The 137,812-nt window shown below is 42.3% G+C and overlaps 1 protein-coding gene across 1 annotated transcript; it reads right to left on the reverse strand.

Moving 5' to 3' along the window:
- Positions 1–10,405: 10,405 nt before the first annotated feature.
- On the reverse strand, positions 10,406–100,009 carry SCN11A (sodium voltage-gated channel alpha subunit 11). Its single transcript, XM_019985154.2, has 27 exons — positions 99,781–100,009; positions 91,801–92,074; positions 88,900–89,018; positions 87,843–87,944; positions 85,034–85,162; positions 83,358–83,461; positions 78,846–79,025; positions 78,017–78,080; positions 70,328–70,469; positions 69,552–69,749; positions 68,482–68,655; positions 64,581–64,710; positions 63,337–63,575; positions 58,972–59,154; positions 55,830–56,198; positions 52,775–53,197; positions 50,371–50,490; positions 49,544–49,658; positions 46,857–47,011; positions 40,877–41,050; positions 34,795–34,896; positions 34,056–34,325; positions 33,329–33,382; positions 31,874–32,015; positions 25,725–25,825; positions 18,482–18,752; positions 10,406–11,994 (listed from the first exon to the last, which is right to left on the reverse strand). The coding sequence occupies exons 2-27, from the start codon at positions 92,065–92,067 to the stop codon at positions 10,964–10,966; spliced, it is 5,358 nt and encodes a 1,785-aa protein (XP_019840713.2). The 5' UTR covers positions 92,068–92,074; positions 99,781–100,009; the 3' UTR covers positions 10,406–10,963.
- Positions 100,010–137,812: the final 37,803 nt, after the last annotated feature.

A 137,812-nucleotide genomic window follows, 5' to 3' on the forward strand; every position in this document is an offset into this window, starting at 1 on the left:
ATAGATTATGATGGCCAAGATCTCACCACTAAACCAGCAGCACTGGCTTCATCTGAGAGCTTGCTAGAAATGAAGATTCTCAGTCCAGCCCCATCCCCACCGCCCCGCAGCCCTGCTGCATCTGTATTTTCATCAGGCTGCAGGTGATTCAGGTACATTAACGTTTCGGAAGCATTTCCCTCTAGCAGCTGTCCCCAACCTTTTGGGCACCACAGATCGGTTTCGTGGAAGACAATTTTACCATGGTTTCAGGATGATTCAAGCATATTACACTTATTGTACATTTTATTTCTATTTTTATTACATCAGCTCCACCTCAGATCATCAGACAATAGATCCTGGAGGCTGGGGACCCCTGCTCTAAAGCAGTAGGCCTGAATCATAAGGGAGTCCAGTAGACAGGTGAGCTCACCTAAGACACTTCCTCCAGCATGATGAAGCGTCTCAGGAAAGTCACTCTCCCTCTCTGAGCTCAGTCTTCCCACCTGTTAGAGAAGGGGTTTGCACCGGACCCTTGCTCCACAAAGTGTGGTCTTGGATCAACTGCATCAGCATCGCCCTGGTAGACATGCAGAAATTCAGCCCAGGCAGAGTGACTAAAGAAGAGTCTGCATTTTGTCAGCCTCCCCAGCTGAGGCGCCTGTACACTACAGTTGGAGAAACCCTGTCCTAGATGCCCTCTGTGCTCTAAAATGAGGATCCAAAGTCATTTTAGGCAACTGGTACCAGGGTCTCAGCCTATACTGTGAATGATGGGAGACCACTGACTCCTGGAGCTTCTTGGGTTGGGCTGAGTGGAGACAAATTCCCTTTGAAAGTGCAGTGGCTGGCAGAGCACAGGGTGGCAAGCCATGAGGCTGGTACTAAGGGTACCTGGGCTAGGTCTAGAGCTGGGATCAGGCTGGGGCTTCCTCATCAGGGATTTCTCCTCTGGAGACGGATGGGTACCTGGATCCAGAGATGCAGCTGCAGGGAGTGCTCTGGGGATGGCTCTGGACCACACCTCCTTCCTCCCCTTCTCCCTTCTCCAGGGCAGAGGTGGGCACACCTGAGGTACACAGGTGAGCAGAGAATGTACCATGAGTCAATGCTGCCAGCTTTCAGCAAGAGGAGGAGGCAGGGCCCTACCTCACCAGTCTTCTTGCCCCTGGGCGCTGCGTTATTAAAAAGAATCCTTTAAAACTGCTGGATGTTTTGGACTAAATAAAGCTGTGCTCCCACTCGGATTGAGCTTATAATGGAGTCTAATTTTATAAAGAAACCAATTAATGGCTTTGTAAATATAAAAGAAAGGATCCCTGCTTTTTTTCTTGACCAAAAGGCCCAGAAGTTAGTCCTGTAAAAATGTCAAATCTTGCTTTAAAGAATGGCAGGACTTCTCCGAGGAGAATAACAGGAAATGACTCACAGAGGGTGCCCCGAGGCCACTCAGCTGTACAAAGGGGCCCCCTGCGCAGTAATGCGAGGCTGCTGACCAACCGACTGCCGGGAGGAGAGTGCCCCGCCCACGGAAGAGGTGGGGGGTTGCTGTCTTCTTTAGGCTGGGGCTCTCTGAAGGGCCCAGGGATGCTGGAGTGCTGGTGGTGAGGCTGAGGTTCTTCTACAAGATCTGGCACCTTGAGGAAAACTCACCTAGAAATAATGCTAAATTAACCACACAAAACTGCCAGTCCAGGGGCTCTTACCTTTGTGGACTTGCTCTGGCCCTCATCTTGATCTCATTTGATGAGCTGATGGAAACCCAAAAGATGTCTTCCTGGTTCCTTGTGGATTGACTCAGGCCTTAATCTTCTGTTCTGCCATCTAGCTCCCTATCTGTTTCTTTTTCACTTCCTTTCTCCTCCTTCCCCTTCTCCCCTGTTCCCCAGGCCCTTTCCCTTCTCAATCCACAGGCTTGCCTGGTCCAAGGCCCTTACTAAGGACAGCAGCTCTGCTCCAGATGCCCAGATCTTCCGGTGATGCACAGATCAGAAGATATTCAGATGGAACACATCAGTACAGCCACAGCAGCCGGGACCTGGAGCAAATAGAAGGCCTGTGTTATTTTTTTGTTGTTGTTCTTGAAAAAAAGAAGCCATCAGTTTTGAATATTCTATGCCAGTTGTTGAGGGGCTGCTGCCTTGAGCCCCTGTACTAGTCAGAAAGCAGAATCTGCCTCAGATGGTTCAGGAAACATGAATGAAGGACTGTCTGCAGAGGTGTGGATTCAATTGCTTCACTTACCTACTGCTGTGTCACAAACTGTTGTTGTTGTTTAGTCCCTGAGCCGTACCTGGCTCTTTTCGACCCCCATGGACTATAGCTGCCAGCTTCCTTGTCCATGGGATTTCCCAGGCAAGAATACTGGAGTGGATTGCCATTTCCTTCTCCAGGGGATCTTCCCGACCCAGGGACTGAACCCACAACTCCTGCATTGGGAAGCAGATTCTTTACCACTAAAATTACCTTAACATTTTACATAAACCAACGCACATTTGTGTTTTCATGTAGTTTTTCAGGGATGAAAATCTGTAAGCTCCTTAGCTGGGCGCGTCTCACTAATTCTGACTGATGAGGTTGCCACCCAGCTTTTCATAGGGGCCACAGTCATCTCAAGACTTGGCTAGGGCCGCGCAGCCCATTTCAGAGCCCAATCAGGGGATTTGGGGCATTTTGCAGACCTCCTGCAGACCACCTACAGACCTCCAGTCTTGAATGTGTCTCCCTATTCTTTCTCTGCTCACCCAGAGATGAGGGGCTGCAAGGGTAAACACAATGAGCATACACCTCAGACCATCCAAGATAGCCCTTCCTTTCTGTTAGTATCAAAGTTAGGCTCACAGAGGGCATGGGTGTTGCTCAAGGTCATAGCAATTTGGTGGCAAAGCACAGCTCAGTCGCCGGCTGCACTGTGAGGAAGGGCAGTGAAGTTTTCTCAGCATTTCGTCTAGGGAGCGGGAAGGCAGCTGCAGGCCCCAGAGGCTCTGAGCAAAGGCTGTTGTGGGGCTCCATAGAGCGTTCTTAAGTGTAATTGACTTTTAGGCATTAAACTTTTACCAGGATGAGCTCACAAGGTCTGTAGGGAGAAGGAGAGTGCCTGGCATTTCCTGCCTCTTGGGGCAGCGTCTGGGGTGCAGAAAAGCCTATCCTCCAGGCTGCAGGATGGAGCCCTCCCCTGGGAGACAGAAGAAGGGTGAAGCCTCTGAAGAGACTGCAGGCCAGTATACTGAGTGTTCAGTGGCCAACGGGTTCTAACTAAATCTGAGGGGTAGGGGGCTGGGGATAAGATCACCCACTCAGTAGCCCTCCTGTGCAATGTGTCTACTGTAGGGGTGGGGAGAAGAGACAGAGGACGCAGTCCCTTCTCACAGGGAACGCCCCCTTCTCACATGGCCCCCTGACCATGTCCACTCACATTTTGTCCCTAAGTCTGCCCCATGATGGACCTGGTTTAAATCACGACCAACCTCTGGGCATCAGTTTTCTCATCTGTATAATGAAGAGTTGGAAAGGATGATGTCCTGAAATGTTTTACCCTAATGAAGGAGGTGTTGTTTAGTCACTAAGTCGTGCCTGATTCGTTTGCAACCCCATGAACATAGCCCTCCAGGCTCCTTTGTCCATGGGATTTCCCAGTCAAGAATATTGGAGTGGCTTGACATTTCCTTCTCCAGGGGATCTTCCCTACCCAGGGATCAAACCTGCCTCTCCTGGATTGCAGGTGGATTCTTTACCCTGAGCCACCAGGGAAGCCCCAGTGGTGGTGCTAGTGGTAAAGAACCCACCTACCAATGCAGGAGATAAGAGATGTAGATTCAGTGCCTGGGTTGGGAAAATCCCCTAAAGAAGGGAAGGGCTACCCACTCCAGCATTTTTGCCTGGAGAATCCCATGGACAGAGGAGCCTAGCAGGCTATAGTCCATAGGAATGCAGAGTCGGAAACAACTGAAATGACTTAGCATATCCCAATTCTTATCCTAAGGTTTCTTTCCAAATACCTTGAGGCAGCCACTCTGAACCCCCAGGCAAAATATCACCTTTGTTTGATGTGTCTTCCCAGCAGCCTCCTCCTTCAGTTTCAGGACTAAAATAATAGTTCCAGAGGCTTATTGAGATTTCTATTAGAATTCAAAAACTCAAGGGTTTTATTTTAACAGGCTTATTAAAGTATAATTGACATACCACAAACTGCACATATTTGAAGAGTACAATTTGATAAATTTTGACACATACTATTCATTTGTAAAACCATCATGTTTCACAAGTGAAAATCCCCACTATTAAGATGGTAAACGAATCTATCATCCCCCCAAATTTCTTCATGCCCCTTTATCCTCCCTTTTTACCAACTCTTCCCCACCCCCAGGTTACCAGTGACTTACTTTCTGCCATAACAGTTCACTAGGTTACATTTTCTTCTTTCAAAAGGAATAGGCAACCTCCAGAATGGTAGAAAAAAATTGCAAACCATGTATCAGATAAGGTGCTAATGTCCAAAATAGATAAAGAACTCACACAGCTCAATAGCCAAAAACCCAAAGAACCCATTGAGAAATGGACAAAAAAAAAAAAACAAAAAAAACATGAGCAGACATTTTCCAAAGAAGACATACATATGCCCAGCAGGTACATGAAAAAGTGCTCATCATCACTAACCATCAGGGAAATGCAAATCAAGCCACAGTGAAATATCACTTCACATCTATTGGAATGACTATTATAAAAAAGACAAGACATAGCAAGTGTTGGTGAGAGTAAGGAGCAAAGGGAACCCTTGCATACTGTTCGTGGGAACAAAATGGTATAGTTAAGATGGAAAACTATATGGACGTCCCTCAATTTCAAAACAGATAACCATGTGATCCAGCAAACCCTCTATAGACTATATATCCAAAGGAAATGAAATCACAATCTCAAAGACATATCTGTACTCCAGAGTTCATTGCAGCATTATTTACAATTGCCAAAGCAAGGAAACAACCTCAATGTCCACAAATGGATGAAGAGATAAAGACACTGCCATGTACATGTGTGCAGTGGAATGCCATTTAGCCATGAAAAAGAAGGAAATCCTGTCATTTGCAACAATGTGACTGAACCTGGAGGACATTTTGCTAAGTGAAATAAGCCAGATACAGAAAGCCAAATGCTGCATGATCGCACTTACATGTGGAATCTAAAAAAGTCAAACCCTTAGAGCCAGAGAGCATAAGAGTGGTTACCAGCAGCTGGCGGTGGGGATGGGGTGGGAAAATTAGGGGGATGTTGGTCAAGGGGTACAAACTTTCATTAGAAGATGAATAAGTTCTGTAAGTCTAACATACAGTATAGCGACTGTGGTTAATACTGTCTTGTACACTAGAAGTGAGCTAAGAGAGTAGATCTTAAGTTTTCTCAGCATAGCAGAAGGAAAAAAAAGGTTAACTATGTGAGGTGATCGATATGAGAATTAACTTGACTGTGGGAATCATTTCACAGTGTACATGTAGTTCAAACCATCATGCTGTACACCGTAAATATATACAACTTTCATTTGTCAATTATACCTCAATAAAGCTAGGGAAAAAATAGAGTTTAAGCTATCATTGTGATTTGGCTCCAAAAGTGATTTTAAAATACAGAAAGAGCTTAGAACATGGGAAGGAGGTAAGGGGACTTGAAGCTGTAACTGCAGCTAAAAATGCAGAAGATACCGTGCTTTTAGTTAGACTGTATGCTTGTTCAGGGTGGCTTGGTTTGGGGGACTGATGGAGATTAAGGAAAACAATCGGCACCGTCACACCTCTTGATATCACCATTGTCTGACTAGCACACCTGAAGTTCACATTAATAGAAGTATATTGTCCAAAAGGAGGGGATAGGTTCCTGCTGGCCCTCTGGGTGCCAGGGGCTAGAGGAGATAGATTAACCAGTTTGCCTGGAAAAAGAGGGAGAAAATGATAAAAGGATTGAAGTGAAATCCAAGTATTAGGAAATGGAGTACATGAACAGAACTGAGGACGCTGACTTTGGAGACAGAGCATAACAGCTCCCATGCAGAGCATGTTTCCACAATGTAAGAACTTTGAATACCTGCATTGCCTCCAGAGGCGAAGAAATGGATGGTAAAAGATCCACAGACATTGCTGTTCAGTTGCTAAATTCTGTTTGACTCTTTGAGGCCCTGTGAATTACAGCATGCCAGGCTTCCCTGTCCTTCACTATCACCCAGGGTCCTCTCAAATTCATGTCCATGATGCTATCTAACCATCTCATCTTCTGCCACCTGCTTCTCCTTTTGCCTTCAATCCTTCCCAGAATCAGGGGCTTTTCCAATGAGTTGGCTCTTCACATCAGGTTGTCAAAGTACTGGAGCTTCAGCATCAGTCCTTCCAAAGAATACTCAGGGTTGATTTCCTTTAGGACTGACTGGTTCCATCTCCTTGCTGTCCAAGGGACTCTCAAGAGTCTTCTCCAGTTCAAAAGCATCAATTCTTTGGTGCTCAGTCTTTTTTTATGGTCCAACTCTCACATCTGTACATGACTACTGGAAAAACCAAAGCTTTGACTAAATGGACATAAGCACAGACATAACCAGGAAAATTCTGCACTCTCCCTTCACTTTCAACCACATCATCTCTGTGTGGTACGGTAATGATAGCTTAAGCACTGGAGCCAGATTGCTACTGCTGCTGCTAAGTTATTTCGGTCGTGTCCGACTCTGTGCGACTCCATAGACGGCAGCCCACCAGGTTCCCCCATCCCTGGGATTCTCCAGGCAAGAACACTGGAGTAGCCTGGGCTTAAATTCTGTCAGGGCCACTTATTGGCTATGTGGCCTTGAACAAGCCTGTTATTTCCCCCACGTGCCTCAGTTTTCTCATCAGAATAATGAAGATCAAAAATAGTTTCTCTTTAATAGAGCTGTTGTGAAGATTAAACAAGGTAATACTGGGAAAGTGGCTACTGAGTCCAGAATAAATGTTCAGTAAATGTCAGCATTTGTTTTCTCACTGCCTCTTTGATGACTCCTGGGCAGGGAAGGACAGGATTGCCCACTGAATGAACCTGGAGGTTCTATCTGAGTTGCCAGGCAACAACCTTCAGGGACCAGTGGCTCCCTCTCCTTGAGCAGGAGGAGCAGTATAGGCTTTCAGCTTCCCTAAGGGCATTAGGTGCCAGAAGCTGACATTCCAAAACAGCTCCCCGGAAGAGCTGACTCCTGAGTCTGGATTATTTATAAAGCAAGCTCTCACACTTGTTCCATGAAAGGGTAGGGATCCCTTCCTGGAACACCATGGCTCTGTGCCGTGGCTTCCTGCACACTTCCTGGTGGGAGGGATGTAAAGGTAGGACCAGGTAGCTCATTTTGTCATCTGTAACTTTCTTGTGAAGCCTGCTCTGTGCCCACGCTGTGTGTCGTGGTGTGACCTTCACCTACCTCCCCACACCCTTCTTTAAACCATCTCACTCCTCACCTTCATTCTCTGAAAGCATGACCCCCAGGGCGAGGCCTCTGCCTCCTTCTAGAGCTGGATATGCTCACTCCTCCATGATTTCATCTGCTCCCAGGTTTTCAAATATCACCCTTGTTCTGAGGGCTCTTGTCCAGGCCATGTCCTCAAGTTCCAGGCCTGGCTGAACACTGTCACTTGGACCTGGCATCCTTAAAATCTTCAAAATGTTTAAAACTGAACTGGCTTTTAGATTTCTTCTTCCTTCATGACAACAAACAAAAATAAATGAAAAAATGCCTTGTCCCTCCTGGGCATTAATTTGGTAACTTGTGCTGCCACATTATCTTGTCACCCTGGCCCCAAGTCTTAAGGTTCCTCTCTAGATGCTTCGCCCCATGGACAGGCACTCAGTGCAAGAATCTGGATCTCACTGCACGCCCCACCCCTCCATCCTCACTCAGTGCTTCTTCCACACCCGAAACAGCATTCTGGTGTCTTTGTCCTCCATTCCACCTGAACACTCAGTCAAGCTAATTTTCTCCCCCTGCTCAAACACCATCAGTTCTTCCTTATTTCTGAAATGTTAGAATTTCTTCACTGTGGCATTGGAGGCTCTCCACAAAACTGTCCATTTCTAGATTTAGTTGCTGCTGCTCTACTATCTATACTCTGAGCCCAGTCACTGGGGGAGTTCACACTCCCTTCCACTTCTGACACTCCTTACCCTCCAGGATGCTGCCTCTATTGTCTCCTCCCCTTTAAAACACCCTCCTGAACCACCTCTACCCATCACAGTCCCACACATTACCCAGCTCATCTCAGATGCTCCCTTCTATCTTACGAAGCCTTCCTGTGAGCCTGTCTCCACTCAGCTTTGAGAAGAGAGCTGTGTCCATGCTCTTGTTATTTTGCATTCTATTTCTCATCACACAAACACCTATCTAATGCCCCTCCCAATAAGCACATATGCCCTTGAGGTGAAGACCTATTGGTTAGAAGCAGTCTGCACAGGGCAGTGTTGCACTGGCCCTCCAGAACTTGTCTGTTGACTGAACTGAGCAGGGACTGATTTGCCTGGGGAAAAGAAGTCTCAGAAGACAGGGGGCTGCCTGCATGTGTCTGCAGGACTGTCTACCATGGATAGTCCCAGAAGACCAACATCCAGACCAACATCTCTGCCTCTTGTGGGTATCCTGGATCCTTGCACAGTGACAGCCATCTCTGTGAGTTTTCTAGCATCCATCCAGGGTTAGTTCACCACTTCCTTCACCCCTCTTTAACCTTCTGGCTCTTTGAGCGGGAGGCTCATACAGAGACATGCTGTGCTACTTTTAGAAAAGAACGTGTCGGGCATTTGCTGCCATCTAGTGAGGAGGTGAGGCTCAGCCTCTTGCAGAAGCAGAGGGATCCTGTGCTGTCCCCGGGAGCTGGCTCCAGGAATCCAGCACTAGTGACATGGGACCATGTGGGGATGGACAGCTGTGTGTGCCAAGGGCGCAAGGCATTGCACAGAACAGATAATACTCAAGCCCCTAAATTATAATCTGGAATAGGGAAGACCATATCCTTCCAGACCCTCCCTTACCTCCAGCCAGGTAGTATCCCTATTAGAATCATGACCAACCATCTTTTTCCAGAAAACTTGGTAGGAATCTGTAAACACTGAGAGTTCATAATCGGAGGCCCCTTTTAAGGAAGCTGTAGGTAATCCCCAGGGCCTCAAGAAGGACTGGTTGTGGTTTTAGAACTGGTGATTTCCACACAGCACTTGCAGTCCTGCCTGGGAGTCCCTCTGGCCCTGTCTCAAAAGTGCCCTAGCTCTGGGAACAAACACTCCTCTGCCCCAGTATGGCACAGATGCCTGGGCTCCACCTGGTGAGTGACTGCACACACCCTGGCTTATTGTAAGGAACAGATGAGATTATGCATGGCAAATGCTTAGTCAGTGTCTGACCTACAGCAAATGCTAAGTTTATTAGATATTGATAATGATTAGATAATGATGTTGCTACTTTTACCAGTGCTCCAGAGCACAAGGCTGCCTACAAAACTCAAAAAATTTAGGCCCTGGACATGAATACATTGAGTCATGGTTAGATCTTGTGTACATTAAAAATAAGTTCCCTCTTAATACGCCACGCATCCAGCATTGGCCTTACCTCCACTGGACAGTGAGAGGCAGGGCAGAGGCTCAGGGCTCAGACTCCAGGCTGCTGACAGACACATCACCTCCTCTGGCCTGTCAGAGATACAGGATTCCAGGGCTATTTCTGCAGGATTTCCGTCTGAGTCTAGATTATTACACTGTAGTTCTTTGCCCCCAGTCCAGCTAATGTCTTGCTTGGCCTCTGGGCATCTCCAGTTTTTAGGGAGGTCCTGGGCTACTCCTGGGGCCAGGCCCTTCTGATCGACTTGGTTGTTCTCTGGGCTGTGTTTCATGCATATATTCAGCCAGAACTGAATGTAGGGCTCATCAAATGACTGAGGTCTCTGGCTAACCATTATGTCTTATGGCTCCCCTGCCCTGGGGTCCAGCTGTGGTGCTAAGTGGGGTGCACTCTCCATCCGAGGTGCCCACTGCAGATATTTCACTGGAAGTGAGACTGTCTTACCGGTTCCAGTCAATGGTGTGCTCAGCCAGCTCCAGGCAGCTCACGAGAACTGACTGTGGACATCTTTCCCAACTCTACATTCAGAAACATCATGTTGGTAGCTTGAAATTGGTCATGAAGGGAATATTCACCACAGAAATCAGTAAACACTACAAATCATGGCTTGTTTCTTTTTTCCTGAAGAGCAATTATTATGCACTTATCAGCACACCACTGGCTATTGCCTTTAATTCCAACTTAGGTACCACATTTAAACCACTACTCACACAAGCACTAAACTAAAGAATTTTTAGTGTATTATCCGAATGAAATGCAAACTGAAAGCTTTATTTATTTATTTTTTCCCCACATATATATAACAGATATTGCAGCTAGTGAAAGATAGGGTAGTAACTGACACAAATTATGATCGTGCTTTTAGGTTTGAAATAAACTCAAAATATTCAACATTGGTTAAAAAAATCTGCAATGAGTATTTATTGGCAGGTTTTGAATTCTCACTTAGCATGCAAAAGAGCTACATGTGATAAGCCACATACTTTTACTGGGGAAAACATCTGACAAAGGCATTGGACACAGTACTCAGTAACACATGGGAAACATGATTTAAAACTTTAATGTGTTTTTTGTTTCTTATTCTTTTGACATAATTTGAACTGTGCTTCAATCCTCACATTAGTATGTCTTCTATAGATCTTTCTAGTGTCTTTTTCTTTGTTAAAACTGTACTGGTAGTAATAGTCAGGCACCCTTATCTCTATAAGAATCCTTTGATGTGAACTCTAAAATATTTTCTTTTAGCCAGGAAAAAAAAAAAAAAATGGAATGGCGAGTTCGAAGAGTTCACTTGTTTGTACACAGAGCTGTGGATGGCTTGGAGCTCAGAGGCCAGAGTCAAGGCTTGGAGGCTGTGAGGTATGGGTGGAGGTGTGGGGCTCAGTCATAATGGACCTTGCCCTCGGCCACCCCAGAGCTGGGTAAGTCTCCATTGGAGAGTGTCTGGAGGGTTGAATGAGGCCTGTCTTTCAAGGTACACCTGGTCTTCAGCATGTACTTTCGAAAGGCCTTTTGAATAACAGCAGCAGCACATCTTTCCTCTTCATTCCTTTTGGTGGTGGTGACTATGGGTTCATATAACTTCTTGAAAGGGTTGGCCTCCATGAACTTCTCTTCTATTGCTGCTTTCATGCTATCCAGGCCACTGGACTCACCAAGTACCCTCGTGGTGAAAGCGAAGAGAATATCCAAGCAATGGAGACGCTCTCCACTCACCATTGGCAAGTCCATGACTAAAAATTGGTATTTATTTGGCTTTGCCACACGCAGAGGCTCAGGAAGGGCATCAGCAAAGTCAGAAAGGGCAGAATATTTGATAAATTGTGTTGCTTCTGGGTCAAACTTTTCCCAGACTTCGTAGAACATTTCAAAGTCATCTTCACCCAAAGGGTCCTCACTTTCTTCAGTGGCTACATTGAAGTTTTCTAAAATCACAGCAATATACATGTTGACCACAATGAGAGAGGAGATGATGATATAAGTGACGAAGTAGATTATGGCTATGGTAGAGAGGTGGCAGCTCTCTGTCTTGGGGTCACAGGACTTGTTTGATTTCAACATGGGGCTGAGGAGGGCATCCCAGCCTGCTGTCGTGGTTATCTGGAAGAGGCAGAGCATGCTGCTTGTAAAAGTTTGGAAGTTGAAGATGTCATCGATTCCAGACTCTTCCTTCACTTTTCGAAAAGAGTTCATACCAAAAATGGCATAAATAAACATAACCAGAAAGAGGAGAAGACCAATATTAAATAGAGAGGGCAGGGACATCATCAGAGCAAAAAGCAGAGTTCTGATTCTTCGTGCTGCTCGAACAAGTCTCAGGATTCGGCCAATCCGAACCAAGCGAACCATTCTGAACAGTGTTGGAGGGAAAGGAATCTGGGCCTGGGTTTTCAAGGCAGAAACCACGGAACCTGAAGACAAGGAGGAGGGTCAATGAATTTCCAGCAGACAGATTGATTTTAGACATAGCCTGTCTCTCCTGCTTTCAATCTGAGTGAGACCAACTTTTTACCATTACTTTTCAGCTTATGTACAAAATTAAGAATTTTTTTTACCCACATCAGGGAAAAAATATATATGTGCCTTAAACTGGAGAGCAATTTTCAAGGTTCATACAATTTAGATAGGAATTTAGATGGGACAGGACATCTAAGAAGACCCTTCAAAGAAAATAAATAAAATGTAGTTTATTACTATTTTGTAAGTTACCTAATGGACTTGAAATACATTATCATCTATGTTGGGCATTTAAAATCACGCATGGGGTAGCAAATATAACAGTTTTCCATATTTATTATATACATAGAATGGAAAACATATAAACTATTGAAGGAGTCATTTAGATTAGAATGCGAAGAGAAATTTCTTCTACTGAAGGCTGGCTTGAGTGTGAGCTATCAGTGGAAGTTGTACACCCCTAACCCCAAGGTTTCTTAAACAAACAGGTTCTTACTTTAGAGGAATTTGAACACAGCCTGCTATAGGCAAGGACAGAGCTAGAGAAAGAAGGTAGTGTTGTGATGCTTGTCAATACACTCATTCCAAGGACTTCTGGAAGTCCAAACTCAAAAAGCTATGGGAATAAATCAGAGACAGTTTCTCTGTTATTGTAAATATCCCAGAAGTGGCATCTCAAGCAGAAGTTTCTGCAGTCTGCTGAATATTTGGCCTAAAACATCCTGTTTTCTCATTGCTTGCTCTGCAAGCAAGTGATATAAGAATTTAAAACAACACACATTTTGATCCAGATATTACAGAATGGCTTGAACATGCTTGCCTCATATACACAGGGCCTTGTTCTTCCTCTGAGGATCCTCTAAGGTCATTAGAGATGTGGACAGCCACTTTTTTTGAGATGTGGAATTTTTACCATTTCAGCAACAACTGGAGGAAGTCCCTCCTTTAAGGTCCACTTCCTCTGTGCATATTTCTTTGAGTAATCAAGCTCACAGTAATTTGTCTTTCCTGTGAGCTCAGTTCTTTCATGTAGCAAGTGATTTGGGGTTCAATTAATTTCTCTTTTTCTGATTCCTTAATGCGGTAGGTCTTAATTTTGTTGTTGTTCAGTCACTCAGTTGTGTCCAATACTTTGTGACTCCTGCAGCATGCCTGTCCTTCACTATCTCCCAGAGTTTGCTCAAACTCATGTCCATTAAGTTGGTGATGTCATCCAACCATCTCATCCTATGTCACCCGCTTCTCCTCCTGCCTTCAATCTTTCCCAGCATTAGGGTCTTTTCCAATGAGTCAGCTATTTGAATCAGGTGGCCAAAGTACTGGAGCTTCAGCTTCAGCATCAGTCCTTCCAATGAAAGTTCAGGGTTGATTTCATTTAGAATTGACTGGTTTGATCTCCTGGCTGTCCAAGAGACTCTCTAGAGTCTTCTCCAGCACCATAGTTCAAAAGCATCAATTCTTCAGCACTCGGCCCTCTTTATGGTCCAACCCTCAAATGCATACATGACTACTGGAAAAACCATAGTTTTGACTATAAGGACCTTTGTCAGCAAAGTGATGTCTCTGCTTTTTAATACGCTGTGTAGTTTTGTCATAGCTTTTCTTCCAAGGAGGAAGCATCTTTTAATTTCATGGTAGCAGTCACTATCTGCAGTGATTTGTGAGCCCAAGAAAATAAAGTCTGTCGTTGTCTTCATTTTCCCCCCATCTATTTGGCATGAAGTTATGGGACTAGATGCCATGATCTTCATTTTCTGAATGTTGAATTCTTAAGTCAACTTTTTCTCTCTCTTCTCTCACCTTCAAGAGGCTCTTTAGTTTCTGTTCACTTTCTGCCATTAAGGTGGTATCATTTGCATATCTGAAGTTACAGATATTTCTCAAGGCAATTTTGATTCCAGCTGTGCTTCACAGCCCAGCATTTCACATGGTGTACTCTGCATATAAGTTAAATAAACAGGGTGACAATGTACAGCCTTGACGTATTCCTTTTGAAGCAGTCCATGTCCGGTTCTAACTGTTGCTTCTTGACCTGCATACAGGTTTCCCAGGAGGCAGGTGAGGTGGTCTGGTACTCCTATCTCTTGTAGAGTTATCTACAATTTGTTATGATCCTCAGAGTCAAAGGTTTTAGCGTAGTTAGTGAAGCAGAAGTAGATATTTTTCCAGAATTCACCTGCTTTTTCTATGATTCAACAGATGTTGGCAATTTGATCTCTGATTCCTCTGACTTCTAAACCCAGTTTTACACCTAGAAGTTCTCAGTTCATGTACTGCTGGAGCCTAGCTTGAAGGATTTTAAGTATAACCTTGCTAACATGTAAAATGAGTGTAATTGTATGGTAGTTTGAATGTTCTTTGACATTGCCCTTCTTTGGGATTGGAATGAAAACTGACCTTTTCCAGTCCTGGGGCCACAGTTGAGTTTTCCAAATTTGCTGACACATTGAGTACAGCACTTTCATAGCATCATCTTTTAGGATTTGAAATAGCTCAGACAGAATTCCATCACCCCCATTAGCTTTGTTTGTAGTAATCAAACTTGCCATCTCCTGTTTGTAGTAATGCTTCCTAAGGCCTATTTGACTTCGGACTCCAGGATGTCTGGCGCTAGATGATGATCACACCATCATGGCTATCTGTGCCACGAAGCTCTTTTTTGTATAGTTCTTCTGTGTATTCTTGCCACCTCTTCTTAATCTCTTCTGCTTCTGTTAGGTCCATACCATTTCTTTCCTTTATTGTGCCCATCTTTGCATGAAATGTTCCCTTGGTATCTCTAATTTTCTTAAAGAGATCTCTAGTCTTTCCCATTCTGTTGTTTTCCTCTATTTTTTTGCATTGATCACTTAGGAAGGCTGTCTTATCTCTCATTGCTATTCTTTGGAACTCTGAATTCAGATGGATATACCTTTCCATTTCTCCTTTGTCTTTCGCTTCTCTTCTCAACTATTTGTAAGGCTTCCTCAGACAACCATTTTGCCTTGTTGTATTTCTTTTTCTTGGGGATGGTTTTGATCACTGCCTCCTGTACAACATTACAAATCTCTGTCCATAGTTCTTCAGGCACTCCGTCTGTCAGATCTAATCCCTTGAATCTATTTGTCACTTTCACTGTTTAATCATAAGGGATTTGATTTAGGTCATACCTGAATGGTCTAGTAGTTTTCCCTACTTACTTCAATTTAAGTCTGAATTTTACAATAAGGAGCTTATGATCTGAGCCACAGTTAGCTCCCAGTCTTGTTTTTGCTGATGATATAGAGCTTCTCCATCTTCAGCTTACAAAGAATATAATCAACCTAATTTCAGTATTGACCATCTGGTGATGTCCATGTGTACAGTCGTCTCTTGTGTTGTTGGAAAAGGGTGTTTGCTATCACCAGAGCATTCTCTTGGAAAAACTCTGTTAGTCTTTTCCCTGCTTCATTTTCTACTCTGAGGTCAAACTTACCTGTCACTCCAGGTATCTCTTGACTTCCTACTTTTGCATTCCAGTCCCCTGTGATGAAAAGGACATCTTTTTTGATGTTAGTTCTAGAAGGTCTTGTAGGTCTTCATAGAAACATTCAACTTTATACTCTTCAGCATAATGGTTAGGGCACAGACTTGGATTACTGTCATGTTGAACAGTTTGCCTTGGAAACGAACAGAGATTATTCTGTCATTTTTGAGAATGCACCCAAGTAGTGCATTTCAGACACTTCTGTTGACTTTGAGGGCTACCCCATTTTGTCTAAGGGATTCTTGCCCACAGTTGCAGATATAATGGTCATCTGAATTAAATTTGCCCACTCTGGTCCATTTTAGTTCATTGATTCCTAAAATGTCAATGTTGACTCTTGCCATCTCCTGTTTGACCACTTCCGATTTACCTTGATTCATGGACCTAATGTTCCAGGTTCCTATGCAACATTGGTCTTTACAGCACCAGACTTTACTTTCACCACCAGACACAACCACAACTGGGCATCATTTCCGCTCTGGCTAAGCCTCTTCATTCCTTCTGGAGCTATTTCTCCACTCCTCTCCAGTAGCATATTGGACACCTAGGGGTGGGGTGAGTGTTTAATCTTTCAGTGTCATATCTTTCTGCCTTTTCATACCGTTCGTGGGGTTCTCAAGGCAAGAATGCTGAAGTGATTTGCCATTCCCTTCTCCAGTGGACCACGTTTTGTTAGAACTCACCATGACTCATTCGTCTTGGGTGGCCCTACACAGCATGGCTCATAGTTTCATTGAGTTATACAAGGCTGTGATCCATGTGATCATTTTGGTTAGTTTTCTGTGATTGTGGTTTTCATTCTGTCTGCCCTCTGAGGGATGAGGGTAAGAGTTTGTGCAAGCTTCCTGATAGGAGGGACTGGCTTCAGGGAAAACTGGGCCTTGCTTGGGAGGGCTGTACCTTGCTCAGTTAATCTTTAATCCAATTTTCTGCTGATGGGAGGGGCTGTGCCTGTAGTTTGACCTGAGGCAGCCCTGTCCTAGAGTCTTCAGTCTCCATGGTAGGCTATAGGCTGTATGGTAGGGGTAATGGCGACCTCCTTCAGTTACTGTGAGCTCTACGATGCCTGGCACTGCCTGGAAAAAGTTCAGCAAATAGTGGAATGAATGAGCTGCTCTCTGAATGTTGGAGGAAGAGCTCTTTAAGTGCTCAGATGGTTGCCCCAGACTCATTTTCTAACTTTATTGCTGCTGTCAATTTCACCAGGACTTGTGCTTGAAACTGACTAATAAAGATTAACAGTCTACTTAACCTTGGAAGGAAAGCTATGACCAACCTAGATAGCATATTATAAAGCAGAGACATTACTTTGCCAACAAAGGTCTGTCTAGTCAAGGCTATGGTTTTTCCAGTAGTCATGTATGGATGTGAGAGTTGGACTGTGAAGAAAACTGAGCGCTGAAGAATTGATGTTTTTGAACTGTGGTGTTGGAGAAGACTCTTGAGAGTCCCTTGGACTGCAAGGAGATCCAACCAGTCCATTCTAAAGGAGATCAGCCCTGGGTGTTCTTTGGAAGAATGATGCTGAAGCTGAAACTCTAGTACTTTGACCACCTCATGCGAAGAGTTGACTCATTGGAAAAGACTCTGATGCTGAGAGAGATTGGGGGCAGGAGGAAAAGGGGATGACAGAGGATGAGATGGCTGGATGGCATCACCAACTCGATGGATGTGAGTTTGAGTGAACTCCGGAAGTTGGTGATGGACAGGGAGGCCTGGTGTGCTGCAGTTCATGGGGTTGCAAAGAGTTGGACACAACTGAGCTACTGAACTGAACTGAACTAACCATAAGCATGTTGAAAGATTTATTACTGAACTTTATCTACATAAGTTTCCATGGCTAAAAAGTAGAACAGACTATGAACTGTACCATTTTCTTGGTCCCTGAAACATCTGGATTGCTGCTATCATGTTAAGAACCAAAATATTTTGATCCAGCATATCTGTTTATTGCATCCTTTCTGAGATAAAACAGAAGCTTCCACTTGTGAAATCCGTTTTCACTGCCTTCATGCTCTTTGAACGATGAGAAAAACCCATAGGCAGTTTTACGCAATTATAGTTAAATTATCAGTTTAATTAAAGCAGACTTCAAAAACCCAGAGTAAAATCTCATAGCTTAGTCATGAAGAATTTACCTTCGAAGTTAATGTATGTGCATGTGTGTGTACATGTTTCATGAAAAGGTGTATGGCAATAACCCTCTTTTTCTCCCTAGTCTTCTTCTATAAACCTTAAGGTTAATTTCTGTGCACAGTTAAGAAAAATATAGCAATTATAGAGTGAAGCTAGTTGGTGAGTGAAACCCAAGCAGTTGACACACTATGTCGTTTCCACTATAATTTAAGTTAACATGAGATACAGAAAGAAGAAAAGCACTGTTTGTCCTTATGACACACTCTTGCAAGCCCCATCCAGGTTGAGCCACGGAGGCCCACTATAAGGAGGAGGTACAGGAAGGCCCAGCAATGTCACTGGGGCCTAGTAATTGTGATCTGACATCCAGAAGGATTTTGAACTAGGGAAAAACATGGAAACTAAATGCCAAATCCTTAAAACAAGAAATGCTCTTTAGGCCTTATAGTTGTAGAAGAAAATGGAACTTTGACTCAATTCCCTGGATAAAGCAGGTAGCCCCACAAAAACTTCTAAGTCATCTTAATTTCATCTATCCCCATTGAATAAATGATCCACATAATTACTTAACTCTGTTTCAATTGTGTAGATAATCAAGGGAGTGGAAATACTCTGTATTTTCTAGCAACTCCCCAAAGAGAATGGCATTTATTCATCTATTTTTTTTTTTTTTTTCAAAAACCACATTAAATTTAATTTTATGCTCTGTGGCTACTCTGGAGAAAATTCCAAATGATAAGACTTACAAGTTTACTTCTTGCTCTCAGACTAAAGCCCCTCTGGTTGCCAGTTTTACTTACTAACAATAGAAAGGAGCACGATCACACAATCAAATAAATTCCAGCCATTGGCGAAGTAGTATTGCCTCAAAGCAAAGATTTTGATGAAACACTCAATTGCAAAGATGACCACAAAGGCCATGTTGAGACTCTCAAGTAAATGTTTCATGGTCTCCGACTGCTTATGTGTTTCAGCCATCATGCTAAGCATGTTGAGGAGAATGAGGATGATGATAATGATGTCAAAGACCTGGTGTGTGACGAGGTCAAACACAAAGCCTTGGCATTTGTTCTGAGGAAAAAGAAAAAGGAATCATAAATCACTTGGAGTTGTAGGAATGAAATCACATACATTAAAAGGCATATACAATAGCATTTGTCCTCTCTTACAATTAGTTTCTTGGAAAATGTACACTTTTAAAGGGCAAGAAATTCTTCTAATAGATATTTTTCATTTAACTTCATTAAATTTAATTAGAAACTGGTTTTAAAGTGCAGGCATATAGCTTTAATTTCATTTTGAAACTAAATAAATACGTACATTTTTAGTAACAATATAACTTTGATGTGGTGGGTGATTTGTTTTTGTTAAAATAAAACAGCTCATGTTGGGTTTAATCATAAAAAAATGAACTTTGGTCTGTATATTTCACCTACGTCTGTATTTTGACTTTAATAATATTAATGCAGAGGATACTTGCTCACATACTTTTGCTGGACAAGACAGAATTAACATCTCCAAGCCTCCATTTGTCAGTTTAGAATAATCAGACCTTATACTTAAGCAAAACTCTGTATTCAAGCAATTCTTGAAAGCCAATTTTCTAATTCTTGTTCACTTGACGATAAGGCTAGATAAATGGGATTCTGATCCAGTGATTACTAAAATTGGAAACAGAAAAACTGATTATTTCACATGAGTACTGGTGGTGAACTTGCATATTGTTTCGTACATGGATGACCTGCTCCCAGGTAAAGGTGTGCCGATTGCTCTATTACAGGTTCTAACTCAAGTTTGCATGCCTTGTCTACCATGTGCAGTGCAGTGACTCAACTATTCCACTATTTCCTTTAATCTAATCTCTATAAGGCACGACTCTGTTGTTTGCTTAAGTGGAAACTGTTCTTTAGCACAAACTCAGACACTGATATCGTATGGCATTCTCGACTATACATTGGTTGTTTATGTATAATATATATATATGTACCATATGTATATATTAGATTATTTCATATTATATATCATTTAATCAAAGTATGCACATAGTGTTCTTTTTAGAAAATGCACAGACCCCTAAGAATTCATCTTTATAGTCCCAGGCATCTGTTAGGGTAATCTGGGCAAAAGATGATGTTTTGTGGTGGTAACAGTAGAGAAAGACATGAGTTTTTAGGTTTAAGAACTAATATGGAATAAGAAGCAGGAGTCCAAGAGCGTCCTAATGGAGTAGGTTATGGGAAAGTTAAGGCTGAGGTTATAATTTCTGCTTGGTGGTGCATTCAATCAACTGGAGAACAGCAGATGAGGAGTTTGGTGGGTGGAGATGATGGATGTGTCCTGGGCACACTGGAATTTGAGGTGCCCAGTGGGACATCCAAGGGACATGGGCAGGTAGAGGTACAGGTCTGGAGCGCAGGCAGAGAGCTGGAAAGCAAATGTGGAGTCCTATGGCATCAGTACTGATCTGAACTAACATCAAGGGAGTGAACGCCGTCACTCTGGGAGAGCAAGGGCAATGAGAAGAAAAGGGGTTGGAACAGCAGTAGAAGGATATTACATGTAAGCTGGTGTCTTTCAAACTTTGCTCCAGGAGCTCTAAACCTTTTATCAAGGAGTCTGGAGAAGAAACTTGAAAGTCAAATGCATTTCCTATGTGAGAATGCATGGTGGAAGTCAGAAAGGACCTGGAGAAAAGATACTTTTAAGGATGCTCTCCAAGAAAGCAGAATAAGGGCTGAGAATAAATGTAAGGGCATGGTAAGCACTGGCCTTACAGTTCAACTCTAATATTGAGAAAATAGAGAAAATTAAAAATATAAGCTACCAAATGTGGTAGAGGATCAAAAAAAGTCTATGTTATTTTAAGATACATTCTATGTATTTTAATGTATTCTACATACATTCTATGTCATTTTACAGTGACTTCTATACCTCAGGATAATTTTTAAAGCCTGTAATGAAGCTATCTTGTGAGAATGCTTTAGGTAGAAATGATTCCAGATCCCTCGGTCCTTCTGCTGGAAAGAATATCCATCACTTCTCAGGTTAAAACAGCTGTACTTCCCTCTCTATGCAGTTGCTACTCCAAAGGTCAAAAGATATTATGTAGATTTTAGAAATTAAAAAAAAAAAAATCTATGGGGAGTTAAGGGCTAGCGTGTCTAGACTATAATATGCCCAGGTGTGTCTGACTCTTCATGATCCTGTGGACTGGGGCCTACCAGGCTCCTCTGCCCATAGGATTTCACAGGCAAGAATACTGGAGTGGAGTACCATTTCCTTCTCCAGGGTATCTTCTTGACCCAGGGACTGGACTCATGTCTCTTGCGTCTCCTTCATTGGCAGGCGAAGTTTTTACCATTTGTACCACCGTGGAAGCCCAGTTAAGGGCTAACAGCTGATTCAAAGTCTAAGCTCAAATTCAGACACCAGGGGATACGGTTTTGGGTTTACCTCATGCAGCACTGCTCTCTGGAATATAGAGTTTAAGATAAATGCTTGGAATTAACTGAGTTGCATTTGGTTGTTGGAATCACCCATTGTGAAGCCATGATTGGAGAGCCATGCAGGAATGTCTCTGGGGTCACACCTACTCCCTGATGTGACATGCAACAAACAAGCTATAACAGATAGTTAGGAATGGAGGCGGCAGCAGCCTTGTGGGAAAGCAGTCCATGTCCACTTCAAGTCCATCTCTTGCCTTCAAACATGTCCAGTGCAGTAGGTGTGTTGTGTGCTCAGTCACGTCCAACTCTTTGCAACCCCATGGACTATAGCCTGCCAGGCTCCTCTGTCCATGGGATTTTCCCAGCCAGGCAAGAATACTGCAACGGGTTGTCATTTCCTCCTCCAGGGGATCTTTCCAATCCAGGAATAGAAACTGTGTCTCCTGTGTCTCTGCCTGCATTGGCAGGTGGATCCTTTTACCACTGAGCCACCTGGGAAGCCCAGGGCAGTGGAGAGGCCTAGAAGCTGCATTATGTGTCACTGCAACTTCTGTTCAGCTGTATGCTGCACTGCCGGCTTCACATCCTTCACGAAACAAACTAGTAAATGTCTTTTAGTTAACTCCAAATCTGGGACCAACTGGTACTGAATCATATCATGCACATATAAATAAAACTTCTCTTTGCCTTTCTTGTTGGCTCAAGTTTAAATAAGAACTTCAAAGTGCTTGCTGTTGTTTAGTCACTAACTCATGTCTGACTCTTTGTGACCCCATGAACTATAGCATGCAAGGCTCTTTCTGTCCTTCACTGTCTCCTGGAGTTTGTGTAAATTCAGGCCCATTGACTCATTGATGCCATCCAACCATCTTGCTGTCTGCCATCCCTTTATCCTTTTGCTTTCAATATTTCCCAGGATCAGGGTCATTTCCAATGAGTCAGCTCTTTGCATCAGGTGGTCAAAGTATTGGAGTTTCAATTTCATCATCAGTCCTTCCAATGAGTATTCAGGGTTGATTTTCCTTAGGATTGACTGGTTTGATCTCCTTGCAGTCATAGGGACTCTCAAGAGTCTTCTCTAGCAACACACTGAAAACACCAATTCTTCAGCACTCAGTCTTCTTTATGGTCCAACTCTCACATCCGTGTATGACTACTGGAAAAACCATAGCTTTGACTATAGAGACCTTGTTGGCAAAGTGATGTCTCTGCTTTTTAATACCCTGTCTAGGTTTGTCATAGCTTTCCTTCCAAGGAGCAAATGTCTTTTAATTTCATGGCTGCAGTCTCTGTCCATGGTGATTTGAGAGTCCAAGAAAATAAAATCTGTCACTGCTTCCACTTATTCCCCTTCTATTTTCCAAGAAATGATGTGACTGGATGTCATGATTTTTTCAATGTTGAGTTTCAAGTCAGCTTTTTCACTCTCCTCTTGCACTCTCATCACGAGGCTCTTTAGTTCCTCTTCACTTTCTGCCATTGGAGTGGTATCATCTGCATGTCTGAGGTTGTTCATATTTCTCCCAGCAATCCTGATTCCAGTTTGTGATTCATCCAGCCTGACATTTTGCATGATGTACTCTGTGCTGTGGGCTTCCCTGATAGCTTAGTTGGTAAAGAATCTGCCGAGAATGCAGGATATCCTTGTTCAATTCCTGGGACGGGAAGATCTGCTGGAGAAGGGATAGGCTACCGCCTCCAGTATTCCAGGACTTCCCTTGTGGCTCAGCTGGTGAGGAATCCACCTGTAATGCAGGAGACCGGGGTTCGATCCCTGGGTTGGGAAGATCTCCTGGAGAAGGGAAAGGCTACCCACTCCAGTATTCTGGCCTGGAGAATTCCATGGACTGTATAGTCCATGGGGTCGCAAAGAGTTGGACACACCTGAGCAAATTTCACTTTCACTCTGTGCTGTGCTTAGTCGCTCAGTCATGTCCAACTCTGTGGGCCCATGGACTGTAGCCTCCACGTCAAAGTTAAATAAGCAGGGTGACCATATACAGGCTTGTAATACTTCTTTCCCCATTTGGAACCAGTCAGTCATTCCATGTCCAGTTCTAACTGTTGCTTCTTTCTTGACCTGGTTTCTCAGGAGACAGGTAAGGTGGTCTGGTAATCCCATCTCTGTCAAAGGCTTTAGCATAGTCAGTGAAGCAGAAGTAGATGTTTTTCTGGAATTCCCTTGCTTTCTCCTTGGTCTAGTGAATGTTGGCAATTTGATCCCTGGTTCCTCTGCCTTTTCTAAATCCAGCTTGAACATCTAGAAGTTCTTGGTTCACAAATTGCTGAAGTGTTGCTTGAAGGATTCTGAGCATAACCTTGCTAGCATGTGAAATAAGCACATCTGGAACATTCTTGGGGATTTCTGTTCTTTGGGATTGGAATGGAAACTGACTTTTCCAGTCCTGTGGCCATGGATGAGTTTTCCAAATTTGCTGGCATATTGAGTGCAACACTTCAACAGCATCATCTTTTAGGATTTGAAATAGCTCAGCTGAAATTCTATCACCTCCACTAGCTTTGTTTGTAGTAATTCTTTCTAAGGCCCACATGACCTCACATTCTAGGAAGTCTAGCTCTAGGTGAGTGACCACACCATCATGGTTATCTGGGTCATTAAGACCTTTTTTGTATAGTTCTTCTATATATTCTTGCCACTTTTTCTTAATCTCTTCTGCTTCTGTTAGGTCTTTACTGTTTCTGTCCTTGTGAAGTCACTTCAAAGTGAAATTAGTACTAGAAAATGAGTATGGTACTTGAAAGCTAGATTTGACTTAGGTAAATTGAAATTCCACATACTGTTGTCAGATGAAAACTCTATAAATATAATTTTATCATTAAACTTTTTGTAAAAATTTTTCATTGTATAAATTCTAAACAGTTGTCCTGACATTTATAGACATTTTTAGTGCAACACAAATGTTTAAACCTAGGGGGATGGATTTTGTGCCCTAAAACATACTTCTTTATTCAACAAATCACTGAAAACATACTTAATGCCAGGCTGTATTCTGATTGCTGGGAATAGCAGGAAATTAAACATACCTTTGATAATTTAGGGCTTCCCTCATAGCTCAATTGAGAAAGAATCCACCTGCAATGCAGGAGACCCCAGTTCGATTTCTAGGTCAGGAGGGCCCAGCTGGTGAAGGGATAGGCTACCCATTCCAGTATTCTTGGGCTTCCCTTGTGGCTCAGCTGGTAAAGAATCTGCCTGCAATGTGGGAGACCTGAGTTCGATCCCTGGGTTGGGAAAATCCCCTGGAGAAGGGAAAGGTTACCCACTCCAGTATTCTGGCCTGGAGAATTCCATGGGATCACAAAGAGTTGGACATGACTAAGCAACTTTCACTTTCACTTTGATAATTTGGGACCTCATGTTTGAATGAAAATCTCCAAGTCCTCTACATGCATCAGATATCAAGCCCCTCTTCCATACTGTTTTCTCAGACTTTTTGGTGCCCCTGACCCTCCTTGTCTTGAAAGCCTCCAAACTCACTTCTCAGAACTACCAACTGTGCCTGTTGTATGACTTTATAATCTAATGTTCTCAGATTCCAGCTCCTCAATGGACTGTAAGCACAGAGCAGTCCTTTAAGGAGCTCGTAAGGCAGGATTCAGCAAACTATGGCCCATAGGCCAAATCTGGTCCATCACCTATTTTAGTATAGCCCATGAGCTCAGGATAGGTTTTACTCAGAATGAGTATTGAGGGAAAAAACTCAAAAAGAATAAAATTTTGACACATGAAAATTACATGAAATCCAAATTTTGGTGTTTATAAATCAAGTCATACTGGAGCACAGCCAAGAACATTTGTTCTCTATCTATAATGATTGCTTTTGTGTTACAACATCAAAGTTGAGTAGTAACAGCAGAAACCACATGGCCTGTAAAGCTTAAAATATTTACTGTCTGGCCTTTTACATAAAAAGTGTGTCTGCTCCTAAGATGGAAAGTTTATCATAAATACTTGTGAAGTGGAAGTGAAGTATGCATGACCTCAATTTCACACCAGAGAAAGGTGGTAAAATACATTATAAATACATTTTAAATTGGCCAAGATTACATTCGAACAAGCTGCTAAATTCACATCACTGTAATGAGTATATACCGAGCAGCTCTTGTGCATGCATGCATGCTAAGTTGCTTCAGTAATGTCTGACTCTTTGCGACCTTATGGACTGTAGCCTGCCAGGCTCCTCTGGCCATGGGATTCTCCAGGCAGGAATACTGGAGTTAGTTGCCGTGCCCTCCTCCAGGGGATCTTCCCGACCCCAGGATCAAACCCGCATCTCTTACATTTTCTGCATTGCCAGGAGGGTTCTTTACCACTAATGCCACCTGGGAAGCCCAAGCAGCTCTCAGATGCTCACGAAAAAGTAAATTTAAGTTGTTGCCCAGGCATTTACTATTGAATCTGAATGTCTGATTTTCCTAAGAACTTGAGTCATACACCAGTGTACCTCGGTTCACATTGAATTCTTAGGTCAAGTCTATAAATTTAAAAATTAAAGAAGAATGGCACTACAGATATCTGAGTTCCTCATAACCACTTAATGCATCCATGTATTTAGAATCAATCAAGTGCTCTCACCTGAGGCCTTGGAATGGGCCTTTGAGGTTTTTTGGATCCTAATTTTTTCATTGCATTATAGTATTTCTTCTGTTCTTCTGTCAGAAAGACATCTTGGCCACCTAAGTATGTGGAGAAGATGAGAGCTAATTATCATTAACAGATTTTTGGAAATGAATTCTGAATTTTCAGAAATAGTTTTAAAGTTATATTGCATTTCTATCAACAATTCCTAAAATTCCAGTTTGAAGCAGAATGAGACTATAAGGAAGGGCCTAAAGGAAACAGGGTTTAAATTAAGGATTAAGGGAGAAATGTTACTTTTATCAGTTATATGTCTCTTTTTATAATATAAATAAGACTACAAATTCTTTGCAAACATCCACAGAAGCTTTACAAAAACTGAACATACTTCAAGTTGTGTAAATCAAACTACAGTGAAACAAACATAGAAATTAGTAATAAAAATCTAAATGAAAAGTCCTAAAAAGTGACAATTAAAATTCTCCTAAATATATGAATGCATATATCACTAATAAAATTTCCAAAAACATCTGTCTAGAGCCATTCTTACAAAAAAAAAAAAGAGAGCTTTGAGTGTCTTCACCACTGAGTAATAAAGAACAGAAAAATGAAGAAGGATTTTCATGAAATTTGGTGGGAGAAGTGGTAAAACATCTAGAAATGCTGGATAAAATAGAACAGAATTACTTTTAAAAGACATAGCTGAACTTGCCCAAAAAGTAAGGAAAATTTCCATCATCTGAAAATCAAGAGAGAGAAAAAAGAGAAGTAAATTAGTCCTGAAGTCATGGCTGGCCTAAGGGCATTTGCTAATTTCTGCAAAAATGAGAATCTTAGGATTTAATAACTACAAGGGGGTCATGGGGAAAAGACAGTGTGGTTAGTCCAAGAACGCTGTGTGTTGGTAATGGAATTCTCCAAGTGCTGCCATTAAAGAGTGAAGAAGAAAACCAAACGTATCTGTTGGGGAGAGAAGACAACCAGGACATTGTCTTAGTCTATACTCTTCACTGGTAATTTGTGAATCCAAGCCTGCCTTGATGAGGGTGTGGGGTTTAAATTTACACTACAGTATGGACCAAAAAATACAGTCCTAGAACAGTCTTTCCAACAAATGGCACCAGGAAAACTGGATACTGCTGCTACTGCTAAGTCACTTCAGTCGTGTCCGACTCTGTGCGACCCCATAGACAGCAGCCCACCAGGCTCCCCCGTTCCTGGGATTCTCCAGGCAAGAATACTGGAGTGGGTTGCCATTTCCTTCTCCAATGCATGAAAGTGAAAAGTCAACACTGCTGCTGCTAAGTCACTTCAGTCGTGTCTGACTCGGTGTGACCCCATAGATGGCAGCCCACCAGGCTCCCTCGTCCCTGGGATTCTCCATGCAAGAATACTGGAGTGGGTTGCCATTTCCTTCTCCAATGCATGAAAGTGAAAAGTCAAAGCGAAGTCGCCCAGTTGTGTCTGACTCTTAGCGACCTCATGGACTGCAGCCTTCCAGGGTCTTCCGTCCATGGGATTTTCCAGGCAAGAGTACTGGAGTGGGGTGCCACTGGACATCAACATACAAAAGAATGAAGCTGAATCATTACCTAACACCATATACAAAAATTAACTCAAAATGGATCAAAGACATAAATGTAATATCTAGAACAATAAAACTCTCAGAATAAAACACAGAACAGAAGCTTCAAAGCATTAGATTTGGTAATAATTTCTTGGATACGACACAAAAGGCAAAAGAAAAAACAGATCAATTGGACTTCATAACTTTAAATTTTGGAGCATCAGAGACACTCTCAATGAAGTAAAGGCAACACACAGAGTGGGGAAATATTTGAAAATCATATATCTGACAAGAGATTAATATTATATAGAGGACTCTGAAAATATAAAAACAAAAAGACAAACAACCTGATTTTTAAAAGAGCAAAAGGTTTGAATAGATATTTCTCTAAAGAAGATATATGAATGGCCAATAAGCACATGAGAAAATGTTCAGTGTCACTAATCATTAGGGAAATGCAAATCAAAATCAAAATGAGATACCACCTCACATCCATTAGAATGGCTACTATCAATAACACAGCAAACAAGTGTCCGTGAGGATGTAGAGAAATTAGAAACTTTGTATACTGTACATATCACCACATGATACAGCAATGCCACTTCTATATAGACCTAAAAGAATTGAAGCAGGGTCTCAAAGAGATGTTTGCACACCCATATTCATAGGACCTTTATTCACAATAAGTAAAACATGGAAGAAACCCAACTGTCCATCAATACATGGATGAAAGAGCAGAACATGATGTATACATAGCCTTAAACAAGAAGGAAATCCTGAAATACGCAACAACATCCATGAACCTTAAGGACATTATGCTAAATGAAGTAAGCTACTCACAGAAAGACAAGCACTGCATGATTCCACTTACACGAGATACGTAGAATAATCAAAATCATGAAGACAGAAAGTGGAATGGGAGCTGCCAGGGGCTGGTGGGAAGTACGGGGAGTTATTGCTTAATGGGTGTAGAGTTTCAGTCTATAAGATGAAGAGTTATACAGATGGATGATGATGATGGTTGCCCAACATTATGAATGTATTTAACATCACTGAGCTGTACATTAAAAATGGATAAGATGATAAATCTGATGTTATGACCATTTTGCCACAGTAAAAATAAATAAATAAATAAATAAATAACCCAGCCCTAGAAGTTAACCAGGTTTTTTTCATGATGCCTGGCAGATATTAACTATCTTCAGTAATCATATGCATCATGATAGTATTAATACTATTATTATGAGACTGCCCTTTGTGTGTGGTGAGATAAATAAAATGAACAGCTATGGAAATTTTAAAGGCTATCATCTTCTGTACCCACAAGAACCAGCTTTCTCAGTGTGAAAAAGAGGAGATACAGATGTACTAGTTAAATGAAAACTTTGTAGTCCTAAATTTGAAGTAGCTCTGTCCACTGAAAAAGTCTCAAAATAATCACAATGAGCATTCTAGATTGCGGTATTAGAACACCACCTCTGAGAACGCCCTAGAGAAATGGCTGATTCCAGATCTGGAGCAAAAAGTGTACAAACAATGCCTAGAACATACTGTCAATCCAGAGAGCAAGGAAGTCATCCAGTGCAAGGACCTGATTTGAATCCTAATTTGAAAAGAAGCAAACTTTAATACAATCAATCAACTAATCAGTTAAAGAATGAATAAATATTTTGAGAATATAAGAGACTGGAGGAAATTTGAACATTGACTGGATTTTTGATTAATTTAAAGAACTCATATTAAACTTTTTAGATATGATCATGGAATTGTAGTTATGTTTAAAAAGAGATATGTTCTGAAAAATTGGTGGATGAAATAATACGATGTATGTGATGCTCTATAAAAAAATCCAGTGGAAGGATCCAGTGGGGAAAGACACTGAAGGTATAAGGATGTTCTTAAATCAGTAAATATGCTGGGTGCTGGGTATTTTAGATTCATTTTACTATATTCTTGTGAGTGTTTGAGATTTTCTATAATAAAAGTAAAACAAAATGGAACAAAAATGCTATGGACTGATCAAAACAGTGATTTCAAATGCAAGTTTAAATCTAAAATCACAAGGCCTGACATTCAGATTGTAGGTATTGGTTGCAATACCTGCAATATGCAATACAAGCTGCATATTACAGAGGTGACTCCATATAGCACACTGTTGAGTAACAGCAGCCATATAGTTGCCTGGGACTGTGAATGACTCTCCCAGCAGACACTAAGAAAGCTCAGCAGTATCAGGACACATTTTAGATGGATTAAAAAAAGTTCAACATAAAAATAAAGAAGGTCACAAAACAACAAGGGAAAAACCAAAGGTGAATATTTAGCCACCTGATTTTAGGATTGAGAAATGCCTTCAGTATATAAATTCAAGAAAAGAGGGCAAAAGGACAAGATTGAAAGCTTGACTTCATACATCTGCTAAATGTCTATAAATTTAAAATGTCATTACAAAAATGTAAGAGGTAAGTCAAATTGAACATACTATATAAAACCATAAGAAAAAATGATAATATAAATTTTTTTTTCTAATTTTATTTTATTTTTAAATTTTAAGAAGAGTTTTCTGTTTAAAAACAGAAAACTCAAGGAAGAAATAAATAGTTATGGCCATCAACCTGTGAAAAAGTGTTTAACTTCAGAAATGGTCAAATGAATGAATGTAAAACTGTGAGGTAACACTTTTACCCATCAAGCTAGAAAAAATAATTTAAAATTACAAAAGTCAGAACGATGAGAACAGAATAAACAGGCACTTCATGTCTTACAAAAGGAGGGTACCCAGAATAGAATTTCTGAAAGGTAATTTGACAATCTATCTTTAATGCCTTAAATTCTAGGAACTTATCCTGAGGAAATAATCAGAGATATACAGAGAGACTTTCAAGAATGTTCATGATTATTTTAGAAGAGCAAGAAATTTGGAAATGACCTAAATGTCCTTAAAAGGGAGAGTGGGGGGAATAGTTGGAATAAATTATGGTCTATCCATAATATGGGATGTAATTCATCCATGAAAATTCTTATAATAAAGATGATCTCATGATATGAACTCATAACTAATGGAGAAGACAGTTAAAAATATTATATAATCTCAACAGTGTAAAAGAAACATTTAGTATTATTTAGTAGTAACTGGAAAAGATGGTACCAAAATGATGAGGCTTAATCTAAAATAGTTATCATTTGGTGGTCACCTTATGGATGATTTAAATTTTCTTTTTCTCTTCATCTTTTTTCCACATTTACTACAATGCCCCTATATATTATTGAATCAGAAAAATAAATATGTGTTTGTCACAACACATGGGGGAAAAAACCTGTCTCTTCCCTACCATCTTCTTTCCAAGTAAGTTCAATAAATCTGCTGAGACTTGGGTATTGAGAGGCAGGATGCAAGTTTACGGAAAGAGGAGAGTTTATAGATTTTTCCTGCACTTACAATGATTATACATCCTGATAAACCCATGTTAAGTTGAAAATATTGTATGTAACTTGAAATGCATTTAATACACTTAACTTGCTGAACATCACAGCTTAGCCTTGCCTACCTTAAACATGCTCAGAACACTTAGAAATTAGCTTTCACATGTGTGTGAAAGTCACTCAGTCATGTCTGACTCTTTGTGACCCCATGGACTATACAGTCCTTGGAATTCTCCAGGCCAGAATACTGAGGTGGGTAGCCTTTTCCTTCTCCAGGGGATCTTCCCAATCCAGGGATTGAACCCAGATCTCCCACATTGCAGGTGGATTCTTTACCAGCTGAGCCACAAGGGAAGCCCAAGAATACTGGAGGGGGTAGCCTATCCCTTCTCCAGGAGATCTTATTCGATTCCAACCCAGGAATCGAATTGGAGTCTCCTGCATTGCAAGCTATCAGGGAAGCCCAGAAATTAGATTACAGATGGGCAAAATCATGTAACACAAACCCTATTTGAAAATAAACGTTGAATATCTCATTTAGTTTATCAAATACTGTACTGAAAGTGAAAAACAGAATGGTTGTATGGATACAGAATGTTGTAAATATATACCTACTGTTTATCCTCAGTGAGCCACGGATGATTGGGAGCTGTGGCTGCTGCCACTCAGTGTCACAGGAAAGTATTGTACTATATATCTCTAGCCAAGGAAAAGATCACAGTTCAAAACCTGTAGTAAAGTTTCTACTCAATGCGTATCATTTCTGCCTCATTGTAAAAGTTGAAAAATCATGTAAATTGAACTATCCTAAGTCAGGGATTGTACTCTTTTTATCCTGAATAACAAGATACACTTGCAAGGTTACTACAATTTGACATAAATACTAATCCTGATATTTGTTTTTCTATTAGAGTTCAACAATGGCCTTTGTTTAAGAGGGTAGAGTGAAGAATAAAAACAATGATTAATAAAACCCAGCTAATGCAGTCCCTTTTCAGCCATATCCTCAAGACTCTTTCCTTAAGAGGCTCCCTCTTCATTCTTATGCAGATGATAAAGGCTACTTTGCACAACAATCTAGAACTGATTTATGCTCCATCCAAGCTCTTTGGAGAAATGAGGAGGTAAAAATACCAAATCAGGACAATCCCCATACTTATCTTTTTCTGCTGTTGGTTGAAGTTGTCAATAATAACACCAGTAAAGAGATTCAGAGTGAAGAATGAGCCAAAGATGATAAAAACTACGAAGTAAAGGTACATGGAAGAACGTGCCTCAAACTGTGGCTGTTGTCCTTCCTGTTAGGGGTTGTTTTAATGAAAGAAGAAAACAGTTACTGGAGAAAAATATGAGCCATCCTAACTGCTTGGTAGCAGCACCATTAACCACTCAGCCTCCTCCAGTGAGCCGTGGTCCTTCAGGGAGCCCCCTTCCCCTCTTTCAGTTTCCCCCAGCGCAGCTTGAGTGGTACCATACAGTGGGGAGGGGGTGTGGCGGAGCATTTGGATTTTTCTTTGAAGCGATGGAGAATCACTGAAGGGCTGTGAGACAGGAGAGTAGCACGGTTGCGTGTGTCCTTTGAAAACGTCTCTAGGATGTCCATATAGACACATAACTGGAGGGAGCCAAACTGAAGATGGCCCCCAGAGAAGGGACATGTCCATTTCACGCAAAGGAGCTTAACTACCAATCCTTGCTGAATATCTACATGGTTCCTACAGAGCCCGCTACACTATTGTGTTTAGTCTGTGCTTGTGTTCTGTCACTCTTGAATTCCGAGTGCCTGGCATAGCTTGTGACATGAGGTTCTCCACACACACTGAACAAGTGTATGAATGAATGAATGGTCAAGCTCTGGAAGGGACAAAAATGGACTACAACCCAGCTGGCCTAGCTTGAGGGATGACCGAAAGCATCCAGATCCCTTCTGTCCAAGTTCTTCACGAGGCTCTGGTTTTATTCATTTTGGGGATAGGGGTAGGAGGACCTCTCTTTTCTTTCCTCTAATCATATTCAAAGATAGAGATGAGTGTTGATAGCTCTATCATCTGCTCAAAGGACTTATGATATTGTTACTGAACACCCGCCATAGAAACCACTGTATTGGACATAAATATTTGAAACAATTATTTTTCTCTGTTGCCTCAAACAGTACCTAACCTTAGTCCCACTTGGCTTCAGGCATCTACTTGTTTGAATTAAGGGTAGGCATTAGTCTGGAAATAATCTAATGGAAAGAAGGAATTAATATTCAGTTAATTCAACTGATAATTTAACATAAGATTATGCAGCAAGCTGATAATCTTGCAAAGGGAGGTTCAGATAGAAAGAGGAACAGAGAAAAGCTCACCTCACTTGTACCCAGGGAATTGTCAGAAAGGGAAATAGACGGAGAACATCAGAGCTGTCAGCATGCTAGGATGTAATACTCAGAGGAGGATGAATAAGAACCCTTTTAACCCCTGTTTCACAGTGTTTGTCTTAATGTAAAAAAGGCAGAGAACCCTGGCCACTGGAACTATGATGAGGGAAGTTCTAGGCTGGCCATATATAGTCATGATTCTCCTGATTTGATCTTAGCACTCTACAGCATGGTAGAACACAAGCTCACCTCTGTGGAATCAACAGCTGCATACATAATATCCATCCAGCCCTTAAATGTTGCCTGCAATGAAAGAAGAGAAACATGAACACCATTATAGGCTTGTCATCAACATACAAAAGCCAGCAAGTCCAGCGGGCAGATATATATAAGATGATGATCCACCCTTCCTGGACAGAATGCCTACATAAAGGAACAGCTGAAAAAAGGTCATGGGCATGTGTTTTGTATTATTTTTTCTTCATTTTCACAAGATAAAAAGTTTAAAGACAAGAGAAATTTCTGCCTTAAAAATTCCTAGAAAAGTTATGGACCAGCTGATGCAAAGAACCTGATTAAGGCTCTTTCCTGATGCCACATCTATTTGCGCTATCTGTCCAAGACCTTGCAACCATGGTTTGACATGGGACTGTTCCCACAGGGAACTGTTACTACAGGTGTGGCTTGGCATCTGAGGCTCCATGTCTCTCTGGCTGGAGCTAAGGAGAACAAGGCACCACAGGACAGAGTGTGAGGTCCAAACCCTTACAGGGTCTTGGAGGTTGAAGCTCAGTAGACAATCAAGTTGGCGATGCTCAGTGGGGAACAACTCCAGAGGGCATTAGCTCCCATGAGGAAACTGGGGTTTGATTACATTATTTCAATGGAGTCATTATATTTTTATTAGCTGAGAAATGGTTTATGATTCTTTTAAGGGTTCTTTCCCCAGAGTGAAAAACAAACCAACAGCACTTACCACTTGCAGTAGCGCAAGGTAAGCCATTAACACGTTGTCAAAGTTGACATCCGGGGTGTCCCAATAGAAATGTCCACTTTCACATTGATTACGGTTTGCAACAATGTTATAATCTATAACTGATTTTACATCTGTTGCATTAACACATCTTCCAAATCTTCCAGAAAACAGACTTACTCCCAGGATACAAAATATGAGCCAGAAAATGAGGCAGACAAGCAAAACATTCAGAATAGCAGGTATGGCACCTATGAGAGCATAAACTACCACCTTAAGGAAACAAAGCAGAAGAAAAACATAACAGATGTGTGAGACTCACCAAGCTCTTAATCTTCCCAGGATGGGTCTGATGTGTGGGGCTGCATTTCTTGAAACCTCATCTTTACATTCCAACCCTGAACCCCAACCCCATGGCAAGCCCTGCTCTCAGCTCCCTACATTACAGGTCCTTTCGGTTGCTACAGGATCATTTGAGAAGTGTCTTCTGATGATGGTGTTTGAGACATCTGCCCTAGGACTGAAGGGAAGCCAGAGCCTAGCTCGACTGTCACAGAAGTGCTTTTAGGTGAAGACTATATCTTGGACTTTTCTCTACCTCTGAATTCTAAGCAGTGGGCCAGATGGGAAGGAGTCCAGGAAAAGTTTGACAATTTAAGGGATGTCCAGCCCAAGAAGAGCAGTTGGCTTCTCTACCTTTCCCTGCTAGCTGACTTTCCTCCATTCCATCTAAAGAACATACCTTCATTCCTTCAAACTGGGACAGTGCTCGCAGGGGCCTCAGTGCTCGAAGAATCCGGAAGGACTTCAAGCCCATTAAGTCGATGAGACTGGTCACAGAGACCTGGTGGGAAAGGAAGCTATGCATAGTACATCCAACTTGGTGACCAGAGAACCCAGTGGTGTTAAGAGCCATCTTTCTGAGAGGCGAATGCATGCCCACAGTGGTTTATCCAGACAGAAACCAACCAGACCCAGCTGGAAGGGGAGGGCAGGTTAGAGGCTATTTTTCTCCTTGCCTGGCAAAGCTCCAGCCCATATGGGTGAGAACAGTGCGTTTACATGATTTGTTTAATGAAAGACCAAAAAAAGCTGAGAAACTGTTGTGAATTCAAGGAAACCAGAGAGACATGACAATGACATGTCATGTGGGATCCTGAGTGGGATCCTAGATTGCAGTAGGGGAAAGGTGGTGGTAGGCGCATAGGGTAAATTAACCATAAAGGACCTTGTGACAACTGAGAACATTCGAAAATGGATGTGGTATTTAGTACTGGATCATGTTAAATTTCCTAACCTTGATAATTGTTTTGTGACTGTGTGAGATAACAGGCTTGTTCTTTGGAAATACACCCTGAAATGTTGAGGGCTAACGTAGTGTGATCCTTACAACTTAATCTCAAGCAGTTTAGGGGAAAAAATACAGGGAAAACTGATATGGCAGATGGGCTTAAATATTAATAATGGGTGAATCTGGGGAAATAGTGTAAGGGATTCTTTTGCAACTTCTTGCAACTTTTCCATAAGCTTGAAATATCAAAATAAAAAGTTACAAAGAAATAATTCTAAAAAAAAAAGAAAGAATGAATGAATTCCTTTTGGCTAACATGTTCCCTCATTCAAACAGCTCCTTTTTGGAGAATTAAATCCAATTTTCTCTCCTAACATGCTTCCTTACAGCGGGATATGACAGAGGATTGGAGAACTCTGTAAACACACTAAATTAAAACTCAACAAATAGGGACTTCCCTAGTGGTCCAGTGGTTAAGACTCTGTGCTCCCAATGCAGTGGGCATGGGTTCAATCCCTGCCCAGGGAACTAGATCCCACTAGCACAATCAAGACCTGGCACAGACAAATAAAATAAGAAAAAAATTTTAAAGCTCAATAAAGATGCTGAGCTTAAGTTGAAGACACTATTTGCAGATTTTCAGCCATTCTTATTGATTATGCAGAGCCTTCAGAGGCTCAACTTAGATGGAGAGTGCTCAGCAGGACAGGAAGTGAATTATTGATACTCCTGACTTAGCTGATGGCAAAGTTCATTGGTATCTAAAAACACCTCCCACTAGCCAATCTCATTGCAGTAGTAACACATTTGCAGAGTAAGAGAAATTGAATGAATATGGCAGAATAACCAGATTCTTAAATTCATAATCAATTTTTTAAAATCACCATTGATTCAAAATGTGCTTATTTATAATGGCTTTTTCAAATAAGCTGTTTTGTTCTTCTGCTTGTGACAGCATTGCCTGTTGGGAGAGTTATTTAATTAGCTTTTGCACAAATACGCCTACCTTGTTCCTATGGTGGTGGTTTAGTCACTAAGTTGTGTCTGACCCTAGTGACCCCATGGACTGTTGACCTTGTTCCTAACCAGAGGGAAAAGGGTTCTTAAGCCTAGCAGTTCTGGTGTTACTAAATGACTGTTAGCGTAAATGGAGAAGATGTTCCTGGAGGGACATTGTATACCTTTTCACCTGGAACCTCACCCCTAACTGAAACATCCATGAGAAACGCTGACAAGAACATATCCCCGTTCTTTTCCACTCTGTGGCATTCTTCCAGGTGGGAAGCTATCACTAGTTTTATTTTATTCCTACCTAGCTTGCATTAATCTCCCTGTACTATGTTTTTGAGATTCCTATCATGTTGATATATATTCTTATGGTTTTCTCCTTTTGACTGTTATGGAATATTACAGCATATATTTATATTTTATGAATTCATTCCTCCTTGGTAAATACCTAAGTTATTTCCATTTCTTTGCTACTATGAACAATAGCAAACTAGACAGACATGCATTTTTCCTGGGTACATACGCAAGAGTTTTCCTTAAACGTATAACTAGAAGTGGTATTTCCGGAATTGTAAATTGGGTTCATTTGTAATTTTAACTTAATGGTGCAAAACTTTCCCCAAATGTCTTGTATAGCAGTTAGCAGTGATTAGAAATTCCATTTTCCTAAATCCTTCTCGTGTTAGATATTATCCAACTTAAAAATTTTTGTCTGTCTGATAAGTAAAAAGAAGTCTCATTTTAATATGTATTTTTGTGCTAACTGGTGATATGACTAGTGTGTATTTCTTCATACATTTGTTAGCAACTCAAGATCCTTCTGTGAATTGCCTGTTTGCATCCTCCTCCCATTCTTACACTGGGTTGTCTTTTTCTTGTTGATCTGTAGGCGGTATTTATTTACAGTGGATAATCACTATCTGTTATGCATCATGTGTGCTCAGTCACTTCAGTCGTGTCTGACTCTTTGAGACCCTATGGACTGTAGCCCACCAGGTTCCTCTGTCCATGGTATTCTCCAGGCAAGAATACTGGAGTGGGTTACCAACCCTACCTCCAGACACAAAACCTGTGTCTGACCCAGGGACCAACCTGTGTCTCCTGCACTGCAGGTAGATTCTTTACTGCAGATCTACCCGGTAAGCTCAACTATCTGTTTTATATGTGGTATATACTGTCTCGAGGGTCTAGCCTGTCTTTTATAATCATGGTGTTGTTGAACAAAAAAAAAGAAAGTCTTATATTTTGATATATATTTGTGGTTGTGTTTGCAGTTTCCTATTCCAAAATTATAAAGATCATTTTATTTAATCTTGAGTAACAAGCAACATAAGAAGATTATTCACATTATGCAGTGGTGTACATCACTGCTGGGCATCCCACATGGTCCTAAGTGGTAAAGAACCTGACAATGCAGGAGACTTAAGAGACATGGGTTCAATCCCTGTCGGGAAGATCCCCTGGAGAAGGACATGGCAATCCACTCCACTATTCTTGCCTGGAGAAACTCCTGGACAGCTGAGCCTGGCAGGCTACAGTCCATAGCGTCGCAGAGTCAGACACGACTAAACTGACTTAGCACACACACACATAACTTCACTACCACATTACAGACATGAACTGTGAAGCCCAGTGGATCAGCACCTTGTTTCAGATGGAATTGGGTCTGTACAGTGCTAAGGCTGGTACCAGTAATAGTGGACTACACTTAGTGCTTTCTCTGGGATTTATAAAGCTATATAGTTAAAGGATTATATCTTCTCTTGCTCTATGCATTTTTGTTCCATTCATTTTGTTATCAAGGTTATGTTTGTCTCATTAAATAAGTTTGCATGCCTCCCCTCCTTTTCTGTTCCTTGTCTTAATTTGAGTAAGGTTGGGATGCACTGCTTGTCTTAGTTCAGGCTGCTATATCAGAATACCATACCATAGCCTGGATATATAAACAACAGAAATTTCTTACAGTCTGAAGGCTGGAAATTCCAAGATTAAGATGCTGGCAGAGTCAGTGTCTGGTTGAGGACCTATTTCCTGGTTCATAGGCAGTCATCTTCTCCCTGTCTTCACAGAAGGAGTGAAGAAACTGTGGAGTCTCTTTTATAAGATCACTAATCCTATTCATGAGGGCTCTGGAGTCAATGCTCTTATGTCCTAGCTGCCTCCCAAAGGCCCCATCTCCAACACACTGGAGATCAGGTTTCAATACAAATTTCAGGGGAGGGGTAAGGGGACACAATCATGTGGTCTATAGCACTGCTCCTTGGAAGGTTGGTAAAACTTGTTTTCAGAACCACCTGGACCTGGTGTCCTTTTTGAAAGTGTGGCACTCGACTACTGTTTTGATATTTTAAATAGTTATTGTTAGCTGTATGTTTTCCATTTTGCATCTGGGCAAATTTGGGCAATTTAGAATCTACACTCTCATTTATATCCATTTGGAAATTGATATCAAAACTTCCAGCACTTTGCTTGAGGTTACACAGAAAGAGAGTAAAGAAACAGCTTTAAAATCAGTGTCCTACACAGACTTGTGGACACAGCAGGGGAGGGAGAGGATGGGACAAATTGAGAGTAGCGCTGACATATAAACACTACCATGTGTGAAACAGATGGCTGGTGGGGAGCTGCTGCACAACACGGGGAGCCCAGCCTGGCGCTCTCTGAAGACCTAAGGGGACAGGACGGCGGGGAAGGGGGACGGAGGAAGGCTTAAGAGGAAGGGGATATATATATAGTTATATAGTTGTGACAGATTCACAGTGTTGTATGGCAGGAACCAATACAAAATTTTAAAGTAATTGTCCTCCAATCAAAAATAAAAAAAAAGAATCAGTCTCCTAAGTTTAGGCCAGTAAACCACAGGTCCTAGATCAGAGATACCAACAGTCTGTCCATTGTCTTATGCATCCTCCACTATAATCAATAAGACAATGGATGCACAATGACCAGCACTCTGGAAACTGATAGGGACCCTCATGATGCTCACGGGAATGCTGGTGTTGGAGCTCTGATGGCACCGATGACTTTCTGAAATGCTTGAACCACACGGCCTATTTGTACCCGCCAACAAAATTATGGCTCTCCAGTGTGGTGTGCTGAGCACACAGTGTATACTATGCATTTGTCATACCTACTTTCTTAAATAGCAGGGACAAAATCTAACTAATTAGGTCATTATAGAAAGGCTGCTGCTGCTGCTGCTGCTGCTAAGTCGCTTCAGTTGTGTCCAACTCTGTGCAACCCCGTAGACGGCAGCCCATGAGGCTCCCCAGTCCCTGGGATTCTCCAGGCAAGAACACTGGAGTGGGTTGCCATTTCCTTCTCCAATGCAGGAAAGTGAAAAGTGAAAGTGAAGTCGCGGAGTCTTGTCTGACTCTTAGCGACCCCATGGACTGTGGCCTACCAGGCTCCTCTGTCCATAGCATTTTCCAGGCAAGAGTGCTGGAGTGGGGTGCCATTGCCTTCTATAGATGTTAAAATCAAGGACTTTGCAGGGAGTCTTACTAGATTTGAGTCTCACCTCCTTCTTCTTCCCAGGCTCAAAAGACTTCCCAGGTGGCTCAGATGGTAAAGCATCTGACTACAACGTGGGAGACCCAGGTTTGATCCCTGGGTTGGGAAGATCCTCTGGAGAAGGAAATGGCAACCCACTCCAGTACTCTTGCCTGGAAAATCCCATGGATGGAGGAGCATGGGGTTGCAAAGAGTCGGACATGACTAAGTGATTTCACTTCCATCTTCTAGCTGGGCAACCTCAAACATGTTTCTATGACTTAGTTTACTTATATGTATCTGGGAAAAATAATAACTGCAACATGGAAACGCTGTGATAACTAAAAGAGAGAATGCATAAGAGGCATATGGCAGAGTAAGCAGTACTTACTTACTTGGTACCGAGAAAGCAGTCGAAAAATGTTACCTACTCTTACTGCTATTGGCCTTGGGCATCTTACAGACCAAGGTGTGAATTCCAATCTCATCTGAAACAAGCTGCTAAGCCTCTGAGCTTCAGGTTTCCTTGTCTGGAATGTGGTAGACAACACATAGGTCTGCCTAACTTGGAACACTGCTGTTCAGATTAAATAGGAAAAAATAATGTATGTGAATAATCCTTGTTGCTTGACAATCAAGATGGGAGACCAGCCTAATCTGCTGGCTGCTAACCTGCTTTGAGAAGTCTTGAAAAGAAATTAAAAGTTGGAAGGAGAAGGAAAAGTAGAGAATGTGCAAAGTTATTCTAGATGTACATCAGACATAAGCGGTGCTTATGGAGAGAAGTGAATGAGTACCATGAGAAATGAGTACAATGAGAAAGGGTTGAGATGGTGAGCATATGAAATGCAGCATATGAGGAATGGGACCAAGGAAAGGCTGGACTGCTGATAGATAAATGTGAAGAAAAATATTCTGGAGAGGCACTCGTATGAGGCACACGGGAAAAGCAACTTCCATGTGATCCCCTCCTCCACCACAACCCAGCCCCCCTCCATCCCACCTGCACATTATACAGAGATGGTAAACTTACAATCACAATGACGAAGTCGAGCCAGCACCAGACACTTGTGAAATATTTCCTAAATCCAAAGGCCACCCATTTCAGACCCATCTCCAAGATAAAAATGTATGTGAAAATAGTGTCAGTACATTTAAGTAATTCTTGGATTTTGGGTTGTTTATCAAGGTTAATATCTTCAAATACCTGAAATGATAAAGCACAGCATAGGTCAGGTTGAACTCTCTGCTGACTTTACTTTTTATTGTTCTTCCTTATTTGAATAAACTAGGATCTCTCTTGGTGATGAGATTTTGCTTAAGGCTGAACTTTTCCAGTAGAAACAATTCCTTGAGTAAGTAAAACAAAAGAAGGAAAATCCTATTTCTAGATTTCCGTTGCCACTATATTTTCCCAGAGTCTCATCAATGGGCCCTGGAATGTTAAAAAAAAAAAAAAAAAAATCTTCCTAATGGATCATCACACTATCTCCTGGTCTTCCTAATCCTTTCAACTCTTGCCAACAATATCTTGCCAACTTTCCCAGAACCTCCCAGTGGCATTCACCATTTCTTTCATCCTCCTAGTTACCTGGGTGGCTCTATTCAGTGGCTGTTCATTGCTTATAACATCAAGTCTGAAAACCTTAGTTCATACTCTGGATCCTGCCAACCCTGAGGCTCGCCAACCCCACCACAAACAGCATTATCCACTTATCCCAGTGTTCCCTACAGATGTGATCATTTTTGTACATGAACCATGATGTGCAAAAGTTTGGGAAGCACTGGGCTAGAGCTCCCAATGTAAATTACTTCAAATGTTGCTAAGTCGCTTCAGTCATGTCCGACTCTCTGCCTAACCCTAACCCTAATCCTAACCCTAATGTTAGGTTCTGTGGACCATATCCCACCAGGCTCCTCTGTCCATGAGATTCCCCAGGCAATACTACTGGAGTGGGTTGCCATTTCCTTCTCCAGGGGATCTTGCCAACCCAGGGATCGAACCCGAGTCTCTTATGTCTACCTGCACTGGCAGGCAAGTTCTTTACCACTAGCACCACCTGGGAAGGCCCAAACATTCATTAAGTGGGACTACGAAAATTAGACATCTAAGCTTTTGGAGAGACCCTTTTTCACACTACATTCAAACATTTCCTTAACCCAAAGTATGTGTGTGTGTGATTCTTCAGGGTCTGTATTGCTAGGCTATAAGCTGTCCTTTTGGCCTTTACAGTGTTACTGAGGATGAAAGAAAGGAGAGAAGAGGCACTAACCCTGCCAAGTCACTTGGGAAGGCAAGAAAGAAATCAGCAATGCTGTTAGGAATTAAGGTAATCTCACAGTCCCGCAACCCTAGAGAAAAAGAATAGAGAATAAAACAGTCTCACTTTCAACCCCCAAGTGGGCTTTTGACTGAAGAAGGCCCTTCATCTCCTCCTCTCCCCCACCGGCTCCTGGTCAGCCTTTAAGATATCAGCTTAGCTGATATCTTCTGTAGGAAACTGTCCTTCTTCCACAGGAATGGGTTAGGTGCCATCCACATGGCACATTGCTTCTCTGAGTGTATCACTATGGCCCTAGTTATAGCTGTCTGGACTCCATCTGTCTTGCCTACAAGCCTCCAAGCTCTTGAAGGTCAGGGGTTGCCTGTTTGCCTCTTTCAGTTCAGTCGCTCAGTCCTGCCTGACTCTTTGTGACACCAGTACACCAGTCACTCTTTGGGACTGCAGCATACCAGGCTTCCCTGTCCATCGCCAAGTCCCAGGGCTTGCCCAAACTCATGTTCATCGAGTCAGTGATGCCATCCAACCATCTCATCCTCTGTCATCCCCTTCTCTTCCCACCTTCAATCTTTCCCATATCAGGGTCTTTTCCAATGAGTCCATTCTTCGCATCAGGTGGCCAAAGTATTGAAATTTCAGCTTCAGCAACAGTCCTTCCAATGAATGTTCAGGACTGATTTCCTTTAGGATTGACTGGTTTGATCTCTTTACAGTCCAAGGGACTCTCAAGAGTCTTCTCTAACACCACAGTTTAAAAGCATCAATTCTTCGTCACTCAGCTTTCTTCATAGTTAAACTCTCACATCCATACATGACTACTGGAAAAACCACAGCTTTGACTAGACAGACTTTGGTTGACAAAGTAATGTCCCTGCTTTTTAATATGCTGTCTAGGTTGGTCATAGCTTTTCTTCCAAGGAGTAAGCATCTTTTAATTTCATGACTGCAGTCACCATCTGCAGTGATTTTGGAGCCCCCCAAAATAAAGTCTCTCACTGATTCCATTGTTTCCCCATCTATTTGCCATGAAGTGATGGGACCAGATGCCATGATCTGCACTTTTGAATGCTGAGTTTAAGCCAGCTTTTTCACTCTCCTCTTTCACTTTCATCAGGAGGCTCTTTAGTTCTTCTTCGCTTTCTGCAATAAGAGTGGTGTCATCTGCATATCTGAGGTTATTGATATTTCTCCCAGCAATCTTGATTCCAGCTTTTGCTCATCCAGCCCAGCATGTCTCATGATGTACTCTGCATATAAGTTAAATAAGCAGGGTGACAATACACAGCCTTGATGTACTCCTTTCCTGATTTGGAACCAGTCTGTTGTTTCATGTCCAGTTCTAACTGTTGCTTCTTGACCTGCATACAGATTTCTCAGGAGGCAGGTCAGGTGATCTGGTATCCCAATCTCTTTATGTATTGTCCACAGTTTGCTGTGATCTACACAAAGATTTATTGGCGTAGTCAATAAAGCAGAAGTAGATGTTTTTCTGGTATTCTCTTGCTTTTTTGATGATCCAACGGATGTTGGCAATTTGATCTCTGGTCCCTCTCCCTTTTCTAAAATCCAGCTTGAATATCTGGAAGTTCACAGTTCACAGACTGTTGAAGCCTGGCTTGGAGAATATTGAGCATTACTTTCGTAGCGTGTGAGAAGAGTGCAATTGTGCACTAGCTTGAACATTCTTTGGCATTGCCTTTCTTTGGGATTGGAATGAAAACTGACCTTTTCCAGTCCTGTGGCCACTGCTGAGTTTTCCAAATTTGCTGGCATATTGGGCAGAGAACTTGAACAGTATCATCTTTTAGGATTTGAAATAGCTCAACTGGAATACCATCACCTCCACTAGCTTTGCTCATAGTGATGCTTTCTAAGGCCCATTTGACTTCACATTCCAGTATGTCTGGCTCTAGGTGAGTGATCACACCATCGTGGTTATCTGTGTCATGAAAATCTTTTTTGTATAGTTCTCCTGTGTATTCTTGCCACCTCTTACTATCTTCTGATTCTGTTAGGTCCATACCATTTTTGTCCTTTACTGTGTCCATCTTTGCACAAAATGTTCCTTTGGTATCCCTAATTTTCTTGAAGAGATCTCTAGTCTTCTATCTCTAGTCTTCCCATTCTATTGTTTTCCTCTATTTCTTTACATTGACCACTGAGGAAGGTTTCCTTATCTCTCCTTGCTATTCTTTGGAACGCTGCACTCAAATGGGCATATCTTTTCTCTTCTCCTTTGCCTTTCGCTTCCCTCCTTTTCTTAGCCATTTGTAAGGCCTCCTCAGACAATCATTTTGCCTTTTTGCATTTCTTTTTCTTGGGGATGGTCTTGATCACTGCCTCCCGTACAATGTCGTGAACCTCCATCCATAGTTCTTCAGATACTCTGTCTATCAGATCTAATCCCTTGAATCTATTTGTCACTTACATTGTATAATTGTAAGGGATATGATTTAGGTCATACATGAATGTTCTAGTGGTTTTCCCTACTTTCTTCAATTTAAGTCTGAATTTGGCAATCAGGAGATCATGGTCTGAACCACAGTCAGCTCCCGGTCTTGTTTTTGCTGACTGCCTCTTTAGGAGAGACAAATCTGAATGGTGTTGAAAGCTCATTTCCCATTTCATTTTGGAAGCTTAGCAACAAGCTGGCTCAGCAGGTCTGAGTTTGCTCAAAGGAAGAGCAGGCTGATATCAGAACTGAGCATTGGAAGCTCCCATAATGTAACTAGGCCTAATCCAGGATGCTCCCATTTCTATGTAGTTGCCCAAATCAGAGCTTCACAAACTCTAATGAGCCTTAAACCACCTAGCGTCTGATTCAGCAGGTCTGGGGTGGGCCCAAGACTCTGAATTCTTAATAAGCTGCCAGGTGATATGAGGCTGCTGGTCCATATACCAAATACAGTGGCGAGGGACTAGATGTTTCTTGTCTCCATTTCTCTATAAATACGTGCAGTGAAACAAGGCCTGTGTCTGTCTCCTGGAAGCCTCTGCATTGTGTGTTCAGTCTCACTCTGCCCAGCCTACTCTTGCCTCATCTTAAGGCAGATGAGAACTAGGAGATCTGTGTGCCCTCTGCTGCTTCTCTGATTGTAAGTTTTCTCACACAGGTGTCTGTGTGACCTTGTGACAACAACATTGCTTTTCCACTAAATAGCACAGGGTGTGACAGATAACAGCGATTATTTGTGGAATAAGAGCAAGAACCTTGTCACTTGGAAGTATAGATAGCTAATGAAATCTAATCACTGGAAGATTACAGGGACGCCTACAGGACGAGTGATAAAAAATTAATCAAGGCAATTCTCTGGGACTGTTTTAGAGAAATTTGCTTTTTTGTTTCAGGAATAATTTACGTAGCAGTAAGGAGGTAAATGGGCTTCCCTGGTGGCTCAGTGGTAAAGAATACAGCTTCCAATGCAGGAGACATGGGTTTGAACCCTGGGTTGGGAAGAAGAACCTTCTGGAGAAGGAAATGGCAACCCACTCCAGCATTCTTGCCTGGGAAATCCCACGGAGAGAGGAGCCTGGCAGGCCATAGTCCACAGGGTTGCAAAGAGTTTGAAGAAGAGCAAAGCAGGCAAATGGGCTGTCTGTTGATCACAGGCTCTGGTGGACTCCAGTGCATGCTCATCTCCTCTCATCTGGAGATTATACAGGTGTAAAGCACTAACCAGGAAAGTAGGGGTGTAGGAGCAAGACAGGTCCTTGTCCCTCCTAGTAATTTACTGTGAAATGTTCTGTGACTCTAAATCAATGAGGGGAACTCAGTACTCCAGTCACCTGGGATGACAAATACTAAGAGAATTTAGTTTTACATTATGGCCATTTTAAGAGGAAACACAAGACATAATGGGAGGGAGAGAGAGAAACATGTAGGTGATAAGAGAGAAAATACTGTTGCTCAAGGTGAGGGTATGTGTGCAGAGGAGGAAAGAAGGACAAGGTGAGGAGAGAGAGCAGAAAGGAGTTCATGACCATATGGCTAGGGAGGTTGATTGATTCAGTTATTTCCAAAGCTCATCAGAACTCACAACATACTTCAATTTGGAAGGATCTGTCATACACATAAAACAGTATCTCTTTTCCCTCCTCTCAAAGGATCATGAGTAGTGAAAAATACCAAGGCAACTTATATCCTATTCTAGCCCCTGTAGACTTCTCCTAAACTTTTTATCTTTTTGAAAGCAACACAAGGGCCATCAGGAAAAAAAGAGAATAGGAGCATTGCCATCTAGAGGAGGAAACATGTAGGATATGCTGAAAATGTCTAGAAATCCTCCAGGAATGATGGACAGACTTGGAGTTAAGGTCAAGACTCCAATAGCCACTTTAGAGTTCCAATCTGGGGACTTCCCTGGTGGTCCAGTGGTTAAGATTCCGTGCTTCAGTGGCAGGGGGCACAAGTTTCATTCCTGTTCAGAGAACTAAGTTCCCACATGGTGTGTGGTATGGCCAAAAGACAAATAAATAAATAAACACATAAAAATAAAGCGCTGACGTGGGTCATGCTTCCCACAGGTAAAGCCTCTTCGCCTTGGGGATTTCCCAGTTGCAGCATTTCTTCAGAACATCATGGCAAAATCCTGTCCCCTAAGAGGATACACCAACAGAAATCCCAATTCTTCCTAGTTCCCCCACATTCACAGCTCCTTGAAGGGCCAAGTCGGAATGAAGCCACCCAGCTGCCTTGCCCCGCAATGTCCCCACAAGACCATGACAATTTACCAGTGCCCCACTGCTCAGCAGAATCACAAAGATAATAAAGCTCTCAAACCAGCTGTGTTTCACTATTTGGTAGCAGATTTTTCGCAGGCTCCACCAAGTGATCCAGGAGGACTTTCTCTTGTCCACAGTATGGCATAGAGAGCAGCAATTCAGGCCTGCAAGGAAGTAGAGAATCACTATCACGAGTGTCTATAATACACGTGCATTAATAGCCCAACTCTTCACCCTCCTTGTACACACCATGTAACTTTGCAAGTCCTCCAACTAAAGAGTTGGAGTCTTTTTCCAACACTTTGAATCTGGGTTCAGCCATGTGACAACATTTGGTCAACAGAGCAGAATAGAGGTCATCATATGCCAATTCAGACTCAGTGAGAACTTCAACAAAGATAGAGAACTATAGAAAGTATTAAAAAGAACCAATAAGAACTGAAGAAAATAATAACTGAGATGAAAAAGAATATAACACTGAGATGAAGAATACAATAATTGAGATGAAACCGTTTAGAGGATGAAGAAGAATGAAATTAGTGATCTGGAAGACAGGGTAGTGGAAATTACCCAATCAGGATAGCAAAAAGGATTTTTTTAAATGTGAAGAGCTTAAGGGATCCCTGAGACAACATCAAGTATACTAACATTAGCAACATAGGGGCCTCAGAAGGAGAAAAGAGAGAAAAGGGACAAAAAACTTATTTGAAGAAATAATGACTGAAAACTTCCCTAACCTGGGGAAGGACACAGACACCTAAGGCCTGAGATGGGAGCACAGAGATTTTCAAACAAGATGAACCCAAAGAGATCCATGCCAAGACACATTATAATTAAAATGTCAAAAATGAAAGATAGGGAATTCCCCAGTGGTCCAGTGGTTAAGACTCCATGTAATCAATGAAGAGGGCATGAGTTTGATCCCTGGTCAAGGAAATAAGATCCCACATGCTGCAAGGCATGGTCAAAAAAAAAAATCATAAAAAAACTAAAGATAGAGAATCTTAAAAGCAGTAAGGGAAGAACTAGTTACATGCAAGAGAAACTTCATAAGTCTATTAGATGATTTTTCAGCAGAAACTTCACAAAGCAGAAGGACTGGCACAATATATTCAAATTTTTGACATTTTAATTATAATGTGGACTGCATTATTATCATGTTATTGAATTCTTGCCCACATTTTCTAAGTCTTTGTTGAAATTTTTACTAAAATGAAGTTCTCCATTTTCCTCCCTAGTTTGGTGAAAACTCTTATGATCATCTCTTTGAATTCTTTACCAGGTAAAGTAAATTCTTTACCAGGTAAATTACTTAACTCTGTTTCTTTAGGATTTTTCCTGGGTTTTGTTTTTCTTTAGGGTTTTGTTCTTTCATTTGGAATATATTCCTCCATACGCATATTTTGTTTGAATTCTAGTTTTTGTTTCTATGAACTAGATGAAATGGCTACCTATCTTGGTATTCAAGGAATGGACTTATGTGGAGTGTTCCCGTGTAAACAGCTTGCACCTGGTATCTTCAGTGGGGTTACTGGGGCTGAAGCTTGCCAGGGGCAACTCCTGGGGAGCACTTAGGTATCTGAGGCCACCTAGGCGGAGCAGCTGAGGTTAGAGTGGGCTTGGGCTGGAGTCAGGCCTTGGGGAGTGCTAAGTCCAAGGCTACCTTGGTGGGGTAGCTAGAGCTGGAGTGAATGAGGGCTGGGGAGAGTTCTGGGGGTGAGGCAAACAAAGGTGCTCTCTGCTGCCTCTGACCCCACAAAGGGATCCAGCACTTCTCTGTGCATTTGGCAGAAGCTCTAGGGTTAGAACATGGATTTCTTTCCTCTGTTCATGAGATTTCCCAGGCAAGAAAATGGGAGTAGGTTGCCATTTCCTCCTCTAGGGTATCTTCCTGACCCAGGGATCAAACCTGGGTCTCCTGCTTTGCAGGCAGATTCTTTACTGTCTGAGCCACCAGCGAAGACCTGACTAACACACTAGGGTTGGTACATGGATCTCTTTCTGGTATAGTCTAGATGCCCTTTAAACTGCTGTTTTCTTGCTGATCCCAAGGTGGGTGGGTCTGTGCTCTGGCCCCACAACAATATCCCTTCCTCCTATAGGTCACTAAGTTGAGGGTGCAGTTCCCATGGATACCAAGTCTCCATCTGTCCTACCTGATCTGTATGTTCTATCTATATGCAGTAGCTGTTCCATCAGTCCTCGAGTCTTTTTCAGGGGAAACTGCTCTACAAGTAAGTGTATATTTGGTATTTCCACGGGTGGGGGTGAGCTCGGGGTCTTCCCACACCACCATCTTGGATGCCTTCTCCCAGAAAAAAGTCTTGAGAGATGAGTTGAGGGCCTGGCCACAGCTCTAGCCAACCCCAGATTTATGGTCAAGTTCTCTTGATCTATGACCTCAAGGATATCCTGACAATTGATGTATTGGGAACTCTACCAAGTGGTAGGAATACTGGCTCGGTGAGCTTTCTAGAAAAGTTGTGCCAAGTTTCTACTCTATAAGTTGGGCTGTATGAATTGACCTCACCTGAATCAAGAATTTCCTGAAATGGTCTCCAGAAGCCAGGGGAGACTCTCTTCACTTTTGTCTCCAGTAGAATTAGAAAGAAAGGATCTATCAAACTATAGAGCTTCAAATAACAGAATCCCATCCAAATATTCTATGAACTGAATGTAGGAATATTGCCACTTACCTTCGGGCAAACACCTCTCTGGTTCCTTTTTGGGAATCATTTCAAGTACCCGCATAAAGGGATCCTGTGGACCAATGGTGCTACATTCTGAGAGCACACTCGCAGCATCAGACTTCTACACATCAGAACAAAGGAAAGGGGGAATCATTTTCCAACACTCTCTGTCACCATGGTTAATACCTAATATCTTATTTTAGGACTTTTAATGCATGGAACTAGGTAGGTATGAGGTTTGTCTAGAAAGTATCCCTCTTGTTAGGTTCTGTCCTAAATGCTCTGACCAGCCCTGACTCCAAGACAGAATTCTCTAATTCCTCTCCCTTGGATGAAGCACATGACACAGTGTCTTAACCTTTTCCTCCCTCCACATCTTACCTCTGATCTGCTGTCAAACCACACACAGAAGCCAGGTGATGAGGAGAAGGCCACTTTACTGACAATGAAATTGTCAGCTACCTCAAGTCCCAGAATAATAGGCTTAGAACAGTGGTTGTGTTGATTTTACTTTCCAGGAGACACTTTGGCAATGTCTAAAGATATTTTTTATTTTTGCAATGGCGGGGGGATTCTATGGACATCTCGTGGGTAGAGGCGGGGTACTGCTAAACACCCTACAATACCCAGAACAGTCCACCATAACAAAGAATTATTTTCTGGGCTCAAATGTCATACTGGAGAGGCTGAGAAACCCTGGGCTAGATCTTTGCTTAATAATGTAAGTTTGACAGTTTGCTCTGTACTAATCTAGATATTTTTCCATAGTGGCTATTTTGAACAAGGTAAGTGGATGAGCTATGTTTCTTCTGGGAACACCCTGGGAAAATTACCTTCCGAAGATTCTGTATTGACATAGGAGGATCATCTCCAGAGAATAGATCAATTTCCACACTCTGAATTCCTGGACTAGTGAGATCCTTGCTCTTCTGATGGACTTCGCTGGCCTGACACTGAGAAACCAAGAGTAGAATTAATATTCCTCCTGGACATCTCACTTGGGATGAAACAAGTTTGAATTCTATTTGGTTTTCTGTTCATCATGAAAATTTTGACATTATTTAACTTTTTCTCTTTACTTTTAAAAACTGTTCCTGAAAAAACTCAACATAAAATAATTCTGGAAAAACTATTATAGGAAACATATAATGAAACTTACTCATAAGTAATGTAATCAAAACAACATGATTTGATACAAAATTCAGCAAATAATTAAGAAGTGAATCTTACTGTATCCTTTCAATTCAATGGCTAAATAATAAATTGTTTAATAAATGGTACTGGTATAATTAGTTATCCCTGAAAAAATACTACGATGCCATAATACAGTAAAAATTAAAAATGATAATCACTTGATATTCCAATGTAAAAATACACGAATAAAACTATTAAAAGAATAATTTGGAAAATAATTTTGTATTCTTTTAGGTACAGAGGATTGAGCTGGCAATATAGGCAACCGAAACACATACAGAAAATATGAAAATATATTATAATATAAAAATAAAAAATGAATTTTGTCTGATGACCTGCAGCTAAATCCAAGGATATGCAAAGTCACATCTTAAGAAAGGTTTCGTCCTAAAATATATGTGAAGGTTCTTGTGAATCTGACATTGTATGGGCATAATTTAAGAATGCTGCTCCCCATTGAACACATATACACAAAAAACAGATACACATTATCTATGGACCAGACACAGAACAAAAATAAAGTAATAACAATTTAAAGCATGCAGCAAGTAATGATGAATAAAAGTGTCCTGTGTGAAAAAGGAAACCAGAGTTATACCCAAAGCTTGAAACTCTGGGCTGGGTTGAAGTTCTTATACGTAAGAGAGAAAGTTAAAAGAGTTGTGGCCAATGCTTGGGGTTACAATTATACAAAGCTGCATACCTAGGGAGGCAGGAGGAAGTACAGCCTCAGAAATAAGATCTGGGCAAAGGGAGCCACTGGCTTAGCGACTGGATCTGCAAAATGCCTAGTATCACTATTAGAGAAGAGTCAGCTGCCAAGATAAGACTTAGTTCTGAATGGATCCCTTAGAAGGGTCTATTAAAGATACCACAGAACTTAGACTGCAGGGAGGGTGACAGACCCTCCCACAAAGATGAACTTCCAAATTTATATTCCAAAGTGTATGATGAGACAAACATAAAATCAGTAGTCCTCAAAAATTAACTACAGGGAGGTTAATTTCCTTGAGGAAAAAGAATAAAACTAGTATAGTAATCTAAAAATGTCATTAAAATTAATACATTTATAAAAAAGATATTCAGAGTGTTGCTTCTTAGATGGTAGAATAAGGAGTTCAGCAGAATGTTTCACAGTAAAATTAACATAAATGGTGGGAAATATTTGTAAAAATATATTTAAGGTTTCTTAAACTGTCCTAAGGGCATACAGCAAATGAAGAAATATTTACTTTTTAAAAAAAATCTGTGCTATTCAGTAATAACAGCAGGAGTCTATGGCACTTTAGCCATGACCTGTTCTCTCACTTCCCACCCCCAGCTCAGTTTGATGGGGGTGGGAAGGGAGATGTGACCAAGAAGATGGGGCTCCCTCTGCCCTCAGCTCCCAATGAAGAGACATGTATCTCATTAGAATGTGCAGGTCACAGCTTTTCTCATCTCCTCCAAATCTGAGTTGAAGAGGCTAAATTTCTGGTGAATGTGGTCAAGAAGTTGGATTTCTTTTTTCATTTTAGTTACTACTCATAGAACAGAGACTCTATTCCAAGTTCAAAAGCTTGACAATACTGGGGCCTTGATCTCCCTTACTCCAGCTAGTCCGCAGGGCAGAGATTCCATGCAGGAAGAGGGAGGCTGAGAGATGAGAGACTACTGCCCCTCCGAGTATCCCGGGTAGTGGCTAAGACATCCTCCCCAGGGTGGCAGGCAATTCATAAGAAACAAAATCTCTTTTTATGCTATATTCACTTCACCTTCCACACTCCTTTTCTCACCTTTCAGTCAGTTCCAACTCTATATTTCTTTTGGTGCCCAACCAAAGGCATTGGATTCCCTCATTGCCCCAGCCCACTCTGAACTCCTCTGGTATGTCCCACCTGTGCCACATGTGCAGACCATGATTAGAACCAGCCCCAGAGGTGCAGCCACCACACTGTATACCTTTATCATCTCTGCATAGTGCTCAGGACAGGGCAGGCAACCAGTACCCCATGGCAGCTCCAGCTTTAAACGATCTGTGAGTCTATGTATGAACCTGCGTACCTGTTTTCCAGCCTCAGGTTGTGTGACAGCCTGTGCCTTATCTTCACCAGGGGGTTCAGCATCATCTTCTTCCTCTGCAAGTGGGGCCAACCAAGTCCGATCATACAAGGCCATTGGTACAGAAGTTAGTACGCCAAACTCCTCCCAGATCTCTGGGCCCTTTCTCATCCCTGTGACCAGGGGAATGATATCTTTGATCTTTCCACCAGGGTCTTCTGTCACCTCTTTTTGCTTTGATAAATGTCGCTTCCTGCAATGCTTCCTGAAAAAATGCTCAAGAGTATGTATTACAAAACAAAAAGCCCGGCAGAACCGATCCAGGGCTATCTGGATTTTGGTTTTCTTGACTTTTCCCTCCAAGTGTCCATTTCTCTCCTCATTGCTGAAGGAATTGAGTAGCAAGGCAATGAAGAGGTTGAGTACCTAGGAAGGGGCAAAGGGAGAGGGACATAGGGAAAATTTAGCAAAGGAAACAACACAGTAGGGTTCCACAACAACTTTTCCCCAAGACTAGAAACAAAATCAAATGAAAGTTCTACGTCCTTCTGTCTCCCAAGAAAGTTCATCTATAAAATAAAGAAAAGGAGAGAAGATTGAGGAAGTAATAGAGACATCAAGATAAGACCAAAGAAAACTGAAGTTAAAGGGTGCAAACAGCCAGATGCAGTCTGTCTGTGTATAAGCAGTGTGTATTGTAGAGCCTGGCCAGGGTAAGGTGAAAGGCATAACCATGTGGCAAAATCAAAAGTGGATATTCCTTGGGGATCAGCCAGAATCATGAGGTTGGACTTTTGCTGGAATTGCCCACATGGATATGAGTCTTATGTCTAGAACCGCTGTGCTACAAGGTCCTCTCCTATCTGCACAATTTGAGAGATGGTACACTCGTGCAGGTTTTTTACCTCTTTTGTTTGTGGCTCTCACCAGTTCAAAAATATACAGCTTTCTGGGGGAAGAGTTTTGTGGGTGTTAATGGGTCCAGTCACACTTCCTCAGCTTCACAATGAGAATTCCCAAGTCTGAATCTTTGCTCAAGTTACCCTCTACTTGCTAAGTCCTCTTTGGCTTCCCTGGTGGCTCAGAGGGTAAAGGGTCTGCCTACAATGCAGGAAACCTGGGTTTGATTCCTGGGTTGGGAAGATCCCCTGGAGAAAGAAATAGCAACCCACTCCAGTACCCTTGCCTGGAAAATCCCATGGATGGAGAAGTCTGGTAGGCTACAGTCCATGGGGTTGCAAAGAGTCAGACATGACTGAGCAACTTCACTTTCACTTTGCCTCTGAAGTGCCTTTTTCAAGTACCGTGTCTCCCACAATGTCTTTCTTAGCACTCCCTTCCCACTCCCTTGATCTTGCGTATCTCCTGCTGTCTACTAACACCATTTATTAGATACTGAGGACAGTTAATTATATTTGTATGAGGATCATTAATTATATTTGCATGATAGTCTCAATTCTGAGATCTTATGCTCAGGTATCCTTGACTGTCTCCTGTCTCGTCACACCCTCAATGGTGTACACTTAATTAATTTCTCCATAGAGTACCATGTTTCCAGCTGTAAGTAACAGATACAGGGCAAGCTTACATAATAAGAAAATGCCACATGACAAGATGTTTGAAACTAGAAGACGGGACCAATTATGCCCTGACAATAGGTTTGTTGCACCTTCAGTCTACCTTCCTTAGTGCTGACTTTGTCTTGCTTTGGTACTTCTCATGGCTGCATGATGTTTTTGGTTCTACCAAGAGTCACAGTCATAAAAGGGCTGGAGGAAGAAAAAGGACCACTTTTTTCATCATTCCTCCTTCCTTCTCTCCTCCTTTTCCTTTCCTCTCCTCCTCCTTCTTTTAAACAGCAAGAAACCTTACTCTGTGGACATTTCTTTACATCTTTGTTGTCATTGTTCAGTTGCTCAGTCATGTCTGACTCTTTGCAACCCCATGGACTGCAGCACGCCAGGCTTCCCTGTCCTTCACCACCTCCCAGAGCTTGCTCAAACTCATGCCCATTGAGTTGGTGATGCCATCCAACCATCTTGTCCTCCGCTGTCCCATTATCCTTCTGCCTTCCATCTTTCCCAGCATCAGGTCTTTTCCAATGAGTCGGCTCTTCCTATCGGGTCGCCAAAGTATTGGAGCTTCAGCATCAGTCCTTCCAATGAATATTCAGGGTTGATTACCTTTAGGATTGACTGGGTTGATCTGTTTGCAGTCCAAGGGACTCTCAAGAGTTTTCTCCAACACCACAGTTTGAAAGCACCAACTCTTCAGCGCTCAGCCTTCTTTATGGTCCAACTCTCGCATCCATACATGACTACTGGAAAAACCATAGCTTTGACTATAGAGCCTTGTAGGCAAAGTAAGGTCTCTGCTTTTTAATATACTGTCTAGGTTTGTCATTGCTTTTCTTCCAAGGGGCAAGTGTCTTCTAATTTCATGGTTGCAGTCACCATCCATAGTGATTATGGAGGCCAAGAAAATGATAACAGTCACTGTTTCCACGGTTTTCCCCATCTATTTGTCATGAAGTGATGGGACCGGATGCCATGATCTTAGTTTTCTGAATGTTGAGCTTTAAGCCAGCTTTTTCACTCTCTTCTTTCACCTTCATCAAGAGGCTCTTTAATTCCTCTTCACTTTCTGCCATAAGGGTGGTATCATCTGCTTATCCGAGGTTATTGATATTTCTCCCCACAATCTCGATTCCAGCTTGTGCCTTATCCAGCATGGCATTTTGCATGATGTATTCTTTACATCTATGGACCAAATTAAGTAAAATATCCCTACCTCAGCCAATCAGTGGCGATTTGAATAATCACTTGGAGTAGGATAGACATTGGGGCATCTTTAAAGTACTACATGACAGGTTTTCTTTCATGCTTACCATACTGTCTTCAAATCAAATTCAAATGCAGATTTTTGAATATCATATAACATTAAATTTATAATACTATATTTAAATAACAATTTTCACTAGTAAAGTGTTGGAAAAGAAGCTAATGCATTTGTTTAGCCCATGCATTTAAAACAACAACAACAAAACTGAGACACTCACCACAAGTTTTCCAATCACCATGATCGACAGAAACACAATAACGCACAGCGTTGGGTTAGCTTCTTGCATGCATTCCCACATGTTTTCAATCCATTCGCCACAGAGGATGCGGAACACCACCAAAAAGGAGTGGTAGAAATCCCCCATGTGCCAGCGCCGTAAACACAGGACTTCAGGGTCACAGGACTTTAAATTATTCTTTCTGTTATTGAATTTAGAGCCGAAAAGCTGCATGCCAACTACTGAGAAAATAAAGACCACAATGGCCAAGACCACAGTCAGGTTTCCAAGGGCTCCAACAGAATGGCCAATGATCTTAATCAGTGTGCTTAAAGTTGGCCAGGATTTGGCTAACTTGAAGACCCTCAGCTATAAAAATAATAATAATAAAAAAAAGACAATAAACAAAAATGGAAGAAAAGCCAGTTAGGACAAATTCCACCTGCTCAGCTATAATTCAAATGACTTGTTCCCAAACCATAGCATTTATAACTTTCAAAAATTTTTTCAAAGCCAAATCCATCCTAAACATGGTCAGCAACTCCATGCCCCAATCTGATATTCACCCATATCTATTTTTTGTTTTAAAAATGAAACATTTGGTCTAATTTTTTTAAGTGATAAAGACTTTGGGATCATAATGGTAGAACTGAGCATACACATTAATTAAACAAAATGAATATATTGGAACCCTGTATAATATTGGTTGTTGCTGTCACTAAGTCATGTCTGACTATTCTGTGATCTTCATGGACTGTAGCCCACCAGGCTCCCCTATCTATGGGATTTCCCAGACAAGAATACTGGAGTGTGTTGCCATTTCCTTCTCCAGGGGATCTTCCTGACCCAGGGATCAAATCTGCATCTCCTGCATTGCAGGCGGGTTATTTACTGCAGCACCACTGGGGAAGCCCCCAATATGATGTTGTTCAGTCGCTAAGTCATGTCCAACATTTTGTGACCCCACGGACTGCAGAATGCCAGGCTTCCCTGTCCTTCACTATCTATACTAAGAGTCAAAAACTCTGCGCCCAGGGCCAGATCCATCCCATTACCTGCTTTCACATGGCCTGACAGGTGAGAAAGTTTTTTATATCTTTAAATGGTTGGAAATAATTTTTTAAATATTTCATTGCACATTTAAATTGTATAAAGTTCCAATTTTCATGTCTGTAAATAAAGTTTTATTGGAACACAGCCATGCGCATGTGTACTCTAATGTCTACAGCTAGTTTTGTGCTTGATGGCAAACTGAGAGGTTTCTACAGTGACCATATGGCCTGTAAGACTGAAAAAATGTACCATCTGCTTTTTACAGACAAAGTTTGTTAACTCCTTCATTATATAATTGAGCTCACAAATTGATGTATTGCGCCTAGGAGGACTACTCAAGACACGTTCTCTTTTTCCAGAGAAAAATTCTCTCCGTGGAAACTTGTAGGAGGCAACAACAGAAAAAAGCACAGTAACTAGTTTCACAGATTATTTCTTATATTAACTTTTAATGTAAACCAATGGTTTCACTCCAAAGTACAATCCTGTTAAGTGTCAACTTTGGAGTTGGCCCAAAAGTTCACTTGGGTTTTTCATAAGATGTTAAAGAAAAACCTGAACAAACTTTTCGGCCAACCCAGTATTTGTGGAGGGGCAGGTAGATACTGCAGGTCAGTTAGACTTCTATCACAAGAGAGGGACCACTGCTGTCTACATAAGGGGAACTGGGGGCATCTCAGGGAGAAAATGTGGTTCTATTCTTGTCCACAGACAAACTCATAGAACTCCTTGCCTCAGAGCATGGCTATAATAAGCCTAACCATTAGTAAAGCAAATGTAATTTTGCTCACCCAAGCACCAATAAAACTTTAGGGAGCAGCCTAATAATGCCTGATTTTAAGCAGTGTGATTTTCTAATATATGCCAACTATAAAATATATGCTTAAGTAACTGAATCAAATGTCTTATTCCACATGTTTAGAAATCCTATCCACATAGAAGGAGAAATATTGTATGATACCTCTTATATGTGGAATCCAAAAAGAAATTATATAAATGAACTTACTTGAAAAACAGAAAGAGACTCACAGACTTAGAGAACGAACTTATGGTTGCCGGGGAGAAGGATGGGGGGTGGGGGAGAGAGATAGTTGGGGAGTTTGGGATGGACATGTGCACACTGGTATATTTAAAATGGATAACCAACAAGGACCTGCTGTATAGCACATGGTACTCTTTTCAATGTTATATGGCAGCCAGGATGGGAGGTGAGTTTGGGGAAGAATGGATATATGTATATGTATGGTTGAGTCCCTTCACAGTTCACCTGAAAATATCACAGTATTGTTAATCAGCTATACTTCAATATGAAACAAAAAGTTTTTAAAAAGAAAAAAAATCGTATCCATGTCCCCTCCAAAAAAGTAAATCTTTGAAAGAGGATAAGAGGTAACCTTTTGTGGTTTCCTGATTCCCTTCCCAGATGTGATTTCTTTGTGATTTCTGCCCATACCTCTTACGGGGTCTGCCGCATGGCCATTTCCGGGCCACGTCTTATATTTTCCCTAGACCACAGACTCCTTGAAGGCAGTGCTTCCCCCACCTTTCAGTCTTCCCCTGTACATATCAGGTACTCGGCAAAGGCTACTGGGGTGCCTCCAGTGGTTTGTGGGTGAAGGGCAAAGCCTGCAGAAAAGGACTGTGCTACTGGGAACAGTGAGGAGGGACCCTGTGGGACAACACCCACTGGCAGCGCCTGCCCCCGTCCTGGGCTCTGCAGTACATCCCCCTTGGTAAGCCCAGCTGTGAGGGTGCCTGGCTTAGAGTTGGGGGGTGGGGAAGATGGTTGGAGGGGTTGCACACACAGCAGGGAGCACAGTCCTGACACCAGAAGACATGATTTTGCGTCTGGTTGCCTGAAGGGTCATCTTGTGGCAGGGGAGGGAGGAGAGTAGGGCTTCAACAGAGAGAAGACCACCTGGGACTCACGAGTGTATTATAGACCTGGGTGGCAGGAGGAGTGTAATTTTTGTCCTCAGATCAAGGTAAGATGGTAAGCTTTAATCGGAAACTAGCTATTGAACTCACTGAAGACTCTTCAATCCTGGCAGATAAGTTATTCAGTAAAATAAGAAAGTAAGTGCCTTACCACTCTTAAGGAACGAAATGATATCCAACTTTTTCCTGAAACTATATGGTTTAATATCACATCTGCCAAACTCAGAAGAGCAACAACGCTGTCAAAAATGTTCCATCCTCGACGAAAGTAGTGGTAGGGATCCAGCGCAATGATTTTTAGGCACATTTCAGCCATGAAAATGCCAGTGAAAACCTACAGTGAGGCAGAAAAACAAAGAGAGAAAAAGAAGGTATGTCCAAGGGAATTACAGAGGTTACAAAGAAATAAACTGTATTCTCATACTTGATACAATATGCCCTGCAGTCCATGAAGAAGAAACATTTACCACTGTAGGATGGACTTCACTTTACCTTTTCCTCTCTCCCCATGACCCCACCCCACCCCAGCCTCCACTCCAGTATCACCAAGCTAACAGGCATCAGGATGGAGAATAAATATTATTTTCCATTCTGTTAAAAAAAAATAAAGCAAAATTGGCTTCTTGGTAGATGGCAGAGTAATAGGAAGTGTCAAGCAATTCCTCCTCTGAATTCTCTTTAAGATACTAACAACTCCAAAGTGAGGGGAGTTCACAACAGTTCTGAAAAGTAAAGATAAATATCATTCATAAGCCAAAATACAAAAGCAGTTTATCTAAACACTCAACCTCAATACTTTGGTCAGAAAAAAAAAATTTTTTAAGTGCCCAGACACAGAAAAAATATCTTTGAGCAACCTGATATAGAGGATAATCCCTGAGTTGGTTATGGTTGAAAGGAAGATTAGTGAATCAGAATATAATCTTAAAAACTCCCTCAGAATGCAGGGCACATCATTCCAGAACAAAATATTAAAGAATTAAAAGGAAGGGCAAGAGTTTAAAAAGCACTAAACTATGTCTTTTCCATGAGAAAAATAATTCTTTGCCTTTAACAATTAGATAAATACAGGCTTAAGAAACTTGCAAAATGTTGCACAGTAGCCATATTCAAAATCTATCTCCTATATCTTTGCAGAAAATAAGGCAAAGCATTTCTTCATAGCAAATAGCACATTCTCTATCCTAAACACACACAGAAATTAAGCAGAAATGCGGAAAACCATAGTATGAAAATAATACAGTAATATAAAAAGGGTTTTTTGTTTTTAATAAAAGAGGGTTGGGCTTCTATTGTGGCTCAGATGGTAAAGAATCCACCTGCAATATGGAAGACCTGGGTTCGATCCCTAGGTTGGGAAGATCCCCTGGAGAAGGGAAAGGCTACCTACTCCAGTATTCTGGCCAGAATTCCATGTACTATACAGTTGCAAAGAGCCAGACACGACTGAGTGACTTTCACATAAAAAGGGTTAAAATCTTTTTAAATGTTGTTCATTATAAGACTCTCCTCTTTAATTCTGGAAACAACAGCAACAACCTATAAATGATTAAATCTCTTTATTAAAAGTAACAGGTGGTCTATTTTTATAAATAATGAAATGACTATTTATAAAATATAACCCTAAAATAAAATGACACAAGTTAAAATAAAAGGATGGGCAAAGTTAAACCCCAGATAGGCAAATAAAAAGAAATCAAGAGTGGCAAAGAAAAATCAAAGCTTATATCTATATTTTCCCTTTAAATACTGCTGCCTGTGTGCATGTGTGTACTAAGTCTCTTCAGTCTTATCCAACACTTTTCAGTCTTGTCCGACTCTTTGCGACCCTATGAACTTTAGCCCACCAGATTTCTCTGTGCACGGGATTCTCCAGGCAAGGATACTGGAGTCGGTTGCCACGCCCTCCTCCAGGGGATCTTCCTGACCCAGGGATCGAACCCGCGTCTCCTGTGGCTACTGCACTGCAGGCGAATTCTTTACCGCTGAGCCATCAGGGAAGCCCCCAACATTGCTGTCTATCCCCAAAATGCCACAACCAGTGCCTAAAAGCATGCAGTGTTGTGTGTTCCAGTTAGTTGTGCAGGATTCTCCTTCCCCTTTTGACGCACTCTTCCTCCTCCTGTCTCTTTCAGGCTTCAGGTGTCTTAGCCTGACAGCATCACTAGATGCCTGGGGAACCATCAGTTTTGCAATCCAATTCAATTGCTACTTATGACTTCTTGGGAGCTCAATGGACTCCCCTTGATTCAAGCAATTCTGAAGCCTAGAGAGCCTATTTCTGAGTGTAGTCCACAGAACTCCACAGGCCAGCTTAATCCGGCTCCACCCATCAGAGGAAGGAAGTCTGGATGTGTTCCTTCAAGCCCAGGGCTCCAAGACCTCCCATCATCACCATCATGGGGGCACAACAGATGAGGTGGCTGCTCCCTTTTTTGCATGTGTAGCGAATGGGGTGCATGGAATGGATGCACAGTCTATATAATCAGCTTTGCATGTTTCTCTTCAATTTCCAGGACCCAAGGTCCAGCTGCTGCCTGTGTTTTCAGACACCAACAATGTATCTGTGCCTTTGGCCTCTGGAGAAGAATGTCACTTAATTAGCCACCTTCCAACTGCAAAATGCAACTTCACATCAGTACCTGGGATGCCTGGTCAGTGGAAATATGAGAGGTGGGCTTTGGTTATTTCCGATAGTTGGATCAACAGGGGAAGTGATGGACAGACCACCTTTGCAATTGGGAAGCCCTGTCTATGGAGACAACCCTGTCAGAGACTTTTTGAGTACTCTCTGGAACTTATCCAATAACTCTATCTACCAGGAGGTACTGAAAGATGGGTCCTTCTGACTCTGTTGGGCTAGGTATTGTGGCCCTGAGGTCACATAACATTCTCCCTCCAAGTGAAACAACCTTGTCAGGCCATTCTGGGACACCTCAACAGGAGAGAACCAAACACCCTGGCCTGGATCCCAGAAGACCCAGCCTGTTAGAAGGTAACCTGTGTGTCAGGTTCATTGTGCAACATGGAATCTAATCCAACATATGCATACCCAAAGGGCACTTCTCCCTAAAGGCAGTATGGGAAAAAGAACCTAAATACAGACTATCTATAAGGAGACCCACCCTGGTCTTATACTGCAGTTCCCTGCTCCTCTTCATGGGATGTGGAACCTAAGGTGACAGGCACCCATCTACAGTTCTACACCATCCTAAACTTGATGCACAGAGGCAGCTCTGTGGACCAACTCCTGATTCAATAGGTACTTTGGGTTCTTGTCAATGTAAAAAAAATTTTAAACATCCACATACATACATATTTGGAAATATTCTGATGCTAAAAATGATCATCTTCGCTAGTAAGACCATAAGAAATTAGTTTCTTCTTTGTATTTCCCTTGTTTTTAAAATTAAAAAACATGTATTGCTTTTTAAATTATAAAAATAACATGAAACTTTAAGAAGAAAAGACTTGACATTATGATAAGGTTTTTAGCTAATTAACTCATTAGCAAATTAGGGTAGAACATTCACTGAGTACTTACCATTTCTGATACTTGGGAAACTAATTTACCCTTGGGCCTTCTGCAGGAATTATGAATTAAAGTGAACAGTTCTTGAAAAGTCTGTTCCCCTATCTTAGTTTTTCCAATTTAACTGAGACTACTGAAGCAGACTCATCTGGAACCCTACCCCCACTCACTCTCTACCTCGCAACCCACTCCTGGGAAAGTAAATCTCCTAAAGCTTCCAGGCCCTGACTCACCCTTACAGGGAAAATAACACTTAGCAATGGCAGTGACATTATTTTGTGACAAATGATGTCATTAACATGACTAGGTACCATGGTACTCATTACCATGGGTCCTTGGATATGGTTAGTATTTTCTTGATTATCCAAAATAGTTGACCTTTTAAGATGTCTACTTGCAGACTTCTGTGGTTGCACAGTGGATAAGAATTTGCCTGCCAATGTGGGGGCCACAAGTTCGATCCCTGGTCCAGGAAGATTCCACATGCCACGGAGCAACTAAGCTCATGAGCCACAACTACTGAGCCCACGTGCCCAGAGCCTGTGCTCAGCAGCAAGGGCAGCCCCCACTTCTCACCACATCGAGAAGCCTAGGCACTGCAACAAAGAGGAGCCCCCACTCACTACAACTAGAGAAAGCTGAAGAGCAAAGCAACGAAGACTCAGCACAGCCAAAACAGAAAAAAGAAGATGTCTACTTGCTTCTGTCTTACCAGTGAATGAATCTTTAGTCATCCATTAGATGACTAAAGACATACCTTAACTAGAGCGTGAACCATACTAGACATACCACACTAGAGAGTGAACAGGGGCCCATTGAAAGTTACTGAAATGGGTAAAAATACAATTCTAACAGTCATTTTTTCCCTCTACTCCACCTAAGAGGACCAAAGACCCATGTTAGGTTAGACCATGCACAAAATAGCTAGACTTGCAAGAGTCATAATTCAAAGTTTGAAATACGTTCCGTATTTTTAAAAATTACCAAGTTCCCTGTGTACAATATATTCTCAAAATTCTGGTCCATTTTGTAATGCTCCATGGCCAAGAAGACAGTGTTGATTATGATGCAGATGGTGATGGCCAGTTCAGTAAAGGGATCAGTCATCACGGTTCTCAGGACCTTCTTAATGTCTAGCCACCAGGGGCTACAGTCCCACACGAGGTATCTGGATGCCAGATTTTCCCCACATGGGAGGCAAGGCTCCTGTGATTTTTCTTGTTCTGGAGAAGAAGAATGAAAAAGCACTTGAGGAGTTGGCTATGCGCCAGTCTGGCTGCTCTTTGCCCGTGTGTCCTTCTTCCCTCTTCCCTGGCATCTTCTGTGCTACAACATGATCAGTCAAGAAGAGTACTGCTGTGTGGCTAACAAGGTTTCCCACACTGAGCTTTCATGTGGCATAGTCAAGTACAAGTCTTTATATGTACACTGAGCACCTAGGAACAGGGCTGCACTGTCAGAGATACAGATGGGGAAGTCAACACTGACTGGCTATGAACCTATGAGAGAGACAGACATAAGCCCAAGTTACGTTCACCCAAGGCGGACCAAGGTGATGGCTATACCAGAGCACAGGAAGCTTCCAGGGCCCAGGGGAAAGGGAGATATTCAGGCAGGGCCATCTATAAGCATGAAACAAAAGGCATGCAATCAGTTAATTTCAGGTCAGAAAAGGCACCCTGATTTCCACACAATGTTAGGGCTTCATGAGGGGACTCAGAAGTGCTAAGAACCCGTTTAACCCCATTCTTGCTAGCACCTGAGTCCTGCCCTTGAACACCAACCCCTCAGTTTGGTCCCCGGTTACCTGTGGTTATCAGGTCCCTCAGATGGTACCAGCCTGTATGCACAGGTCTTCTTCTATTGTTCATGACAGATTCCTATTCTAACTTCAATGACAACTGTCACCTCCTGGAAACTTCTATGTTTTCTCTCCTTTGGCTGACTATCATTGTCACTGAAACCTCCTGTGACTGTGTGGCCTGAACAGGAAGTCTTCTTGGTGCTCTTGGTCCCACCATTACCCAAGAGGCAGCTCAGGGTGGGCCCACGGGGAAGGCCTGCTTCTTAAAAGCCATGTTGCTCACATGCTCCAAAGAAGCACTGGGAGTCACTGTGCAGAAGTACCCATGGTGGGTTGCAGAGGGCTTCTAGGGAGCTGGAGAGAGGGAGAAGGGAAGGACATCATTGAACTTAGGCTCCCCCTTGGCCTGGGAGGCACAACTTACCCTGCATGGTAATGGTAAGGATGCTGACAGCACTCAGCGCTCTCTGCCTTTGGAAGGAGTCTCCGTGCTCATCACAGTGGTCCACCGACAGATTCTGGGACAGTCGTTTGGTTTGCTCAAGGAGGTGTGGCTGTAAGAGAAGGCATGATGGACCTTCTGAGGGAAGGGGCGGCCTCTCCTCAAAACTTCACAAACTTTGTTTCAATGCCACATGCAGTGAAGATGCTCAACTCACTTCAACTTCATTGCACGCCAAAGGTTCAATTTTCTTAATTCACATTTAATACATAAGAGGAATATGGGTTGAACATTCATATTTTTATGTATACACATTTCTAGAGTCTAGAGTCATATCTACAGAAACATTTATTTCTCTGTGTTTTATTCATTGTCAACAAAAAGCAAAAAACAAATTTACAAAAACCAATACACAATGGTTTGGGGTATGAAAGCAATAAAAAGTGTAATTTAGAAACAATGTTTGCAAGGGGCAGAAGTGGGGGATAAATTCAGAAAGGTGAATTGAGGCCAGACAGTGAAATGCCTCGAGTGGCTGTCTAAATAGATTTTGAAACAGACAGTAACTCAGACTTTCCTAGTGTTCCGGGGGTTAAGACTCTGCGCTTCTAATGCAAGGGGCATGAGTTCGGTCCCTGCTGGGAAACCAAGATCCCACATGCCATGTGGCAAAAATACCAAAAACAGACAATGAAAAACCCCAAAACAAAACAAAAAAATTTTGTAACTAAGAAGGACAGTCATATAAATATCACAAAATCCTTAGAGTAGTAAACTTCAGGTACTCTTTCAGGCTGTGTCTAAGAGTTTATTGATTTTCACCTTATCTAAAATTCTAAAGTATCTAGAAATTAAAAGACATAACCTCATAAACCTTCAGCTATCCAGAAAACTCAGGTATTTTTAATTACTTATTCCCCCAAAAGTTCTGACCAACCATGGCCTTATAGGGAACTAGTGAAAAGCTGTTCTAAAGGCAGCCTGTAGTCTTGCAATAGCCATTTCTTATTCTATTAAGAGTTAAAGGGAAAAGACATTTTAGGTTAAGAATGAGGAAAAACTTCCAAAATATTAAAAAATACATGCAATTTCTTGACTATGCTGTGAAGTGACAGCAAAGAAGCCTAGTCTAAACCATGGGATCTTACCCTGTCACTCCACCAGGGAACTGCTCATAGCAGTGGGGCAAGTCCGTCCATCTACTTCAAAGGCCCCTGAACTCCCTTTCCCCATTTCAGGCTCAGATATGCACACCCACTTTCTGCCTCCTTCATCTTTCCACTACCTCAGGAAGGAGGCTCTAGCCATTATTCCCTGGCCTGTATCTCCTACATCTTCCTCTCTTCTGATTTCTCTTCTCCAGGATTAAAACATGTTCAAAACATCCCCCACCTTAAATAAGATTTTTTTTTTTTCTATATCACATCCTCTCATAGCTTGTTTTCTGCATATCCCACTGCCTTAACAATAGCCTGGCTTGAATGCCCCATGTTGTTGCTCAGTCCCTAGTCATGTCCCACTCTTTGCAACCCCATGGACTGTAGTACACCAGGCTTCCCTGCCCTTCACTATCTCCCAGAGTTTACTTAAAGCATGTCCATTAAGTCAGTGATGTTATCCAACTATCTCATCCTCTGTCACCCTCTTCTCCTCCTTCCCTCAATCTTTCCCAGCATCAGGGTCTTTCCCAATAAGTTGGTGCTTTGCATCAGGTGGCCAAAGTACTGGAGCTCCAGCATCAGTCCTTCTAATGAATATTCAGGGTTGATTTCCTTTAGGACTGACTGACTTCACCTCCTTGTTGTCCAAGGAACTCTCAAGAGTCTTATTTAGCACCACAATTCAAAAGCATCAATTCTTTGGTGCTCAGCCTTCTTTATGGTCTAATTCTCACATCCAAACATGACTACTGGAAAAATCATTTGTGTGCTAGCTAAGTCACTTCAGTTGTGTTCAACTCTTTGCAACCCTGTGGACTGTAGCCCATCAGGCTCCTCTGTCCATGGGATTCTCCAGGCAAGAACACTGGAGTGGGTTGCCATGCCCTCCTCCAGGGGAATCTTCCCGACCCAGGGATCAAACCCACATCTCTTCCATCTCCTGCACTGGAAGGCACGTTCTTTACTAGCACCACCAGGGAAGCCCTTAGCTTTGACTTCATGGACCTTTGTCAGCAAAGTGATGTCTCTGCTTTTTAATATGCTGGCTAGGTTTGCCATATCTTTTCTTTCAAGAAGCAGGCATCTTTTAATTTCATGGCTGCAGTCACCATCCGCAGTGATTTTGGAGCACAAGAAAATAAAATCTGTCACTGTTTCTACTTTCCCCCCATCTATCTGCTGTGAAGTGATGGGAGCAGATAGCATTATCTTAGTTTTTTTAATGTTGAGTTTTAAGCCAGCTCTTTCACTCTCCTCTTTCACTCTCTTAGGCATCTCAAAATTGGTATGTGCATAACTTAACTTGCCATCTTCCTCGGCCCCCAGAACATGCTCTCTGCTCATCTCAGTACAAATCAGCTACCCAAGCCATAAACTGGCATCATCCCCACCCTCATCATTCCCACCCTCTGCATATAATCACTTGCCAAATCTTTTCCTCTGTAGATCCACTGTAACCTGTTCATCTCTCTTCATCCTCACTGCCCGAACCATAGTTGAAGCCACTTCCACCTCTTACCTGGATCATTGCAACAGCTTCTTAACTGGTGGCCTCCAGTCTCACCCTCCTCCAATCCCCTCTCTTCGATGAATCCAGGATTTCCACAAAGTAAATCTGGTCTTTATCACTCTTCTGCTTAAAACCTTTCCATACTGCTTATCCCTTGCATATAGGGTAAAGAATGAACTCCTTGGCTTGGCTTCAAGGCCTTTTACAAGGGTCCACATCTTACCACTAGAACCTCTTGCCATCATCCCCACCAACCACACACACACACACACACTAGAACCTCTTGCCACCATCCCCACCAACCACACACACACACGTGTGTGTGTGAGTGTGCACGTGCACATTTTCTACTAGGTCATGTTCTGCTCTCCTTTGCTTCCAGGCCTATGCATGTGCTATTCTCTCTGCATGTGGAGCTTCATTCTTCCTTTAACCTGGCTAATTCATCCTTTCAGCTTACACACTGCTTCCTCTAGGAACTTTTTTCTGATCCACTGCTCTTTTCCCAGTCCCCATCAAGTCTGGGGCTGGTGGTCTGAAACAGATGTTATTGTTGGTCCCATCCACACATCCTTGGGCTTTCTTTGGAAACCCAAATAACTGTTACCCTAACACATAGCAAGTCATAAATTATTGTTTCCTGACTCCAGAAGTCTTGATCCAATGATAGACCAAAGGTAGTGTATAAATAGTGCCCTCAGTCCAAGGAGATTACACTGACTTAATAACGCACATTAATTGACCACCTTCTCTTCCATGTATCACTTCTCCCCTCCTTTCGCAGTACTTCCTGCGATCACTTCCCAAATAATCTACTTGTGCTCTAACATCTCTAACATTTGCCTTGGAGGAAATAAACACTGCCCCTAAGACATTGCTCCTGCTCTGCTCTCCCTGTGCCCATCATGCTGGTCATCACACTGAACAGTAAGTGCCTTGTTGGCACTGTGCCTACATTATTAGATGTCTGTGTTATATATCCCGTGTATCTCCAGTACCTACTCCAGTGCCAAATAAACACTGTCAACACTTTAAACAGATATTTGTAAATAAATGGATAACTGGATAGACCCATGGATGCAGGGAAGTATGTGCAAGTGGATGAATGGATAAATGACTGACTGACTGAATGAATCCTTTCAATTAGATTGACAACTTGACCTGTCCCCCTGAGCAGTGCTCAAATATCATAAATTCTTTGGCCAAAACTTGCCTTTTTTGAAGAATCTTCATCAGAATCTGATCCTGGAATCTGGTCTTTCCCAGACTTTCTTAAAAAGAAGGATTTTCTTTTCTTACTACCAAATAGCTTTCTCTTCTTTGGGGAAAAAGATGATGCTTCAAGGGAATTAAGTGAACTTCTGTCAATTCCCATGGCAACCAGAGCCTTAGAAAGTGAACAAAAGCAATTAATGAACAGATCACACTTCTCATAGAACACTGCAAACGACTTCCACCTTGGTGAGCATTCTCCCCTCTCTTCTGGTAGCACTGGGCCATTTCAACTGCAAATTGCCCAACTGGAGTATGCTATCTTTACCATTGTTTATGTGGGGAATGTGTCCTGTTTGTTCACAATATTGCAGCCCTTGAAGGCAGCGTTGACTCTTCAATATCTCTGTGCCACCAACCCTTAGCACAGTGTCCTGTATGTGCTAGGTACTCACGAAATGTCTGTGTTTAATGATGCAGATATCAAGCACTTAAGAGGGGTTTCCTCCTGACAAATCTCTGCAGAGGATGAGAAAAAGCATAAAACATGATCCCTGCCTTGAAATCTTAAAACTGAATCTTGAGCTCTAAGAACTGGGAAAAACAAAATCAAGATTCCAGGGAAACAATAAGAAGGGCCTGTAAATATAACAGGAATTACAAGAGAGGAGAGATGATCATGACTGTCATCTCTACAGCCATCATGATTGCTTTCCAAACACTCTCAAGCAAAGTCCCTGGACACAAACATCTTCAGCTTCCCACAAGAAAGCCTAGAGAAGAGCCTTCCTTTTCACACACATGTATCTAGCCAGCAATTTTGGATCTGTCTTTGAAGGCTCATGTTCAGAAAGCCAAAGATCATCAAAATCCCTTTCTCAAGAGCCCTGTTCCTGGGCATCTTTGTGAGAGACTGTAGCAGAGCCAGCTGCAAGGGGCTTAAAAATTCTCAGAAAATCACTAGTTGGGAAAGCACTGTACAGGCCTTGTACAGAAACCTTAAGTGTCAGACCCCACAGCCTCTGGGATGCCCCCAAGCAGACCCCATTAACAGATATCATGTGCCCCTACCTCCTTCTCCTCCTTCAACAGCTGCTGGGCTTCCTGAAACATCTTCTCCTTGGCTTCTGTTTCAGCAGCTACATTCTTGTTCTGTTCCTCATAAGTCATGGTGACAACAGCCAGGGTTAAGTTAACCAAGTAGAAAGAGCCCAGGAAGATGACCACCACAAAGAAGAGGACCGAGATGAGCCCTGAGGTACGCACAGTCTGCAAGGGACAGAACACACAGGGTGACTTCACCTGGAGCAGAGATTAGACAGTAGTAATTGGTCTCTCCCCAGCCCTGATTGGCTCAGCTGCCCACAACCTCATCTATTGCCTCCCCCACCAACTGGAGCTTCTGATGCTCTGTCCCTCAGTAAGGAAATACCATCTGTACGTTCACACAGAAGTCCTAGTGACTTGACTGTGACTTTCTCATGGGTATTTGTGTTTTTTACATAAAAATGGCAAGAGAGAGCAATGCAGCATGAAGGCTGAAGTACTAGTGGTGGAACTGCAGTCAGTGGGGAATCTGGTGAGGGCTGATATTTCTAGGAAGAGTTTTTTGTACTCTTCTTCCAGATATCACATTTATAGTCTTTTTGATGTTTCTAATGGAATTCTAAAAAGAGAATTTAACAGTACAATTGTTAAGGATAAAAAATACATGACAAAGTTGAAGGAGAGATGGTTGGTTATAAATAAACGATAGATAAGTGGTGGAAAGGGAGAGAGGGAGGCAGGGAAGCAGGGGGCGGCAGAGGGAGGTGGGGGGGTGGGGACAGAATGAATAAATAAATAACCTGTCGATAAAGCTTCTCCCAGGAATCTTGGGTCATAAGCCGGAACATGGCAAGAAAAGACCAGCCAAAGTTGTCAAAATTTGTGTAGTTATAGTCAGGATTTTTGTGGCTATCTCTGCATTCATATTGTTCAGGACAAGCCCTAGATATTGGAAACAAAGGAACAGAGAAAGAATTACATACTCTGCAGCTGGGTTCCCCCCACCACACACACACCCTGCCCAGGGCACTGGTTCTTCCAAGAACAATGAGCTTACACTCAAAACCCCTAGGTGAAGAGAACATTTGTAGAGTGTCATCCCTTATCTTCCAAACCTCCTAGTCTATGTCTAAACATGGGTATTCATAGTCTCTTCTCAAACAGATTGATTAGAAAGTTCACATTGGCAGTTTTTCATTAAAAAATGAAGCGTAGTGACTTAGTGAACAATTTACAGTTAAAAAAAAAAAAAAGGACATACAATGAATTGATGTCTCTCTCCCCAGATACCTAGTCCCACGTTCTAAAGGCACAAATAAGCAGTTACTTTATTAATTTTCCAGAAGCCTTCTATGACTATAAAAGCACATGTCTATCAATATATATCTTCTATAATACATGAACATGATCATTCTTTGAAGACTCTCTTGCACTTTGCTTTTTTTCATGGAATGATACTGACTGGAGGTCTTTCCATATCAGCATACAAGGAAATGTCTCATTTTCTGTGTGTCTTACATTTTTTGGATTTTTATAAATGTTTTGCTAATGCTGAATATTTAGATTACAATTGTTATCAGCCCCCTATTATTACAAACATTTGGGTTTTACTTTAAAAACAGTAGATATCTTGCATATGGGTCTTGCCCACATCACCAAAACACACCTCACTGAGTGCATTTATCAAATACACTAAGAATATGTACTTTTTTAGTTTGAAATATAGCATTCTTATCAAAGTAACACATGCTGTGGTTTTAAAAACTCAAATGGCACCACAAAGCTTGTAATAAAAACCACTCCAGCATTCTTCAACTGTCATTTATATACCCCCAATTCAACAACTTTTAGCTCTTTCAGGTCCATATCTCTAAATATGGTGCTTTTACTGGGAGGAGATCAAGATGGCAGAGGAGAAGGATGCTGAACTCACCTCCCCCAGTGAATACATCAAAAATAGGTCTAGGGTGGGATGATTTGGAAGAATGGCATAGAAATATGTATAATATCATATATGAAACGAATCACCAGTCCAGGTTCAATGCATGAGACAGGATGCTTGGGGCTGGTGCACTGGGATGACCCAGAGGGATGGTACGGGGAGGAAGGTGGGAGGGGGGTTCAGGATGGGGAACACGTGTACACCCGTGGCGGATTCATGTTGATGTATGGCAAAACCAATACAATCAGTTCAGTTCATTTCAGTCGCTCAGTCGTGTCTGACTCTTTGCGACCCCATGAATTGCAGCACGCCAGGCCTCCCTGTCTATCACCAACTCCCGGAGTTCACTCAGACTCATGTCCATTGAGTCAGTGATGACATCCAGCCATCTCATCCTCTGTCGTCCCCTTCTCCTCCTGCCCCCATCCCTCCCAGCATCAGAGTCTTTTCCAATGAGTCAGCTCTTCGCATGAGGTGGCCAAAGTACTGGAGTTTCAGCTTCAGCATCATTCCCTCCAAAGAAATCCCAGGGCTGATCTCCTTCAGAATGGACTGGTTGGATCTCCTTGCAGTCCAAGGGACTCTCAAGAGTCTTCTCCAACCCACAGTTCAAAAGCATCATTTCTTCGGTGCTCAGCCTTCTTCACAGTCCAACTCTCACATCCATACATGACCACAGGAAAAACCATAGCCTTGACTAGACGAACCTTTGTTGGAAAAGTAATGTCTCTGCTTTTGAATATGCTATCTAGGTTGGTCTTAACTTTCCTTCCAAGGAGTAAGCGTCTTTTAATTTCATGGCTGCAGTCACCATCTGCAGGGATTTTGGAGCCCAAAAAAATAAAGCCTGACACTGTTTCCACTGTTTCTCCATCTATTTCCCATGAAGTGATGGGACCGGATGCCATGATCTTCGTTTTCTGAATGTTGAGCTTTAAGCCAACTTTTTCACTCTCCACTTTCACTTTCATCAAAAGGCATTTGAGTTCCTCTTCACTTTCTGCCATAAGGGTGGTGTCATCTGCATATCTGAGGTTATTGATATTTCTCCCGGCAATCTTGATTCCAACTTGTGTTTCTTCCAGTCCAATGTTTCTCATGATGTACTCTGCATATAAGTTAAATAATCAGGGTGACAATATACAACCTTGACGTACTCCTTTTCCTATTTGGAACCAGTCTGTTGTTCCATGTCCAGTTCTCACTGTTGCTTCCTGACCTGCATACAGATTTCTCAAGAGGCAGGTCAGGTGGTCTGGTATTCCCATCTCTTTCAGAATTGTCCACAGTTTATTGTGATCCACACAGTCAAAGGCTTTGGCACAGTCAATAAAGCAGAAATAGATGTTTTTCTGGAACTCTCTTGCTTTTTCCATGATCCAGCAGATGTTGGCAATTTGATCTCTGGTTCCTCTGCTTTTTCTAAAACCAGCTTGGACATCAGGAAGTTCACGGTTCACATATTTCTGAAGCCTGGCTTGGAGAATTTTGAGCATTACTTTACTAGCGTGTGAGATGAGTGCAATTGTGTGGTAGTTTGAGCATTCTTTGGCATTGCCTTTCTTTGGGATTGGAATGAAAACTGACCTTTTCCAGTCCTGTGGCCACTGCTGAGTTTTCCAAATTTGCTGGCATATTGAGTGCAGCACTTTCACAGCATCATCTTCCACAATTTGAAATAGCCCAACTGGAATTCCATCACCTCCACTAGCTTTGTTTGTAGTGATGCTTTCTAAGGCCCACTTGACTTCACATTCCAGGATGTCTGGCTCTAGGTTAGTGATCACACCATCGTGATTATCTAGGTCGTGAAGATCTTTTTTGTTTGTACAGTTCTTCTGTGTATTCTTGCCACCTCTTCTTAATATCTTCTGCTTCTGTTAGGTCCATACCATTTCTGTCCTTTATCGAGCTCATCTTTGCATGAAATGTTCCCTTGGTATCTCTAATTTTCTTGAAGAGATCTCTAGTCTTTCCCATTCTATTGTTTTCCTCTATTTCTTTGCATTGATCACTGAGGAAGGCTTTCTTATCTCTTCTTGCTATTCTTTGGAACTCTGCATTCAGATGCTTATATCTTTCCTTTTCTCCTTTGGTTTTCACTTCTCTTCTTTTCACAGCTATTTGTAATGCCTCCCCAGACAGCCATTTTGCTTTTTTGCATTTCTTTTCCATGGGGATGGTCTTGATCCCTGTCTCTTGCACAATGTCACGAACCTCAGTCCATAGTTCATCAGGCACTCTATCTATCAGATCTAGGCCCTTAAATCTATTTCTCACTTCCACTGTATAATCATAAGGGATTTGATTTAGGTCATACCTGAATGGTCTAGTGGTTTTCCCTACTTTCTTCAATTTCAGTCTGAATTTGGCAATAAGGAGTTCATGATCTCAGCCACAGTCAGCTCCTGGTCTTGTTTTTGTTGACTGTATAGAGCTTCTCCATCTTTGGCTGCAAAGAATATAATCAATCTGATTTTGGTGTTGATCATCTGGTGATGTCCATGTGTAGAGTCTTCTCTTGTGTTGTTGGAAGAGGGTGTTTCTATGACCAGTGCATTTTCTTGGCAAAACTCTATTAGTCTTTGCCCTGCTTCATTCCATATTCCAAGGCCAAATTTGCCTGTTACTCCAGGTGTTTCTTGACTTCCTATTTTTGCATTCCAGTCCCCTATAATGAAAAGGACATCTTTTTTGGGTGTTAGTTCTAAAAGGTCTTGTAGGTCTTCATAGAACCGTTCAACTTCAGCTTCTACAGCGTTACTGGTTGGGGCATAGACTTGGATTACTGTGATATTGAATGGTTTGCCTTGGAAACGAACAGAGATCATTCTATCGTTTTTGAGATTGCATCCAAGTATTGCATTTTGGACTCTTTTGTTGACCATGATGGCTACTCCATTTCTTCTGAGGGATTCCTGCCCACAGTAGTAGATATAATGGTCATCTGAGTTAAATTCACCCATTCCAGTCCATTTTAGTTCGCTGATTCCTAGAATGTCGACATACAATATTGTAAAGTAATTAGCCTCCAATAAAATAAATAAATTTATTTAAAAAGTTAGGTCTACATGTGGAGCAATTCTCAATGAAACAAACTGGACACTAGCAGTAAACTGGATATAAGAGTCTAAAGAAAGATCCACACAGAGTCAGGTAGGAAGGGAGGGGAAGCAATTAGGTTGGGACTCACACCCGTAGGAAGGGACACAGAAGAAAGGGATATCAGAGGCTCAGAGATCCTTCCTGGGGGGTAAAGGGTTTGAATATCATCCTGGGCAGGCCAGCCCTAGGGTCTAACACTAGGACAAAAAGTTCCCTTAGCTGGTTTGAAATCTAGTGGGATTTACAGGAGGGCTATAACAAACTGAGACTCTGCTCACAAGGACATACACATGTTTGCTTAATCTCAGGAATAAGGTAGGTGCCTACTCTCACCACTTCTATTTAACTTGATATTGGAAGTCCTAGCCATAGCAATCAGCCAAAAAAAAGAAATGAAAGGCATCCAAATTGGAAGAAAAGGGACTTCCCAGGTGGTCCAGTGGCTAAGACTCTACATTCCCAATGCAGGGGGCCCAGGTTTAGTCCCTGGTCAAGGAAAGTAGATCCCATGTGCCACAATCAAGAATTCACATGCCACAAGAAAGATGGAAGACCCCTAATTAAACATAAAAGCTTTTGCACAGCAAAGGAAACCATAACATTAGTCGCTCAATCATGTCTGACTCTGCAATCCCATAGACTGTAGCCCACCAGGCTCCTCTGTCCATGGAATTCTCTAGGCAAGAATATTGGAGTGGGTAGCCATTTCCTTCTCCAGGGGATTGTCCAGACCAAGGATCAAACCCAGGTCTCCTGTGGCCTTTACCATCTGAGCTACCAGGGAAGCCCAAGATGAAAAGACAACCCTCAAAATGGGAGAAAATAATTGCAAATGAAGCAACTGACAAAGGATCAATCTCCAAAATATACAAGCAGCTCAGGAAGCTCAGTATCAGAAAAACAAACAACCCAGTCAAAAATGGGCAAAAGATCTAAACAGACATTTCTCCAAAGAAGACATACAGATGGCTAATAAACACATGAAAAATGCTCAGCATCACTTACTATGGGAGAAATGCAAATCAAAACTACAGTGCAGTATTACCTCATACAGTCAAAATGGCCATCATCAAAAAATCTACAAACGATGCTGGAGAGGATGTGAAGAAAAGAGAACCCTCTTGCACTGTTGGTAGGAATGTAAATTGGTAACAGCCACTATGGAGAACAGTATGGAGATTTCTTAAAAAACTAGGAATAAAAGTACCATATGACCCAGCTAGCCTACTACTGGGTATATACCCTGAGAAAACCATTCTAAAAAACACATGTACCCCAGTGTTCATTGCAGCACTATTTACGTAGCCAGGACATGAAAGCAACCTAGATGTCTATTGACAGATGAACAGATAAAGAAGTTGTGGTACATATAGACAATGGAATATTACTCAGCCATAAAAAGGAGTGAATTTGAATCAGTTCTAATGAGATGGATGAAACTAGAGCTTTTTATAGAGAGTGAAGTAAGTCAGAAAGAGAAATGCAAGTATCATACATAATGTATCTATATGATCTAGAAAATCTACAAAAATGGTACCGATGAACCTATTTGTAGGGCAGGAATAGAGACACAGATATAGAGAACATACTAGTGGACACAGTGGGGGAAGGAGAGGAGGGGAATAATTGAGAGAGTAGCATTGAAACATACAATTACCATATGTAAAACAGATAGCTAGCAGGAATTTCCTGTATGACACCTGGAGCTCAACCTGGTGCTCTGTGATAACCTAGAGGGGTGGGATGGGGTGGGAAGTGGGAGGGAGGTTGAAGAGAAAGGAAACATATGTATAGCTATGGCTGATTCATGCTTATGTATGGCAGAAACCAACACAACACTAGAAAGTAATTATACTCCAATTAAAAATAAATAATATATTTTTTTTAAAGATGGAAGATCCTGTGTGACACAACTAAGATCCGGCGCAGCCAAATAAATAAATATTCAAATTGGAAGGGAAGAAGTAAAACTGTCACTATTTGCAAATGATATGATACTACAGATAGAAAATTAAAGTCTCCATCAAGAAAACTGTTTAGAACTAATAAATGAATTCAGTAAAATTTTAGGAATCAAGATTCAGAAATCTGTTGCATTTTATATACTAAAAATGAACTGTAGGCATATATGTCCTCTTGACGATCATTCTAGAGAGCTCAACAAACCTTGTATTAGATTATAGTCTAATATGTCTAATAAGTCTGACCTAATCAGAACCTGTGACCACTACAAGACTTCCCTAATTTTACAGACAGTGTTACATCTCTGTTATTTCTCTCTGTATTTACACTCATCACACTTTCAAGAATTTACTGTACATCTCTCTTCCCTGAAAGATGTCAGTTTCAAGAGGGCAGCACTCCTTTATATGTACTTGGATTCCTAGGACCTAAGACAGAGTTTGGCATGCTGTTGGCCCTTGATACATATTTGTTATTGATAAATGAATGTAGTCTATTTCATCAGAGTGCCTAGCATATTATCTTAATTTGAAATACACTCAGACTTCCCTGGTGATAAGGAGATAAGAATAGCCTACCAATGCAGGGAACATGGGTTCAATCTCTGGTCTGGAAAGATCCCACATGCTGAGGGGCAACTAAAGCCCATGCGCCACAACTACTGAGCCCACTCTCTAGAGCCTGGGAGTGCAACCAGTGAGATCCCTGTGCTCCAACCACTGAAGGCCATGCATCCTAGAGCTGCACACCACAACTACTGAGCCTGTGTGCTGCAACTCCTGGAGCCTAAGCACCTACAGCCTGCGCTCTGCGACAAGAGAAGTCACTGCATTGAGAAGCCCGCACACCACAATTAGACAATAGCCCTGCAAACCACAACTAGAGAAAGCCGCATGCACAGCAGTGAAGATCCAAGGAAACCAAAAGAAAACAACATCATCAGAAAGAAACACACTCAATAAATCTTCACAGAATCTCTCAACTCAGAGGACTACTAGAATAAGGAAGGATATCCCCAGAGGGCTACTAGCTGCTGAGGTGAATGTGTATGAACACACATAAAATAGTGTGGGCAATCAGGGGCAGTGGTGGTCACATATCAACAAATAGAAGATGTATGCTGAGATGTCTTGTGTCAGGGCCATGTCATTGATCAGTAAATAGGTCTAAATGGGGCTTTCAGTCACAATATCCTTTCTGACCTTTGATGGTCTTGCATATCCACTCCATAAAGTTGAAATATCACTATGTTTTCAGTAGGTTTCTTACCAGATACAAATTCAACATAATTTGGGGGAGAGTACAGTTCTAGACATTGGGAAATAATTTCTAATTTAGTAATGCATGTCAAAATTTGTTCAGACACTTGAAATAATCAGTGGTGTTTGAGGACTATCACCACTGTTTGCATAAGTCATTAGATGAAAACTGTTTGCCACATCACTCCAAATAGATAGAATGAAGAATATAAACATCTTACCTGTTGCCCATCCACATGCCACACATTTTGAATTCAGTGGACTCTTCCTTTTTAAAGCAATAGTCTGAGGGGGGAAAGAATTATAAACTCAGGTTGAAAAAAAATAACACTGAAAGGAAAGAGAATAGCAAATATGCCAAATTATGCTAGAAAAAGATGGTCCATAATCTTCCAAAATGATCAAGGTGATCAAAGTGATCCCAATGAAATGATCCAGAGAGAAACTAGAGCCTAAGCCCTCAGGATGATGCAAGAAAAGAAGAGGGAGAAGGAGAAGGAAGGAGAAATAAGAGGAGGAAGCAGTGACACGATAACCACTTTGCTTCTCAGTACATAGAACTGAACCAGAGACCACCCTTGGGAGAAGCTGGACACAGGGTCAGCCCATGAGAAGCTCAAAAACCAAGACAGACGTGGAGAAAGTATGGCCACATGAAATTCAGGACACATGAAATTGATACAGGGTTGACCTCAGAGTGGAGAGGGGGCAACATAAAAGGAGCAACATCACTGAAGAAAATACTTGGGTAGAGGGAGGCACTGTGGGAAGTTGCTGGTCCCCTTTGACCAAAGCCAGGCACTCTGAAGGCATCTGTAAAATGTGACAAGGAAGTGGGCGGATATGAAAGCTGACACCACTGTTACAGATGTGCAACTTCAGGCTTTTCCTTCTCCATGAAAATCCAGAGAAGGAGGCAGTTCTCTAAGAAATTCACCTGCCCACATGAGAATCCTAGAGGACTCATAACACAGACCGATAGATAGTACAAGTGGGGATAAATAAAAAGTAACCATGCACAAACCAAGAAGTGAACGGTGGGGTGTTTACCTTGATAGTAATCTTGATAGTGATGTTTACAGGAATTACTGACACATTTGTACCTCAGATTTCCCATGAAGAGCTGCTGACCTACCAGGGCGAAGATGCTGAGGCAAAAGAGAGCCAGGATCATCACATCGACAAGCTTCTTCACAGAGTGCAGCAAGGCCCCAACAATGACCTTCAAACCTGAGGAAGAAAACAGGTGTGGGGAGAAGACCCCTACTCACACACGCACTTAAGACACAGGCAAGGAACAGTAAGGCTTCCAAAGTCGTTTGATTGCAGGCTGGCTTTGGAAACTGACCTGACCTGGAATTCTGAAGCTGAAAGTTCTAGTTCCGACTCTGTACCTTAAAAGCTATTTGCCATCAGAGCCATCCACTGGTCTAGGACTTGACCTCTTTATCCCGCCCTATAGATGCCACAGGGTTGCTCTGAAGGGCAAGTGAGAAAACTCTGAGCAGAAACTTGCCACAAAAACATAAGCTATAACTTGATGACAGCTGTGCAGTCACTTCCCTGACTGGGGGTCACAGGCAACATGAATGCCAAAGTGAAGAACTGAAGCTGCATTTAACATTTGGTAGCTACTGCCTACAGTAACACACACAAGGCGCCTGGAGATATGGCTAAATTGGCGGGTGGGGGGTGGCTGCAAAGAAAGCTGGAAGAGGGAGCTCTGCCTGGACCCCAATCATGAAGATGTCTGAGGGAAAAAACTCAGATTACTACTTATAATCAGGGCTTTTAAAAAATTCATTCAAGAAATATTTACCAAGCACCTTCAAGGTCCATGATACAGTGTTTGGCTGCCAGAGTTACAAAATAAAAAGGACACAGTCAGGCAGTGTGTCGATAAATGTTTAAAAATCAGCTTTCTGCAGAGAGGGGAGGACACAGGGAGAGTCCCCCTCTGCAGCATTTACAAAGGCCCTGGTTTGCTACATTCTGGAGTGTGGACCCTTCTCCTCCCTCCACGCACCCCTCTCCTGGTTTGCTCAATTCTTGAGTGTGGATCCTTCTCCCTCCACACACCCTTCTCCTGGTTTGCTACATTCTGGAGTGTAGACCCTTTTCCTCCCTCCATGCACCCCTCTCCTGCAGCTGCTTTCAAGCCACCACCGTGACAGCCCTGGACACACAGTGGGAAACAGTCTGCTGGGGAATGAGAACAAGTCAGTCCCGGTACAATACTGATTCACAGGCTCTGCTCTCAATGGGTTCTGCTCTCTGGAGAAAGAAATTAGCAGATGGCATCTCTAATGTGTGGGATGTCACTGAGTGACAAAGTTTCAGCATAAACCATGAATGGTAGACTTGAGAACACAAAGCAGCATCTGATGGGAGGCCAAGCCTGCCACGACGACCTTCCCACCAAGGGTGATGCTCCGTGAGGAGGAGACTTTGGACCAAGCTGGGACATTCACTGGCTTCACCACTGCACTCACATTCATGCCAAGATCGTGCTTTCCCTGCACGGTCAGGGGCACCAAACGTAAAAATACTCTAACCTCATCTATGCTTGATTTTTTATCTATAACAAGAGGCTTGCTTGTGTCTTCCCCAAAGCAAGATGATCTGGATGAAAGGTAGTTGTGATTCCAGAATTATTTTTACATAGCCCCATAAAAGATTGTATCTTATACTCTTCGTTCCACAAAAAGCACTGGACTCAGTGGAAGAAGGTAAGGGTGGGATGATTTGAGAGAATAGCATTGAAACATATACATTATCAGATGTAAAGTTACCATAATGGCTCAGTGGTAAAGAATCTGCCTGCCAGTACAGGAGACACCAGAGAACACGGGTTCGATCCCTGGATCAGGAAGATTCCCGGAGAAGGGAATGGAAATCCACTCCAGTATTCTTGCCTAGAAAATCCCATGGACAGAGAAGCACAGCAGGCTATGGCCCAGGGGGTCGCAAAGAGTCAGAAATGACTGAGCATGCATGCACCATATGTAAAATAGATGACCAGTGAGAGTTCAGTGCATGAAGCGGGGCACCCAAAGCCAGTGCTCTGGGACAAACTGGAGAGATGGGGTGGGGAGGGGTGTGGGAGAGGGGTCCAGGATGGAGGGATACATGTATACCTATGGCCAATTCTTGTTCATGTATGGCAAAAACCATCACAATATTGTAAAGTAATTATCTTCCAATTAAAATAATTTAAATTAAAAAACAAAAAGTATCCAGGGATCTCATGTAGTTCATGAGTCAAAATGGAGAGTGTGTTTACCTGCTCAGAGATGAAGAAGGGAACACAAAAGTTGCTAAGTGACTGCCTGAATGTGTATTTATATTTTATCCACATGAGATATGAGGGGCTCAGCTCAGGCAGACCCCCAAATCCACCTGGGAAACCAAGGTCCACCTTGTAAAAGAGGAAGAGAAAAGGAAAGAGAGACAAGTTCTACATAAAGTATCCTCTGTCAGTTTCTTCATCACCATGCTGTTGTTTTTCTGGAGTTTCCAAAAATAGTCTACTACCTCTGTATGAAAAAAGATTCAAATTGCCTGGAGTTCTGATAAAAGAGACTGGAAGAAGAAGGGAAGAAGAGAGGAGGGAAGGAGTCCAGAGAGAGAATAACTTTTAATACTTTTTTTGTAGAGGACAAGAGAAGGAGAAGACTGTGCCACAATCATCTCATTTTTGATAAACTGGAATTCATAGTTACAACCCATCCTGGGCTTCACCTTGATCACAGAGCTGATCTGGGTTCCAGGAGACCACTTTTTCTCTCCTTCCTACTTTACTGGTGGCTCCTATTCATCTCCTTTGCCGGCTTTTCCTCTCTCCCCTCCCCTTTAGGGTCTCAGGGCCTCGTGGGTCTCAGTCCTGCGTCCTCTTCTACTTTCCATCTATGCTCATTTTCTTTGTAACCTCATCAGATTCCATGGCTCTAAATATCATCTATAGTCTTCTAATCTCTGAAATGATACCTGCAGCCTTGAACATCAGCTTGTATTTCTAATTGCCTGCTTGGTACTCTGACTTGGATGTCTCACAGCCATCTCAAACAGAATGTGTCTGAAGCTAACCCCCAATCTGACCCCTGAGGCCTGCTTCTCTCACAGTCTTCCTTTTCTCATTCAGAGATGATTCCATCTTTCCAGTCACCCAGACAAAAACCTTGACTCATCCTTGACTCCTCTTTTGCTCACATCATGTATATGGTCAACCTGTCAGAAAGTCCCACTGTTTCTACCTTTAAATTTATACAGAATCTGACCACCATTCACCTACTCCTCTTCTACTGCCTGATCTGAGGGCGCCACTGCCTCTTGCTTGGATTATGGCAGTGGCCCCATGTGTCAGTTTGGGCCCTCTGAGAAGTAGACACTCTGAGACCAGATCACTGGAGATTTGGGGGGAAATGCCTATGAGGAATAGTCTGAAAGGAGGGAATGGAGGGTGGAGAGAGCCACAGACTGTGACCCAGAGCTGACATCTGGAAAAGGAGAGCAGGAAGGAAGCAGGATAGATAGGAAGGGCTTCAGACTGCAGTGCATATGGGAGATAGTCTCACCCTGGTTACTGAGAAGCCCCTGAGTCAAAGTCCCCCATAGAGAAGTCCCATACCCTTTAGGGGTGGGCCTGCACTAGCGCTCCCCAGATGCAGGGAAAGCATGATCTTGGCATGAACATGAATGCAGTGGTGAATCCAGAGAGGGGGCAGCTGGGACCTTTCATCAACTGTGCTCCCTGCAGCAGGAGATCTGAGCAGCATGCATCCATGGTAACCAACATGCCACCTGCTTGGTCTTCCTGCTTCTTCCTTTGCTCCCCCGAGTTCTGTTCCCCACACAACAGCCAGAGTAATTCTTCTACAGCCTGAGTCAGGTCATGGGACTCCTCTGCTCAAAGCCCTTGCATGGCTCCCACTTCTCTCAGAGGAAAGCCCGAGACTTCCTGGGACTTAGGTGCTTCCCCTTCACCTTTGTGGTCCTTCCTCCCCCACCTAGACCCTCACTCTGTCTGCTCCAGCCCCATCCACATCTTTCATATTCCCTGGTCTGTGGACTGGCTGCTTCCTAGGCTCTGGATACTCTTCCCCATATGTCTGCTTGTGAAACTTCCTCACCAATTTCAAATCTGCTCACATCTCACCTTTCCAATTGACACCTATACTAACCACCCCACCGAAAACTGCAACCTGCTTCCTTGAACCCCATGACTTCCAAGAGCCATCAGGTTACCTATTTTTCCATTTCATTTTTCCATGAAAAAGCATGCCATATAATTTATTTATTTATTATAGTTATCACTTCAGTCCATTTCCCAATCCCCCACCTAGAATGTAAACTCCATGAAGGCAGGGACCTTTGTCTGTTTGCTCACCGATATATCCCAGGCAGGTAGCACAGTGCGTATCAGGGGCTCAGTACATATTTGTTGAATGATGAAATAAATGAATAAAGAGCATTGTTTGTTAGTTTTTGGTTTACATGACATATTTAGAAATTTTAACTATTCTCTTCTGCTAAGAGTCAATGTTGAAAGTTAGAGTGACTTACCTGAAATTACTGAAATTGCTTTCAAAGCTCTGAATACTCGGAAGGTACGCAGGGATGACAGACTGAAGCTGCTGTCATTGATATATGGAGAATATGATACAAATCTATAAGACAAAGCACAAGGAAAGTCCAGGCTTGCTCAGTCATGTATCTGTCCTACACATCTCCACAAAAGTCCCAAGTAATTACAGCCTGGGTTCTGTCCACCAGCATGAAATCTGCAGCCTCCCCTTCCAGCCCCACCATCATCTCAAGACCTGGCAATGTCACTCTCTATTGCTGTGGACCCAGGGACCATAGATTGCACAGGAGACTCTTCTCAGCTGATCTTTATATTTGGACATAGTTGGGGATTCCTTGAAATAGTCATGGCAGCTGTAGCTACATTCATGGATAACAGAAATCAACTTAAACATTTATTGACTTGCTACCAAGTTCCAGGCCCCAGTACACGTCCCTAAGGTCTCTCAACCATGCGGTCAAGTCCAGAAGGAGCCTAGGCAGCCTGGCTTCAGAGCCCGTATTCTTCGGCATTGTACTATACCACCTCTCAATAACATCTGACTATTGACCTTGAAATGTAAAACTCTGAAATTACTAGTACTTACCTCAAAGGGCTTTTGTGAATATTAAACAAAAATATACGCAAAGTGCTTAAGACAATGGCTGGTACTAATTAAATAAGGTTGGGTTTATTATTACTGTGCTGGCAATGGGCCATTGTTTCTCTTGCTTTTTATTTTGCTCATCATTCAGATGCCAGATTGATGTCCTCTCCTTCAAAAAGAACTTCAACTCTCACTCTTGCTATATACAACAACTAACTCAAAATGGACCATAAACATAAACACAAGAGCCAAAATAATAACACTTCTAGAAGGAAACATGACAGAAACTCCTTGAGCTTTCAGTAGACAAAGATGTTCTAGACCCTTTGTTCCCGCTCCATCTTCTGACAGCCAGAACGATGCACAGCATCCCATGCTAGCACTAACTGTAGCCGGTTTTAATGGTCATGCTTCATTGGGCTTCCCTAGTGGCTCAGATGATAAAGAATCCGCCTGCAAGGCAGGAGACCTGGGTTTGATCCCTGAGTCAGGAAGATCACCCAAAGAAGGGAAAGGCTACCCACTCCAGTATTCTTGCCTGGAGAATCCCATGGACAGAGGAGCCTAGAGGGCTACAGTCCATGGGGTCTCAAAGAGTCGGACACGACTGAGCGACTAAGCACACACACAAATGCTTCACATCCCCTCTGAACTGCGAACAGAGTGAGAATCATGAATGATGGTTTTCTCATTATCACAACCCTGGGTCCACAGAGCCTGGCCCCATAACAGGTCAGTGTTTGGTGAGTAAATGGCTGAAAAAGTAAGACCATGAGTATTTGACCAGAAATGGATTTGTGGGGGATTCCCTGGCAGTCCAGTGGTTACGACTCAGCACTCTCACTGCCATGGCCCAGATTCAGTCCCTGGTTGGGGGGTTGGGGGGGAACAGATAGAAAGGATGAAGTGGATTTGTGTGTGTGAAGTCCTCTGGCCAGTTGGCTACATGGTGCAGTTCAGTGCCAACCAACTACTTGGCTGTACTCAGCCACTCATGTGGATCCACAAAGAACCCAGATGGAAGCCAAAGGGCTTCTTTCCCACCAGCAAAAATCTTAACATTCTTACGCTGTTGCAATGACAATGGAGTCCAGCCAGTTCCACGGATCTCGCAGGAAAGAAAACTCATCCAGAATAAAACCTCTTGCCAATATTTTAACTAATGCTTCAAATAAATAAATCCCAAGGAAGACATACCTACAAAGCAAATCATCCAGAAGAAGAAATATGATAAGTGATGTGAAACACAGAGAGCCCCTCTATGTGATCTGACCTTCATGAGGTTTGATTCCATTTTAATGTGACATTTAACATTACGGTCTCAGGAAATCAGAGTTCAGAAAGGCAAGGTCCTCAAGCAAGTTCTGATATTTGGGATTTCTGATAAACAGGTCCATGAATAAAGTTGCAAAGCTGTTTTTAAATCACTAGCTTCATAGCCATTTTCTTGAGAAAAGTTTCAGCCAGCATGGACAGTCTTTTCAACAAATGGTATTGGGACAGCTAGATATCCACATTTAAAAGAATGAAGTTGGACCTTTACATCATGTACAAAAATTAAACTCAAAATGGATTAAAGCTAAATGTAAGACCTGAAACTATAAGAGTCCTAGAAGGTAATATTTGCAAATCATTAATCTGATGAGAGGTTAATATTTGAACTACATAAAGAACTCCTACAAAGTCAACAACAAAAAAATTAAATAATCCAGCTTTAAAATGGCCAAATGACTTGAATGAACATTTCTTCAAAGATTATATACCAATTGCCAACCAGCCTATGAAAAGATGTTCAGTATCACCAATCATCAGAAAAATGCAAATCAAAACCACAATGAGATATCACTCATACTCACTAGAATACTCACTAGAATAGCCACTTTTAAAAAAAATAGAAAGTAAGTGTAGGTGAGGATGTGGCAAGATTAAAACTCTTGTGCACTAGTGGTGGGATTATAAAATAGTGAAACCACCAAATATTTAGCATGAAGAACCTTCAAAAGATTAGAATTACCATATGATTTGGCAATTGCACTTCTAGGTATATATACAAAATAACTGAGAGCAGAGTCTTGAAGAGATACTTGCACAACCATGTTAATAGCAGCAGTATTCACAATAGCCGAGAGGTAGAAGCAACCCAAATGTTCACTGACAGATGAACAAATTAATAAAATGTGGTACACACATACTATAAAATATTACTGAGTCTTGGAAAGAAATCCTGTCACATGCAGCAATATGGATGAACCCTGAGGTCATATACTAAGGGAGATAAGCTAGTTTAAAAAGACAAAGGTTAAATGATTCCTTTATATGAAGCACCTAGAGTAATCAAATACATAGAGACATGAAGTATAATGGTGGTTTCCAGGGAAACCTGGAGGGGAAGGCAGAATGAGGAGTTATTATGTAATGAGTACAGTTTCAGTTTTGCAAGATGAAAAATAGTTGTGGAGACGGAGAGTGGTAATCGTTGCACAACTGTGTGAATGTACTTAATACCACAGATCTGTACACCTAAAAGTGATTAAAATGGCAAATTTATGGTAATATGTATTTTATCACAATTAAAAAAAAGAAAACTATTTCCATTTTATTCCTTTAGTCCTTCATCATGTTCTGTCTTCTCATTTATTTCCCTTCTTCTCCTTCCTCCTCCTCCAAAAGATAATATCCTATTTCTCTTGTTATAATTCCAATAAAAAGTGCTTGGTTGGTGTGCACACACACACCATACACATACTGGTCCCACATCTGGGACAGAAACAATTCATTTGAACAATCTGCTGGTTCAGATTAAAAGTGGACCTTTTCTGGTAGAATATCCAGTCATTGTTAGCCTTCAAAGCTAAAGAACTAAGGTCTTAGGAACTTGAAAAATCCTAAAGCAGCTAGTTACAAGAGCAGAAATGGTCATGAGGCTGCCTTGGGAAAGAACTACTTCCTGCTTCAGCTTTTTCCTAAACTGCTCACCTTTCAGGTGACAAATAAACACAGAAGCATAATTACTGTGTGCCCTGAGATGCCATCTTTCAAACTCAGGTATAATTTATAAAAATTATGGGTCTTTTTTAAAAAAAGGCTGTAATTGCAGATGTGTAGGATTCTGCACGGAGAAGGCAATGGCATCCCACTCCAGTACTCTTGCCTGGAAAATCCGATGGATGGAGGAGCCTGGTGGGCTGCAGTCCATGGGGTCGCTAAGAGTCGGACACGACTGAGCGACTTCACTTTCACTTTTCACTTTGATGCATTGGAGAAGGAAATGGCAACCCACTCCAGTGTTCTTGCCTGGAGAATCCCAGGGACGGGGGAGCCTGTGAGTCGGACACGACTGAAGCGACTTACAGCAGCAGCAGCAGCAGCAGGATTCTGCAAGTTTTCATCCAGATCTCAAACAAATGAGACAGCCACCTCTGACTTCAATTTCTGTCTAGCCATCTGGCCTTCCACCTCTCACCCTACCATTCTCTCTTTTCTAGCAGAAGCCTGGCCAATGGTGGGACATGCAGACCAAAATGACATCTGCTGTGGAGTAGAACCATGCCCAGCAGGAAGCAGCGCTCGAGTTCTCCATGAGAGGGAGACTTCAACCCTCCAGGCAAATCAGGCCCACTTGGGTGTGTCACTGTCAATTCAACCATAGTTAGGGTATCCAGTCAGGGTCATGGATGTCCAGCTAGTAAACCCATTTCTAAGACTCTATTCTGAGAAAGTTTCAAAATGAAACTGACTCTGCCAGCATTGGTGTTGGGGATCTAAGATTATGGGTGACTTTTTCTTCTCTCCATAGCCAAACTCTGATATAATCATGATTCTTTAAGGTCTATTTGCTTAAAAACATAGGATAAATGTGTGCAGGAAAAATACTTACTCAGCATGGTCAGTTTTCACATCAATGCTGCTCTTCTGATGAGCCAAGGCCATGAACACGCAGTTGATGATGACAGTACAGATGATGAACATGCTGAACAACGTGAGCGGGGCTGTTAAGGCAGGTGCACTGCAGGACGGCCCATGTCACTGGTTATTGTAGCAGAGGCTGCAGGGGTCCCTGCAGGACCCTTTTTCTGCAGAAGCATCTGTCTTTTGTGAGTGCTGACTGGAACAACCCACAGCTGCCCCCTTTCTTGAAGAATTGTCCTCGAATGGCAGCCTCTCACCCTGCAAGGCTACATGCCCTTGCCACACGTCTGACCCACAGACTTGCAAAAACTCGCCGTCTGGCTTCCAGGTGGGGCAGCTCTGTGATACAACCCATGCTCTGAAGATCCCTGTGGGCTCAGGCTGATGCCTGATGTAGCCTCAGCTAAGGCCCTGTCCTTGTTTGGCTCCTCCTTTTGCTCTATGATGTTTCCCTTTTTCCTTTTCCAGACGGCACTCCTCCACTAAATCACTTAATTAAGAATCCCATCTCAGGCTCTGCTTCTAGGGAACCCAACTTAAATAGATATTCCTTCCCGTTTTCCTGAGTACTTCATTATGTCTACCAACCCACGCCTGTCTTTTTCACATCTCCCCCGCCTCCCATCTGAAACTGCCAGGTTTCTTCTCATCCCCTGTAAATCTGTACTTTTAACACTAGAAAGTGTTTCCAAAAAAGCTTTAAATACTGTAGTTCTACCACAACTCATTTATCAGTTAAACTCAGTACACAGGTTGCCAACCTGGGTCTCAGCTTAGATGTTCCTTTCTTCAGGAGGCCATTCTTGATGCCTCCAAAGCCCAGCTGAGCCTCTCCTCTCCTCCGAGGCCTCAGGGTCCCAGACGGGGGCCAGCCCCAGCACAGCCCTGCCTGTCATGCAGTGGGGCCACTCAGCCAGTATTTGTTGAAAGAATGGGTTGTTTCCACTCAACAGACACATGAACCCCCCGAGCTTGTGCACGCTTCCCATGACCTGGACTTAGTAAAAGAAGCAACAAAAGGATATGAATGGACTGAGATTCTAATGGCCAAACTTCTGATTGAATTGAAAGGCCCCAAAATGAACAAGGCACGTTTGGCGCTGAAGCGGTAGATTGTTCTCTTTTTGTTCAACACCATAAATGTCTGCCAAAAAAAAAAAAAGGCAAAAAACCACACAACAGGAATTATATGCAGTGACAAAACAATATTTATCATGAGTTCATCTTAGAGAAAATCTAGTGGAACCATAGGTTGAGGTATGGCTTGTCATATTATGACAGCAGCTTCTGACTAGAGAGTTACCTTCTGAAGCCAGAGGTACTTTCTGAGCAGCTTACACTTCACTTTGGAAGCCAGTAGATCCCCCCCACCCATGTGGCTTAGGTCTCTCTCAGGGCTCCAAGACTCTGATCTGTTGAAAGTCAGTCCTCACGCCTAAAATAACTGTTGAGCTATGGACTTTTCACCCAGTGACATATTCTGGAGGCCACAGAAATGAAGTGCATGGGCCCTGCAAACAAACAAAAAAGAGATAAAGAGTAATAACTGGGTCAAATAAAACCCTTTGTATTGTACTATTTATGGAGATGAGAATTAGAAGAGAACTTGAAGAGACAGAAGTAGAACTGAACATTCACTGGAGTCTCTGCTGCCTTGTCATGGGTATAACCAGGGATGCCAAATCCAGGAAAGATTTGGTGCACTTCTCACCCAAAGTGTCCAATTGGGCCCTGCTGAAAAACGCCTGCTTCCTCCTTGCATCTCTTCCTGGGCTCTGGGCATGAAGCTGCCTCTGGACAAAACCAATGACTCACAGGCTTCTAACATAACCTTCAAACCATCCCCTTTCCATATAACAGTCATCTGCTGTCCCCTTATCGGTTCCCAAGGCTGTTAGTTATAAAAGCCTTCATAGAACTAGGGTCATTCCTGTCTTCCATGTCACTGCTTTTTTCAGACTTGCAGAAAGTACTCCTTGACATGTAATTCAGCATGTTCTCAGACAGGGAAAACAGGTCTTGTCATCCAGGCACAGAAACAGCAGGTTAGCTGCCACCTTGGTTGAGGGACCAGAACTTCAGCCACTGCCAAGCATCAGCTTCCTTCACCGAGTTGTGGAACTTGTCTGCTGGCTATCTGGCAGCAGGGAGAATGTGGACTAGGATGCTTTCTTTTTACTCCATAACAAAATGAAATGGGCTACAGGATTCCTTGAAAGCTATGAGCCCAGGAGTCTAAGACTCATTTTAGGGATTCCGTGTACTTCCTCTGGACAGAAAGATGATTTTAGGGCAGAGAGTAAACCTCTCCTGAGGTGGGTCACCCAGATTAATATGTGGCATGCTATGGCTCTATTTCTGTGCCCTTTGACCTAGATATTTTATTAATGCCTCCTCTGACTGCTTTAAATATTTCAACTAATGGTGTATTTAACTACACTTCCCAAGGTTTTAATGATTTAAAATATAGGTATTTCCTGTCTGCTTGCTGACACATCTCCACTCTTTTCTCTTTCAAAAATGGAAGCTTTGAAAGATAAGAAGTGACCTGTGACTACAGAAAGAACCCTTGGGTTTGAGTCCCAGCTCCACCACTAACGGGCTGCTTGACCTGGTGTAAGCCACTTCCCCATCAAAGCTTTGTTTCCCCATCTGTAAGGTGAAGTGCTAATGACACCACCCATGGTTCACAGGAGTGCTGAGAGCACTGGCATGTGAGGCTGTGGGTGTAAGAGCTCCGAACAAGTATCATGTCTCCTGATTTAAAGGGAGGACCCAGATTTAGAAGAGATGGTCCTAGAACACCCACCCCAGCTGGAACAGAGTCTGTCCTCCCAGGATTCTCCATAACACACCAAGCTGCTGCCTACCTCCTGGGTTCCCTACCCAGACCTGAGGCAGAAGGAGGTCTCCTGGAGTTAACTTATTTCCAATGACTCTGCCTCTAAGAAGCCCCTGGAATCCTGGAGCATTAGGAGAGGGAGAGATAATGAAGTGTTTTTGTTCTTTCATCTCCTTTCTCCTTTCTTGTTCTTCCCACTCATACCACACTTTCCTCCATTACACAGTCCTCATTTGGCCTGGTAATCCCAAGTCTGTTCAGTTCAAGGACGTACAAACCAGGCAATCTTCCTTTGGAGAAGTCAGTTTCTCATGGGTTATAGAGGACTTTCCTCACTGCCCTGGGTTTTTGACCAGCCATCAGAAGAGCTTGAGCTCATACTTCCTCATTCAGGAACCTCTTTGAGAAACTTTTATTAGAATTTCCCTACATCTAGGTAGATAAAACAGCAAGACTATCACGTATGGAGTTTACATAGAATCTGCATGTGCCCACTTGATTACAATATTCTTAAACTTTATTTATTGAGATCCTCTTTTGTGTCAAGTGTTGGTTTGGGGCTTTGACCTTCATATTAATAACCTAACAAGCCTACTGGTTAAGAGTTTCTCAAGGTAAACTTTAGTTGCTGAAACAGACATTCATGGACAGTGGTATTAATCCTTCATATCAGCATCATGTTTTACAGTTTATAAAGTGCCTCCATCGCATGTCTATGCTGTAATGAAGGGAAAGCAGGCGTTGTTCTCATTTTACTGATTATAAAAGTGACAATTAGTGAAATTATTTACCCAAACTTATAAATTCAAGCACTTGAAATGGTCTGTATTCAACCTTTCTGACTGCTGGTCCAGTTCTTTCCTGACACCGTTTTACCCTTCTACTGCTCCTAGTCCTTATCTTCTCCAAGATATGCATTATTATAGAGATAAATTAGTACTGAAAGCCATTCTTAGGATTGGAAATCAAAGACAGGGTGACAGCAAAGGAGAAGTGGGGTCTGGCCTCTTTATAGCCCAAGGAGATCCTTGCAGTGCCAGTTGTACTTTGTGGTTACAACACTCCCGTCTCCTCACAGAGGTACCTTATGATTGTGGTAGAATGGGTCCAGGTCTTCTAGGGGCTTTGCTATCAGGTCACGGGGAATGTCACCATAAAGCTTGGGCAACTTTCTGGAGACCTTTAGGTCAAGTTGAGGTCGAGGCTCGCGTTCTGCTGCTTTCCGATCTTTGGACTTATTTTTCTCCTTTTGGATGGCGATCCGCTTCTTGATTGCAGCCAAAGAGTCAGGAGTGAAGGGGCGGAAATTCCTCCCATCTGGAAAGATCACTGGGTAGCACCTGTCATCCATCTTCACCCTTGGGACAGAGACAAGCAGTAAATAGATTCTCAGAGAGATCTGGGAGGTAGAGATTATACTCTAATTTCTTCCCTGAGATTCTACTTTACATGGATAGAACCATGGAGTCTACAGAGTTGAGACTGAGATGGGGGGACCTGGGGAGCTCATTAGCTGTGTGGAAAATCAGAAAAGTTGACCATAATTGTGAATATACCAAGAATTTGGGGCAAACGTGAGACCAAAGCAGAACATCATTCCTGAAGGACCTGGGAACAGGTGAGAAGCTGAGTTCAAGATCAATGAGCAGAAGCAGCAGCTCAGTCTGTAAAACTGAGCACCAAGCAAGACAATAAGACTAAATCAGCTGAACTACTGAAATAGGACCTACTAATGGTAGACAAGTGGTCACAATGTGAACAGGAGAGGAAGGAATAGGGAATCAAATGGGCCATAACTGGGGGTTGTAAAAATCAAAACTATGAGTTCATGAGTCTTTCTTCACCTTTGGTCAGAAAAGTTCTTGAAATGTGATAGGATGGAAACAAAAGAACCATAAACACGGTCATGAACATTTATACTATCATCTATGATCCTATGCCAGCTCCCTTATTTCTGAAATCCAGACCAGGCAGAAGCAAGACTCCAAGGAAGCAAAATGGGTTTGCCAAAGCCAATAGGGTCACTCTATCATGGGATAATAGCTCTGCCAGCCCTTATCCCTGATAGCACTTTCTATAAGGACTTTCTCCACAGCTTCAGACTTAAAACCAGACTCAGGGAAAAAAAATACTGTTTCAGTTGAATGCATTTATTCTCCATATCAAGCATCCTTTTCCTTTCTAATTTACTGAATGACAATCTAGGACTAATTCTCACACTCCTCCAGGGAATTACAATGGGAGTCTGACATAGGACTGGTGTCTTCATTGAACAACCATGTGTTCAGTGCCTGTTCCAGGCACAGTGCTAGGTATTAATGGTGAAAAAAACCTCCATTGCTCCTCCAGGCACTACAGTTATGCTGCCCTGCTGTAGTGGAGAAGACAGATAAAAGACATGAAATTATAACAGAGTAAGACAAATGCTACTCTAGGAAAGGAATAGAGGAGAGTATCTAAGCAGCTTTGCCGAATCAGCGATGGGTTACCAAAGCTTTAATGTCTTAGTTGAGACCTGAAGGAGATGTAAGTCTCAGAGAAGAAAATAAGGGACATCAGAGTGTTGCAGGGAGAGGAAAGAGCATGAACAAAGACACTTGGTTGAAAAAGCACATTATCCATCAACAGGTCTTGTTTGCCCAGAATGGAGATTTTTGTGGAGCATGATGGTCAGTCAGCATCAGAGAGTGTGTGGGGGCCTATAATACTTAGTAAAGATCATGAACTTCACCCTGAGGGTAGGGGGGAGTTGCTAACATTTGAGTTATTACTATTACAGAGGAGAAACACTATCATTTTTTAATATCCCTCTTACTGGTGAGAATGGATAGATTTGGGATAAGGGGATGAAGGAGTTGAGAAGGCTAGAAGAGGAGAAGTGAACTTAGAAACTGTTTCAACGGGTCATAACCACTGAGGATGACCTAATGGAGTAGATGGATTTGAGAGTCATTTAAGAAACAGGTGGATTTGAGTGATAGGAAGGAGCCAAGGCTCCTGGATTGGGCAAGTGGGTTAACAGTGCCACTCACTCACATAGAGAGCACTAGGGAAGGAGAAAGCTATGGGTGAACAGATTCAGTTTAAAACACATGGAGTTGAAGCTATCGACAGGACCTGCAAGCAAAGAGAATCAAGAAGCACTTCAGTACAAGAAAATCACAGCTTATACACATTAGGCTCTGAAAACAGCACATTTAAAATAATAATTAAAAAAAAAAAACCTAAAAACATGGTCAAAATTTCCCTTGAAAGTCCCTTAGGGAGGTACCATATTGAAGAGGCATCTCAATTCATTTGTCAACACATTCAGTACTGCCAGTTTTCTTCCAGTGCCAGAACCAGTCACTCTTTCTTCAGTGAAGAAAGTAGCTGGATTGTGTTTAAGAGTCATAATAAAGGCAACAAAAAAATGTCTTTAAACACACTAAGGGTAATGTAATATTCACAAGGTGTGAGCTGTATGTCAACAGAAACCAAACCTGGGACCATAGATTCAGAGGATTCTGTCCTCCACTCATTCAGGGTCAAGCTCATAATAGATGTGCCCAGATGATGGAACTGGCTACACTATTTAAATTACTCTTCTCATAAACGTGTATAGTCAAATTTATACAAATGAAGTAAGCATATGATACTCTACTGAGTTTGGCTCTAGAGCTCATAAAAGACATTTAAGACAAGCATAAAGTTCTTTGCTGTAAATAGCATATGAATGTTAGTTGATCCTATAAAATGGTTGAGCCAGGTAAAGACCCTTGATGGCAAAAACTAGACTTTATGCTAAGTTGCAGCAAGAAATACAGTGGAGGGCTCTTGACATAATAATGAGACTATTAAAAAAGAAAATGGACACTCTGATCCTGCTGTTCTGACCCTGAGGTATCTTGGTTGGGTTCTTGAGTAAAAAAGACTTTATAAAAATAAACAACACAAATGAAACTGACAACCCCCTGAAACTGCACACATCAAAATTTGTTATAGACGATGTAATAACTAAAGAACTACATCTTAAATGTAATACTGGGAGGAGGGGGGAAGTATGAAACCATTAGGGAAAATGTAATCAGAAGAATTTTCTGACTAACAATAATAAATAGGTATAAATTAGCATTTGCATCTATAGAGGATAATTTCTCATGAGCTTTGGATAATAACCTGGATATAATGACATGTATTCAAGAGCTGTTCAACACAAGTTTTAGATTCAAATCTTAAGCCACAATTATTTTGGCATTCTTCTTTTAAATAACAACAACTAAAATAAACTGTCTAAAGAAGGAAAAAAAAAGGTAACACTGAAAACCACAAAAATTGACCCAGGAAAAAAGAAGAGTTTATAAAAATTATCAACTCAAATCTGATAAAATAAAACCACATGCAGTAAAATTTTCTTATTAACTGAAAAAAATTAATGGAAGAATCAAATAATCTTTAACAGAAGTAGACTCAGGAAAACTGGACTGTAGAAACAGAGGCTGCACATGCAAAATTAATTAAGGTAATGAATTAGTAAAATAAATATGGCACAAATTATAAATGATACAATTTGGAAATATTCAAATACAAAAATATTTAATTCTGAAAATTTCTGTACAGAAAATAATTTCATTGCATGGAAAATTCATTGAAGAATTAATTTGTGTGTATGTTAGTTGCTCAGTAGTGTCCAACTCTGTGGACTGCAGCCCTCCAGGCTCCTCTGTCCATGGGATTTCCCAGGCAAGAATACTGGAGTGGGTTGCCATTTCCTTCTCCAGAGGATCTTCCTGACCCAGGGATCAAACTTGGGCCTCCTGCATTGCGGACAGATTCTTTACCATCTGAGCCACCAGGGGCGCCCACAAAGAATTAAATTAGCTAAGTGCAATTTTTTCCTAAGCCTCATTAATACTTAAGTGGGGAGGCAAATTTTTCTAACATTAAATGATTCGTTACCAAAAAAGTTGAGTATATGCTCCCAAACAGCAAAAAAAGAATCAAAAAATGGAGGCTGCATGGGCTCCAAGATATACTGTACCCAACCCAAGAGTGCAATAAAACTATTCCAGGATATCTGCACCTCAATGGTCTTTATCCAGCAAGAATCAGAAATCAGAACACCATAAGAAAAAGTCTTCAAGAATAAAGTCCAAGAGGGATGGTACGGGGAGGGGACGGGGAACACGTGTATACCTGTGGCAGATTCATGTCAATGTATGGCAGAACGAATACAATATTGTAATTAACCTCCAATTAAAATAAATAAATTTATATTTAAAAAATAAATAAATAAGTAAATTCTCTCTAACAAAAATATATGATTAAGAAACTGGCTTATTAATAAGTAAGAAAAGAAAGATAATTAGAAATTTCATGAAAATAAAATGTTCTTCAAAAAGTCATGTTTTACACATGAGGCCAACTAAATGATCTGAGCAGCCAACAGATTATAAGAATAGGGAAAAAAGAGAGTCCATGTGACCTGACACTTAGAATATTCTCCTTCACGCAGCAGAAGGTCAGTGCTTTCAGAGTCCACCCCTTCTTTAAGGGTCCAAATATAGTACTTGGTTTTAGAGACTTATAGCTACAAAAATCACTATATCATGAAGGTTATATATTAGGTTTTTATTTTTAACAATCATCTGATACATAAAGAAAAATTAATTATAATTACAGGATAGACTTAAAAATGTTATAAATGTTATAAAATACTGTTACAAGCTGAAGTTGGAGAGAAAAGATGAAGGGAAGTTCAGAGGCACCAACTTCCTCATCCTAAACACTTAAGAGAAATACGACATTCTATGGAAGGTCAACGCATCAAGCAGTACAAGTTTATCCCTTAAAATTACACAGGTAATTAAGTGCAAAACCAAATTAGAAATACAGGGAACAAAAACTGGAAGAAATCATGAGAAAGGCAGAAGGATTACTGTAAGGAGTTAAATCCTTCATCACCGTCTGAGCCACCAGGGAAGTCATCCTTCATTACACACAGTCACAATTCAATAATTTTTACTTAAACTTGATAAATCAAGAAACAGACATATAAGAGAATTATTTAGAGTTAAGTGACCAGAAGCCTGAAAAACTGAAATGGTTAAAAGTAGACTAGATATATTGGTTAAGGTGGAAACATTTTATTTTTCATGTTCTATCCTTCCCAACATTTCCTCCTTTGGAGCTATTTGAGTTATATGCATGTATGTGACTTTCATAGGATTGAAAAAAGATTGCAAAAATTCTTCAAGGGCTCAAAACATTCTCTAATTCAAAACAGAGAGTTAAAGTATCAGGTATAAAGACAGGCTCTAAATCTCCTCGAGTCAGAAAGGAAGCAAGCTTAATCTCAATTTACAGTCCTAAACCAGGAGCCCATGTGAATTATGATTTGACACAAGGCAATCCTGGCGACTGGGAGGCCCGTGAGAATGCTCTGCCAGACCCCCATCAGGTGATAGGCTAAACTGGCCAGCGAGGTGGGGAGCCATTTGTCAGGGCCTCTGAGGGCCTGTCTGGGCTCAACAGGCTCACAGGCCCACTGCCACCAAATAAAAAACAAACACTCACCTAGGAAGGAGGGCTAAGGCCTCACTTCCGTGAGCAGAGACCCTAAATTCATCAGGAATCCACTCTCTGTTAAGTAGCTCCAGACCTTAATTCAAATCTATAGCTTTATAGAGTTATTTAGATCTGAATTCCAATCGTTTGTTCACTCATGTGCTGGGTCTTACCAGCCTCCAGGGTCTTACAATGGTGTGGGGAATCAAGCAAGTCAAGCACGAAGGATGAAGCCATACAATGAGTGCAGCTGCACCAGGGGCTTTGGGAGCCTGGAGGAAGGCACAGTTATGAAGGCTAGAAGTCAGAAGAGTATGGTGTGAAAGCACTGAGCATAGCAAAAGGCTTTTCTTTCTTGTTTATGATTTTACCTATAATTACAACAGCTACATAATCTTACTGTGCTGGCCATCTTAATTTGCTCTACAGGTCTCTCGCCATCCTTTCCCACCCTACTCAATGCCCATGAGCTGATCTATCTGGAGCCCCCTCACTGGGGTCCCTTGAACTCTGGCTTCTGGTTGAGCTTGGCCAATGGGAGGCACCAGTGAGAGACCCAGAGAACAGTGGAGAATGGGGGCAGGGATTTCTTTCCCAACTCTCTCCCTGATGGCAGCATGCAGCACAGTTCCTGTCAGCTTCCCTTCTGGTTCTATCCACACAGCTTCACTTCCGGTTCTATAGTACATTCCCCTTCCCCTTCAGACGTGGAATATAATGTCACCCCATTCTCAACACACCTGAGAACAGCACTCTAACTTGTTTCTGTTACTGTAACTCTGCCTGAACTTTTATAAAATGTCTCTTCAATAAAACATCCTCAAAATGCCCAGTTTGAATGTGCTATCTGTTTCCTGCCAGGGCTTGGGCTGATAGAATCATCCATTAAAGAAAATTTAGAAAACAAGGAAATGATCACTCACAAACCAAAGCTACTGACCACATGCAAGTTTTAACATTTGGGAGGGATTTCTTTTCTGTAGTCTTCTTATGAATATATTTACATAGCGCTCATTGCGATACATATGCCATTTCACTCTGTGAATTTTTCAATTAACATGACATTTCAAACATTTTCACAATGATAGATGTCATATACTGATGTCTATCTTGTTCCAGGCAAAATTATTATCTCATTTAATCCTCAGAGCAATCTAATGAGATAAATATTATCCTTGGGGGATTTCTGAAAAGAAATATTCATCTGGAATTAAGCTGAATCCCTCTCTTAAGAGGCAGAGATTTTAACCTTACATCTTCCTTTAACTAGTGTTTCTTGCTAGTTTTGTCTAGGAGCTCGACCCTCACACTTTTCCCTAACCAGTAAGAGGAAGTCACAAAAGGATTGCAGCTGTACAACCAGAACCTTTTGCCATGGATCTGGTCCACACAATCTAAAATGCCAAAGGTCCACCCTGAGGTTAATAAGAGTCTGAGCCATGGGCTAAGCACTGTCAAACACTTTAAATAGATTATCTCTCATAATTTCCCAAGAGAGCTACAGGGTAGATACTATTATACCATCCACATTTTACAAAAGAAAACAGGACTTAGAGAAATGGAAATACTTGCCTATGATCCTGTAAGTGCTGGAGAATCTCAATTCATGCAATTCCACCTATCCGCCTACATTGTTATACCTAAGCTAAGACAGTCCAAGAAGGTGACAGAAGGAAGTCAGGAGGAAAAAGGCACACAGCTTCCAGCTGGGCTGGGTGGATGGCACCCTCACTGTGTGTGGCATTCTTCCCTGAACATCAGCCTCACTGCTACCATTCACATGTCACTCCCACAGGCATCCCACGGGCCCCACCATGACACCCTCCCACTCACCCAAGCCAGAGAGTCCAGTGGTGACTATACTCTACAGGATGCCCTTTCATCCATTTTGGGTGGTGGTCCCCATAACAAGTTCCAACTTTGGTGATGCATAAGTCATATTCATTAATGTGGGCTACAAGAATATATACATACTCTTCCTCCTTCATAGATCCCATAAGAAAATCAGAAAGAAAGCAAACATGTACAGACTTTAACACAATTTGATCTCCGTCCAAAGCCAATCCCAAGCTAGGTGCTAGCTCTTCTAAAAAAAAAACAAAAACACCCTCATGTATATCAATTTCTGATTAAGTTAACTGGCCACAGGGAATTCAGAAAATGTTTGGAGGATTTGCACCATAGCCTCAGATGGAGACCAAGACTTGAACACATCATTTCTAGAAAAGTCCAGTTTCTGACTCAAAGTCCAGGGTTGCAAGCACCTACCAGGCCAGCCAGCTGACCATCTTCTATTCCCATGCCCTCTCAGAGCACTTGAAAGGAGGAGAATCACCTGATGGACCCTATTACCTAAGCCATGTATCCTGGTACCTGGTCTCTGCCTCTGATTTGAGCAGGAAAATGTTACAGAAGACCCGTACTTCACCCTGATGAAAAAAATCAGCAAGTTCCATAGTGGCAGGTCCAGCCTTGAAAGGACAGAGGAACAGGGCTGCTCCCAGCCCGGAAGACTTACCTTCCTCCTGGTAAGGCAGCTCCAGGCAGCAGCTCCCGTGGCACCTCTTGAAGCTCTCCACAGAGCAAGTCTCTCACAGAGTCCAAGCTTCTGCTCCTGACAGTTGAAGCCCTTCTGGGAGGGGCGGCTCCAAAGCTGGGTGGAGAGCATAGAGGAAGGCGAATGGGAAGTGAGCCAAAGTGATTTTAAAGAATCGTGTAGGAAACCCTGTAACCGGAGAAGTGACTGAGATGATACTTACATTTATACTTTGGAAGCATCTGCCTTTAATCAGTGCTTAATCTAACTCTGCAGAAAGCATCATTAATAAAGAAACAGGTTGTTTTTTTTTTCCTTTGGCCTCATCCAAGTGGGTGAGAAAATATAGAAAACTCTATCTGAAAAGCCATGCTGCTTCTGCATTCAGCTTAGCTTGAAGGTCAGCTAACTTGGGGCCGTAGGGTCTCATCCCCCAGAACCTACCAAGGTCCACAATGTGAAACTGTTCACAGGGCACCCATTCAGCTCCTCCAACTTTCTCTTCTCTTGCGCCATCAACACCGGGGTTCAGAACTATGAAAATACATGCTTGCTTATGTATTTATCATAAGGGACACCAATAAGACCCCTTGGCCACCAAAGCAACTCCACAATGGACCTGTCACCAAACTCAAACTCTCCTATGTAGGTTTCTGTTTTGTTAATTCTTAGGGGAAAATGAAATCCTGCTGGGCAGTGTCATACCATAAGCTATTTTCAGCCGTTGTTACCTTTCAGAGGCCAGCTGATGGTGAACTGAGGTTAAGGACACAATATGAGTGTTTACAAGGAAGCAGGAGGTAGGAAGCAATTGTTTAAAGGAGTGTTGGATTGGAATCATAGGCAGATTTTTCATCCTGCGAGAAGAGGCACTGAATTCTGGTCAGAAGAACTAGGCTCTACTATTCAAAGCTGTGTGATATTGGACAGATCACTCAATTGCTCTGAGTCCTTATTTTCTCCCTATAAAATGGGATAATCTTCCAAATCTTCTTAGCCTCAGGAAGCAAATGTGATTGTATCTGTGAAAACACTCTGCAAACACTAGATATAATATCTTAATTTAAGAGAGAACAGTCCTGGTTGTTTTTCTCCCCCTACTGCCTCAACACCTAGACCCCATGGAGAGGATGAAATTGCACATGTGGGATGAGATTAGCACCAGGCCCGGCACAGTGTATATGACCGTTTTAAACCCTTGTCTGATTTTAGGGTGACTCTCAGAGTAAGAGAAGATCAAAGAATAAGAAGCGCTCAGAGTTAATGAGCATTTTTTACATGGACAGAAATGTGTGCATTTGAAGAGGTAAAGGAGGCCTGTAAATCCATTATCTTAAGAGGCCCTGGCCTTTTTAATATAAACTCTTTGCAAATATTATTTTCCTAAGCTATTAAGTCAGATTCAGACTTCCCACTCTGAAGTTTCAAAGAATCTTTCTAGCTCCATCTCCAAGGAAGTGAAAATTATTCCAGGGGTAAGGACTTAATTGACTAAGAGTACTGCACAAACACAGGCCGCCCAAGCAGCATGCGGCTTGCATTCAGGACTTCCCCCAGACTCACCTTCCCTATGGGGAACTTAGGGAAGACATACATGCATTTGAAAAATTGAGCAGAGGGACTTCCCTGTTGGTCCAGTGGTTGAGACCCCACACTTCCTTGTAACATGAGATGCCAATGCAAGAGCACTCACATTTGCATACCTCGAACCATATAGCATCGTCACCTTCCTCAAGTGCTAGTAGGCAGCAAGACCTTGCCAGTTTCAGTCCGACCATCTGATAAGGTGATCCACTTCAGCATCAGTGGTCAAGTATGGTGCATCTGCTTTAGCAGCAACCATGCCTCCCATCTGCTGATTTCGCAAAGATGACATTGAACCTCCACTATTTCAGAGTACTTGGAAATACTATAATGAGATGTGGGCCCTTGAGCAGTCTGCAGTCTCTTTATGAGAAAGAGACTTCATGTGTTCAAAGAACTACAAAACAAGAATGGGAACATCAAAGGTCAGCAAGCAAGATGCAAACAAAGGCCTTCAAAGCATAGAACAGAGAGTAACTCATTCTGGGAAGGCTTCCAAGAAGAGGTGGGATTTGAACAGAAGCTCAGAAAATGAGTAAGAACTCAATATTTAGCGAAAGTAAGGATGGGCTTTTCGGGAAAAGCATAAGCCAGGTCACACCAGCCTGGAAAGATAAGACTGTGTAGAGAATCTCAAGTGGTTCCATGGGGATAGCTGAGGGGGAGGCTGAGATGAAGGGATGCTTTGCATGGCCTTGCACACCACTTCGATATTGCCAAGCTTGAACAGGAACTTGTTTTAGCCAAAGGCACAGCTCTGGCACTGTCTTATGCTTCTGATTATTTTATGTATAACCACCAAGTCCTTTGTTTCCCTAACATGCACCACTGCTATCTCACTGACAATAAGATATCCATGTAAATGAGTGATGCTGAGAGTGTGATGTCCAGCACAGCAGAAGGTAAGAGCAGTCAAAGGGAACAGAATATTTTGTGGGGAAACTTAAAATGAGCAAACCAAGGAGAACTGGTTGTGACTAATTCTGGGAACACACATCTTAGGAAGTCCAGAATCCATTTCCAAGGATGTACTTACCTTTAAGGTCCTAAGGGAGATTCCCAGATATATCCCTACAGAAAACACGCTTGTTGAAGACATAGTTTCATGATCTTATTCACTGTTATGGCCATATTCTTAAAACTGTATATATTTACTAGGTGCTTAATAATTATTTGCAAATGAATAAGAGAACTACTAACCTCACAGTCCTTTCTGAAACCCAATACAGGCTCCTCAGTCCTATCAATCTGGCTCTGATGTGTCTGGCTCTGTACGATCTTGCTCTTCCTTTCTAGCCTTCATTCTCAGAGGTAAAGCCCTTCTAACCTCTCACTGGACTGTTGTAATGGCCTTCCCAATGAACAGTCTGCTCCTGCCCCTTCCTGGGAGACTGCCCCATGTACTGACTACTCCTGCTCCAGCCACATCCCTCTTCTTTGCCCCCTGCCTCACCCAGAGTATTGCTAAAGCTGCCCTCCTCTTGCCTTTCTTCCTGCCCCTTTCCCCAGTCCCTCCATTTCTCAATTCCTGCTGCTTCCATGAAGTTTTCATGACCATGCCATCTCTCTGTGAGCCTCCTCTACATGATTAGTCATCAATATTCCAATAGCACAGTACATCACCTTTGTGATTGGCTCCACACCATTTCAAGATTATTTTAGATACTACCTTTGTGTTTTAGTTTGTTTTAGTTCCTCCAAAAGCATTAGACAAGTCCTTCAGTGAAAGAATTTGTTTGGGAGGTGGATCACAGGAAACATGCATGAAGGAAAGAGAAATGGAAGGCTAAGAAGGAGGAAAAGCCAATAAAGGGTGTTCACTTCAGCTGATATGGCAGATTGGAGGCTCAGCCTCTCTCAGGAGTTTCTGAGGAAATGCAGAATTTATTTGAGAATTATGAAGCTGGGCATTTGTCCTCTGGCTTATATCCCTTAGAGGCTGAGGGTTGCCCACAGGGACATTATGATAATCAGCCTCCAAAATGGCCTCAGTGACCCTTACCTCTGATATTCACATTCTTACGTGGTCCTATCCCAAATTGAACAGGTATAACCAACACGATATTGCAGAAGTGACAGTGTGTAATTTCTGAGTCTCAATCACATAAGGTAATGCGGCTTCTCCCTGGTCTCTTGGACTGCTCTTCTGCAGAGAGCCAACAGCCACCGTGCTGTGAAGACACTCAATCAGCCCTGTGGAGACTCCACATGGGAAGGAACTGAGGTGTCTTGCCAATAACCGGCACGAACTTATCAGCCATGAGAGTAAGCCATCTTGGAAGTAGATCCTCCAGTCTCTGTTGAGGTTAATTTCTCTCTGACCTCCAGTCTCTGGGTTATGCTTGCTCATGGGCCGAGAGAGCTCCTGTGGCAAACCACTGAGACAGAAAAGCCAAAAGAAGCAAGAGAGACCACTGAGGTGGGATGCTGTTAGAGCACAGGAGCCGTCCACCACATATTAGCTGAAATCGGAGGTAGTCTGAGGGAGTGTAGCATGGGTACCGAGAGCATCTGCTGGGCTTGAAAACTTGCTAAAAGATGGTTCCTGTGTATTCTTCTGTCATCTCAACAAGGTTTGCCAAATGGTTACATACATGTAGGCTGTGAGCAAGGCTTCAGTGTCCAGCTCATGAGATCTCCTGCAACACACAGCAAAAACTACTCCATCCTCTAACTCCTATTATTCACTTCTTATACCTATATTTAGCACTTAGCTCACTGCTTCCATTTTCTGATATGCATTATTGAAGATTATTTTGGTTGCAAGTAAGGAAATCCTAACCCTAGTATATTGTATAAGCAAAAAAAAAGAGAAAGAGATTTTATTGGTAAGGAATGGGAATGTCATACAGAATCCAAGGGAAGAGAAGCTACTGACTCTCATGGAATAGAACCACAGACTGAATGAAGACCTGCAGGATATTCAGGAGGTTCTGCTTCTCCTCATCTCTTGGTTCTGTTACTGTTCCCCAGGCTCTTTGCTCTCCTATCTTACTGTACACTGGCTTTCTCTGGTCCTAGCTGAGTTGACATAAAATGTTGTTGTTGTTTGATCACTAAGTCAAATCCAACCTTTTGTGACCCCATGAACTGCAGCACGCCAGGCTCTTCTGTCCTCCACTATCTCCTGGAGTTTACTCAAATTCATGTCCATTGAGTCAGTGATGCTATCTAACCATCTCATCCTTTGCTGTCCCCTTCTCCTTTGGCCTTCAGTTTTTCCAAGCATTGGGGTCTTTTCCAGTGAGTCGGCTCTTCACATCAGGTGGCCAAAGTATTGCAGCTTCAGCTTCAGCATCAGTCCTTCTAATGAATATTCAGAGTTAATTTCCTTTAGGATTGGCTGATTTGATCTTCTTGCTGTCTAAGGGACTCTCAAGAGTCTTCTCCAGCACCACAATTTAAAAGCATCAGTTCTTCTGTACACAGCCTTCTGAGTCCAGCTCTCACATCTGTACATGACTACTGGAAAAACCACACCTTTGAGTAAATGGACCTTTGCCAGCAAAGTGATGTCCCTGCTTTTTAAAATGCTGCCTAGGTTTATCACAGTTTTCCTTCCAAAGAGCATATATCTTTTAATTTCATGGCTGTAGTAATTGTCTACAGTGATTTTGGAACCCAAGAAAATAAAAATCTGTCACTCCTTCCACTTATTCCCCTTCTATTTCCATGAAGTGATGGGACTGGATACCATGATCTTTTTTGAATGCTGAGTTTTAAGCCAGCTTTTTCACTCTCCTCTTTCACCCTCATAAAGAGGCTCTTTAGTTCCTCTTCACTTTATGCCGTTAAAGTGGTATCATCTGCATATCTGAAGTTGTTGATATTTCTCCTGGCAATCTTGATTCCAGTTTGTGCTTCATCCAGCCTGACATTTCACATGATGTACTCAGCATTGAAGTTAAATAAGCAGAGTGACAATAATACAGCCTTGTCATACTCCTTTCCCAATTTGGAACCAGTCAGTTGCTCCATGTCTGGTTTCTGACTGTTGCTTCTTTCTTGACCCTCATACAGGCTTCTCAGGAGACAAGTAGGAGGTCTGGTACTCCCTTCTCTTTAAGAATTTTCCACAGTTTGTTATGAGACACACAAAGGCTTTTGTGCAGTCAGTGAAGAAGAAGTAGATGCTTTTCTGGAATTCCCTTGCTTTCTCCAGGATCCAATGAATGTTGACAATTTGATCTCTGGTTCCTCTGCCTTTTCTAAACCCAGCCTATACATCTGGAAGTTCTCAGTTCACATGGTTCTAAAGCCTAGCTTGAAGGATTTTGAGCATAACCTTACTAGCATGTGATATGAGTGCAACCATATGGTAGTTGGAACATTCTTTGGCATTGCCCTTCTTTGGGATTGGAATGAGAACTAACTTTTTCCAGTCCTGTGGCCACTGCTGAGTTTTCCAAATTTGCTGACATATTGAGTGAAGCACTTTAACAGCATCACCTTTTAGGATTTTAAAAAGCTCAGCTGGAATTCCATTACTTCCCCTAATTTTGTTCATAGCAATGCTCCCTAAGGCCCACTTGACTTCACACTCCAGGATGTCCAGCTCTAGGTGAGTGACCACACCATTGTGGTTATCCAGGTCATTAAAACCTTTTTTATGTAGTTCTTCTGTGTATTCTTGCCACCTCTTCTTAAACTCTTCTGCTTCTCTTAGGTCCTTACCATTATTGTCCTTTATCGTGCACATCCTTGCATGAAATGTTCCCTTGATATCTGCAATTATCTTGAAGAGATCTGTGGTCTTTCCTATTTTGCTGTTTTCCTCTATCTCTTTGCATGTGATTGATTATGTTCTTTGCAGCCAAAGATGGAGAAGGTCTACACAGTCAGAAAAAAGAGAAAAAGACCTGGGCTGACTGTGGCTCAGATCATGAGCTCCTTATTGAAAAATTCAGGCTTAAACTGAAGAAAGTATGGAAAACCACTAGATCACTCAGGTACAATCTAAATCAAATCCTTATAATAATTATGTGATCAATGTCTTTGTAAAATTTCTCTGAGCCTCAGTTGCTTCATCCATAAACACCTGGATATACAGTGATAACACCTATTGTACAGGAACCCATGAAATTTAAATGATTGGGGATAACACTTTGCAGGGTACAAGCTAAAATAAATGTTTGTGCCTGAGGCAAGAGGCAGTGTTTACATACGTGACCTTCCACTGTGTACCACGTTCCTGCCCCTCACATGGATACAAATACACACACATTTCAAACTCTTTATACTCACCACACTCCCAGTTACATTTAGGCCCCAGGAGGTAGTAGCTACTGAGGATTGCTGACTTAATTGTGCAGGAGGGAGGGGGAAGAGGTGGTGGGAAGGAAGGAGTGAAGGAACAAGGCAGGCAGATAGGCATGCTGCCAGCCTGAGGCTGGGATAGGTGGCCAAGTCTATATGGAAGCCCAGTGAAGGGACTGGCTGGAAGTCAAAAAGGATATAATTAACTTAAGAATTGCAATAAACTTGTAGCCACACTTAATAGGTTTCAAATATTTTCTCAATTTACCCTGGCTTCATTCTTCTCAGTTTGGTCTTGTTAGAGAGGAAGGGAAGAAAAAAGGCTAGGCAAAGTCTTAAAGTGACAGCACCATCAAGCTTATAAAAGGAAAGAACGGGTCTAGGCTTTGAACAAAAGCCCAATGGCCTGCATGGCATCAGATATCTGCACAGTCACTCCTTGGGGAATGCAGAGGAAAGGAATTGAGCTGCAGTGACAGGAAGAAACACAGCTGACCTGACTGTGCAGCTGCCTTCCCAACCCTCTCCCTTACCATCCTCCCTTCCTTCCCCCACCCCGCAACCCCTCCCCACCATCCCTGGAAGGCTGAAGGTGGTCCAGGGGCTGTAGTTCAGTATCCCTGAGATGACATTTCAGCTTTTTTTTTTTTTCTGCTTTTTCCTGACTACGCATAAAGTGGATGTTGGTATTTCTAGAGCAAATTTAAAGGCATCTGGAAATGAATTCACAATGTATATAGAAGAGAGACAATATCCACTAAGTTTTAAGTTCAGAAACAGAATGGCTGTCACATTAGACATAGGAAGACCTTCCTCCTCAGTTTACCACGCGGCCTCGGGTTAACTGTTTCATGTCAAAATCTACACTGGATGAGACTCAGTTCTCCTTCTAAAATCCCAAGCACAGAAGCTCACTGGCTACCTCTGTATAAAGTGGCCCAACCAAACTCCGCAGGCATGCTTGCCCCTGTGGCCATCCGTTACCGTTAAAAGAATGCGTCCTTTCACTGGACCACAGACGTTAGCTGCCTGTATGTACCTCTCTGTGACCTGTATCCAATCCTACTGCCCCTCACTTCCGGCCCTGGAGGATCTCCGTTGGCCTTCCCCAACTCCACTGGACTCAATTCTTTCTATTCAACTAAATTTCCTACCATCTTACCTCTCAGGAATGAGGCAAATTTCTTTTGATGCCTTGAGCATAACAGTTTCAAAGATGTCCCCCTCTTTTTTACATGCATGCCCTTGGGGTCTCACCCTCCATCTCAAGCAATCTCTCTGATTATTTTTTTAAACAAATAATATGCTATCCCCAGAAGACATTTTAGTAAAGAAGTATGTCTCCACCTCACTGGATTGCCATCATTTGGAATTAAAGACAATATTGTCTTATTTTGCTTGCTCTCAATTTCATAAATTAAAATGAAATCTTAGGGAATATCCCCCCCCCCCACCTCCGAGGTCTCATTTTTAAGACATTTTAGCCTGGAGACACTTTGAAGTGAGCATGTGAGGACAGGTTCCTAGATGCCTAGACAGTCAGACCATGGGGTCCCTGTATCTTCTCCCTCCAGGATGATCAGTGCCTTGGGCAGTCAAACCTGTTAGCACTTTGGCTCCTTGAGAGGCCAGTAAGACTCCTCGCCCAATATACTGATTCCTTCTGAGAAGGGGTTAGAGGCCCTGGGCTGTGTACTCCTGGACCAGGGGACCCGCAACATGGCCCCAGAGCCCTGGGACCTTGCTCGAGAGGAGGGTGCTCCCTCAGACCCTCCGAAGGTCCAGCTTCCCATCCTTAGTCCCATCTTCCACCATCAGGGAGCCAAACAGACCTCAGGTACGGACAGATCTGCTCTCAGGGCCTCTGTCAGGGGCCTAGGGTCTCACAGCCTCAGTGACTCAAAACTATGGCCCCTGCTGCCCCAGCTCTGTTATTACCACCCTGGTCCCAAGTCCAGAAACACAAGGGTCTCATGAGAGTCCCTGAGAGCCAAGGTGTTCATTCCTCAACATACTCACTCACTCATATACACATACACAGCCCAACAGAGTACAGCCATCAAAGTAAATAGACCAAGAAAACCTAAGACTTCACTGGGGCCACTGTCTGATTTCTTCTGTAAGGGGCTCTCTACACCCTAGAAACCACAGGGTTAAGAAAAAGAGGCTTACAGACCAGGTGATTTCATAGAAGAGACCAACTAGCAAGCAGGCAGACAAAAGACCAAGCGCTAGGCTGGCTAAGGTTCACCTCCCTGACCTCACCTGCCCTCACCCCAGTTTTTGCCCAAATTCACACCTGTGCCCACCTCCAGCCCCTGTGTGAGCTGCCCTCTCCTCTACTTTCTCCCCAAATCCCCACCAACATTCCGAACTGGTTTCAGTCCTTTCCTCCAGGGAGCTTTCCTTATAGCAAGGCCTTACTTGGCTGACACTGACAAATTCTGTCCCCTCCTCTGACCACTTCATGTTGGATGAGCCTCACCCCACCCCAGTTAGGTTGAAAGCCAGTCCAGGGCAATGACTGTATCCTTTTCCCTTGCATCTCTCAGCACCCAGCCTGGAGTTCACGCTCACATATTAACACTCAAGTTCTCTGTTAAATGGGACAAGGATGCTAGATGACAGGTGGCTCAGCTGCTCCCAGAAAGACACTGGTGCTTCAGAGCTCAAGGAAGGCAGGAGGAGGGAGGGAGAGTGGGAGCGAGGGAGGGAAAGCATGCACTAAAAGCTTATGGAATACACTAAAGAGCTGAGCACCAGAACAAAGACTCATTTAAAAGGGCAAAGGAAACACTAGATGGCTGTTAATGGTGAACTGAACATGATAAATTATTACTTAAATCACTTGGTTTCACTCCTTGTTGTTATGCACAGTTAATTGGAGGAAACAAAATGCTGGGCCTGGGATGGGGAGGGGAGGTGGGAGTAGTCTCCAGCTTGTAGCTTCCCCAGGACCACAGAGCCATCATGCAGAGATGACTGGGCCAGCCTCCCTCCCCAGCATCCCTCGGTGGCGGGGTCCCATCACCCACACTCTGAGGCTCCTTTGGCTCAGGCAGTTGGCAGCCAGGTGGCTAAGAAAGAGAGTCAAAAGGCTGGGCTGAGTGACAGGAAATCACTTGATGATGCCCTGGGCTCTGAACACTAACCCTGCCCCTGCTGGGCCCCACTCAGACATCTCGCACCCTGAAGAAAGCCCAGTGGCCTCAACAGCAGATTTAATTGCTATTCAAGAACCTGGATTTTGATTCTTTTTTTCTTCTGTTTCTATTCTATTCATTATATTCCTGAGTTCTATTCATTACATTCCTGAGCTCCTATGAAATTATAAAGCACTTAGACCCAGAAATGAGTAAGACATAACTTCTACCTTCACTCAGTTGGGAGTGCAGATGCAAGCATATTGAATTCATTGTCGACTGCATAGACCAGAAAAAAAAAGTTTCTAACACTTAAGACAAAGAATGTGTTAGAGTCTGGGAATAAATTAATAATTGCATAGAGAAAGGGAGAAGAGGCAGACAATGTAAGTCTGATAACACCAAAATCAAAGAAAGAAATTTAGAAACAATACAGATCTGCCATAGAACAGAATTTCACAAGTAATGTTTATATGACAATTAATAGCAAGGCCTAGAGAGTTATAGTTACATGATATGGCACACAATGCTCAAATGTGGAAATTTACATCTATAAGACAAATTAACAAACATTGTGCTGTGCTTAGTCACTCAGTCATGTCCGACTTTTTGCAACCCCATGGACTGCAGTCCCCCAGGCTCCTCTGTCCACAGGGACTCTCCAGGCAAGAATACTGGAGTGGGTTGCCATGCCTTTCTCCAGGGGATCTTCCCAACCCTGGAATTGAACCTGGGTCTCCTGCACTGCAAGCAGATTCTTTACCAGCTGAGGGTTAGCAAAAGATATTTTTATGATACAGAAATAAAAGGAGTTGTAAGACATAGCACAGGTGTAAGTTTGAAGACCATGTTCTTTTTCCTAATTTAAATTTATATTTATGTTTAAACATTATTCTCATCCTTCAGTTTTATCACAAGAAAAAGTTAGTTGCTATACTCCTTTCCATGAAACTTTGTGTAAATAAATATAATCTCAAGAGAAAAAACTTTCTCACATGCTTGTTAATTAGAGGCTCACAGGTTCTATTTGAAGTCAGGAGTCACTACTAAATATATATATGTGTGTGTGTGTGTATATATGTGTGTGTGTATATATATATATATATATATATATATATATATATATATATATAATGGTTTTTATATAAAGAAAATGTGAAGCTTGAAGAGGACTCTGGAATGACATAGAGAGTTAAATACCCTATATAATTTTGCAGCTGAAACAATTAAAATACTAGATAAAATATTAAAAGATGAAAAATTAAAACATTTAAAAGATCTGAGGATGCTATAAATAAAGAGAAAACAGAAACCCCTGGATGAAAGAGAGTGTTGGAATGACCTTTATTTAAACAACATTTGCCACACCCTCAAGACCATAATTATGCTGCCTTTTAAATGGCTGCACAGAGTGTGGAGCAGGACAGACAGTCTGGAGGTCTCTAAAGTGGGATATTTAAGAGGAGTGCACTGTGTAAAACTGAAGCACCAAAGAGCTACACCCAAAAAGGTGAACAAGAAATAAAACTGTCTCTTGAAGGAGGCTAGCAAAAACAACACAAATCATTTCTGGAGAAGTTTCACTCTGATCCAGGTCTTAAGCAACTCCCACAAATAAAGCTTTAATAGAAATTAGCAGTTCACAATCAAAATCACAAACATCAGAAGAAGTAAGTCACTGTCAGTGAGACCCAGAAAAAGCAGTGGATAACACAAAGATTTTAGGTAGCAGAATTATCAGACAGAAAATTTAAGAACCAACAGGGAAAAAATATCAGGAAACAAGAGAGTGTAAAGAATGATCTTGGCAAACTTTTAAATGAACAAAATAGAATGTCTACAAATTAAAATATTTAGCAACTACAAGTAGAAATGCAATGTGCAAGTTAAACAGCAGATTAGACACATAGGCAGAGAAAATTTTAAAGCTGGAAGATAAATATAAAGAACTTAAACAAAAATGCAGCAAAAGAACTCAAAATTCTGCAAAATAAGTAAGAGGGGTTGGGAAACATGGAGGACAGATCAAGAGAGCCTAATGTCAGTTCAATTAAATGGGCATCTAAGAATACACAGAAGAACTGTACAAAAAAGATCTTCACGACCCAGATAATCACGATGGTGTGAACACTTACCTAGAGCCACACATCCTGGGATGCGAAGTCAAGTGGGCTTTAGGAAGCATCACTACTAACAAAGCTAGTGGAGGTGATGGAATTCTAGCTGAGCTATTTCAAATCCTAAAAGATGATGCTGTGAAAGTGCTGCACACAATATGCCAGCAAATTTGGAAAACTCAGCAGTGGCCACAGGACTGGAAAAGGTCAGTTTTCATTACAAACCCAAAGAAAGTCAGTACAAACTACTGCACAATTGCACTCATCTCACACACTACCAAAGTAATGCTCAAAATTCTCCAAGCCAGGCTTTGGCAGTACATGAACCATGAATTTCCAGATGTTCAAGCTGGTTTTAGAAAAGGCAGAGGAACCAGAGATCAAATTGCCAACATCCATTGAATCATCAGAAAAGCAAGAGAGTTTCAGAAAAACATCCATTTCTGCTTTATTGACTATGCCAAAGCCTTTGACTGTCTGGATCACAATGAACTGTGGAAAATTCTGAAAGAGATGGGAAGACACTGACCTGCCTTTTGAGAAATCTGAATGCAGGTCAAGAAGCAACAGTTAGAACTGGACATGGCACAACAGACTGGTTCCAAATTGGGAAAGGAGTATGTCAAGGCTGTATATTGTCATCCTGCTTATTTAACTTATATGCAGGGTACATCATGAGAAACACTGGGCTGGATTAAGCACAAGATGGAATCAAGATTGCTGGGAGAAATATGAATAACCTCAGATATGCAGATGACACCACCCTTATGGCAGAAAGTGAAGAGGAACTAAAGAGCCTCTTGATGAAAGTGAAAGAGGGAAGTGAAGTTGGCTTAAAACTCAACATTCAGAAAACTAAGATTATGGCATCCAGTCCTATCACCTCATGGCAAATAGAGGGGGAAACAGTGGCTGACTTTATTTTTCTGGGCTCCAAAATCATTGCAGATGGTGACTGCAGCCATGAAATTAAAAGACGCTTACTCCTTGGAAGGAAAGTTTTGACCAACCTAGACAGCATATTAAAAAGCAGAGACACTACTTTGCCAACAAAGGTCCATCTAGTCAAAGCTATGGTTTTTCCAGTAGTCATGTATGGATGTGAGAGTTGGACTGTGAAGAAAGCTGAGCACTGAAGAATTGATGCTTTTGAACCATGGTGTTAGAAAAGACTCTTGAGAGTCCCTTGGACTGCAAGGAGATCCAACCAGTCCATCCTAAAGGAGATCAGTCCTGGGTGTTCACTGGAAGGACTGATGTTGAAGCTGAAACTCCAATACTTTGGCCACCTGATGAGAAGAGCTGACTCATTGGAAAAGACCCTGATGCTGAGAAAGATTGAGGGCAGGAGGAGAAGGGGATAACAGAGGATGAGTTGGTTGGATGGCATCACCGACTCATGGACATGAGTTTGGGTAGACTTTGGGAGTTGGTGATGGACAGGGAGGCCTGGTGTGCTGCAGTCCATGGGGTCGCAAAGAGTCAGACATGACTGAGCGACTAAACTGAACTGAACGTATTTCCATATCTTGGCTATTGTAAAAAAAATATATCATCTTTTAAACATAAAGTTACATATTGTTAAGTATTTACATTTTTGTGAGGCCAATCTGGAGAACTCTTTTCATCGTGTAAAACTGAAATTCTATACCCATTAAACAACTCAGTATTCTACCCTTCCCCTGGCCCCGGCCATCCCACTTTCTCTTTCTGAATTCACTATTCACGGGTACCTTATATAAGTGGAATAATAAAGTATTCGTCATTTTGTGACTGGCTTATTTCATTTTGCATATTGTTCAACAGGGGCTTCCCAGGTGGTGCAAGGGGGTAAAGAACTGCCTGCCAGTGCAGAAGACACAGGAGACGCTGGTTCAGTCCCTGAGTTGGGAAGATCCCCTGGAGGAGGGCATGGCAATCCACTCCAGTGTTCTTGCCTAGAGAATCCCATGGACAGAGGAACCTGGTGGGCTATTTCTCAGTCATAAAAAAGAATAAGATTCTGCCATTTGCAACAACATGAATAGATCTTGAAGGTATTATCTCCTAGTGAAAAAGGTCAGATGGAGAAAGACAAATTTCATATGATTTCATTCATATGTGGAATCTAAGAAAACAAAAGAACAAATAAAACAAAACTTGTAGATACAGAGAACATATTAGTAGTAACCTGACACCACCCTTATGGCAGAAAGTGGAGAACTAAAGAGCCTCTTGATGAAAGTGAAAGAGGAGAGTGAAAAAGTTGGCTTAAAAGTCAGCATTCAGAAAACTAAGATCATGGTATCCAGTCCCATCACTTCACGGCAAATAGATGGGGAAACAACGGAAACAGTGACAGACTGTTTTTTAGGGGGCTCCAAAATCACTGCAGATGGTGACTGCAGTCATGAAATTAAAAGATACTTGCTTCTTGGAAGGAAAGCTATGACCAACCTAGACAGTATATTAAAAAGAAGAGATATCACTTTGCCAACAAAGGTCCATCTAGTCAAAGCTATGGTTTTTCCAGTAGTCATGTATGGATGTGAGAGTTGGACTATAAAGAAAGCGGAGCACTGAAGAATTGATGCTTTTGAACTGTGGTGTCGGAGAAGATTCTTGAGAGTCCCTTGGAATACAAGGAGATCCAACCAGTCCATCCTAAAGGAAATTGGTCCTGAATATTCATTGGAAGGACTGATGGTGAAGCTAAAACTCCAATACTTTGGCCATCTGATGCAAAGAATTGACTCATTTGAAAAGACCGTGATGCTGGGAAAGATTGAAGGTGGGGGGAGAAGGGGACAACAGAGGATGAGAAGGTTGGATGGCATCACCGATGTGATGTACATGAGTTTGAGTAAGCTCTGGGAGTTGATGGTGGACAGGGAAGCCTGGTGTGCTGTAGTCCATGGTGCTCAGAGTCGGACACAACTGAGCGACTGAACTGAACTGAGAGGAAGGGGTATAATGAATAAAATGGGTGAACTGTATGGTGATGGGTGGTAACTAGACTTGTGATCAGCATCCACACTCCTTCCATGAGAGTTGATTCCACTCCATGTTTGCAATTCTTGCCATTTCTGCCTACCACCTGTATGACTATTACTATTTTTATTTAAATCAAGTCAATTTTTAATTTTAAATATATATATATTTTAAATCTTTACTCATTAAAAATTAATAATACTTGCCATAAATAGAAAGTAATCCTTAAAGCAATACAGCGAAGACAACATGATGTGATTAGACTTTAAACATGATAAAAGAAAGTGAAAGTGAAGTTGCTCACTCATGTCCGACTCTTTGTGACCTCATGGGAGTAGCCTGCACCAGGCTCCTCCATCCATGGGATTTTCTAGGCAAGAGTACTGGAGTGGGTTGCCATTTCCTTCTCTAGGGAATCTTCCCAACCCAGGGATCGAACCCAGGCCTCCGGCATTGTAGACAGACGGTTTACCATCTGGGCCACCGGGCCTCTTACCATGGCTCACAGACTCAGAATGGTCTGGCCCTGCCCACTGCAGCTGCCTGCTCCTTCTTTCTCCCCCTTGCCCTTTCCACCCTGGCCACAACAGCTTTCTCTCTGTCCTTAGTGCGCTCAATGCCTCCTGTGGCCACAAGGTATTCGCACATGCTGTCCTCTCTGATCCCCCGACCCTCTTCCTCAGCCTCTTAGCTCACGTAAACTCCTTCCAGCCTTTCAAATATCCGTGCAAGAAATTTCCTTACTTCACTGACCTCCCTGATTGGGCCAGACTCTCCCACTCTCAGGCCTTAGAGTACCATAAGTCTCCCCTTGGCACTTATGCCAAGGGCAGTTTTCCATTCATTTAAAGGATAGATTAACATCTGTCTTTTCCTCTGGATTCCATAAATCCCACCACAGCTATGACCACTCCTGGTTTTGCTTACCAATGAATTTTCAGAATAGTGCATGTTACATTGTAGGCACTCAATGGTATTTGTTGAGTAAATGAGTGGATGAATGAATGATACTCGGATTTTTGAGATATAAAGTAGTAAAGTCCTGCAATTCCTTGTGGGTGTAACTTTTCCTCATTCAACTTCTGTTTCCAGTTTGATAATGAAGCATAGGAGACACTGCAAGCTTTCTCCAGTGAGGTCAGAACTGCTTCCTGGGACCACAGAGGCACAACAGGGTATCGGCTCACAATTTTTGAGAATCAGAGCTTTCTGAACCTTATAGTCCTTCAGACACTGCTATTTCCATGTCCATTTTCTGCAAACCTCTGCCATGTCATTCACATGAGACCATGGCAGGCAGGGACTTCAACACATAAAAATAAATATATACCTAATAAAGTTTTAAATGGACTTCCATGAATCTTTCAATCTTCACCCTTCAGAAGACACCTCTTTGCCAATTCTGCATAGTGTTCCTCCAAAATGTCTTCTAACTTTGTTTCTCCATCTCCATTGCTAGCCCTGGTCTCATCCTCTGGCATTTGTACCATCACAATAGATGCCTCCAGCCCTTGTCTTCTCTAGTCAATCTCTACACTATCAAAAAATCATATATGGGCAGGTTGCTTCTTAGCTGAGAAAGCCAAAATCTCCCAGTTCCCTACAAAATTCTTCAAGTATTCCCAGCAAACATTTCAGATCCTCCTTAGCCTGGCCCTAACCTCACCATTCAGCCTTTTTCCTTAACAAGAAAGCTATACTGTGGTCACTCTGAGATTTGACCCAGGCCTGCAGCATGCCAGTAGCCTACTTCCAGAAGCAAAGTGGTTTTTAAAACATCTTTCCAGGAAAGGAAGTTAATGGGTGAGCAGTGCAACAAAATACCCAGAATAAGTGCTAGTAACTGTGTACAGTGATCTCAGTCATTAGCAGAAGTCAGGAGTGATAGCTACTACACAGGAGCCCAGGCAGGTCACTTCCCTCTCAAAGTATGCAGTATGGAGACTACAGACTGAACACCATAAGAAAGGCAAGAGGATAAAGAGAAATATGTGAGAGGCTTCAAGTGTCTCTGAAGGCAAGAAAGACTTGGGAGATTTTTCAAGTTTCCAGTAGGTGGCTGTGTCTAGCAGGAAGGAGCTCATGGATGAGTCAAGTCAGACCCAGAATCTTGTCCTTAGCTTTAATGGATCAGAAATAGCTCATCTATTTAACAAAATAGTCACGAACACTAACTCAGGCAGCCTCTTCCCAACATCAGGATTTCAGGGAAGCCAAATTAATAACCAGAACTTTACTCACTAGGGGTGGAAGTGAACCAAAGGATCAGGTAGTTGCAAACATTTTTTTTATAACTAAAATCTATATAAAGCCTGACATTTCTGATGCAGTTGAGAGCTGGTCTGCCTAGAACCCAGGGTGAGATATGCCAGAATGTCAGACACAGTGCCTTACTCTCCTGGCTGCAGCTGAACAACCTTGAAACGGTTTCTCGCCAGTCTTCCTTTGTCTACCCTCTCTGTGGACTTCCATCCTTCTGCCTACATCTGTTTTTGTACGTCATAGTTTCCAAGGTTACAGTTCATTTTATGTGGCTTCTTATCTTCCTCATTTGGAAAAACCCTAATTTCATCAACCTCAAGGCTTCTCTGGGGTTGGACTTTCCATCTATTATGGAAATTCTTATTATCCAGGAATGTCACTTCCTGACCTGACGGCAAATGTGAAGAGTGCAATCGTCTCCCCTTGCACTTTAATTACGTTTCCAAGAAGCAGTTCAGAAAAACAGACCTGGAAAATGGCTTGAAGTTGGCTCCAACAGGAAGTAGAGCTCTGTCAGCTGAGAAGGACTGAACAAGCAGGAACACTGGAAACCAGTGGGAGCTAGCGCCTCCTGTGCTGGGCCCTGTGGCCATGTCCTTAGTGGCTGGTCTGCAGTTTGCCTTCTGCCCTCTTCATCTGTGGCCTCTAGGTTTTGAGGTCAAGTGCCACAGTGGCAGTGCCAAGACAAAGGAGGAGGGAACAGAGCAATCCACAGGGAGAATTCCAGTCCAAAACCCAGGAGGGACAGAGAAGTGACCCCATTCAACCTGAGACGTTCAAGTGAGGGGGATGAATCTGACAGGAAAAGTGAAGTGGCATTAACTCAGAGCCACGAGAACAAGCACAGTTCAAAAATAGAGACTGAGGCCAGCACCGGGTCCTGTTTAGAGTTATTAGGGCTCCAAAGTCAAGTGTGGAGAAGGCAATGGCAACCCACTCCAGTGTTCTTGCCTGGAGAATCCCAGGGACGGCGGAGCCTGGTGGGCTGCCGTCTATGGGGTCGCACAGAGTCGGACACGACTGAAGCGACTTAGCAGCAGAGTCAGACTGACTGAAGTGACTTAGGACCCCAAAGTCAAGTGCTCATGGAGAAATGGTAGTCCTGTTGCCTGTTCTGTCGGGATCACACCTGGATCAACTCAGGGTGCAGAATTCCTGGAACCTTTAATAAGTGTAAACAACATTTTCCACAGAGCAAGAGGAAATTAGCTTCACTCTCAACAAAGTGCATAAATTGTCCTGGCCCATGAAGCATCATTTTTCTTAATGGTTTAATGGTCCCGGGTAAACAGTAGGTGAGCCCTTGACTTAAAGGGAAAAGTCAGTATGTACATACAATACAGGCTCTTGGAGTTAATAAAAGGGGTGGGAAGCTGATTCAAAGCTGCTATTCCTACATGAACTTAAAGGCAGATGAAAGAACCTTGTGGATTGTTCTACTGGAACAAACTCAAAGAAAGGTTTCATTTATCAAGGGAATCAGCAGAAACACTGCAGCATTATGTGCTTACCTACAATGTGTCATGCTGCACAATGACATATTTTAGGTGACAAGCACTGAGCACCTCTTCATGTGTTTATTAGCCATCCATATGTCTTCTTTAGAGAAAAGTCTGTTTAGGTATTCTGCCCACTTTTGATTGGGCTGTTTTTCTGATATTGAGCTGCTTGTATATTTTGGAAATTAATCCTTTTGTCAGTTGTTTCATTTGATATTATTTTCTCCCATTCTGAAGGTTGTCTTTTCACCTTGTTTCTTTTGCTGTGCAAAACCTTTTAAGTTTAATTAGGTCACACTTATTTTTTGTTTTTATTTCCATTATTCTAGGAGGTGGGTCATAAAGGATCTTGCTATGATTTATGTCATACAGTCTTCTGCCTCTGTTTTCTTCTAAGAGTTTTATAGTTTCTGGTCTTACATTTAGGTCTTTAATCCATTTCAAGTTTATCTTTGTGCAGGGTGTTAGGAAGTGTTCTAATTTCATTCTTTTACTTGTAGTTGTCCAGTTCTTCCAGCAACTCTTATTGAAGAGACTATCTTTTTCCCATTGTATATTCTTGCCTCCTTTGTCAAAGATAAGGTGCCCATAGGTGCATGGATTTATCTCTGGGTTTTCTATCTTGTTCCATTGGTCTATCCTTCTGTTTTTGTGGCAGTATCATACTATCTTAATGACTGTAGCTTCGTAGCATAGTCTAAAATTAGGTAAGTTGATTCCTCCAGCTCCATTCTTCTTTCTCAAGGTTGCTTACACTATCTGTAGGCTTTTTGTTTCCATACAAATTGTGGAATTTTTTGTTCTAGTTCTGTGAAAAATGCCATTGGTGATTTGATAGGTATTGCACTGTATCTGTAGATTGCTTTTGGTAGTACAGTCATTTTCACAACATTGATTCTTCCAACCCAGGAGCATGGAATATCCGTCCACCTGTTTATGGCATATTTGATTTCTTTTATCAGTGTCTTATAGTTTTCTGTATACAGGTCTTTTGTCTTCTTCAATTCAGTTCAGTTCAGTCACTCAGTCATGTTCGACTCTTTGCAACCTCATGGACTACAGCACACCGGGCTTCCCTGTCCATCACCAACTCCCGGAGCTTACTCAAATTCATGTCCATCATGTCGGTGATGCCATCCAACCACTTCATCCTCTGTCATCCTTCTCCTCCCACCTTCAATCTTCCCCAGCATCAGGGTCTTTTCCAATGAGTCAGTTTTTTGCATCAGGTGGCCAAAGTATTGGAGATTTAGCTTCAGCATCAGTCCTTTCAATGAATATTCAGGATCGATTTCCTTTAGGATGGACAGGATGGATCTCCTTGCAGTCCAAGGGACTCTCAAGAGTCTTCTCCAAAACCACAGTTCAAAAGCATCAATTTTTCAGTGCTCACCTTTCTTTCTAGTCCAAGTCTCACATCCATACATGACTACTGGAAAAACGATAGCTTTGACTAGATGGATATTTGTTGGTAAAATAATGTCTCTGCTTTTTAATATGCTGTCCAGGTTGGTCATAGCTTTCCTTCCAAGGAACAAGCGTTTTTTAATTTCATGGCTGCAGTCACCATCTGCAGTGATTTTGGAGCCCAGAAAATAAAGTCCGTCACTGTTTCCAGTGTTTCCCCATCTATTTGCCATGAACTGATAGGACCAGATGCCATGATCTTAGTTTTCTGAATGTTGAGTTTTAAGCCAATATTTTCACTCTCCTCTTTCACTTTCATCAAGAGGCTCTTTAGTTCTTCTTCGCTTTCTGCCATAAGGGTGGTGTCATTTTGTATCTGAGGTTATTGATATTTCTCCCAGAAATCTTGATTCCAGCCTGTGCTTAATCCAGCCAGCATTTTGCATGTTACTCTACATATAAGTTAAATAAGCAGGGTGACAATATACAGCCTTGACATACTCCTTTCCCAATTAGGAACCAGTCTGTTGTTCCATGTCCAGTTCTAACTGTTGTTTCTTGATCTGCATACAGATTTCTCAGGAGGCAGGTCAGGTGGTCTAGTATTCCCATCTCTTTAAGAATTTTCCACAGTTTGTTGTGATCTACACAGTCAAAGGCTTTGGTGTAGTCAATAAAGCAAAAGTAGATGTTTTTTCTGGAACTCTCTTGCTTTTTTGATGATCCAGTGTATGTTGTGGAGAAGGAAATGGCAACCCACTCCAGTGTTCTTGTCTAGAGAATACTGTGGACAGAGGAGCCTGGTGAGCTGCTGTCTATGGGGTCGCACAGAGTCAGACATGACTGAAGCGACTTAGCATGCATGCATGCATTGGAGAAGGCAATGGCAACCCACTCCAGTGTTCTTGCCTGGAGAATCCCAGGGACAGAGGAGTCTGGTGGGCTGCCGTCTATGGGGTCACACAGAGCCGGACACGACTGAAGCAACTTAGCAGCAGCAGCAGCAGCATTGTATGTTGGCAATTTGATCTCTGGTTCCTCTGCCTTGTCTAAATCCAGCTTGAACATCTGGAAGTTCACAGTTCATGTACTGTTGAAGCCTGAGTTGGAGAATTTTGAGCATTACTTTGCTAGCATGTGAGATGAGTATAATCGTGTGGTAGTTTGAACATTCTTTGGCATTGCCTTGAGGAGTTATGACCAACCTAGATAGCATATTAAAAAGCAGAGACATTACTTTGCCAACAAAGGTTCATCTAGTCAAGGCTATGGTTTTTCCAGTGGTCATGTATGGATGTGAGAGTTGGACTGTGAAGAAAGCTGAGCACCAAAGAATTGATGCTTTTGAACTGTGGTGTTGGAGAAGACTCTTGAGAGTCTCTTGGACTGCAAGGAGATCCAACCAGTCCATTCTAAAGGAGATCAGTCCTGGGTGTTCTTTGGAAGGAATGATGCTAATGCTGAAACTCCAGTACTTTGGCCACCTCATGCAAAGAGTTGACTCACTGGAAAAGACTGTGATGCTGGGAGGGATTGGGGGCAGGAGGAGAAGGGGATGGCAGAGGATGAGATGGCTGGATGGCATCACTGACTCGATGGATGTGAGTCTGAGTGAACTCCGGGAGTTGGTGATGGACAGGGAGGCCTGGCGTGCTGCAATTCATGGGGTTGCAAAGAGTGGGACATGACTGAGCAACTGAACTGAACTGAACTGTCTTCTTAGATAGGTTTATTCCTGGGTATTTTATTCTTTTTGTTGCAATGGTAAATGAGATTGATCTCTTAATTTCTCTTTCTGATTTTTCATTGTTATTATATAGGAATGCAAGTGATTTCTGTGTATTGATTTTGTATCCTGCAACTTTACTAAATTCACTGATGAGCTCTAGCAATTTTCTTATAGTATCTTTAGGGTTTTCTACATACAGTATCATGTGATCTACAAATAGTGAGAGTTTTACTTCTTCCTTACCAATCTGGATTCCTCTTCTTTCTTTCTCTTCTCTGATTGCTGTAGCTCCTTTGGCCCACTTTTTTGTTTGTGGTACCCGAGTGGCTCTCGTAGCCTGTGGGTCTCTGGCCCCTGGCTTAGATGGTGTCAGTGATTTCTCCTCAACCTTGAGAGTTGCTCTTCTTTGCTCCATGTTACCCTTCCCAGAGTGGTCAGGGCATTCATCAATATTTAGGTCTCAAGCAAAGGGTCCAGGATGTCGGGCTCCCCCAGTTGAAGACTTCTAAGAAGCAGGAACATTGGGGATGGTCATTGTTCATGAATGGTCATTGTGTTCAGGAAGGTCATTGTGCCCTATGACATAGAGTTTCAGTGGACACTGGGCCCTCTGCAGCCTGCCCTCCCTGTGCCAGGGGCTTGAGTCTCACTTGAGTGGAGAAAGGAAGTAATGGAGACATGAACAAGGAAATTCTAAAACCCCCAAGGATGGTGCCAGGACAAACGAGGACCCACTCATCCTAGGAGCAAGACAAGATAATTACTTAACCTCTCTGTGCCTCAATTTCCTGACCTATAAGTTAAAAATAGCTTCTACCTCTCTGGAGGATTGTGAGAAACACAGTAAGAAGCCCTTTGGGTTACTAAGGACTCTATGATCTAGTCCTTTGGCCATCATGACTCACCACTGGTTTCAGGAAAGAACAATCTATCTCTATTTAAAAAATAAAACCTGGAGAAGGAAGTGGCAACCCATTCCAGTATTCTTGCCTGGAAAAGTCCATGGACAGAGGAGCCTGGAAGGCTGCAGTCCATAAGGTTACATGACTGAGCATGCATGCATGCATGAGGGTGGAGGGAGACGGGTTGGTAGCAATAAACTGGTAGAACTAAAAAAAAAAAAAAAAAAACTACTTTCCACTTAAGCTAAGCTAAGCTTGTATTTTACCCACCAGATAGTTAGACAGAAATTACTTAGAGATAAAATTCCACATTACAAGTCTTTCAGTTCTATGTGCTTTTTCAAATGTTCTCTTTCTAAATGGGCCTCTGGTGAAGATAATGATTGGTTCATTGATTTGTTCCCAGGAGAACTGGGTAAAATGAAGTCCTGTTGATCACATTTTTAATTATTTTTTGTCTGATTACTTTGGAAAGGCTTCTATACCAGTTATCCTTCTCCAAGCTCTCCCTCTTTACCCTCGCCTGTGATCCCTCCTCAACTCTCAGGCCATAGGAGGAATCACAGAGTGGTGTTGCTCTATGAGGTCCTTTTCAATAAGATTTCTCTCAGACCACACTATTGGAGAAGGAAATGGCAACCCACTCCAGTTTTCTTGCCTGGAGAATCCCAGGGACAGAGGAATCTAGTGGGCTGCCATCTATGGGGTCGCACAGAGTCGGACACAACTAAAGTGACTTAGCAGCAGCAGCAGACCACACTCTCCAAGGTGGTTTTACTCTTTCTTCAACTGAGGTCCCTCCACGGGGCCAGGTGCTACATCCAGCTGGAGACCAGTATATTCAGAGCTGCCTGTTATCTGCCTCTTCTTGGCTCTTCAACATTGTCTTCAATCAAATGAACCTCCCCTCAACCTCCATCTTCCCATAATTGCTATTTTTAATTAATTAATTAATTAATTTACTTATTTGGGGGCTGTGCTGGGTCTTCCTTGCTGCTTATGAACTTTCTCTAGTTGCAGCGAGCAGGGGCTATTCTTCAATGTGCTGCACAGGCTTCTCTTATTGTGGAGCACAGGCTGTAGGCATGTGAGCTTCAGTAGTTATGGCACATGAGCTTAGTGGTTGAAGCTTGCGGGCTCTAGAGCCCCAGCTTCAGCAGTTCTGGTGCATGGGCTTAGTTGCTCCATGGCTTGTGGAATCTTCCTGGACCAGGGATCAAACCCACATTCCATGCATTGGCAGATGGATTCTTATCCACTGCACCACCAGGGAAGTCCCCATAACTGCTATTTTAAATAGGAAAAAGTTGGTTCCTGCTGCTTGCAACCTAAGAACCCTAGTTCCAATATGGTACCTCAGTGGTGAGAACAAAGGAATAATAAATGTTAAAAGTGAACTGTTTATATCTGAATTTCAAAATGGTGACAGCAGAGCATTAAACCAAGCATGATCCCTCCTAGATGAAGGTGTCAGTGTGACTGTACAGATCGCACACACGTGAAGCCAACCCTGCCTGCCTGTTACTTCCCCTGAGTGCACAGCCCCAATGCCTGCCATTGACATTTATGCAGCCAGTCTCCCTACATGTCCCCTCCAGCCCTGGGCAGAGCCACATAGGACCCCAAAGGAACAATATTCTTCCTTAACTCGTCTTACTGTCTCTCTCTCTCTTACTCTCTGAGCCTAGGAAATTTGATCTTCCCACCATCACAACACACCCCCATCCAGGCATATGTTCTGGTCTCCATCCTCAATGTTTCTGGCCTATCTTATGCCTCCTCTGAACAGTTATCTTCCTGTGTTGGGCAGCAGTGGTACCCTTACAGCTCATGCATGACCTCTTAAATCACCCTCGTCTTTTCCTGTCTTGGGTGATCCTCACACACTCCTTTCACCTTAGCCTACCCTTACTCCATCTCTCACAATCATTCTCAAGGCCTTTCCCCATTTTTCTCTCTGTTGTCACCAAGTTTCTGCCACACACAAGAGTTCTGCCTGCGTCTTGGCAATATTTCAATCCCTTATCATAGTCCTGTACAGAGCTGTATCAGACAGCTACATTTTAAAGATATTTTATACAAAAAGATACATACACCCCTTTGTTCATAGCAGCACTATTCACAATAGCCAAGACATGGAAACCACCTAACTGTCCATTGACAGATGAATGGATAAAGATGTGGTACATATATATAATGGATATTACTCAGCCACAAAAAATAATGAAATAATGCCACTTGCAGCATGATGGATGGACCCACAGATTACTATACTAAGTGAAGTCAGAAAGAAAAAAAAAATACTGTATGATATCACTTACATGTGGACTCTAGAATATAGCACAAACAAACCTATCTCCTAAACAGAAACAGACTCACAAACATAGAGAACAGACTTGTGGTTGCCAAGGGAAGGGTTGAGGGTGGGATGAACTGGGAGTTTGGGGAGTTAGTAGATCATCGACTCAAAGGACATGAGTTTGAGCAAAGTCTGGGAGATAGTGAAGGACAGGGAAGCCTGGTGTGCTGCAGTAGAGTTGGAAAGAGTTGGAACCAACATGATTTAGTGACTAAACACCAAAAAAATGCCAACTATTGCATACAGAATCGGAGAAGGCAATGGCACCCCACTCCAATACTCTTGCCTGGAAATCCCATGGACGGAGGAGCCTGGTGGGCTGCAGTCCATGAGGTCGCTAAGAGTCAGACATGACTGAGCCGACTTCACTTTCACTTTTAACTTTCATACACTGGAGAAGGAAATGGCAACCCATTCCAGTGTTCTTGCCTGGAGAATCTCAGGGATGGGGGAGCCTGGTGGGCTGCCGTCTATGGGGTCACACAGAGTCTGACACAACTGAAGCGACTTAGCAGCAGCAGCAGCATATAGAATGGATAAACAACAAGGTCCTACTATATAGCACAGGGATCTATATTTAATGTCCTGAGATAAACCATAATGGAAAAGAATATAAAAAAGAATGTATATCTGTGTATAACTGAATCACTTTGCTGTACAGCAGAAATGAACACAACCTCAGAAATCAACTATACTTCAATAAAAAATTTTAAAAGATATTTTACAAGTGACAAAAGATACCTAAACATTTATTTTATAATAAATATCTTTATCAATGAGAAAACAGAAATTTGGATGGGTGAGACAACTTCTCCAAGGTCACACAGCTAGTTAGTGGCAAAGCCAAGGCAGGATGCTAGCACCTGCTGACTTCAAGAACAACTCCTATGTTATTAGGGATTCACGGAGTCATAAACGAATGAGGGCATAAAGGAATAAGACAATATTGTGGTTTTCAAAAACAACAGCTACATATTCTTCAGCAATAGTAGGAGACAGGGTCTGTGTTCCTTCCCTTGTGACTGCTTTGACCAACAGACTGGAGTGGAAGAGATATTAGGTCTTCAGAGGTCTTCCTGGGGATTTCCCTGTTGGTCCAGTGGCTAAGACTCTGTGCTCCCAATGCAGGGGGACTGGGTTTGATCCCTAGTCAGGGAACTAGACCCTACATGCCCCAACTAAGAGTTTAAATGCTGCAACTAAAGATTTCACAGGCCACAACTAAGACCCACCACAGCCAAAAAAGTAAAATTTGGATTTCCCCCCCAAAAAACAAACATAAAAAATAAAAGATCTGCCTGGTTCTTTTGGGAGGTTCATTCTGGGGAAAGTCAGCCTCCATAGAGGAGTATCAAATACCCTAGGACTGTCATGCTAGAGAAGACACAAGTGGTGCACTGGTCTACAGCCCCAGCTGAGTTCCCGACTGACAGCCAGCATCAGCTAAAGACCATGTGATGAGCAATCCTGGATGTCCAGCCACTTGAACCCTCAGAAGACTCTAGCCTCCAGCTGTAAAGTGACTCCCGGCTACATGTCTTCCCAGCTGAGGCCCCAGACATCATGGAACAGACAAGCCATCCTCAGTGTTGCCCTGCCTGAATTCCTGACCCACAGGCTCTGTGAACATAATAAAATGGTTTTTGGAAGACAGTTTTGGGGTGATTTGCTATGTAGAGGTAAATGGAACAGACACATACAGCTCGTGCATCTGTCCAGTGATATTTAAGTCATTAATTTCACATGACTTCCTCTAACAGCTTTTCAGAATTCTCTTAGCAGGCACTGAGAAGGTGCCACTTTCGGGGAATGTGCTTAGAGAGAACAGAGCTCCCCTGCCTCCTCATCCATACTCCTCACCCCAGTGAGGTCTGCTTTCTGAAAGTAGAAAGGCGGGGGTATTAACTCCAGTGTCATGTTAACCTCTTTTTAGTTCCATTCCTCCTCTCTCAAGTGAGAGATGGAGAGTAATTCATGGATCTGCTGGACGACCCAGGAAAGCGAAGCTGAGAATCTGTTCTAGGAATGCTTCGACATACTCTAAGGATAATCATGGAGGCCACCTCTGAAGGCCTAGCCTGTTTCCCCCTCTGCCTACTCCAGAGCCCCTCCTTTTGCCTTCATGTCTGGTAGATACTGTCTGACTCTGCTGAAATAACTTTCTCAGCCCAAGCTATTAGCTCTGCAGAGCCTCACACAGCTGCCATCCTTCCCCTCTTGTTTGCACCTTTCCAATAAAAGCACTGCCTCTTTTGATTACAGGAGAATTCGCCACTTTAATTGACTTCCAGGCATTAAAGTTTTACTGAGATGATCTCAGAGGCTCCCTGGGGAGAGGAGAAGTGCCGAGCATCACCGCCCTTAGGGCCCTGACGCTAGCAGAGAGCTTCTAAAACCGTTTGCTCTAAATTTTGGCAAGACACCTTCTGTGAATATAAAGAGCAGCTCAAAGCAATGGCAGCTGGGTCCCAAGCTCCCTGACTTCTCACTGACCTCTGCGGCATCAGGCAGAGTAGGACACAGACCTGGAGATCCTCGCACCTGTATCCCTGCCTACCTCTGTTCATGGGGGTGCCTCTGCAGAGACACAGAGAAGTGAGAGGCATGGCGATTGCCCTAGACAGGTCAGCAATGCACAGGCACACATGACCCATGCTGAGTCAGTGTGAGGCAGTATATATAATAAGGTGCCAAGTTCAGTGGCATCATCATCACTAAAAGAGGTAAGTTTGGGGAGGAGACAGGAGCAGGAATTGAGGATGATTGAGGAAGGTTTCCTAATAGAAAGGAAAAAAAAAATGTTAGGCCTTTGAGAACAATGGTAATAGTGAACACCTATAAATTACTTGTGTGTGTGTGCGCGCTCAGTCGTGTCTGACCCTTTGTGACACCATGAATTGTAGCCCACCAGGCTCCTCTGTCCATGGAATTCTCCAGGCAAGAATACTGGAGTGGGTAACCATTTCCTCCTTCAGGGGATCTTTCCAACCCAGGGACGAACCCGAGTCTCTTGTGTCTCCTGCACTGGCAGGCAGATTCTCTACCATAGTGCCGCTACTTGTTTGGTGACAAATCCTGACACATGGCCTTCAACGTATTTATTTCTTGTAACAACCTTTTGAGACAGATTCTGGTTTTAATGACTTTTCTTAAAGGTTTCTTTTTTTTTAATGTGGACCATTGTTAAAGTCTTTATTGAATTTGTTACAATACTGCTTCTGTTTTACTTTTGGGTTTTTTGACCACAAGGTATGTGGGATTCTAGCAACCCAATCAGGGATTGACTGCCCTGGAAGGCAAAGCCTCAACCACCGGACCACCAGGGAAGTCCCTAAGGCCCTTTTAATAGATTGGAAAATCATGGCATGGAAAGCCCAAGTAACTCAGCTAGGGTCAGAACCAGTATCCAAGAGAGCCAGACTGTGGAACCAGAAAGTCTGACTGAGATTCTGTGTTTTTCTGTACTGTGCTGCCTTTCAAGGCATTTGCGCCAGGAGAGGAAGAGGACGAGAAAGGCCTTCCAAGCAGGAAACACTATAGACAAAAAGGCACAAAGTTGGGACTGTGCTCTTTGTCCGAAGGCCAATCATCTTTCCTCTAGCTCCAGGGGGAAAAAAAGAAATAAATCACATATGTGGTTTTTATACACTTAGAAAATTTCTGGAATAACAGCCAAAAAATTTAACAGTGATTACCTCTTAGAAATGGAAATAGAGGAGAGTTCTTACTTTTTATTTTATACTCTCCAAATGTTAGAAAATTTTGCCTCCGATCACTTAGACAATTCCATACTGTTTTGTAAAAAAAAAAAAAAAAAAAAATGAACAAAACAGACTCTTCTCTCATTGTCCCCACAATTCCTCTAGGGGAATAGCTGCAAAGAGGACAAGCAGATGAAGTCAGAGCCAGTCCGTGGGCTATAGGAGTGTGCTCGGAAGATATGGCTCTGCATCCTGCCCTCCACCCAGAGGGAGGTGTGGACCCACCCTCCTGCCAGTAAGAGGGTCCATCCAACAGCCCCAGGATGCCAGGCTCCCCCCAACCCTCTTCTCTCTTCTCTGAGCTTCCCTGGCTTTCCACTTGTCACCACGTGTTTGCAGAGATTCCCCAAGAAAGCTGCAGACCCATGTTTCGCCATTTTATTATAAGGACTTTTAAAAATTGAGAAATTCCATATAAACATCAAGATTTCTTTCTTCTTTTGACCAAACCAGAAGATCTGGAAATTATAGACCTGTTTTCTCACTGGGCTCCTTGAAGCTGAGTTGAGGCTGCTGTCCCTTTTGAAATTACACAAGCTGTTTGCCTCGGTCTTTGTTGTTGTTGTTCAGTTGCTAAGTCATGTCTGACTCTTTGCAACCCAATGAACTGCAGTGCACCAGGCTTCCCTGTCCTTCACCATCTCCCAAAGTTTGCTCAAACTCATGTCCACTGAGTCAGTGATGCTATCTAACTATCTTATTATCCTCTGCTGACCCGTTCTCCTCTTGTACACAATCTTTCCTAGCATCAGGGTCTCTTCCAATGAGTCAGCTCTTTACGTCAGGTGGCCAAAGTATTGGAGCTTCAACTTCAGCATCAGTCCTTCCAATGAATATCCAGGGTTTATTCTCTTTAGGCTTCACTGGTTTGATTTCCTGGCTGTCTAAGGGACTCTCAAGAGTCTTCTCCAGCACCACAGTTCGAAAGCATCAATTCTTTGGCACTCGGCCTTCTTTATGGTCCAATTTTCACATCTGTACATGACTATGGGAAAAACCATAGCTTTGGCTATATGGACCTTTGTCAGCAAAGTGATGTCTCTGCTTTTTAACATGCTGTCTAGGTTTGTCGTAGCTTACCTTCCAAGGAGCAAGTGTCTTAATTTTATGGCTGAAATCACCATCTGCAGTGATTTTGGAGCCCAAGAAAATAACATCTGTTACAGCTTCCACTTATTCCCCATCTATTTGCCATGAAGTGATGGGACCGGATGCCACGATCTTAGCGTTTTGAATGTTGAGTTTTAAGCCAGCTTTTTCACTATCCTCTTTCACCTTCATCAAGAGGCTCTTTAGTTCCTCTTCAATGTCTGCCATTAAAGTGGCATCATCTGCATATCTGAGGTTGTTGATATTTCTCCTGGCAATCTTGATTCCAGCTTGTGCTTCATCCAGCCCAGCATTTCGCATGATGTACTCTGCATATAAGTTAAATAAGCAGGGTGACAATATACTCCTTGATGTACTCCTTTCCCAATTTTGAACCAGTCTGCTGTTCCATGTCTGTATCTAACTGTTGCTTTCTGTCCTGCATACAGATTTCACAGGAGACAGGTAAGGTGGTCTGGTATTCCCATCTCTTTAAGAATTTTCTACAGTTTGTTGTGATCCATATTGTCAAAGGCTTTAGCATAGTCAGTGAAGCAGAAGAGCTTTTTTTGGAATTCCCTTGCTTTTTCCATGGGCTTACCTGGTAGTTCAGATGGTAAAGAATCCGCCTGCAATGCAGAAGACCTGGGTTTGGTTCCTGGGTTGGGAAGTGGGAAATGCATGGCAACCCACTCCACAAGTGATGGCAATTTGATCTCTGGTTCCTCTTTGCTGCTGCTGCTGCTAAGTCACTTCAGTCGTGTCTGACTCTGTGCGACCCCATAGACGGCAGCCCACCAGGCTCCCCCGTCCCTGGGATTCTCCAGGCAAGAACACTGGAGTGGGTTGCCATTTCCTTCTCCAATGGTTCCTCTTTACCACTCCCTATATTCTCACATATAAGTCCACTGTCATTTACATGCATCCATGCAATTGCTTTCTTTTAAGTGACAAGTTCCCTCAGGTACATCCCCTGCTCGGTCCTGGTATGCAGCCAGATTTGCAGTCTGCAGTTTAGATTGCAAAATAATCTCCAGTTATTTCACAGTTCTGTTCCCCCCAAGACCCTTGAGTGCAGGAACCAAGTCCAACACAGCCTTTTCATTTCAAACATCCTCTCACAGTGAAGCTTTCACTTCCCTTGACAGCCTGATGAACTGATTCATCATAGTTAAGATACAGAATAAAGACCTGGATTGTAATCCATCCAAAACTGGCTGTGACCAAATCATTCATGTACCTCAGTGCTCAGTCCTCAAGAATGGGTTGTGCTTTTATGCCTGGAAACATGGATAGAAACACACTGCTCTCCCCTCAGCCTGTAGTTTTACTAAAAGTAACCACTGGTTTCTGTTTTATATCTTTATAGACAACCTGTATTCCTCTGGCTGATCTTTCTTCCCCCCTTGACAATCAACTTCCCATAACATCACTCTCCTGCTCATACTTACCGCATGAATGATACAACGAAAAAAAGGAATCCCTTTACCTTCTACTTGATAGAAGGTAAAAGTGAAAAAATAGTGGGAAAGAGGTGGAAAAAAAAAAAACAACCTTTCCTGTCATGCTAAAATTCTTTCACACCTTTAACCTAACTTAATCCTTACAAGCCATAAAACAGGGATCCTCTGGTTTTTAAAATGGGCTTCCCCCTCTGTTAGAACTGACTCACTTTATAAAATTTTTTTATTTACCTGTATCGCTTTTTTTTTCTTAATGTGGCTGCTGTGCTATAAAGGAAGGACGAGCAGCCAGTTATATCAGCAGCTGAATTTCTCATAGACCCCAGAAAGCAGCTTCTGTGAGCCAGTCCAGCACTTCCATGATTCAAGTCTGGAGCAAGTAGACGTAGCTGTCATGGGGAAACCTCACTGCTCTTGGAGAAAGGAACAAGGCCAGTGATCTGGAGCCAGGTTTGCAATCTTCACTAACAAAAACACAACACATCTAGAATGTCTTCAGCGTAGGGCACCCTATAAGCTCTTCAGTTCAGCTCACTCAGTCGTGTCCGACTCTGCAACCCCATGGACTGCAGCATGCCAGGCTTCCCTGTCCTTCACCATCTCCCGGAGCTAACTCAAACTCATGTCCATTGAATCAGTGATGCCATCCAACCATCTCATCCTCTGTTGTCCCCTTCTCCTTCCACCTTCAATCTTTCCCAGCATCAGGGTCTTTTCAAATGAGTCACTTCTTCTCATGAGGTGACCAAAGTGTTGGAGTTTCAGCTTCAGCATCAGTCCTTCCAATGAATATTCAGGACTGATTTCCTTTAGGATGGACAGGATGGATATCTTGCTGTCCAAGAGACTCTCAAGAGTCTTCTCCAACATGACAGTTCAAAAGCATCAATTCTTTGGTGCTCAGCTTTCTTAACAGTCCAACTCTCACACCCATACATTACTACTGGAAAAACCATAACTTTGACTAAATGGAACTTTGTCCACAAAGTAATGTCTCTGCTTTTTAATATGCTATCTAGGTTGGTCATAGCTTTTCTTCCAAGGATGGGCACAATAAAGGACAGAAATGGTATGGACCTAACAGAAGCAGAGATACTAAGAAGAGGTGGCAAGAATACACAGAAGAACTATACAAAAGGGATCTTCTTGACCCAGATAATCACGATGATGTGATCACTCACCCAGAGCCAGACATCCTGGAATGTGAAGTCAAGTGGGCCTTAGGAAGCATCACTACGAACAAAGCTAGTGGAGGTGATGGAATTCCAGTTGAGCTATTTCAAATCCTAAAAGATGATGCTGCGAAAGTGCTGCACTCAATATGCCAGCAAATTTGGAAAACTCAGCAGTGGCCACAGGACTGGAAAAGGTCAGTTTTCATTCCAACCCCAAAGAAAGGCAATGGCAAAGAATGCTCAAACTACCCCACCATTGCACTCATCTCACACCCTAGTAAAGTAATGCTCAAAATTCTCCAAGCCAGGCTTAAATAGTACGTGAACCGTGAACTTCCAGGTGTTCAAGCTGGACTTAGAAAAGGCAGAGGAACCAGAGATCAAATTGCCAATATCTGCTGGATCATGGAAAAAGCAAGACAGTTCTAGAAAAACATCTATTTCTGCTTTATTGACTATGCCAAAGCCTTTGACTGTGTGGATCACAACAAACTGAAAAATTCTAAAAGAGATGGGAATACCAGACCACCTGACCTGCCTCCTGAGAAATCTGTATGCAGGTCAAGAAGCAACAGTTAGAACTGGACATGGAACAACAGACTGGTTCCAAATTGGGAAAGGATTACATCAAGGCTATATATTGTCACACTGCTTGTTTAACGTACATGCAGAGTACATCACAAGAAATGCTGGACTGTGGATGAAGCATAAGCTGGAATCAAGAGTGCCGGGAGAAACATCAATAACCTCAGATATGGCACAAAGCTCTTACAAAATAGAATTAAGGAGTTCTTAGAAAAAGGTTTCTGAGGATAATTAGTCCTAGGGAGAGGTTACTTTAAGAGAATTCACTTAAACGGGAAGCAACATTTTAGAGCAATGAGTGTGTGTAGGGGTGTGTGAATTGGGGCTTCACCTTAAAAGGAACTAAAAATTATGATAGTACATTTATTTTATTTTACATTTAATCACATTTTGATCATATCAGCAAAAAATGGACTAATTCTTAAAACACAAAAATGAATCAAGACTTGTTTGGGGCATGTTTTTTCTGGAAAAATATTATATGACAGCAAAATATGACATCAATCAGTTCTTACTTGACTTTCACAGAAAGGTGTTTTAAAAGGGAAATTTTGTAAAATAGTCAAGGGCTTTATCACTTTTTCCCAGGACTTCTCCAGACCCTTTGAATTTCCAATCATCTCCTACTGAGGCCCCTATCATTATCTTCGTTGATTCGCTCTTTTTCAGTTGTAACCAAACTCTGCCAGACTCTCATTTCTTGGAGGTTTTCCAAGAATTATTGAATCAGTCCTCCATCATCACTTTCTTTATCTTAGTGAAACCCTGCATCTTTTGCAAGACTGTCAATTTCACTTTGCAGCTGGTACCCACAGTAAACACAGTGACGTTCTGACACTAAGGTTGGGTGTGGGGTAGAGGCTATGTGAAGCCAGAAGGAGGTGTGAATGGGGACTAGCTTTTTAGGGATCGATTAGTCCATCAACATTTCATGTTGGGATGACCTTTATCTCCCAAGTTGTAATTATGGGTACTCCAGTAGTAAGAACTCTGACAATGAAGTTCTCTTGCACTTAAAAACAAGCATTAACATTGCAGGTTCAGGTGAAGGACTCCACTGGGAGAAGTGTGATGAGTCTACTGCTGGTCAAGGTGGTCAACTGTAAACCATGTGATGCTGGCTGAGGGAATGACTAATGTCCCTCCAGGCTCCGGCTTCCAGACCCAGTGTGTTTAAACGCTAAAGGTTTAAACCTAAAGCTAAAATAACTGAAAAGAAACACAAATATCTGCTTTGTGACTACTGCCACCTACTGAAATCAAGCTTCATTTCCAATTTTGTTTCTATTACTATCATCAACACTACAACTGACTCTAGGGGGCAGTGCATTGCAGCCTATCACTTGGATAGGTTCAGTTCAGTTCGGTTCAGTCGCTCAGTCGTGTCCGACTCTTTGCGACCCCATGAACCACAGCACGCCAGGCCTCCCTGTCCATCACCAACTCCCGGAGTTCACTCAAACTCACGTCCATCGAGTGAGTATGCCATGCAGCCATCTCATCCTCTGTCATCCCCTTTTCCTCCTGCCCCCAATCCCTCCCAGCATCAGAATCTTTTCCAGTGAGTCAACTCTTTGCGTGAGGTGGCCAAAGTACTGGAGTTTCAGCTTTAGCATCATTCCTTCCAAAGAACACCCAGGGCTGATCTCCTTTAGAATTGACTTGTTGGAACTCCTTGCAGTCCAAGGGCTAGCTTAGCTTTAAAGAAATCAGACAATGGCACCCCACTCCAGTACTCTTGCCTGGAAAATCCCATGGGCGGAGGAGCCTGGTAGGCTGCGGTCCATGGGGGTCTCGAAGAGTGGGACACGACTGAGCGACTTCACTTTCACTGTTCACTTTCATGCATTGGAGGAGGAAATGGCAACCCACTCCAGTGTTCTTGCCTGGAGAATCCCAGGGACAGCGGAGCCTGGTGGGCTGCTGTCTATGGGGTCGCACAGAGTCGGACACGACTGAGGTGACTTAGCAGCAGCAGCAGCAGCAGCAAAGAGATTAGAGAAGCTTTGCAAGGTCTGGCAAGGCTTAAAACCCCTTCCTCCTGTTGGGAGTCTGTTGGGAGATTCTGGATTTGCTTCTGGTTTGGTCTGGACTGAGTGAAGTTTGGCTCTACAAGTCTTCCGGTCGTGTGCAGTGATTGGGAAATTCATTCTTGGAATATGGTTCAGTCTTTCATGTCTGACTTTGCACACAGTCAGACACTGACTTTGCACAGTTCCTTATACTGTTCTCCCTCAAGATCAAAGCCCAATGTCTCTTCTAGAAAGACTTTCTCAACCTCCCCAAAGCTCTTCTCCCTTTCCTCTGTGTTTCAGATAAGTTTTACTCAGTTCTTTACAACACTTACCATGTGCAACTTAATTATTTAATAGATCATTTCTTCCTCTAGACCAAAGCTGTTCAGGAATAACTGCCAATTTACCTTGTTAGTATGTGTTTCATTAACTAGTATATTGAAGATACTCACTAAACATTTTTTAAGTGAATGAATAAATACTATGATCATGCCAAATGGCTCAAGGTTGCATCAGCCTCCTAAAGTTGGGAGTCTTGTTTGTCTGTTGCTTTTGTTGAAGTATAGTGGATTTACAATGTTGTGTTAATTTCTGCTGTACAGCAAAGTGATTCAATTATACATATATATATATTCTTTTTTTTAATTGGAGGATAATTCATTCACAATGCTGCATTACTTTCTGCTGTATGAGTCAGCTATAAGTTTACATATATCTCCTCCCTTGTGAGCCTCCCTCCCACCAATCTTTTTCATATTCTTTTCCATTATGATTTATTACAGGATATTGACTATACTTCCCTGTGCTATACAGCAGGACCCTGTTGTTTTGGTAGAACTCTTTTGACTCTTTGAACTCTAATCATGTAATTCTTTTAACAGAATTTAACATGTAAACAGCTAATTCTGTTAAAGGTAAAAGCTGAAAATAGAAAAAAGATAATACAGGTAGAAGTTTTAATATTTTTTTTCCTGACCTCCAGTTTGAAAACCTTAACAATAAGCTCCTACATCAACAGCAGGACCTGTGCCCCTGGAGCCCAACACAGAGTCTGGGATGTGAACGTAAAGTTTTAGGAAACGAATGAATAGAAATAGACAAAAAGAAGTTACCTTAAGATAAGGTCGTTCAGGTTATCTTATTATTTAGCCCCTATCATATAGATATGATCTAATTTGTTTAGGACTGACATGGAGCTGGACAAGTTATTTCCATATCTTTCATATCCATTTTTCTGTGGGAAAAAAGAATGGAATCTAGAAAACTGGCATTGATTTGTTCATAAGAGATAGTTTAATCTTACACATCAGAGACCACCATCACAGTTAAGTTGGGATTTTACATTTTGATATGAGAAGTGGAAGATTATAAAATGCTGGTTTTCAACTGGGGGAGGGAATAGAAGAGAATCACAAGGGTAGAAATGCTGAGGAAGGGTACCCGTAGTTTGAAGAAAAACTACTGTTCATTTAAGAACCATTAACATTTATAGGAAGCAGTGAAAATAGAGTCAAGAGGGTGGTTTGTGGTTCTGGCTTGCCACTTACTCACCTAACCAAGTCATTTGGTCTCAATTTCCTGTTAAATGCAGAGGGCTGCACTTGATGGTCACTAAGATTCAATTAAGTCTAAAAATTGTTGTATGTTCTACCAATATCCTAAATGGCAAAGTAGGTCAGACTGATCTAGACAAGGAAACATTTTTATCTTTAAAATAGAAATAAAAACATTCTGGAAAAGAAAATAATATTTGATTTGGGTTTTGAAATTTACCGATTAAGTACTATATAATTCTATTTTTGAGTAAAATGAGTGTACTGGATACAGTTTCCTTACATGAAAATACCATGGTGTTTTTATCAAGGCTCTTTGCCAACAGCTTCTCTATTTCATAAATTCTATTTAAAATGTTATTTTCTCTTTCTGATCTCTATGTGGCTAGGAAAAAAAGAAGGTATGCTTAAGTAATAAGTGATGATACTCATCTCTTACTTTTTCTCATGTTCATTTCTATGGTCTACTGCAATTACGTTTCTTTACCGAGGATGGCTAAAAATGTACCTGCAGCAAGAGCCTGTAAATGCAAAGTAAATGCTTGATTAGCTGCAATTAGGGGCTTACAAAAATAAATACCAGGTGATAGTTTGCACTATTCATCAAAGAGCATTAATGGAGGAAAGGGAGAGCATACTTTTTTTCCTCTTTAAAAATAACCAAATGAGGAAAAGTCATCTTAGAGAAAGCCCCCTTAAATAGACTGCATCATTAATAGTCTTCTAATCCTTTTCCTGGAGCCATAGCAAACAAGTGATCCAGAGACACATTTCAAAGGCTTAGCACCCACACAATCTTTCACCTACATAAAAGTCTGTATGTGCCATAGCTGATTTAGGGAGGAGACACAGCCCCTGCCAGAGACGATGCCCAGAGCAAAGAGGAAGAAATTCCTTGGCTTCTTCCTTTCTTTTTTTCTCCAGACTCTTAGTAGTGCTGAAACCGACCAAAAGCTGACAAGAGAGTTTGGAAAATGTGGGCTCCAGGAGGCAATTCCAGTCAACCAGGGCAAAGCATGAACATGCACAGAATCAACATAGTCCCCACACCCACCCTTATGCTACTCAGCATTCATTCCCATCCTTTAACTCATTCTTAACTCTCTGAAATGACATCATGCTTGTACCCAACACAGAATGGTAGC

Source organism: Bos indicus, chromosome 22, assembly GCF_029378745.1.
Source record: "Bos indicus isolate NIAB-ARS_2022 breed Sahiwal x Tharparkar chromosome 22, NIAB-ARS_B.indTharparkar_mat_pri_1.0, whole genome shotgun sequence".
Lineage (NCBI taxonomy): Eukaryota > Metazoa > Chordata > Mammalia > Artiodactyla > Bovidae > Bos > Bos indicus.

Coding starts and splice junctions, on each gene's coding strand:
- SCN11A (XM_019985154.2), bottom strand. CDS start 92,067: ATGGATGACAGGTGCTACCCAGTGATCTTTCCAGATGGGAGGAATTTC. Junction 41,051..46,856: donor TGCTGAGCAGTGGGGCACTG/GTAAATTGTCAT, acceptor TTATCATTTCAG/GTATTTGAAGATATTAACCT. Junction 33,383..34,055: donor ACCTTGCGCTACTGCAAGTG/GTAAGTGCTGTT, acceptor CTTTCATTGCAG/GCAACATTTAAGGGCTGGAT.